We start from the raw sequence: 144179 nt of genomic DNA, 5'->3' as shown, positions 1-144179 counted from the left end.
TATATATATGTACATATATATATAGACAGAGATATAGATATATAGAGATAGATATAAATATAATCTCTATCCTCTTAAATTTGTTGAGGTTTATTTTGTGGCCTAGCATGTGATCTATCCTGGAAAACATTCCAGGTGCACTTGGAAAGAAAATGTACTCTGTTATTTTTAGGTGTAATATCCTGTAAGTATTTATTGCATTCAGCTGGTCTATTGTGTCATTTAGACTGTTGCTGTTGTATTGATTTTCTGTCTGGATGATCTGCCCATGATGCAAGTGGTGGGTTGAAGTCCTCTATTATTACTGTATTATTGTCAGTTTCTCCTGTGGGGGATCTCAGCTCATGTGGGCCAGAGACTGAGATCCAAAGTGTTTCCAATGTGCTGTCTCTTCAGGTACCTGCAATTGTTCCCCTCAGTTGGCCCAGACACTGCCTCGGGTCCCCTTTGCCTCTCAGAGCCAATCACTACCCCCAGCCTCGGCCACCTCCTCCACTGCTAAAGAGTCACACTACAGAATAGGTAGGGCTTGCATAAACTCTCAGCATGTATTAGGAGGTGAACTGTGGTGGGCCTCCCACCATCAGAGATCAGGACTACTTCTCATGAGCTGCTTGAATAAGTGCCAACAATGACCACTGCCAGCCATATAGGCTCTGCCCCAGGACTGGGCCATCTCCATGGACCATGCTTGAGTCCTCATCCTGGGTTCAGCCCCCAGAAGTCCAGTGCCACACTGTGATGTGGAACGAGCAGGGTTGGAGCATTCACTTGGCTTGGGATGGGCTGCACTGAGGAGGTTGCACGAAATCCAGAAACTATTGAAGCGGACCTCTGTTCATCCTATCCGGTGCAGGTCAATGAACAAATGCTCCTCCCAAGAGAAATCTATGCTTCTCACAACCCTCCTGGCCCTCTAACTAGCCAAGGAGGCTCATCTCGACCACCGAGAACCAGAGAACTAGGGAACTCAATCTGTGGTTCTCAACACTCACTCCCCAGGGTGGGTTTCCAGCTGGGTATTTGCCCTTTTCCTCTGAGTCTCCTCTCAAGGGCACAGGTCTCTATCCCACCATTTTTCTTCCCTTTCTATCCCATTACATGCGTATCTTTCTTATAGCCTTGGCTGTAAGACCAAGACTGTTTCTTACATTCTTTCTCCCAGTTTCCAGTTAGTTTACAGTGTGAATTATTCCACATGTAGACATAATTTCAATATGTTCATGTGGGAAGGTGACCTCCACATCCTCTTACTCTGCCATCTTGATCGACCCTTCTTGAGAAAGCCAGATTAAAAAAAACCCTCTTAAAGACCCACCATCTAGAGGATAATGTGTGTGTGTGTGACACAGTATAGACTGTTGTTTACAGATAAATACCATTTATTATTATTACTATAACCATTTGTAGCCAAGTGCAGTCACTGAATTTCTATTTTTGTTATATACCATTGGGAAAAAGTAACTACCTAAAGGTTTAGCATATTCTTTCAACTTCATTGGTAAATATGAATTGCTGCCCCGTAAACTAAAATGTCCTAATGTAAAAATGACAATTGCCACATACACTTTCATGTGGATTCTTTAAACAGTTACATAAACCAAACTTCTAGAAATTCAGATTTGAAAGCTACTATCATATCCTTTACTTTAGTTTCTAAAGTTAATGCTGCTAAACTTGGAAATTGTATTCTTGTGTTGGATAAACACTGATCTGTAATATCTTAATGTCATCTAAACAATAAAACTATAATATAAATTTAATATTTATTCTTGAGCAGGTTTCATAACAGCATTCCTATTTAAGTAAGGAATTCCTATTCCTTTTTTTTAAGAAAAAAAAAGTTTCTATCCTAAATCAATGTACAAGATTCAAGAATTCTCAAACCAGAATATATCCTTGCTGCTAAGTCACTTCAGTCGTGTCCAACTCTGTGTGACCCCATAGACGGCAGCCCACCAGGATCCCCCATCCCTGGGAGTCTCCAGACAAGAATACTGGAGTGGGTTGCCATTTCCTTCTCCAATACATGAAAGTGAAAAGTGAAAATGAAGTCACTCAGTTTTGTCTGACTCCTATCGAACCCCATGGACTACAGCCTACCATCCATGGGATTTTCCAGGCAAGAGTACTGGAGTGGGTTGCCATTCTCTTCTCTGAATATATCCTTAACATGGACCAAACTCAAAAAAGTAAACAGAATATTAGAAAGAAAATGAATATGCAGTCTCTGAAAAGACAGGTAAACTGCATATTTTTCTTTCAGTTTTGAAAGCCATTGTACTTTCCCTGAAATAAACACTAATTCTATGTTCTTTGTTTTGAGTAACTCCATACTGGTTTGGGGAGTCATTTCAACAATGTACCTTTCTACTCTCCAGAATAACAACTCTTCTTATCTGTAATATCATATTTATTTCTGGAAAATCCACTGAACAATCAAATATTACTTTCTATAGTTCTCTGACTTCTCTGCTCCTTTCAGGTGTTCCAAAATCTGAATTTCATTGCAAAAATTATCTAATAAACCTAATTCTCTTCCAAATATTCCAGCAGGCTGCCCTTTTCCCATAATGCCATCCAGATGGCCTTCAACCCACATGAAGCTATTAGAAACACAATAATATTCCATAAAGTCCTTGTCCCATCAGCTCACTCTTCTTATGTTCAGTTTATTTCCTCCAATCTCACTTGCTAAATTCATATGAGATTCAGGGGAAAAAATCTGTAAAAATCCCCAGCTTAAAGGGATCTTTATGCTTGTGTGCTTCTACAGGATTCTCTAACACAGAAATGAAGAAAGAAGAAAAAGATGGACTGGGTTATAAGATATTGATGATCAATGAGGAAAAATTGAAGGCATACTGTAAACCAAACAAGATTTTGTTTTCTTGGGCTCCAAAATCACTGCAGACAGTGACTGCAGCCATGAAATTAAAAGACATTTACTCCTTGGAAGAAAAGCTATGACAAACTTTGACAGTGTATTAAAAAGCAGAGACATCACTTTGCCAACAAAGGTCCGTATAGTCACCTGCAGATATGAGAGTTGGAACATAAAGAAGGCTGAGCACTGAAGACTGATGCTTTTGAATTGCAGGGCTGGAGAAGACTCTGGAGAGTCTGTTGGACTGTAAGAAGATCAAACGGGTCAATCCTAAAGGATACCAACCCTGAATATTCATTGGAAGGACTGATGCTGAAGCTCCAATACTTTGGCCACCTGATGCAAAGACTCAACTCATTGGAAATGACCCTGAAGCTAGGAAAGATTGAGAGAAGGAAGAGAAGTGGGTGACAGAGGATGAGATGGTTGGATGGCATCACTCATGTCCATGATTCAGTGGACATGAGTTTGAGCAAACTCCGGGACATAGTGAAAGATAGGGAAGCCTGGCATGCTGCAGTCCATGGGGTCGTAAGAGTCAGACACGATTTAGTGACTGAACAACAACAAACAAAACAAAAGGCATTTAAGTCTACCAATGAAACACCATGGAATTTTAAAAATTGGGGAATTTTTAAGTGAGTGCTTAGTAAAGGGGTATCCCCTGGTGGCTCAGATGGTAAAGAATCTGTCAGCAATGCAGAAGATCCAGGTTCAATCCCTGGGTTGGGAAGATCCCCTGGAGAAGGGAATGGCTACCCACCCCAGTATTCTTGCCTGGAAAATTCCATGAACAGAGGAGCCTGGCAGGCTACTGTCCATGGGGTCACAAGGAGTCAGACATGACTGACAGGCTAACACATACAAGTATTAGGAAGGCGGTTGCCACAAGATATTTCCCCCTATATACAAAAATTATTCTTCAAAGGCTTATAGTGGTTTTTGATCCTAAAAACACAGATAAGAATAAATAAGTCATAGCAGAGGGAAGGTTCAGCATGAATGTTGTCAGCCACTGGAATAAGAATAGCGTGTTTAGGCCAACATTTCTAAGTCTGAGGTTAAGCCTGAACAAAATGAGTATAGGTGAGCCTTATGATAGCTCAAAATCGATTTCAGACCACATTTCTCTAAGTGAAAAATGTGTCTGACCAGACATATTTATTAAAGGTCAGTCCTTAGCGAATCATACTTACTAAGTAGTTAGAAACACTCTAGGGCTCAAGAACGAAAAAGTTCACCTTGAGTTTCCTAGACATCACCCTTGTCTTCCTTCTTTTTATCCTGTATTTACACCCATCAGGGACAATTTTAGGTAAATTCTAGGTAAAAAATGTAGTTAAATGTCTAAACATACTTAGTTATATAGCCCTGCAAGGGAAGCCCGTGGAGGCAGGTACAGATGCAGGGTCAATAAGTTCCTCATAAATCTGATAACTAAAAGTGACACTGGGTCCAAAATCATAACCATGCAGATGGGCTGGCTTTTGTCACTTGTTTTTAAAAATGTTCCTGAGCTTAAAAACCAGAAATCAACAATTTCTCACTTTGGCCTAAGTACTGCGGTGTTCTTCCAATCCATTTGTTGACATATAGTTTCCATGTTAATAATAGCTAATTATTTGGCAAAAACAACCAACAACCTATTTTGCCTCAATCGCACATAATTCAAGTGGCTTAGAAAAAATGATTCTCACACTGCAGTGGCTACTTTTTTCTCTAATAGATTACATAGATTCAGAACTAGACTATTTGATCAAAATCTGAAGACATTTTTATAGCATTTTAGTCTTCAAATGTATTAAGGGAGATACACTGCTTGTTCTCTTAAAAAAAAACAAAACACTTTTCCTTTAAAAATCAAAGCAGATACAAACATAAATTGACACTGAAATTGACATTTCAAATTGGCATTTGAAAGGATACATTATTTCATCTTTAATGTGTCAAAATTATGTTCTTTAGGATTTATTTACAATTTGCCCTGGTAAGCAATTCCAGTTTTAGTTTCTTGCTGCCTCTTTACTTTTCTAAGGATAGGTGGTTGCAAAAAAAAAAAAAAAAAAAGATGTCTGTAAAGTATTCGACTGACTGAATTATTCTCACCTTTTCCTTATGTTGTAGGAATTTCAAGCCTCTTCTCCACTCCATATCAGTCATGAAACAGAGCTTTAAATATAAGGCAAGGTCTGAAGCTAGTAGACGGAGGCTACATAGAAATGATGCTTAAGCCCTGAAGCAATGACCACCTTATGACCTGGCACTAGTCTTTTGATTCTGCTCTACCAAGAGCTCTCAGAGTCCACTTTGCTCTTTTTCTGATCAGGGTTATGATCTTTTGCCATTCCAGGAAGACCAGCTTTCCCAGAAAACTATGAGCTTAGGCAAGTCTAGTAGATGGATGTGTTTTTATCTGAATGCTGCCATACTCCTTCTGTCATCCAATATTCTCTGCTGAAGTGTCTGAACTTAAGTAATTCTTGTCTCACTATCCTGGTTTGTGACATATCTGGTAAGGAACAAGAGACTTTATTGACCTCTCTCCCCTTCCCTCTCTCTTTCCTCTCCTTAACCCTTCCTATCCTTCCCCATTTTTCTAGTCCCCCGGTCCTGGGTGCAGGAATCTGGTTGAAGGGCCCTCAGCCTGAGCTGACAATTGGAGACTGATCACCTCCTCTTGGCAGAGAACTCGAATTCCGGTTGTGGTCTGGTCTGATTTCTGGTAGGGCCGAGTTCCAGTCCTCCCTTCTCTGGAGGCCCAGGGAAAAGTCCCGTAATGCCTGGGGATCTGCAGGTGGCAGGAGACGTCTGTAAGGCCACCCCTTTTGCCCCCCATCTCCCGCCTCCTCCCCCTTCTTCTTTCAACCTGGCTTCCTTTCCTCTCTTGAAATCTTTGATGTTAGTACTTGGATCTGAAGCTCTGTGTCTCTATAGGAGGTTTTCTGAGAGACTGTGTTCTTTTATTTAAGGACTTCCCTGGTGGTACAGAGGTTAAAGCATCTGCCTGCAATGTGGGAGACGTGGGTTCGATCTCTGGGTCGGGAAGATCCCCTGGAAAAGGAAATGGCAACCGACTCCAGTATTCTTGCCTGGAGAATCCCATGGACGGAGGAGCTTGGTGGGATACAGTCCATGGGTTGCAAAGAATCGGACACAACTGAGCGACTTTACTTTTACTTTCACTTTCAATAGGTGGTGCTCATGGTTAATGCAGGAGACCTAAGAGACACAGGTTCGAGTCCTGGTTTGATCTCTGGATCGGGAAGATTCCCCTGGAGAAGGGCATAGCAACCCACTCAGGTATTCTTGCCTGGAGAATCCCATAGACGGAGGAGCTTGATGGGCTACAGTCCACGGGTCGCAAAGAGTTGGACACGACTGAGCAACTTCACTTTATACTATTATTTACTCTATGTTAGCTCTTCCTAAAGATTTAACTCTTAAAAGAAAACTCTATATTACATTAAAAATGGAAAACCAATATGTTTCTAATAGAGGGGTCTCTAAATTTTTTATTTTACATATCCCATAAGTAGAAATGTTAAGCCTCGACATTCAGCCATGTATTGTTCTATTTATTACAATGTACATGTATCACTATACAAATATATTATTCACATTATGACAAACAGAAAAACGTCAAGGATAAGTTAAGAAAGGAATATAAATAGAAGTTCAAATATTTTCTTTTTGTACCAAAGTAGATCATCTTGCATAATTCCTAGAGTATATGTGTCAAATGCTGGTGGCAATTTTTTCCTAATATATATTAAAATAAAACCATAACTATTAAAATTTTAAAAGCTATATACTACCCACAATCAAATAGAGTACCATCAGTGGTATGAATATCACACTTTTCTACTTGCAGAGGAAAGAGCATAACAAAGAGAAACACTCCCTATTCTCAAATAATACATTAGTCTTTCCATTTTCAAATTCTTGCCTTATTGGATGACTCTTTCTAACAAAAGGTTCTAATTCAAAAAATCAGAAAATGAGAAGAGAGGTCCTCAGAAAGAATGTTCATCCTATTCTTACATCTTCCATATAGCTCATGCTGATAGTCACAAACACAGATGTGATCACCATTATGCTGGACAGAAATGAGTCTATTTTCAATACTTGGATAAAGGAAAAGTTCCACTCCACCAAAGGATACAATTTCTAGTGCTTCAAAAACCAAAAAAGAAGATACTGATGCTGAGATCTGAAGAATAATCTACCAAATAAAGTCTTTTTCAACTGATGGAATTGACAGGCTGTGGGGTTTTGGGTTTGTTTGGTTTTTATTTGTTTTTTGCATCTTGAAAATCAGACAGGAGCACCTCAAAAACAACTAAATATTACTGACTACTAATCTAAGCATCTAGGTTTTTTTTTTTTTTTTCTTTTCAAATGAAATACTTAAGGGTCAAATCAGCTGTGATTGATCTAAAACCACATGCTGGAAACAGAATTCAGAAACCAAGTTTGTTTGTATTCAAAGCCCTGGGCTTTTCCCAGTACATAATGATACTTTTTTGCTTACTTCAAACTAATGCTACGGAGCATTTATAAAGCTTCCTGTATCACATATATCTCACTGGTTTACTTCTGAATTTCACATATTGCATGAACAATGCTATAACAGCAACAAAGAAAAGAATGCTATTTAATAAAGAAACTCACAATATCAAAATTAACATGGTGACTGTTTTATTTTTCTATGTTCTAAGTATAAAATTAACTATAGACAGCATAAAGTTTATATTCAGATTTCTTGACAGTACATCATATACACCCTCTGTATTTCTATAATATTTTCAAAATAGCTATTTTAATGCTTGGATAACTTATAGATTTCATGAATTATAAGGTTGTCCTATCATTAGGCATTTTGATTATCTGCAATATCATTTCATACCCCTGGGGCATTTATTTTGTAACTGAAAACTTGTACCTCTTAATCCCCCACACCTATTTTTCTCCTTCCCCCACCCTCTTAGGCAACCACCTATTTGTTCCTTGAATCCATGAGTCTGTTTCTGTTATGTTTGTTCATTTGCTTTTTGTTTTAGATTTCACAAACAATAAGTGGTTTATAATACTTTTCACACAATACATAAAGAAAACAAACACACAAAATAAAAACAATTTTAATCTTATAATACAGCACCTTGACAAGTACATAGCACGGAACAAACAGCTGACATACAGGGGCTGGCATCGAGGGCATTGGCAAGAAGAGTTACTGACTGTAGGAGGGAGAAGAGGTGGGAGGTAGCAGAGCTGAAGGACTGTCAGCAATTTCACTCATGCTTAACACTGATGGCACAGGTTCTGGTTGCTTGCTGGATTCAATTCTATCTATTCTCCTGAAAAAACTACCCAGTGATGCCTGGGTAATAGTTTTTTTTTTCCCCATCATAGATGAAATGGTAGCATTGGATTACATTCTGAACAGTTGCTGTGACCTTTGTGTACCGTTCTATGTTTGGGTCCCGTGCCTCAAAACTAATAGTGCCTCCTCAAACAAAGAAAATCTCCTTGACATTTCCTGTGTCATAAATCTCTTATGTTCTTCAGTTACTTCTTTCTCTTGTCTCTCTTCATCCTTTGTCTGGGCACATTCACATCTTTGAAAGTTTGCAACTTGAAAGTTTGTATGTAGAAGATTTACTGTATAAGTGAAACCATATAGTATTTGTCTTTCTCTACCTGACTTGTATTAATTAGCATAATACCCTCTAAGTCCACTCATGGTGTCATAAATAGTAAAATTTCATTCTTTTTCATGGTTACATAATATTTCATTGTGTGTATATGTGTGTGTACCATTTGTCTGTTGATGAACACTTACATAGATTTCACAGTTTTCCTATTATAAATAGTGTTGCTGTGAATACTGGGGTGCATATATCTTTTCAAACTAGTGTTTCCTTTTTTTTTTTTTTCAGATATATTCCCAGGAGTGGAATGTTAGATTATATGATAGTTCTAGTTTTGGTTTTTGAGGAACCTCCATACTGTTTTTCACAGTGGCTGTATCAATTTATATTCCCACCAACACTGCACAAAGATTCCCTTTTCTCTTCATCCTGGTCAACACTTGCTATCTGTTGTCTTTTTGAAAATAGCCATTCTGACAGGTAAGAGGTGATTTTGATTCTAGTTTATACTCGCATTTCCCTGATGATTAGTGATTAGTGATGTTGAGCATCTTTTCATGTGCCCATAGGCATCTTTGGAAAAATATCTACTCAGTTCCTTGACCCATTTTTTAATTGTTTGTTTTTTGATGTTGAATTGTATGGCTTCTTTGCATATTTTTGATATTAACCCCTTATTAGTTATATGGTTTGCAAATATCTTCTCCCAGCAGGTGGTCTTTGGATTTTGTTAATAGTTTCCTTCATTATGCAAAAGCTTTTTAGTTTAAGGAGGCTCAGTTGTTTATTTTTGCTTTTGTTTCCCTTGCCTGAGGAGACCTATCCAAAAGAATATATTGTTAAGACTGATCTCAAAGGGTGCACTGCCTACATTTCCTCCAGAAATTTTATGGTTTCAGGTCATACATTTAAGTCTTTAATACATTTTGAAGCCCAGTTTGATTTTTTTACATGTAGCTGTATAGTTTTTCCAACATTTATTGAAGTGGTAGGCTTTCCCCTCATTGCATGTTTTTACTTCCTTTGTCATAGACTAACTGTCCATATAAGTGTAGGTTCAATTCTGGTCTCTCTATTCCATTCCATTTATCTGTGTGTCTATTTTTGTGCCAGTACCTTACTGTTTTAATTACTATAGCTTTGCCAGCATAGTTTTAAAACAGGGAGCCTGATATCTTTAGCTCTCTTTCTCTCCCATCCTTCCTCCCTTTTTCCAATTTAAGAGAAGCAAAACTGTTGCTTTCTTGTATGGTATTTGTCTTTACTAAAAAGCATGTACAATGTTATACATATTTACTTTCTAATGTGTTTCCTCTTTGTGGTTTATGGCCCTACATCTCTTTCCCATTCATAATTTGATTGGATCAAGCCTTCTTTACTGACCTGATCTGTAACATGTTTGCTAAGCTTTATCAGTCACAGATATATGACCTTGGATGTTACCTCAGCCCCGTTTTACTGGATTCCTAATCTCTAAAATGAGAATAATCATCTCATAACGTTGTTGGGAACATCAAGTGGATCAACTTACATACCAAATTCATTGCACATTTTTTGGTGCAAAATAAATCCTCAATAAAAACTATATATTCCCTAAAATATTCAATATTATAAAGGCATATCCCCACTCTCCATTTTGCTCTTTATTAGAGTCCTTTGTTTTTCTATTCATTTATCAATTCATTAACTTACCAGATGGGATCTTTTTGCTTGATCTTCACGACCAAGATAATCACGATGGTGTGATCACTCACCTAGAGCCAGACATCCTGGAATGTGAAGTCAAGCGGGCCTTAGAAAGCATCACTACGAACAAAGCTAGTGGAGGTGATGGAATTCCAGTTGAGCTGTTTCAAATCCTGAAAGATGATGCTGTGAAAGTCTTGCACTCAATATGCCAGCACATTTGGAAAACTCAGCAGTGGCCACAGGACTGGAAAATGTCAGTTTTCATTCCAATCCCAAAGAGAGGCAATGCCAAAGAATGCTCAAACTACCGCACAACTGCACTCATCTTACATGCTAGTAAAGTAATGCTCAAAATTCTCCAAGCCAGGCTTCAGCAATACATGAACTGTGAACGTCCAGATGTTCAAGCTGGTTTCAGAAAAGGCAGAGGAACCAGAGATCAAATTGCCAACATCCTCTGGATCATCGAAAAAGCAAGAGAGTTCCAGAAAAACATCTATTTCTGCTTTATTGACTATGCCAAAGCCTTTGACTGTGTGGATCACAATAAACTGTGGAAAATTCTGAAAGAGATGGGAATACCAGACCACCTGACCTGCCTCTTGGAAACCTATATGCAGGTTAGGAAGCAGAAGTTAGAACTGGACATGGAACAATAGACTTGTTCCAAATAGGAAAAGGAGTACATTAAGGCTGTATATTGTCACCCTGTTTATTTAACTTATATGCAGAGTACATCATGAGAAACGCTGGGCTGGAAGAAGCACAAGCTGGAACTAAGATGCTGGGAGAAATATCAATCACCTCAGATATGTAGATGACACCACCCTTATGGCAGAAAGTGAAGAGGAACTAAAAAGCCTCTTGATGAAAGTGAAAGAGGAGAGTGAAAAAGTTGGCTTAAAGCTCAACATTCAGAAAGCTAAGATCATGGCATCTGGTCCCATCACTTCATGGGAAATAGATGGGGAAACAGTGGAAACAGTGCCTGACTATATTTTGGGGCTCCAAAATCACTGCAGATGGTGACTGAAGCCATGAAATTAAAAGATGCTTACTCCTAGGAAGAAAAGTTACGACCAACCTAGATAGCAGATTGAAAAGCAGAGACATTCCTTTGCCAACAAAGGTCCATCTAGTCAAGGCTATGGTTTTTCCAGTGGTCATGTATGGATGTGAGAGTTGGACTGTGAAGAAAGCTGAGCACCGAAGAACTGACGCTTTTGAACTATGGTGTTGGAGAAGACTCTTGAGAGTCCCTTGGACTGCAAGGAGATCCAACCAGTCCATTCTAAAGGAGACCAGTCCTGTGTGTTCATTGGAAAGACTGATGCAGAAACTGAAACTCCAGTACTTTGGCCACCTCATGCGAAGAGTTGACTCATTGGAAAAGACTCTGATGCTGGGAGGGGTTGGGGGCAGGAGGAAGGGGACGACAGAGGATGAGATGGTTGGATGGCATCACTGACTCGATGGACGCGAGTCTGAGTGAACTCTGGGAGTTGGTGATGGACAGGGAGGCCTGGCGTGCTGCAATTCATGGGGTCACAAAGAGTCGGACAAAACTGAGTGACTGAATTGAACTGAATTCTTAGTAGAAATATTTTGATCGACTACTTTATAAATTGATGGGACACTTTGGGATTGCTGAATTTCAGGCCCAGTAACAAACTGTTAGCATTATACAGAGAGACCTCAGAGCTCACAGGGCTGATCATCTACCCATGAATGTCACCCAGGGGTACTGAGGATTATGAATCAAGCTCAAGATGTAGATTTTTATCTAGGGGTTTTCCTAATGGGTCCCCACACAGACTATAGAAAGAATTATTATATGTTATTTTACAAACCATTTCTTCAATCCTTCTTATGTATACATTGTGCTGTGTGCTGTGCTTAGTCACTCAGTCGTGTCGGACTCTTTGGGACTCCATGGACTGTAGCCTTCCAGGCTCCTTCTCCATGGGGATTCTCCAGGCAAGAATACTGGAGTGGGTTGCCATGTCCTCCTCCAGGGGATCTTCCCAACCCAGGGATCAAACTCAGGTCTCCCACATTGCAGGCAGATTCTTTACCTTCTGAGCCACCAGGGAAGCATGTATACATTACTGAAATATGAAGAAAATAAAGGTGAATTCTCTCCCTTCAATGTTTCTTGAATTCATTCAAAAAACGTTCCCGAGTTATGTTCTCCATATACTTCACCCTCACAAAGAGGAATACAAAAGTGCAGGTTGAGAGGATGGGGGTAGGAAAAATGTCAAATTCAATTTTGGCAATCTGAGACTGAGGGCCAGAAAATCATGCCGTTGGAAAAGGTTGGCCTGGAAATCAGGAGAGGAGTATGGACCAGAACCACAGACAGTAGCAAAGTCACAGGAATGTTTGAGATGAGGGCAGGAGGTGTGCAGAGAAAGAAAAGAAAGGACTGGAAAGGGAGCCAGGAAGACAGACACAAAGCAGAGGGGCCCACCAAAGAAGCTGAGAAGAAACAGAGCAGAAAAGAAAAGTCACAACTAAGCTGGCACGGATTTCAAGAGTAAAGAGAGCATTTTAAGAAAGAGGAAATAGCTATCAAATCACTGTGAAAGTCAAAGAACACTGGGGTTATAATGGCCTTTAGAGTTATGAAAATGAAGTGAACATGTGGCCATGACAAGAACATTTTTAGCAGTGGTTTAAAAAAAAAAAAAACTGGAATAGGTTAAGGAGCAAGTGATAGTTAAGGACATAGTTGGATCAGTGAGAGACAACTGGCTTTAAAATTTTTGTTCTGAAGGTGGTAGATACATTGAGAAGAAGCTGAAGGAGATATGGGATGAAAGGAGGGTATTTTGGTTTGGTTTCTGTGTGTGTATATATAAGATGGGAGAGATGAGCATACTGAAATGCTGATGGGACTCAGTTTGGTTGAGACAAAAATGTGTGTGTATGTGTGTGTATTTATAAAATCTCTCAATATGTAGCAAACATCTATATTTATAAAGACATTAGCATCTTATGTTTTTGGAAAGCTCAAAGAGCTGGAACACAGTAAAAAATGTTAGATAACAACATATAGGAATCTGATAATCAAAATGGATTTTTCAAATTCATGCACTAAAGTTTCTGGGCACCAATATGTGAAGAAGAAGGGATTTGTTGTCAAATATGCCTGCAGTCCAATCCTAAGTTACTAGCTATGTGATTTTGGATGATTTGCTTAAATTTAGTCACGCTCAATTTATTCATCTCTGTAAAAGGGATAATACAATTTTCTTAGTACATGTTTGAGCTGACGAATAATAATACTAACCACTTGCTGTCCACAAACCATGAGTCAAGCCTGTGTATCTCAGAGACATTAGTTACTGGAAGGACTACAGATGCTGTTGGAGAGGTACCTATTTATGCTATAGGAATGGCGTTTGAATGGCTATTGATCCCAGCAGTCATCCGAGAACTCACTTTTTAAAATAGCCCCAAATGCCATCTTGCCCTTTAACCATGACCTTCTGTGTCTGAGTTCGAAGGCAGCAAGAGGAGTCAAGTGAGTCTCATCAAATTTTGCCTGGGCTAGTTCTTTCAAGTCATATGAATATACTCATTTTATCTTTTATGCTTTGCACATCTTTTAATATTCCTTAAGTCTTTTGCTTTTAATGAGAGGAAAACAGGAATCTGGAATATGTAATGGCTTATGATATAGACATAGATATGATATATTTTTATACAAATTAGCACTTGGAAATATTACTGCTTAATATAACATAATGAATGACATCTTGCCTTGAAAGATCATAGTAGGAAAGTGTAAAGAGTTGTTTAGCAGGCTTTGCACAAACATGCACACTGTGCTTTCTTCGGCAGTTCCTGTGGGTAGAGTCTGCTCATCCCAATAGTATAGCGAAGTTCTCATCTTTGGTAGCTTCTTCCCTGTATAACTTCCATGTTACTATGCTCTTGGTTAACTTTAATAACAACTGCTGACAGCCATTACATTTTCATGTTTTTATTCTGTTCTCCCTTCTCTTCCTCTGTCCTTTCTACTATCTACCTTTATCTGCATCACATTTGTCAATTGTTTTGGGAAATGGGTGACCTTCTGTAAACACCTCTCTCCTTACATGGAGTATTTCTGGAGTCACTGTTGTTATGGTTTAATTGCTAAGTCATGTCCAGTTCTTTTGTGATCCCATGGAGCGTGGCCTGCCAGGCTCCTCTGTCCATGGGATTTCCCAGGCAAGAATACTGGAGTGGGTTGTCATTTCTTTCTCCAGGGGATCTCTCTGACCCAGGGCTTGAACCCGTGTCTCCTGCATTGGCAAGCAGGTTCTTTAATCACCCACTGGATCACAAGGGAAGCCCTTGGAGTCACTGCTGTTCCAAAAATTATCTGCGAGAGCTCGGATTTTAATATAACAACAAATATAATAGCTCTCAATTACTGAGCACTTACCATGAGTTCAGCAGTATCCCAAGAGCTTTATATACATACTAATTTGCACCATAACACTATGAGTTAGGTGTATGGTTACCTCACTATATCAATGTAACCACTGAAGTATGGACTAGTTAGTTTGATTAGTTAACTTTCTCTGAGTCATCCAGCTAATAAGTGGTTACATAGAGTTAAGCAATTCTCATGTCCTTTATGATTTTTCTGCTTCTGATGTGTCACCACTTATAATCACTTTCCCAGGTAAGCAATCCTCACTGTTATCCTCTTAACTATCACTCTTGCTAAGTTGGGTGGATTTCTAAAAGTGTACACATCATGAGTTTAGAAAACCACCAATGAACCTGCCCCTGACGGCAGCCAGATCTGTATTTTTAGTCATCCCCTTGAAATCCACCACCCTCTACTCCTTGAAGATTGTCTTGCATATATATAGTGGATGATTCCAAAAATACTGGATGGCTCTAATGCTGGTTTTGAAATAATGAAGTCTGGTACATGCAAATAATGTCTCTGAATTCATTTGACAACACACATAATGAACTGATAAAAAAAATCATTAAATCTTTTTAAACCACACAACATGAAGAGACTTGATAGATAAATTCAGAAGTATTCAGGCAAATAATGTAGTACAACTACTACAAGGTGGTTAAGAACAGTAGATCTCTTTATAAATATTTATTACTTCTCCACTGAAAATACAAGAGAAAAATGGTGATTTTAACACATTTGGAAATGAAAAGGAACAAAAAAAATAAAGATTTCCTTATATCATACATGTACTATGTTACGAGATTATGTTTGAGGATTAATGCATGTAAAGTACTTGTCACAGTAGCTAATGTATTGCATCAGTGAAGTTTCACTATTGTCACTGCTTTCATTTGTATTTCTTGATCAGTATTATTGAAAATTCTTTGTTTTAAGTTGTTCTTTGCCTATTTTCTATTTGCTTATTTAATTATTTACCTATTTTGAAATACATAAATACCATTACATGATTTGCACATCAAAATTTATTAAATTGTACCCAGTGAAGGAATTCCTTCCATCTCTATCCAGAATTGGATGAGTCACTATATCCCCAATTAGGTTAGCACCCTTCTTTATTCCGTATTTATATTGTCAGAGGACATCAGTGCGAGCATGATAAGTCGCTTCAGTCGTGTCCAACTCTTTGGGACCCTATGGATTGTAGCCCGCCAGGTTCCTCTGTCCATGGGATTCTCCAGGCAAGAATACTGGAGTGGGTTGCCATGCCCTCCTCCATGGGATCTTCCCAACCCAGGGATAAAACTCATGTCTCTTACATCACATCTTCGGCATTGGTAGGAGGGTTCTTTACGGTCTGAGCCATGTGGGAAACCTGGGGACAGTAGTATGGACATGCATATACTTTTTCTTTACCTTCTGTACAAATCATATCATACTGTATACATTTTTTTTATGTCTGCCTAATTCCTTCTCATTGGTTTTCTTTTTCAGAAATTTCCTGGATATTCTTGTTGATTTTCATATGAATTATACAATCAACTTGTCTAGTTTGGGGGAAAAAAGATCTGGTATTTTTATCAGGATCATGTTAAATTTATAAGTAAACTCAAGAAGGATTAGCATCTTAATGATGTTCCGTTTTTCTATCCAAGAACATGCTATGCCTTTCCATTTGTTCATGCAATCTTTTGTGCCCTTCAAACGTATTTTAAAATTTTCTTCATATAAGTCTTGCATTTCTTGTTAAGCTCATGCCTATGAATTTTATTTTTATTATTATTGTAAAACAGAGATTTTTCCCATTGTACCTTCTAATTTCTTATTAATGTGATAACCATGGACATTAGTATATTAATTTGTATCCTGACACCTGAATGATTTTATTGTTGTAGTAATTTTGGTTGATTTTCTTGGTTTCAAAGCATTTAATTATATCATTCCCTTAATGATACTTTTACCTTCTCATTTTCAATTCTTATTCTTTTTATTTATGTCTCATCTATTTGCATTTGCCCAGTTCAAGTACAATAACAAACATGGGTGGTGGAGATTCCTTCCTAATTTCTAACAAAAGTAAGAATGCTTCTAATATGTTCTCAGAAAACATGATGATGAGCTTTGGCTTGAGATGGACATATTTTTTAATTGAGTTTTAAAAATTTAGATATAATATTAAATTTTGTAATGTGACTTAATGTCTGTGAAAATGATGGTAAAATTTTTCATCTCTTAATGTATTATTAGATAACCTAACATTGAATATCTTGATCATATGGTATAATTCTTTTAATGTGTCACTGTCTTCCAAATACTAATATTTATTTAGAATTTCTATATTGATATTGAATTTCTGTATTGATATTTTAGAGAGGCACTGATCTAGAACAGTGATTATTTAATCTGACTACATGCTACAATAAATAGGGAGCTTTAAAAACATTAGCAAACCAATACTGATCTACTCCCACCACTCACCAACCAATTACATCAGACTCTATGAAGGGGCAGCCTGGGTATCCCGGGAAGCTAATGTATTATAACTAAGTTTGTAAATGTTGTTATATATTCCCTTTTTGTATAGATTCAAATGTTGTTATTGTTGCTACGTTAAAATCAGTATTACATTTGCTTCTTAATTTTTTTTTTAACCTATGATCTGAAAAATTGAAACAGCACTGGAACTATCTTGTGGTAATCCTCCTGTTAAAAATCATCAGACCTTGGTTGGTTGGGGTATTTTTGCAGGGAAGGTGGAGGAGGAGGAGGGTTAGATAACTATTTCTTTATGGAAAAATATTTGTGTTATGCTTTGTAATTCTTTTAGAGTTGATATAACTAAATTATTGCACCTAAATTTTATAATTTATTTACATAATATTGAGTAGTCATTTAGTCTGATATTTTCTTTTCCTCAACTTTGTGATTATCTTTTTATCTGTAAATTGTTTTATAGGCTTGTATCTTTAATAATCAGCTACTAGCTTAATTATTTTTTGTGTCCCTTATCTCTCAGTTTTTTAACTTAATTTCTATGGTTCCTTCTTATCTCTTACATTCATTTCATTGTCCTTTTTTACATCAGATAAATAATTTTTGTAGCTTTTATTATTTACTTATATGAACTTAAGGTTATGAATTTTCTTTGAACATTGCTTTAGTTATATCCTATCAGCTGTCATAGGTACTGTAGTGATCAGCTTGTTACATATTCTGAAATTTGTTTTCATTTCCACATTGATACCAGAATTGAGATATTTTCCTCCAGGAGGCAGAGAATTTTATTTTCTTATTTTGTTCACAGTTTTAATTTTGTTGCTTTGTTATCAGAAAATGTTTGCTTTGCTGTTTATACATCTGGAGAAAACTGTGGTTTCTTTGGTTGTACAGGACATGATCAGGGTAGGGGTCCATGAATACTGGAAAAACACATTTTCTATTTTTATGGAAGAGAACTTAATATACAATACATCTACATTATTATTTCAGTCTTCTGTATACCTTTTTCACTTCATCTAATCGTAGACTATAAGAGGTAAACTATTATTGTATTTCTATTTTTCTTTGCTTGTCCTATATTTTTATATGTTGATGCTATGGTGTATAGAAAATTATAACAATTATATCTTCATTGTAAATTTCATCCTTACATAGGACCTTACCTCATCCTATTCATATAATGCCTTTGGCCTGAATTTTTTCTTATTAAATATTAATACCATGTTATCATCTAACTTTCCTGTTTATATTTGCAAGGCATGTCTTTGCCTATCCTTTCAATTTTTCTAAATCATTTGGACATATGAATCCTTTTCTTATTTCTAACAGAAGCAGGAATGCCTCTAATGTTTTCTCAGAGAGCATGACTCTGGGCTATCTACAATCCTGTGGTCCCCAATCAGGGGTGATTTTGCTCCCCCCCAAGTGGTTATTTGGCAATGTTTAGGGACATTTTTGGCTGTTATAACTGAAGGTGGGGGTGAGGTACTACAGGCATCTAATAGGAATAATCCAGCAGAGCTGCTAAACATCCTACAGTGCACAAGCCAGCCCTCCACCTACACACCCATCCGAAGAATTATCCAGCTTGAAATGTCAATAGTTATTAGGCTGAGAAACACTGATAGGCAGAACAAATGATTTAGGTCTGTGATCCAGATGAAAATAATTAGTCTTTAAATAGTTGATTTTAGGTGACTTACATTATTGCTATGATAAATACATTTGGTCTTGATTCTGTCATATTATTTTTTTATGTTTCTATGTAGTTACTGGTTTGCTTTAAATCTTTCACTATGTGGTTTAGTCTCTTTTACATGTTTGTAGTTCTTTTAATATTTAAGAATATGGTTTTTAATTTTTTTAATGATTACCTTTATAGTTATATCTTTATATTCAGGAGGCTGTATCAAATACAAAATGCTATGAGCAATGAAAAAGTATCATGTTTTCTCTTCCTCAGAAACTCATCCTTTTCTTCCCCAATTTGATTTTGGTCAATGGTATTATATTTAATTTTTACCTTGTACTAGTAAGTGATTGTTATTTCTACCAGTGGATTTATCAGTGGTAGATGATATTCACTAATTCACAGCTACTACAGATGAACAAATAATCACACATTTTATTTTCAACCTCCTTTCCCCTTCTAATTTTAGTGGCTGTGTTATTTTTACTGTTACATACTTGCTACTCAAAGCATGGTCCAGGGACCAGCAGCATCGATCAGCTGAGGGGAATTAGAAAGATAAAATCTCAGCCCTTATCCAGACCTAAACTTTCAGAATTTGTATTTTAACCATATTCCTAGGTGATATTTATGTACCTTAAAGTCTGACAATCACTAACCTAAAAAATTTACATTCTGGCTGTCACTCTACTTTCCATGTTAGTTTTAGTCTTGGTTCTATTAAATATGTGGGATATTCACTGCCATTCCTTTGGATGTGCTTCTCCACATTATCTCTTGCTATCTTAAAGTTCATTTTCTAGTAATTTCCTCTAGAAGAGTTCATTGTAAGAATATACTTAGACTTCTTGAATTTTCAAAAGAGTTGATTTATAGTCTACATACTAGGAGGAGAATGTGACAAGCTATAAAACATCTCACCCATATTTTCTTTCTTTAAGTATCTTGTAGAATAAATTATATTATTTTAGGGGATTGATGACTTCTGCGTAGAAATTTGAGGCCAGCCAGATTTTTAATCCCTTAAAAATAACAGTTTTTTGGTCTGTTTGTTTGTTTTTGTTTTGTTTTGTTTTCTTGCCTGGCTGCTCATTATTTTGTGGACTGAAATGGGTCAATTTTCCTGGTCCTGGTTCAATAGGTAAAGTCATCCTTTTCTTTTAGGAAAATTTTCTCAAATTGTATCTCTAAACAGTTGTTACATTTCATTAGCACTCTTGTTTTCTTTCATATGGAATCCAAATAAATATAGGGTAGGTGTCCTTTTCACGTCTCATATTACCACCATCTTCTTTCTGACCATTTTTGTCTCTTTCTTTATATCTAGTTCATTTGCTTGCCTTATTTCTACCCTCCCTGTCCTCATCATGGCTGCAACAGTGTCTCCTGGCTTTATGAGGCTTCCCTTCTCTCCTTCTTGTCTATATTTCATTATTTTTCTCTTACTTCTTCCTTGAGCTCTTCCAGCTCACTTTTCATTCTTCCTACCACCTCACCATTTCTTTCCTGAATTCTTGCAGTTCTGCATTGTGATTATTCTCTAAAGGGATGACTTTGTTTTTTTAATGAATGGCATCACATTTATTCACTATTTTCATCTATCCCAGTAACATTGCTCTAGAGAAATTTTTTTCTGAGTTTTTTTTTTTTTCTTTTTTGGTCACTAAAGGATGATGTTCTTTTCTTCCTTTTAAAATTGAACTTCTTATAGTTGCTGTATCCATTTTGTGTTCTTACATTTGTATCTGTGTATTGTATGAGTTACAGGCTTCCCAGGTGGCTCGGTGGTAAGGAATCTGCCTGTCAGTGCTAGAAATAAGGGTTCCCCTTGGTTTGGGAAGATTCCCTGGGGGGAGGAAATGGCAACCCACTCCAGTATTCTTGCCTGGAAAATGCCATGGACAGAAGAGCCTGGCAGGCTATAGTCCCCGGGGTCACAAAGAGTCGGGCATGGCTGACACGGCAGACATGGTAGTAGCAGCTATTGTACAAATAAGGTTTTCTGGAAGAGCTGTTGGTAAAAAGTTGCTGCACATGTGAAGAAATCAGGTATCCCCAGGCTTGCTAGTTTTCACAGAATCTCTTTTCGGATAAAGCCAGGCAAATTGCTGCCAATGTGGCTTTTGGGTATAACTCATGGAGCCCCTGCATCCTCAGGCATCTTTAGCTTTGGGGGAGGAAGACTGTCCCCTCCCCATTCAATCCCACCAATACCATCTTTGAACCATCTTTGTAGACAGGATTCCATTCCCTCAGGGTGTGTCCATGAATACAGGATGTATATTTGTATTGAAGAATTATGGCGCCTGGTACTGCTGGTTCTCTCTCCTCCATTTCTCCTAACAGTTCCTGTGCAAACACGTTTCCTATTGGCCACCCTTGCGCACATTGTAGAGCTTGTATTGCAGTTCATCTGAAAATACCAGCTATGTTTTTTGCTTCCCTTTCTCCATGTTACTTTTTTTTCAAGGTTTCTAAGACTCCGCTTATTTAACTTATATGCAGAGTATATCATGAGAAATGCTGGGCTGGAAGAAGCACAAGCTGGAATCAAGATTGCTAGGAGAAATATCAATAACCTCAGATATGCAGATGACACCATTCTTATGGCAGAAAGTGAAGAGGAACTAAAAAGCCTCCTGATGAATGTGAAAGCTGAGAGTGAAAAAGTTGGCTTAAAGCTCAACATTCAGAAAACGAAGATCATGGCATCTGGTCCCATCACTTCATGGGAAATAGATGGGGAAACAGTGGAAACAGTGTCAGACTATTTCTGGGGGCTCCAAAATCACGGCAGATGGTGACTGCAGCCATTAAATCAAAAGACGTTTAAGATGCTTACTCCTTGGAAGAAAAGTTATGACCAACCTAGATAGCATGTTGAAAAGCAGAGACATTACTTTGCCAACAAAGGTCCATCTAGTCAAGGCTATGGTTTTTCCAGTGGTCATGTATGGATGAGAGAGTTGGACTATGAAGAAAGCTGAGCGCTGAAGAATTGATGCTTTTGAACTGTGGTGTTGGAGAAGACTCTTGAGAGTCCCTTGGATGCTTTTGAACTGTGGTGTTGGAGAAGACTCTTGAGAGTCCTTTGGACTGCAAGGAGATCCAACCAGTTTATTCTGAAGGAGATCAGCCCTGGGATTTCTTTGGAAGGAATAATGCTAAAGCTGAAACTCCAGTACTTTGGCCACCTCATGTGAATAGTTAACTCATCGGAAAATACTCTGATGCTGGGAGGGATTGGGGGCAGGATGAGAAGGGGACGACAGAGGATGAGATGGCTGGACGGCATCACTGACTCGATGGACGTGAGTTTGAGTGAACTCTGGGAGTTGGTGATGGACAGGGAGGCCTGGCATGCTGCGATTCATGGGGTCGCAGAGAGTCGGACACGACTGAACAACTGAACTGAACTGAACGGAAGACAAAGGAAGAAAGTTGAGTTCATAGACATGTTTCTAGCATAATTTTTCTCTTACTGATTTTGAAGAACTCTTTTTAATATTAAGAGTACTGATGTCTATAAACTCTCCAAATTTCACCGATTTTTCAATCTTTCCAGTTTTTTGCATGAATACAATTTTAATTTTCACGTCATTGCTAAGTCGCTTCAGTGGTGTCCAACTCTGTGCAACCCCATAGACAGCAGCCCACCAGGCAACCTCGTCCCTGGGATTCTCCAGGCAAGAACACTAGAGTGGGTTGCCATTTCCTTCTCCAATGCATGAAAGTGAAAAGTGAAAGTGAAGTCTCTCAGTTGTGTCCGACTCTTAGCGACCCCATGGACTGCAGCCTACTAGGCTCCTCTGTCCATGGGATTTTCCAAGCAAGAGTACCAGAGTGGGGTGCCATTGCCTTCTCCGTTTCATGTCATTAGATCTATTTAATCATTGTCTATCTCTCTTTCCTTTGCTTTCATGCTAAAATGACTTTCTCTACTTTGAGATTATAAACTGGTAACATCTTGCAGCTAGATGTTTCTCCTGGATTTATTTTTTACATTCAACCTTTGAATCAATCCTAGATGTATGTTCACATATTGTGTGAAGTAGAAAATTATTTTTTCATTTTAATTATTGCAGTTTTATAATGTGTTCAGTGCAAATTCTCTATATCACTTTTTCAAAATTAACTTTTTATGTTTAAGTTTTTTTCATCTGAAAAATAATTCTAGTTTGGAGATATCTATCCTCTATATTATAGCTATAGATATAAACACAGGTAATATTTTTTAATTAATTCATCATGTAACAAATAATAATTACTTCCCAGAAGATACAAGTAAGAGGAAAAAAATGAGGTTCCATTAAAAACCCACACACAGTTAGGTTTAATGATTCATGTGTATGGAAATGAAAAATACAATCAAGGTGGTGAATGGTTTAGAACTACTTCTCCCTCTACCTTCCTTTCTCCATTGACCTTCAGTCAAATCCCATAACTTTACTCCTCTTTCTATTAATAATCATGACTTATGGGAAAAAATAATGCTTTCTTAATTCTAAGCAAGTATAATTTTAAATCTCAGCATACTCACCTAAACTAATTAAGTTTTTTTTAAAAAAATAAATCCCTCTTATATTTTAAATCCCTAAAAAAAAAAAAAGGAGAAAAAATAACTTAAAGGAGAACTGAGAGATTTCCCTGGTGAAGTCCAGTGGTTATGGCTCTGGTGGTCCAGTGGTTATGACTCTTGTGTTTCCACTGCAGAGGGTGGTTCCTTGGTAGGGGAAGTAAGATCCCATATGCTGAGTGGTTTGGAAAAAAAATTAATTTTTTTTTAAAAGGAGAAGTGAGTAGAAAATAAATTAAGAGAATTGTGTGAAATGCAGATTACAATACATTAGATACACTTTAATGCAACCTCATGGATTGCTGTCCAAATAAACAACAGCAATAATCCTAAAGTAATAATAATTAGTCATGATAGGATTTCATTGGCTACCATTTATTGAGCTCTGGCTTGTCCAGCCTTGTGCAAAGCTCACATAGCATATTATTTAATTCCTCATAAATACCTAGCAGGCAGGCAGCTCAGTTCCATAAAAAAAGAAAGTGGCGCTTAGGGAGGCTAAGAATGAGCCTGGGGTTAGGAGGTGGAGAGAAAGGATCAACCCAGGTCTGCCTGATTCCACAGCCTCCTAACCACTGTGTTTGCTTGAGAGAATTGTTCAGGGCAGTATCTCAGGAAAAAGTATGTCTGGAGAAGCTGGTTTAGAGGGCAAACAGACCAGTAGGCCATAACTGTATTTTCCAGACATTCCCAGAAACTCACTGGGGGCATACAGTTGTCATGAGTCACAGAGCCAGCACTGGAATCCTCTCTTCCTTCCCACCATCAAGGACTCACTACCAAAAGCCGCCACAATGGCCCCTAAGAGTGCTACTCTAGGATAGACAAGATGGGAGTGGTTAACTCAAGAGATCAGGAAACAGCAGAAGCAACCTAGTTAGAGTGCCACTAGTCATGCATCAGACATTCAAGAAATATTTATTAAGAGCCTATCCTGTGCCAAACACACTTAGAGAGCTTAACCCAGCAACAAAGACAACGGACAAAGATTCCTGTCCTCCTGGAGTTTGCGTTTAAGTGTGGGGAGACAGACAAAAAACAGTAAGCAGCCAGTTAGGTATTAGATCAGACCATAGTAATTGCTACAAAGAGAGAAAAATGACTAGGGAAGATGGGGGGCTGAGAGGCTGGGAGCAAGTGTTAGGGTAGGGACGGTCACTTCAAAGCTGTGTAGACTAGCTCATTCAAATGCTGAGGGTTTTGAAAGTGGTGGAAACACTTGCTCTAATCTCTTTCCCTGTGACAATTCCTAAAGTCCTTATTGGCACCAATGTTATCATAAAAATCATCACTGAGATATCAGTATTATTACTGGCTATCATTTACGAAGCAATTATAATGTGTCAGACTCTATGATGCAAAACATTTGACAAATACTATTTCATTCACAGCATTCATTTCATGTTGTCTTTTATTTCTCTTCAGTTGGCACTTTGGACCAATCCTGTTTGACCTATGAGAGTGGTCCACAGAAGGTCCCACCATCACATCCTTCTTATTCCTCATGTGGGTTTGCACACCCCAGGCCCTCAAGCACAGCACACACAGACATTCAGAACATTTTTGCTGATGAATGTAAATAGACAAACAGTGTGAGGACCAAAACTAAGGATGGAGAAATCAAAGGGCAGGGGCCTGCATGCATAAAACCAGAAAGTTGTGGGAAGGAGAGCAACGGCCCTCAGTAAGGAAACAGAAGCAGGAGCATAGCTGACCACCCATTCTCTGCACTGCCCCTTTCTGCCTGTTGCCAATTTCTTTTCTTTTCCTTCTTCTTCCCCTCCCATTCCTTTCCACGTTTCACTTTCCAGGGATGCTGCTTCAACTGCTCCTGAGCAGTCTGTACTCTCTCATAATTGATAAATGGAGGTGTTTTCCAATAACCTTATAAATCACAGCATGCAAATGGTTACAGTCAGGATAGGGAAGAGGGACTCTCCTGGGTTACAGAAGCCATAAGTACCTTGAAAATAAAGAATAACCCTTGCAAAATGACAAACATAATTTCTTTTAGCATAATTGCCTGGTTAGGTATTAGCCATGAAATTACAGAAGAAGGAGCAAAAAAAAACAAAACAAAACAAAAAACAAACACCAACAACAGATATTCCTATTTTAAGAGAACAAAAAGGCATGATGTCTTCCAAAACAGTTTGTGATCATCAAATTACATAACCTGTTATGTTTTATCCCTAAATGGCTTATTTTTCACTGTTTTTAATCCTGTTTGCTGCCTTGAGTTCTCCCAGAAGTAGGTGGAATATGAATCTTTCATTAAATTTTTTATCACATGAGAAAAGAAATCAGAAGCCAAAGTCAAAGAAATCAAAATATAAAATTGCTTGGGTATTTATCACTCTGAGAGATAAAGAGTTAACTTTTAAAAATATATGACTTCTTTAATTGTGAAATCATTATTTTTGATTCAGTACTTTTAACATTCATAAGAGGGGCTTCTTTAATTCTGTGGGAAGCTTTGCTAACTGTAAAATATTTCCAAGATTGTTTACAGCCAGGAATTGTGGGGTTTTGTATACAGGATGCTATTGTTATGATTTAACCTAAAGAAAGCCAAATTAAAACTGATTTACTAAATAGGTTAAGGATAGCATACTTATTCACAATTTCAACCCTATTTCATGCTTAGACAGGCAGATCTTAATTATACACAAAAGAATACAAATGTTATTAGCATGATAATAATTATTTAGAAGGTGTCTTCTTTTTTAAAAAAATTAAACCAGTATTGTCATTCGTGCAGCTACATTTTTCAACAGAATGACAGCTTTGCTAGTCACAGATATGTTCAAAGTACATATACAATATTCAAAGCTGTACAGCAGACATGTTATCTGCAGGAGCTGGGATACGCAGTGCCAGCCACGCACTGCACACTAATCATTATGTCCTACCCACGGTACTACATGCAAATACAATCCTTTGTGACATTTTGTCAAATATTTTGAGGATTCTATACTCCTTATCACACCTCCATCCCCGTGTCCTCATCAACAATCAGGCACCCAGGAATCAGTTCCACGGATGGCACGGACTTGAGCTAGTCACATACACAGCATCGTGCCAAATTAATGAAAAGAAAATTAAAGATTTACACAGAAGTGGCTAACCGGCAGGGCATGGGCGAGGCAAATTCAAATTCATATTTACCGCCTTGCTGAGCTGTGTATGGCAGAAGCCTTGGGAAAGGCAACTTTACCCTGGATTTGTGTAGTAAGAGATGTAAACATTACCTATAGTATTCAGCATATGACATAATGGATAAATCAATTTAAAGGTCCTGCATTTGGAAAACCTACGGCAAGGGTCAATACCTATAGTCAATGAGTCCATATACTATCTGATTGAGAAAACGTAAAAACATTTCAGGACTCAGGAGTTGGCTACAGTACAAGCCATGCATTTTTGAACATTGATTTGCCAGAAGTGTATCTGTTGTCTGTTGCTCCAGGCTGGCATTTTTAATTATTTCTGGGACAAATGGATCTGTGATACACAGAAAATCTGTAGGGCTTCTTGTCAAATTAATAAAATAATAATGAAAGTGGTCATCCCAGACTGCAAACTGTCAGAAATCCTTGAGAGATCTATAGCCATCTTCGTGGCTAAGCAAACTTACACGCCCCTTCATGCCGATTTAAATCCTAAGTGGGGTGACATAAACTAGATTGCGTTATGTCCATTGTATACAATGACACCTACTGTGACAAAACCCGACTATGTTTAATGACCTTTTTAAATCTTATACCTAGAGTCCATAAAAGCATTGTAATTCAGTTGTAAAACACACTTTAATAATCAAAATGCAGCTGTTAAAATAGCATTGCTCATAATTCTAACTTGAGGCAAATTTTTTTTTGTTGTTTTTTAATGCAGAAGAGCAGACCACAGTTTAAAATTCCTATGAGGTCACTATTGGCCATTACAGTGTTTTTTTGCAACTTAATAATAGATGTTTTAAAGTTTAAGTGCAGCCTCAGGCACTCATAAGCATTTATTACAAATCGCTGGTTGCCTCCCTTATGCAGAGAGGAATAACATTTACATACAGTAGCACGGATTAATAAGATAAAAAATTTGAGAAAGCCGTCAGTCAGGGAGTGAAACTGGTGCTAATAAAGCCCACTATATTCTTCAGAAATATCAAGCCGTCTGTTCCAATATTTTGCCATTCCCCATGAGGTATACAAATCCAAATCAGATAAGTCTCAAGCAATGCCAAAGACATGCTGCTCTGCTCTCCAGCGGCACCCGGCTGAATCTTTTATTTATCTTCAGAGCAATTGTACATTCTGGTAGACTAAAGACTGAAATAAACTGAACATCACTCATCAGAAAGTTTCATAAAACGGGCCCTCTCCTTCCTTGTTTGCTAAACCATGATTAGTGAGAAAAATGCACTGCAAAGTATGTATCATGGTAAGGAAATATAATAGTAGGCATGGGACCTCTGTAAGCAAAGGCTAGTTAAATAGAACCACATCTTGTCGGAGTTTAAAATGATGCTTATGTGAAATCAGACCTCAAGGAGACAAAATTGCTTTCGGAAAGGAGACCACCACGAACCTGGCCGCTTCTCCCCTTTTGGAGTGGCTCAAACCCAGAGGTGCAGGGGAAAGAGAAAATAAAATAGCACACATAATTTCACGCGACGACTAAACTGCAGAGATCCTTGTTATAGCAAATCACTGTGTCACTCTCTCTCAAACTGCAGCATAACGAAACTGCACGTAAAATCATTTCTGCCCCTCGGAACAGTGCTAATTAAAAAGTACAACCGTTAGTGTTCTGATTGGGGATGAGGCTGCCCGTTCTTTCCAGCCCAAGTGAACATTGATAAAGGAAATTTATTTATTTATACATAATTATTATTGTTACCCTACTGAACAGTGCTGGGGATTTAGAGAAATGAGACGCCACGGTTCTAATTTTTCTTCAAGAAGTCTGCCATATTAACTCCATTGAATAATTACTGAAAAGTAATACACTCGTGTAATATTACCTTATGCAAAATTGCATTAATCAAAAAGTGAGCCTGCTGCAATCAAGCAATTTGGGGGTGGGGAAGGCATGCATGCATGGCATATTTTCCTCAAGACTTCTTTTCCTTACAGCAGGGTATTAACTAATAGTTTTGTAGCAATGATCTCATGAAAAAAAGGAAGGAAATCAGAGAGGGAAAAAAATACAGCCCTGGTTTTCACATAGAAAGGGCCACACAAATGGCAAAGGCATGACCAGTTACTATCTTGACAGCTTCCTCCATGGCTCAGATTCTGTACACAATAAAATAAATCCTGCCTGACCTCTCCAAGGAGCCAGACCATTGTTCTCCACACGAAGAAGTAAACGTAGATGCTTAATTACACCCAGGCAGCTTTACAGAACATGGGGCTTAGGATACAAAATGAACAGTTTCCTGTTGCAGTAGGCTTTCTTCGGAAATTAAGGGGAAAAAAATGTATACATGGGGTAGATCATTCCAGGTGCGCGTGAAACGTGGCAAATTAGTAAGGCTTCTTGTGCATACATAATGTCTCATAAATACTGGAGTCCTAACGGCACTAATGCAAGTGCAATCATTTTTATAGCCTTTTGTCTTGTAAGTTTTGCTGAGAAAAGTGGAAGGTACCTCTCGGATTAGAATGAAGCCCTGTGCCATCACTGGGGATGAAACAGCATTTGTTAGATATGTGTATTTCATGTATTTATTTTGAAAAGGCCCGGCGGCAGAGTGGCCGGCTGGGCTGCTAGTTATTTTGTTGTTGTTTGGGTTGTTGTATTTTTTTTTTTAATATTCTTCTTAGTGTCCATGGCTGTGAAGTGTGGTTTCTTCCACCAGCCTCTCCCAGGCTAGCTGTGAATAGTGCCCATTTTGAGATTAGGAGATTAGGTTATTCATCACTTGAGATGCTCCCCGCTGTGCTGCCACTATCAGAGCGCAGCCAAATCAAAACATCTCTGGAAGGCATTTCAGAATAATTGAATGCATCATAATTTCCCTATTAATACATATCTCATATTACAGATTATGCATGAAATGTTCACATTATCTGTTACTTTTTGTTAACGTCGTGCTCCTTGCCAGTAAATTTAATACACAGAGTGAATCAGCATGCTATGATGAAGGGATAGGTTACTGATAGCCATTTTTTTTTCAGGATTCAGTAGAAAATTAAAGTAAATCGATCATTTTATAGCCCCACTGGAATGGCTACAAGGGCATGTTGCTAAGCAAATGGTAATTTAAATGTACTGTGTAATTTTTCTACACAATTTACTGAAGGCAGATTTTATTTCTCAGTTAATATCAGATGCTCTTTATCTGTTAGTGCATGATAGACAAATTATTAATCTATGTTTTAATCAAATGCTGCAGCTTGACAATTGGTCATGTAGGCAGTATAGGAGTTAAATCCTGTATCCTGGAAGAATATGACTAATATTAATACCTGGAAAAAGACAGATGATTAATTAAATATTCACTTGTATAAAAAGCGTGCACTAAATTCTAACAAAAAGTAATCAGAATAATCCTAATAAAATTTAGTAAAAATGTCCACATCTCATAACAAGAAGTTCTATACAGTATTTTCAAATTGATTGTACATTTGCATTCCATGAAAGTTCTGGCCAGAGGGGAGAAAAAGATGCCCTTTTTTAAAAACACTTTAAGATTTTGGCAATATTTTAGATGTAATATAGAAGCATATAACTAAGCACTGAAATATAATAACCACTTAGGACATTTTAGCCCATGGTGAAAACTTGTCTTCTTGGGCACATGCAAATAGCAAATAATTATTTTTCTTTTTCTTAAAAAAAAAGCCCTTACTCTGGATATTAGGATAGTTTCAATTTTATAATACATCAAAAGCTCCATATTTTAAGACAAATAAAAATACGTAAGAGAATTTGGGTTGATGACACCCATCATTTTTCTGAAATTAAAAAAGCAAGAGAAGGAGGGCTCCATTTACCCTTCAGGTTGCTCAAGTAAATGTAAGATCTTCCTGCTGCTGGTGTACAAAATGTATTATTGTCATTAATGAAAAAGTTAATGGGCCATTTTCTTATATATCAATTTACATTTTACAATTTGAGTATACAAATGATATGTACAGCAGAGAGCTGATTATTTTTGCTCAAGGAAATAGTTTTAATGTGTTTTTATGGACATCAAATGTCGTGAATAATGATGCATCCACAGAATGCAAATAGGATGACAGTTCTTGGGCTGTGATCAACAGTCCTTGGATAAAAGGTCTGCTGGGACCATGATGTTCTGTGGAGGGCCTGAACAGTAAAAAATGGCAAAGGAGGAGGACACCGGGATATTCACAAGGTAGATTAGCAGACAGGGTTTGGAGTATGTTACTCACATCGAGACAGCAGATAATACTCCCAGTATTAAGAGAAACATGTATTTTAAAGAGAATGTGTCTCTGTAGCAGTGGACTGCAGAATGCAAAGATCCTGCTGATAAAATCAATTTCTGAAATTAGATATGGCTCGCCATATAAGAAACGGATTTAAATAACATACTGATACTACAGTCTCAAATATCTTTGGTTTACTAACTTACATGTGTGGGGATCACTTCTCCTACCCGCTTAAACAGCAGTCACTGCTGTAAACAAATACAAATATCTCCAGGAATACTACACAACAGAGTCTTCTCAATGAGATGTGAAGAAAAATCTGACACAAAATGAGTGCCTGTTCCAAAGGCATGGAACAATGTCAGATCTTCTGCGAGACCACAACAAGTATCACAGAAGAGCAGCTATTCCCTTTACCAGTCATTGAAATTTGTGGCCATCAGCATGTTATATGCTCTTTCTCAGCATACCTGAACCTGTAAGGGATAACTGAGCATCGTGGAGACCAGCCAAAAGCACAAATGCCCATCCACCCACCATTCCAGAACTGACGTCACCAATTTCTACCTGGGATTGGAGGGTTATAACATTGACCTCTACACACACAGACACACACACACACACACTCAGGCTATGTTAGCAGAATGCCAAAACATCTGTAGAGAAGGGAAAACCTTAGCCAACTGTTCATTTCTCCCTTTTCATCTGCATGTTTGATAACGGGGACTCAGTAATCTCCCATCAGTGAGAATTCTCATTGAACTAAAAAATTTTGACAAGAAAAAAATAAAAGTAAGGCTGAGCTACCTACTTACCAAAAACAAACAAACAAAAAAACCCTGGGTAAATAATTTCTAAGGAGCTAAGTATGAGTAAATTTGAAGGAAATGCTGTTAAGACCACTCAAAACAAAAAGCTTTGCAAACGATTTTGTACCTATTTCTTTAAGAATTTAAAAGAGAAAGGGGCCACAGACAGCAGGCAGTATCCATGATAAGCTGCATCAGGAAAAATTAAATTAAATGGGAAATAAATCCTATACCATTTACATTTTCTATAAAACATTGGGATTTCCCAAACCAACAACAATGAAGCAACACTGGAAAAGTATATTATTATATGCCCTCAGTATACACTAAGAGAAGCTGAATGTAAAGAGATAGCTACCCATATGTGAATATATATAAGAAACAGCATAGAGATGGAAAAATTGCTCTCCAGGATGAAATGCAGTAATGGAAGTGGAAATACATTGCTCTGGGAATCCAGCATTATCAAATCTTTATTTTTCAGTTTTTTTCAATAATGCAAGAATTGACAAATTGTCAAGGTTTTTGTTCCAGGATTACTTTCTTATATATTTCCTTTACCACTTCCTCCTCTGCCCTCAAGAGCTCACCTTTAAGTGTTTTAGCCAACGATTAGCAAAGTTTGCTGAACTGCCTTCATAAACCCTGCCTAGACAAGTGCACAATGAAAGCAACCATTGCAAAAGTAAAAAATCCCACCTTCGAGACTTCCTTCCCCCAAAGAAGCACAGTTATGAGTTGAGGGAAATGGGGGACCAATACACTTGTATTGAAACCAAGATAACTGGAATTATTTGATATGTGAAACACTGAGTACAAAAATAATTAAATTTGGAAAGGCTCCTAGAAAATTATTTAAGCTCCCACCATTCCTTCAAAGAGAATGTCCTTCCCACCCACCTCTATCCAAAACAAAGTTATTTCTTTAACTTCTTCCTCTGGTCTGGAAATCAACGTGCCTACATCCTCTTATATTTGAATTTATTTTCTCTGCCAAGATCCAGCAGCAGTGCCTTTAGGCACACATAGGAAATGAAGTAGGTTGGATCTGCTATCTTTAGCTATCCTTCTATGCATGACTAAAAGCTGAAGAGAGTTAAATGACCTCATATATATATATGAACTATTGTACAATAAAACTGTTTTCTCCAAAAAAAACTATGAACATGGTTCACATATATATATATATGCATATATGTATATATATATATACAAATATATATGCATATGTCTGCCTGCAATGTGGGATACCTGGTTTGATCCCTGGGTTGGGAAGATCCCCTGGAGAAGGGAATGGCTACCCGCTCCAGTATTCTTGCCTAGAGAATTCCAGGGACAGAGGAGCCTGACCAGCTGTAGTCTATGGGATCACAAAGAGTAGGACACGACTGAACAACTAACACACACACATAAAAGCATTCAGTTCAGTTTAGTCGCTCAGTCACATCCAGCTCTTTGTGACCCCATGGAATACAGCATGCCAGGCTTCCCTGTCCATCACCAACTCCCGGAGCTTGCTCAAACTCATGTCCATCAAGTCGGTGATGCCATCCAACCATCTCATCCTCTGTTGTCCCCTTCTCCTCCCGCCTTCAATCCTTCCCAGCATTGAGGTCTTTTCCAATGAGTCAGTTTCTGCATCAGGTGGCCAAAGTGTTGGAGTTTCAGCTTCAGCATGAGTCCTTCCAATGAAGGACTGATAAATGCATACAGACACCTAAATGCATATAGACATATATATGTGCTTTTCAATCCTGACATGAAAGCGTAAGTTTAAACATATATATACATCACCACATAGGTTATTCGGTTAATGAAGTTTTATTGTATAGCTTAAATATACTATTTTTAGTATAGTTGAGTATACTATCTTCACTATAATTTAGAATTCATTCAGTGCATTTCCTCCACCTGATTAGCCAAGAAATCAAAAGTGCCAATGGACTCTCAGTATTTCATCAAATTAGAAGGCTGGTATTCATAATTTGAATTTCAGCAAAACCTATGTTTCACTTTTCTAATCTGGATCTAAAAATCTCACTCCAACTTTACAAAGAAAGTGGAAGTGATCATCTCTCACAGAATAGGGTATCACTTGAAAAATATCCAACAGTCAAAAGATTTTAACTTGGAAAGCCAGAAAACGATGAAATAGCTTGTTCCAATCATCCAGCAGAGTCACCATTTTAGAAACATATCCAATGCCCCCTTTTTTTCATGAATAAGTTAGAAAATTAATAGGATCAAAACAGTGAAAAAGTCATCTATTATCCCAACCCTACAAAATAACCTATATTATTTTTTTCCACATCTTCCAAATTTGAAATATGCATACATTTTACATATAGCAGACAGCACTTGCATCAGACTTTTTCACTTAAAGCTATGGAATAGGCATACGTCTTGCTTCTCATAACTGGTCTTCAAAGAGACGATCTTTTTAATACATAAATATTTTTTCAGTTGGAAGCAGTATAGTAATTTTGTTTTTAAAGAGGAAGCTGTTGTCTTCTGACGGAAAATAAAGAAGTCAAGGTCAGCAGGATCATATTTGAAAGCCTAATCTCTCTTGAATTGGTGTCAGTACCTGTGACTGACCAGGCTTCTTACTAAACAATGAACTGAGAGTCCTAGCTTGGAAGGCAAAACTTTTATTTTGTTCATAGTCTCAAATGGTAACAGAATTAAACCAACCAAGATCTCTGAAAAATGTAGAGGTTGCACTTACACCTGTCCATACCTAAGGGACAGTGCTTCTCCCAACAAAAGGCTTTTTCCAAAGCAAAAAAAAAAAAAAAATCATTTGCAAATTCCAAACTCTCTTTTTGGAGCTTTCTCCAGGATAATGAAGCTTTATAGCAGCCACGATCATTTGTGGATACATTTTGTAGCCAAATGAAAAATACATGGAAAACATCTCACAAAAATGGACCAAATCAATAAAGCAAATGAATGCTTCTCCTCAGCACTCAGCAGGCACAGCCTTATTTTCCCACCATTCTACAGTAAATCAGCAATCTAGCTTGAAAAATAAAAAGAATATTTCACCACAAATTGACTGCATTTAATAAAATGCAAGCTCTCCTGCCCAGACAGAGAAAATTTGAAATCAATAGTCAAATTCCCTATCTTCTTTTAAGTGAGAGAAACTAAGATGTAACTTTATTGTTGCCTCATGAATTATCCCATGGTTCTTCACGTTGTGGCAAGAACCCTGCCAATTGTTCACTTCTCAGGTAAAGAAGAAAGACAAAGCACACGAAATAAATCAACAAACGACTGTCTCCTTTGGCAAACAGATGAATTAAAAGGGAAAATAATTTCCTTCTTAAGAATATCAGGACACCAACAGTTGAAATGTATTGTTAGAAAGTATACTACCATTTTTTAAATTGAGAGCTTCCTCTCAAATGGATTTTTGTAGCACTGTAAAAAACAAACAAACCAACCATGTAGTATTGAATTTGTTTAAGGAAAAAAAAAAAGAAGAAGATGTTTAATATGGTGCTTCAACCACCACAGGGGTGAGGGAGTACTTTCAAACTAGCACCAAGATGGACACCTGGGCAAACAGAAACTGTGGGCAATGTTTTAAGACTCCGACCACCCTGGTAATGCCTCTGCCAAGTAAGCTTGTGAGGAAGAATGCTCCTGAAGGGCCAGAGTTGCCTGGCCTTCTCTGTTGATTGGAATTTGCACATGTAGAAAGGTCCCAGGGCAAAATTTGTGGCACTCCGGTGCCCCCTTGTGTCGAATTTGGCACCAGCATGAACTACACCAGACCTGTGTAGAAAGCAGAGCTGGAATTTCTTAAATCACACAAGGTGGGGTGGGTAAGAGCTGAAATGTTCTATCTCTGCATCTGTGAAAAAGTCAGTTGCTGGTGCAATGAGAGATTTCCACACTGCTGCTTCCTCACATTTCCGATGTCCTTCACCTTAACCCCTTGGCTGAATTTCAGCTGGTGATAAACCAGAAAGAACAGTCTTGTTCCCTGGCTACCAGACCCCCAAAACAAGGAAAATCATTTTAGATAGAAAAATGTTATGTGCTTATTACCAAGATACAGAAAAAACGAGATAGGATTTAGAGTTCTTTTGATAGAGTCTTGCTTAGCTTCGGATCTCTACCAAATTTTGAGTCTTGCCAGATTATTTTTATACATTTTCCATGACAGTAACTATTTCACTCCATCATCACTATTATTTTTTCTACATGCAAAATGACTCTAGAAAACTGGGTCACCAATGGATCCAAGAACGTAACTATATTTACCAGCTCCATTCTCACTCACCTATACACACCTCAACGCATTACAAACCAATTCCACGTGTAATAAAGCTTGGAAATTTTTCAAATTCAATGTTGGGTTGAGGGTGAAGGACAATGTTCGCCATAAGTATAAATTCGCTTCTGATGTTTATCTCTGTAGATGGTTTGACTGCAGAACCGGAATTGGATTGCAGTTCTGTCTGCTAGAATTACCGGGGACCCATCTACGCCTTCTCAACACATTTATTCACACATCTCCAAAGACATTCCAAAGTGGAGATTGCATGCTTCCTTTGATGGAAATGACTGTTGAACGTTTCAAACTTCATATTGTATCAAAGAATGGGAGGAGAAGGGAGCCAGTGATAAAGCAGAGAAACAAAAGGCAGGGAAAGAGAAACAGTCAGAAGGGAAGTGCACGAATGGAAAGGGGAGAGAATACCGTGCATCAGGCTACAGATTTCAGTGAGAAGACCTTTTCTGTCTGTCTCCAGTGGAAAGAGAGTACAACTGATGACTCCCTTTTGCTCTTTTTCTGGAAATCATTAGAAATACACGTGGGAATTACAGGGTTGCATGGATGGCTGTCTTTATGCTGTTGGTAACACAGTGGTCCTCGTGGACAACGGATGTTTCCTCTGTTCACCTTCAAAGGTAGGGTAATGCTGGGCCATTCTATCACCACTGCCGCTCAGTGAACCCCTCGTGTGAATTACCCAGTTCGCTTCCAACAAGATGAAGAGGGAAATCTTTGGTAATTGTTCAGGATAGTAAACCACTGCTGAGCAACACTTACATTGGACATTTCCATCCAAAAAAGAAAAAAAAAAAACAAACAACACCAAGCAGGCTAGGAATTGAGGAAAGAAAAGTGATTTTTTCCCTCCAATCTTAAATCACAGCCTCCTTCACAACTTGCAATAAGCGTGCTGCATGATTTCCATCTTCATCTGCTATCAATAGTGCATTTACTTGAGATGCCTTTCTTTTGATCAGAATGGTTTGTACTTCTGTGCCCCATGCCCCCTGCAACTAGTGACATTTATTTAAAAAGAAAACTCATTCTAAGGAGGGTCGAAAGTCCCCGGGGGAATAGTAACCGCCACAAACAGGGATTGAATCTATCACCTTGACCTTTATCCCAGTACTATTCAATCCAGGATTTGTCTTGACACAGTGCCTTTACTTAGAGTACTCACAAGGTAAGGTCAAAAGTAACGTGTTCCACTAGTAGCAAAGTGTAAAAGTGTGTCAGTGATTTTCTTTGCTACAGACATAAACAAGTGTAGCTTTAAAGTTTTCCACAAAGTAAAGATATGGTAAATTGTATTTCAAGTTTTTGCCCTGAGAGGTGAGAGAGGAGGTATGGGGTTACAGTTGATGTCCCCTCTCACATAGAGCCAAGGGACTCAATGCCTGACCCCTTGACCAGGAATAACCACCGGGAAGAATATTTCCTAGAAGAGTTAAGTCATCGTTTTCCATAAAAAGGGGCTTCCCTGGTGGCTCAGATGGTAAAGCGCCTGCCTACAATGTGGGAGACCTGGGTTCTATCCCTGGGTTGGGAAGATCCTCTGGAGAAGGAAATGGCAATCCACTCCAGTACTCTTGCCTGGAAAATCCCATGGACGGAGGAGCCTGGTAGGCTACAATCTATGGGGTTGCAAAGAGTCGGACACGACTGAGCGACTTCACCTCACCTTCACCTTTCTATAAAAGGGATCTTCAGCATAGAGTTCGGAGAAGGCAATGGTACCCCACTCTAGTACTCTTGCTTGGAAAATACCATGGACAGAGGAGCCTAGTGGGCTGCGGTTCCTGGGGTCCTAAGAGTCGGACACGACTAAGCGACTTCACTTTCACTTCTCACTTTCATGCATTGGAGAAGGAAATGGCAACCCACTCCAGTGTCCTTGCCTGGAGAATCCCAGGGATGGGGGAGCCTGGTGGGCTGCTGTCTATGGGCCACACAGAGTCGGACACGACTGAAGTGACTTAGCAGCAGCAGCATGGAGTTGGACTGGAAGGATGACAGAAAGAATGATCCCCAATGACTGAGTGCCTGGATGGAGAAGCTGAGAACTAACTCCAAAAGTTTAGGTTCACATATTCAAAGTTAGAGAACCTATCAGTTGTATCAGCCACATTCTGCCTGAAAACATCTTCCTCCTGGATCATCTCATAACTCATTCCCTTACTTCATGCAGGTCTCTGCTCAAAAGTCATCTTTTTGAAGAGGTCATTCCTGATCACCCTAGCTAAAAAGATAACCCCACCTCAGACAGTCTCAATTCCCTACACTCTGCTTTATTTTTCTCTGCAGCACCTATTACCACTTGACACTATAGTGTCCAGGCTTATTGGCTATCTCCCCCCATGGAATGTAAACTCTAGGATGGTTCTGTCCACTGCTGTGTCTCCAATGCACAGAAGAGTGTCTGCAACAGTAAGTGCTCAGTACATACTGGTGGGATGGCCAATGGATTGAACGTACCTCTAAGCATTCCCTGAATGCAAACATGCCTTAAGAAATGCTGGAGAAGCCCTGCTCCAATCAACCGTCATACACTTCTCCAATTCTGGAATGGCTTACCTGAGAGTACACTCAGCAGAAAGTGCTCAAAGCCCCAGGGTTAATGTAACTGAGTATTGTGATTTATGATTCTCAAACTTTTCTCACGCCTCTGAATCACCCAGCAAGCATGCTCAAAATCTGATAACCAGGCCCAACTCCTCAAGTTTCTGATTCAGCATGTAAGTGCCTGAGAATCTGAATTGTTGATAAGCTCCCAGATGATACCAATACTCCTGGTTTGGAGACCACAGTTCAATATCACTTTCTCTCCAAAATCCAAGAGCTATGGCAGCAGTGAATGGTTGTTAAATACTTCAAGAAATAAGAACACAGATATATGGAATCCAATATATATTTTCCCTGTATTTTTAAGAGATGGCTTGCCTGCTGTGAGTTGACTCAGCATGGACTGAGTGCTTTCCTCTCCTTTCTCATTAATGATACTTGCGTGAAAATGGTTGAAGAAAACTGAAGTGAACCATGTAGAAGTCAAGAGAGAAGTCTCATGAGGGCTACAAGTTCTTGAATGGTGCAAATCTCTCAAGAGTTTTGATTCAGAAGGAAATGTTGGTCCTGATGGGGTGAGGAAGGTGGGGAGGCCCTCCATTAGGTTAATGTCAACTTTGAAATGGTCACAGGAAGCACAGTTTAGCCTGGCAGTTAGTGGCAAGCAGCCAAGGGGCCTAGGGTTACCAAAGCTTACCACACAGAGTGTGGCTGTAAAGTCACGCTATCAGTTATCTGGCTCAGCCATCTGTGGGGCTTGTTGCTTTGAAATGTCCCTATTGAGTCTTTGGTTTTCACCTTTCTCTTACAACAGGGAGAAAAAAGAATTGAATGGAATTTAATGTTTTCTAAAAAGACAGATACTAGGTCATTCACAGGGCCCTGGCTCCCATCTCATTGCACAACTGTGGTGATGGATCCTTAGCAAGATGGATACAGAGCAAGTTACCACTAAAGTCCAAGGTAAAGAGTCCTCTTATGGTTTCAGATTGTCAGGGAAAGGAAACCCAGCCTTTCTGCAGCAACTTACTTAGAAAAGGCTTCATAGAGCATGAGTGGATGAGCCAAAGAGAGAAAATTTCAATGTTTCTGTTAGGTGTTGGTTCTTTATCAAGTGATAGGACTAATTCACTGTGGACACATACAGTAAAATCTTGGCTTTGTGCATTAAAATATAAATGTTTCAAAGGCCAAAGATCCTTTACCATTAATGTCTTCTGAAGAGCTAATCCAGAAAATAGTGCCCTGGATCAGATTGGTACTTAGAATAATGAAACTCTTCTCCAGAGAGTCTCTTTAGGCTGGGTTTTCATAGCTGTGGTACTCTACTCTCTCCCTCCATTCCTATAACATTCTTTCTGTGCTCAGTGCGTGTTAAGTCGCTGCAGTCTCATTCAACTCTTTGTGAGACCATGGACTGTAGCCCACCAGGCTCCTCTGTCCATGGGATTCTCCAGGCAAGCATACTGGAGTGGGTTGCCATGCCCTCCTCCAGGGGCTCTTCCTGACCCAGGGGATTGAACCCGCGTCTCTTATGTCTCCTGCATTGGCAGGTGAGTTCTTTACCACTAGTGCCACCTGGAAAGCCCTTTTTTTTTTTTTCTGTACCTGCCCCACTAAAGAGAAAGTCACTTAGTCATGTCCTACTCTTTGTGACCCCCATGGACTGACTATACAGCCCATGGAATTCTCCAGGCTAGAATACAGGAGTAGGTAGCAGTTCCCTTCTCCAGGGGATCTTTTCAACCCAGGGATTGAACCCAGGTCTCCCACACTGCAGGCGGATTCTTTACCAGCTTAGCCACCAGGGAAGCGCCAATAAAAGTAAGGTATATCTTTCAAGGAAAGAGATGTCCACTTGTCACTCTCTTCCATCCTAAAAGTGCTACTTAGATGTATTTGAGGTTTGGTTAGACGTGAAGCTGCTCTTGTTCATGTGCTATTTTCTACCCTAAAAATCCTTCTAGCAGGAAGCCATCTTCCTATTCTGAAACTTTATTTATTTCTGTTACTCCAGATGTATGTGCCAATCAGTTTAGCTCCTGCCAATTCTTGTTTATTAATAATACTAACGAAAGAATTGAAATTCTACCAGATTTCAATCTCTTTTTTTTTTTTCATGCCTCAATAATGAGTCCTAAAAGAGATGAATTCTGATATTGTCTCAGCAACTCAAAGGACTAGGTACAATCAAAAATTGTCTGGCTTTTGCCCACCTTGCACGAACTCAGGAGGGCTACTCCTGCTGCTAACTGCCACTGTGTATATGCAGATAATTTGCATTTTCATTGTTCTTTATTTTATGTTATTAGTTATTCATGAGATGAATATCGCATTCAACAACTAATCTATAAAGCATTTGCTTTAAATAACAATGTGTCATTTTTGTTGTAGGAGGTGGAATGGAGGATGGATGTCCCATTTAGAAACCTGTACAAAGAATTGAAAAAATGAATATATGAATGACATGTAGGCTCTTTGTTGCCATATGTAAAATCAGGATCTCAAAGAGAGTGGCATTAGAGTTGGGAGAAACAGACTGTACTACATGGGTCTGAACATATAAGGGCCATATTAGCCAGCTGGACCTACTGAGAAAGGTCCCTCACCAGCCAGCCAAAGGGAAGAGAAGGTCAGGTTTAACCATACTATGTAATGAACCTGTAAATGACTAATTATTCCTCTCACCAAACAGCACAATCTGCATGTGAGGCGAAAACTAACACAGAATGCATCTGAACTCATTTTTTGTTCAGTTGGATATAGTCCAAGTTTCATACCATTGCTTTCTACTTTTCCCAATAAAGGCTCATGTCTATATTAACACAAATTGGAAAAAAAAGGAAAGATTCTGTGCTCTTTCTTGGTTTCAGGAAAGAGTACATGAATTCAGTAAAAACCATTCAAATTTGAGTGTGAGGTCCCAGCTGTATGTGGTGGGGTGGGGCCTTCTGTAGGGGTGTGCATATACTGTATACTACGAATACATGTTTAGCTGTACATCCTCACCTATTTTGGTATGAATGTTGATATAGATACTCCTTAAATAAGTTACTTTTAAAAACAGATCAATGATTTCATTTACCTGGAGGAGAGCACAGGGCCACCACAATTCTCTAAGGATTTCACCACAGTCCCACTGTGGTTATCTAGTAGGAGTTGCTTCACCTTGGAGGCAGTGATTTGCTAGGCCTTGACTCACTTAGGAAAGAGGCAACTACCTCTCCCAGGGAATAAAAAATCCATAAGGAGAATCCAGATTCTTCTCAATAATACAAATTTGAAACTCAGAAACTCTGATAGAAAGATACCGGTGGCAGCAGTAATATGACCTAACACTATGGATAAAATAGAGAAAAATAGCAATCTGTGATTTAAGATTTTTGAAGAAGGGAAATTCTTCTTTTCATCCTTTCATCTCCCCCATCATCTCCTGTTTGGTAAGTGTCGAAGGATAATGATAACAGCAATGACAGCTAACAGTTACAGGACTTCCTCCATGCTGGGCACAGTTCTAAGCACTTCACAGGTTTCAATTCACATCATCCTCAAAAGCATCCTGCCATGAGTTACTATGGTCGTCCCCATTTTACAGATGAGGAAACTGAGGCATGGAGAATTTATGAAACTTTACCAATGCTACAGAGCTAATCAATGGAGAAGGGAATTCATATTCAGAGGATCTGGCTCCAGAGTCCAGTCACATAATGGCTGTGCTAAATTGCCTCTTATTATACAGCATAACAATTCCTGAACAGAACTGATGATTTTATTGAGAAGCTGAATTCTATTATCTCATACTGAAAATGGGAGTGCATGCAAAACTGAAAAGTCACACCTAAACTCTAGGAATACCAAAACATTACACATAGAAACACACACACACACAGAGACACACACACACACACACACACACTGGAGTTTATGGAAACTTATGTTACAGCCACAGTTAGCTTAAAATTACTGATGTTCCCTGATGAAATTTAATTCTTTGAAATTTTACAATCTATTTGGCCACTGAAATAGTGGCATCATTTCTAGACATTTCTCAACCGCAAATACATCATCAGTTGAGGATAAAAGTTGTGAGAATGTGCTGCGTCTTTTGTCCACCTCTTGCCTTTTCTTTAAGGATCCGACTCTTCAGCCCTTCCCACACCCAACTGTCCCATTCCAGACTGCATTCTCTTTTCAATTTTACCATTCAAGGCAATTTCCATATCATGTGCCCTATTCCCCAAACACTGGGAGCTTTTGTAGACTATGTTTTAGCTCTGGAATGCTTTTTTTTAAAATGAGATTTAATTGAACACCTCAACATTCAGAAAACTAAGATCATGGCATCTGGTCCCATCACTTCATGGCAAATAAATGGGGAAACAGTGGAAATAGTGTCAGACTTTATTTTTGGGGCTCCAAAATCACTGCAGATGGTGACTGTAGCCATGAAATTAAAAGATGCTTACTCCTTGGAAGGAAAGTTATGATCAACCTAGATAGCATATTCAAAAGCAGAGATATTACTTTACCAACAAAGGTCCATCTAGTCAAGGCTATGGTTTTTCCAGTGGTCATGTATGGATGTGACAGTTGGACTGTGAAGAAAGCTGAGAGCAGAAGAATTGATGCTTTTGAACTGTGGTGTTGGAGAAGACTCTTGAGAGTCCCTTGGACTGCAAGGAGATCCAACCAGTTCATCCTAAAGGAGACCACTCCTGGGCGTTCATTGGAAGGACTGATGCTGAGGCTGAAACTCCAATACTTTGGCCACCTCATGTGAAGAGTTGAGTCATTGGAAAAGACCCTGATGCTGGGAGGGATAAAGGGGACAACAGAGGATGAGATGGCTGAATGGCATCACCGATTCGATGCATGTGAGTTTGGGTGAACTCTGGGAGTCGGCGATGGATAGGGAGGCCTGGTGTGCTGCGATTCATGGGGTCGTAAAGAGTCGGACACCAGTGAGTGACTGAACTGGACTGAACTGAATTGAACACGTCACATCTCAGACGTATGAATAGAAATGTGGAGGACTTGGCACTTCTTTGCTGAGCTTCTCCCCTTTTAAGTCCCCAAAGAGACTGAGACACTGAATAGATCCTAAGCCACTGCTTTGACTCAAGCAAATACCCATTTTGGGGGTGGAGCTTAGACCATGGCACATGCATGGATATTCAAGGCATGTATCCAAAAAGAGCCTGCCCATGGCTGACTTCAACCCAGAAAGTTCAGCCTTGCCTCAGCCCCAATTCTCCTGGCACTTCAGCTGAGCCTTTAGTTTTCACACACAGTTTATCTACCAGGGACGATGATAAGCACTCTCTACAGTCAGTAGGAAGGTGGTCTCTTCTCTTCTCGTCATTTCTCTGAACTTAGCCCCTCAGCTTCCTTTCTGATGTTCCTACTGCTCCTTCAAGCTGTCTCAGCTCAGACTCATGTGGAGCTACCCAAACTGCGGCTGTCATACCTCCTTTCCCAAGACCACACCTGCCTCAAAGCTGGGATGGACTCCCTTACAGGTTCCACTGCAGAAACAGCAGAAACTGAGCCCAGCCCCACAACAAGCCAGCTTCTCCCTGATGCTCTCCTGAGGTCAAAGGCCCATTGCAAGGGCAAGTGAGGAGCAAACCAGATGGGTCCTGTCTGGGAGTAATAGGAACAGACAATAATTCTCTTTTTTCAATTGGGGTATAGCTGTTTTACAGTATTGTGTTTCTGCTATACAATGAAAAGAATCAACCATATATGTTTATAATATCCTTTCCCTCTGGGATCTCCCTCCCAACCCCCATCCCACCCACCTAGGTCATCACAGAGCACAAAGCTGAGCTCCCTGTACTACAACACAGCTTCCCACTTTTTGAAAGGAAACTCATTCCTTGCTTGAGGACAAACCTCTTTGACAATGAATTGATGCTATTTGAATGCTTCAGAAGTTCTAAACTATTCCCCAGTTACGTACTTTAGCGAAAAAAGAAAAAAACTGTACAATGAGGTATGTTCATTGTAAGAAAAAAATAGAAAATAGATGAAGAAAAAAAAGAGTTCTAATTCCTCCAAATATTTTTCCACAGACAAATGCTTACAAAGTGGGAGAATAATATTTTATAGATTTCAATTTTATCATAATCATCTTTCAATATCCATTATATACATCTCAAGCATCATTTTTACAGTTTGTGGGATTATTCCTCCTAAAAGAATTCCCTGTTGCCAAGCTTTGCCATTGCTTCCGAGCTCTCTCTGCTTTAAGCATCATGGCAGTGACTGAGCCACGAGCAGATCAGTGGAGAGGAAGAGCTTTAGGTTCAGAGTGGCTCCAAGTCCTAAATAGCTGTGTAACTTGGACACTTGGACCTATTTTATAAAATCTTCTCATGCCTCATTTCACCATCTGTTTCAGGGGAGAGTAATTGTAAGAACATAGCTCGTCGGCCTGTTCTGAGCCTTTAGCGAGAAAATATATGTAAAGTGGTGAGCACTGTGCCTGCCTCATTTTGAGCAGCCAATAAAAGTTGGCTGTGATTAAATAACTCATCATATGATTACCTCTTTAGAACATATTTCTAGAAAGGGAATGAAGGGGTCATGGGCCCCAAACGTTCTCGAGGGTTTTATCCATATTGCTAGTGTCTAGCTCCTCTCCCACTGGTAAGAGAGGAAGGGAAAGCCTGCCTCCTTCACTTTGGGATGTGGTCCTTTTTTCAGAAGGCAGCGTGGGGGAATGGAAAAGGCCCTGAGCTTGGAGACAGAAGCTCTGAGGTGGTGTCTTAGCTTGGCTACTTATTCAGTAATCATGTGACCTTGAACTCTCAGCCCGTTGATCCTCATTGTTTTCATCTATTAAGAGAAGAGGGCTGGGAAAGCAGGTAGCCATATTCACACAAAAAGGCCTTATAATAGTCAAAAGATACATTATGAAAGTATTTAATCAATTATTCCTAGTCATCCCCATGTGAGCCACTTTAACTTACCTGGGGTCTGGCTCTAGCTAAACCTAGAATCTTTAGAAAACAGAATTCTAATTCAGTTCAATTCAATTTAACATTTTCTGAGCACTCATTATGTGTCAGATACTGAGCAAAACTCTGAAACTAGAGACAGAAACAACAGAAATAGGGACCAGGTAAAACCGTTGCTGAGAGGGACTTCTTAGGAGGGTATGGGAGGTTACACATATTCAATGCAACTTAAATAAAATTAGGACGAATTTGAAAACTTTGTTTTATCCTTTCAAATCCCATCAAAATTGCCAAACTATCATCCGAAGATTAGAAATAAATTGAGTGATGGGGGATATTACCCAATAATCAAACAAAAGAAAAAAGAAATAAAATAAGTGAAGTACACCTAAGAACTTCTGCCTAGTTCTGAATCTCAGATAGTACGTCTCTGAGCCCTTCACATCCACATAGCTGATGGCAGCATCTGCCCATGAACATGTGGCCTTCCATGGCCAGAGAGAAGGGTCAGGGCCAGAGAGGGTGCACCAGGGACCTGGACACACACAGCCCATTCTCCACTAGACGGACATGCCTCACCACCAACTCCCACCTCATTCGTATTCTCAGCCCTTACAAGTTCCTCTTCTGTCTTAATCAGCTCTGATCTGCTTTTAGCAGACAATAATAGGAATAAAGAGCAGCATAGATTTTTGGCATGTGTGCGCTTTTTTCCCCCCTTAATCTTCTCTCAAAAAAAAAAAAAAAAAAAGTCTTCTCTCTTTTACAGGCTTATATTGTTTCAGAAAAGAAAAAAAAAAATAAAGCAGGAAGAACTGTGACCATAACAGACAACATCTCCTTATAGCAAAGCTGCATATTTCATTATCGGCAGGACCAATCTTAATTTACAACAGACATTGCTGGGCTTGCATTTTATGTTAAAATAATGGAAATGCTTCCTTATGAAACTTGTAATGAAAAATATAAATAGTATATCTTTTAATGATTAGCGCTGACTAATTCTACTGGTGCTGAGTAGCATGTGCTGAAGAGATGGATTATCTCCGAAACATAATTTTACGAAGCACTGCTATGTAATTTGTTAAAGCATTTAGTAATAAGTATGTCTAATAAAATACAAAAAAAATATTTAGAAAATGAACCATAATTTTAATATAATTTTAATTAATGGGAGTGCAATTGCAGTGGTTTAAATTACATTCCCAGTGGTAAGAAGCCTTTCAAACCTAATTTGTAAGCCAAGATGGTGGCTCTAATGACTGGCAGCAAAGTTTCTTCAACAGATTTCATGGGGCATGATCCAAAGATAATAGGTTCTCAGCCCAATGACAATCCAATTACAATGCCAATCAAAGCCAACTTCATGCACTCTAATTATCAGATTTAGCTGTCAGCTCAAATACAAACATAACACTTTTATTTAAATAAAAATTTAATTTAGGGGGGAAAAAAGACGACTTCATGTGTGATTTATTGAGACTGCCAGAGCAATCTAACTTATTTCCCTGGTAATATAATAAAATCAGTCTTGTATTTAAAAAAATAATAATAAAGGAAACTTTTTCTCCCCCACCGAATCTCCTATATCTGCTATGTGATATTATTTAAGAGTTAATTTAAGCAAAAAAGCATAACCTAACATGGCAGCAGATATTTGCCAACTAGAAGTAGGTTAAATAGAGTATCAAGGTTTCAATGAGACAAAATTCCAAGTGAATAAATGACAAAACCTAATTAGTTTTTACTACTCATTAGGAGAAATCGTGTTTCAACTAAAATCCATTTGCGTGCATGCGTGTGTGCTCAGTTGTGTTTAGTCGCTAAGTCGTGTCTGACTTTTTGTGACCCCATGGACTGTAGCCCACCAGGCTCCGCTATCCATGGGATTATCCTAGCGAGAGTACTGGCATGGTTTGCCATTTCTTTCTCCAGGGGGTCTTCCCAACCCTCTGGATTGAAGACAAGGGATAGAACCCTTGTCTCCTGTGTCTCCTGCCTTGGCAGGCATATTCTTCACCCCTGAGCCACCTGGGAAGCCCTTTTATAAGATAGATTTGCATAAAATTAAGACATGCCTGGGGGTCTTTGAAAGGAAGGCAAGGTTATAATATGAGGACTGCAGTACTGGTGAGGTGCAGGAGACCATGGAGAAACTTCACCTCCACAAGCTCTGATCTAAGTCCCCGATTACAGATGGAAGGGTCTCAAAACCCTCCTCTGGGACCTCCCTTTTTCAGCTAGAAGATGCTTGTAAGGTCACACTCAGGGATACATCTGCTCATACTAACACTCTCCCAGGACTCTTTCCCCTTCTCGTCCTTACTCCTGAGGCCAAGTCTACCCTAAATGTCTAGCGCCTCACTTCTTAAATTCTTCTCCTTTAAAAGACACTTAAAATGTCCACACCTACCACATAGTATTAAATAAGAATCACAGCAGGCTAAAACAAAGAGTTAATTTATTTCATCTTACATACTTGGAGTTGAGAGTCACTTGAATTACACATGTAAATAGATGCAAACATATGCAAATCAGGGTTTCTCCATATAAACTGAGTGGGGGGAAAAAAACCTTATAGTATTAGTAATATTCTGGGATTTTGTGGTGTTTTAAAATAAATTGTTTCCTTCCTTCACTTCCCAATGTAAGTAGCTATCTCAGTCTTGACTGAATGAAACCAAGTTTCCAGACTTTAAAGAACAAATTTTTTTTTTTTAAGATTGAACCACATTTTAGTCAGATTGAGATCGTGCTATATTTCAATTTTAATCATTACATCTTAAATACAACTCTCCCAAGAAAAACTAAAACTTTCTTAATAGAGGACAAAGGAGTTCTCCAAATAGATCTTAGCTTTAGGTCTGACAATAACATAATTAAAAGTGCTTCTGAGAGCAGGAAGGGTAATAATACCTTGCAGAAAGGTGAAGGTGACAGACAAAAAAAAAAAACAGAGCTCTTGGTTATTATTTTCAATAATAGTAACATATATTTCGTTATTTTTGCATGCATTATCTCACTCTACTTCCAAAATCAATCCTCAGGCTTGTCGCAATTGATTTTGTTCTTACCGAAATGTCTTGAGGCAGTAGAAACAGTCTTATCCCCTGTTTGGATATGGCTTCTTGAGTTCTAGTCCTGGTGTGTAACATCTTTCTTTGCATAGAGAACATATGATTCTAGCCACCTCCTGGATAATCGCACCAAGAATGAAGACACCTCACCCTTACATGTCTGTGTCACACACAATTATTCCCCATAAAACCTGTCCTTTGGGAGTACCTTTTACTTCATGGCATCTGTTGTCTCACTTGGCAGACAGAACATCAAGTCGTACTCAAAACCTCTCTCTTTCCCAATTGTACCTTCGACTTAACAGGCACCAAGTTATTTGCAGATACCTTAAAAAAAAATTAGACCCAATCTTTCACAGTAACAGAGGGAGAATCACCCCTAGTGAAGGCTATCTGGAACTCATAGCCTCCCACTCATACCCTGAGACTCACCCTCCCTTGGGAAATTCATGTTAGTTACTGTTACCAAGAACAGGAGCCCCCACGGAGTGGTTTAGCCCAACATGGAAACAACTTTTTCTTCCATTCCTCAAAGCCCAGCTGAGACAAAATTCCACTAAGCAAAGATAGTAGAAAGGAAATAAATGCAAGAATAACAAGCAACTGGACAGTCTAATGTATGCAATACAGATCAGTCAATTTTAGCATGGAGTCCTCTGGGAATGACTGAGCCTTCCTAGCTCCCAAATTGTAGCCATCGGTAGGTGGTCCTTCCCATCCCTGAAAAGTGGCCAAAAATCCCCAGCACAGTGGTCTCACATAAAGGGCTGAACGAGATCCGAGAGAGACTTGTCTTCTTCTAGCTGGGTGCAGTTCTTCCTATGAACTTCATCTCCCTACGTGAGGACCTCAACTTCCCAAATGTCTGTTAGGGAGACCACTGCAGCCTCCCACACTCACAGAGTCCTGAGATTACCTTACAGTCTCAAAAGAACTCAGCAGTCAAAATCCAGCACTATAAATCTAACACAGGATTTGTACATATGTGGTGGCAGGAGGTCTGTTCTTCATCCAAGTCCAGTATTTTCAAAATATCTCTCAACTCTGTCCTTTTCTCACTACCAATCCTCCTAAAGTCAGTCATTTCTATTTTCTTTCATAATAATGTCTATGAGGTTTTTTAAAATGATAAATTATAATTCATGTTCATTTTAAAAAATCTGCAAAGACATAGAGAATGGTCTTATAGACACAGTGAGGGAAGGAGCGGGGATGAATTGTGAGAGTAACATGACATATATACACTACCATGTGTAAAATAGATTATGGGAAGCTGCTTTACAGCACAGGGAGCTCAGCTTGGTGCTCTGTGATGACTGGCCTGGTTGGGGCAAGGGGTGGGGTAGGGGGAGGTGGGAGGGAGGCTTCCAAGGGAGGGGATATATGTATACTTGTAGTCCATTCATGTGGTTGTACAGCAGAAACCAACACAATACTATAAAGCAATTATCCTTCAATTAAAAACAAATTAAAAAAAATAAATCTGTAAAATAATCTGAAACCCAAAGACAAAAGCAGAAGTCATCCATATTCCTATGCTCTCCACCATGTCTTATCTGAATGCACACAGTGGTCCATTGATTTTTCCAGATTCCAACTTCTCCCCACTACCATGCAGCCACAATATTGCCTCTGCCATACATTCACTTCACATGCATTGCTGCTGCTGCTGCTAAGTCGCTTCAGTCGTGTCTGACTCTGTGAGACCCCATAGATGGCAGCCCACCAGGCTCCCCAGTCCCTGGGATTCTTCAGGCAAGAACACTGGAGTGGGTTGCCATTTCCTTCTCCAATGCATGAAAGTGAAAAGTGAAAGTGAAGTTGCTCAGACATGTCCGACTGTTAGCAACCCCATGGACTGCAGCCTACCAGGCTCCTCCATCCATGGATTTTCCAGGCAAGAGTACTGGAGTGGGGTGCCATTGCCTTCTCCGTCACATGCATTGAGCGTAGCTTAATTCAGCAAGATCTTTTACTGATTACCTCACTTTGCTGAAAAAGATTCAGATCTCTTCACAGAGGTCACAGTTATTTTACTCCCCTGCTTGAAAACCTGTGGCTCCCTCACTGTCTTTGGAACACATTCCAAGCACCTTAGAACAACAGCTCAGCTCCTTTTCAACAGACATTGTCAGCTGAATTGCCCAACCCATGAATTGCCCATCCTCATGCCTCTGTACATTTTGTCATCTGGCCACAGCACATCCACTGCAATGTTTCCAGGCACATCTCTGCTCTCACAAACACTATTTCCTTTACCTGGATCCCCATCTCCTACACAAGCACACACACCACCAGCAGCACCATCACCACACAATCACCATTCTGGAAAGATAGCGAGCGCCCAAAAACATATGTTAAGTAAAACAAATAAAATATTACATTATCCTGGGTTCACTCGAGATGAAGAAATTTAGATATGTACAAAGCACTCAAAAGTTAAAATGACCCTTTGAGGAAGATAGGTAAGGTTGGAACATATTCTTTACAAGTTATATGCACAAAGATTTTTTTTATCATCAAGTACAACAACAGGTGAAGTGCCTCTTGGAAGATGCAGGGTGGAAGGGATGTCATGGTCTCTTGTTTGGAAGAGCTAGTTGGAAGAAATTCCATAATTATGCCAATATATTTACCTGGAGAGGTTGGGATTTCAGAAACTTATGGCCTAAACAGAATGCTTTTGGCAGATGGTACTAGGAGGCTATTCCTTGCAAAAATGAAAGCTGTATGGAAAAGTGGAGGTAAAACTGGTATTCTGAGTCAAATAAGCAAGGATGCCCATAAAGACCAGGGGAGAGAGACTGGGGCATCAATGGGCTTGGAGATTGTTCAAAGAACCTGCCATTTTAAGACTTTCTGCAGTTGATAGGGACATCTTAAATGTCCTACTATGAAAAGAAAAAAGTTTTTTCATTCATTATTAAGTCCTGCAGTTGCACAACTGTCTTAAAGTGATCCAACACTTGGTCCACATCTCCTTCACTACGTCTTTGGCTTTGCTCTGGCCCTTCACTCTTGATTCATTCTCTCCTCCTCAAGGTACTCCATCCTCAGCTCTGTAGTCTCTGTGGGAAGCTGACCCTCTGTTTCATCTTCTGGCTGGAACCTCCCCTCATCCCCCCTGGCTTGGCACTGCTAACATAGACTCCTGCGGAACATTTGGGATTCTGATATTCTTGACTTGGTGCCAGGCCCTCTGTTTTATTCTACTACATGGGCTGGTGGAGATATTCCAAAGCTGTTCCTACCTTCACTGTCCCGTAGACATGGATGGGTCGATGGAAAACTTTAAGGAAAAGTTTGAAAACCTGTCTCAATATGAAGTACGTGTATGGGAGGATATGAGCATACTTATCATGTAATTACTTTCAAAAACAGATTTTAGGAAGGAGAAATTAATGATTTTTAGATGGACAACATCGCTGATTAAGGATGATATGTTCTACATTTTTTCATAACCTAACTTTCCTCACACCAAAGAGAAGGATCCCACTAACTTCACCACTGCTCTGACCTCATCCCTTTCTCTCTCCCTTCTAGGTCTTCACACCATCACTCCTCACTGCTCATCTTTAGCAGTTCTCCTGGCTCCTTTTCCTCCTTCTACAAATAAGCATAAAGCTACCAGATTCTTTAATATAAGCAAACAATCCTGCCCTTTCGTGAGCACAGTTTTTTCCTCTCCCCTGTCCATGGGATTCTCCAGGCAAGAATATTGGAGTGGGGGTAGCCATTCCCTTTTCCAGGGGATCTACCTGACCCAGAGATTGAACCAAGGTCTCCTGCATTGCAGGCAGATTCTTTACTGTCTGAGTCATTTGGGGGCAGGGGGTGCTTAATGAAGAGTAGTTTATAATAATTTTTTCCCTATCTTTTTCATGTATCAAAACTTTCATTTCTGTCCTTCCTCAAAAGTCCATGGAATATAGAGTCACTATCACTTTTCTAAGGGAACCACATTTCCACCTGCCTACCAGGAAACTGATTGATTATCCTCTGAAAATTAGTATGTTAAATAATAGTGTTAGCCTTGTCTATACCTTCTGATTGTAAATATGATAGTAATATCCTCATCTTCCAGACTGTGGAGATCATTGTGTTAATACAATCTAGCCCAAAGCACAGACATTAGTCCTGGTCCCAATGTGCTTACTGTAAGCCCTTGGACTATGAGTTGCCTCCTCCAGCTTCTGTAGCCTAAATGACTGGACAACTTATATGAATAGTTTCTGAATAGTGCATTGGTTTTCTTAGAGGTGGCTGAGTCCCTTTGTTCTAACTGAGTTTTAATAAAAAAAAATCCACTGCTTCCACTTGGGGACTAGACTATACATCCCATGTCTATTACCACTGACTTCTCCAAAATGATCAAGTCAAGCCCCCATGCATCTTTACTACCAATGATAGGCATACCTCTGCTTCTATGACTGGATTCATTTTCATTCTGTATTTGCTCATTCATGGCAGCCTTAGAGGTTGGGTGGTTCCATTCCACTAGCCCTTGGCTAGTATGGCCTTGGCTCCCTCTTTCTATTGATTGTGAAAGTCACTCAGTCATGTCTGACTCTTTGCAACCCCATGGACTATACAGTCCATGCAATTATCCAGGCCAGAATACTGGAGTGTGTAGCCTTTCCCTTCTCCAGGGGATCTGCCCAACCCAGGGATTGAACCCAGGTCTCCCAAATTGCAGGCAGATTCTTTACCAGCTGAGCCACAAGGGAAGCCCTTCTATTGATTGCTGAGGTCCAAGAACACTTTCAACAATGGCAGCATCTGAACTGTGCTATATACAACCTACCTCATTGCATTTCCTTTCCAAAGCAAATTATCCTGATGTCCCTGTCTCTGTTTATGAGAGTTGGCTCAAAACGGAGTCAGCTTCCCATTTCTTTCCCTCCATATTTCCAGCCTGTTTTCAAGTTTACAGACTCCCTTATCACATTCAACCTTTCTCTTTCCTACATTTTCACTTTCCCTAGAGTTGGGGTCCACATTACCTTGCAGGCTATTGGCAAAGACCCTTCCTGGACACCTCCCACCAACTCCAACTTTTTTCCTGTTCTGCTTCCAATCTTTCCAAAGCATAGTTCTCATCACATCTATCTCATATTTAATAACTTTTAGAGGTAGCCCATTCTCACCCGTGAAAATGAGTATACTACCCAAAGCAATTTACAAATTCAATGCAATCCCTATCAAGCTTCCAGCGATATTTTTCACAGAACTAGAACAAATAATTTCAAGATTTGTATGGAAATACAAAAAAACACGAATAGCCAAAGCCATCTTGAGAAAGAAGAATGGAACTGGAGGAATCAACTTGCCTGACTTCAGGCTCTACTACAAAGCCACAGTCATCAAGACAGTATGGTATTGGCACAAAGACAGAACTATAGATCAATGGAACAAAATAGAAAGCCCAGAGATAAATCCACACACATATGGACACTTATCTTTGACAAAGGAGGCAAGAATATACAATGGAGTAAAGACAATCTCTTTAACAAGTGGTCCTGGGAAAACTGGTCAACCACTTGTAAAAGAATGAAACTAGATCACTTTCTAACACCGCACACAAAGATAAACTCAAAATGGATTAAAGATCTAAATGTAAGACCAGAAACTATAAAACTCCTAGAGGAGAACATAGGCAAAACACTCTCCGACATAAACCACAGCAGGATCCTCTATGATCCACCTCCCAGAATTCTGGAAATAAAAGCAAAAATAAACAAATGGGACCTAATTAAAATTAAAAGCTTCTGCACAACAAAGGAAAATATAAGCAAAGTGAAAAGACAGCCTTCCGAATGGGAGAAAATAATAGCAAATGAAGCAACTGACAAACAACTAATCTCAAAAATATACAAGCAACTCCTGCAGCTCAATTCCAGAAAAATAAACGACCCAATCAAAAAATGGGCCAAAGAACTAAATAGACATTTCTCCAAAGAAGACATACGGATGGCTAACAAACACATGAAAAGATGCTCAACATCACTCATTATTAGAGAAATGCAAATCAAAACCACAATGAGGTACCACTTCACACCAGTCAGAATGTCTGCGATCCAAAAATCTGCAAGCAATAAATGCTGGAGAGGGTGTGGAGAGAAGGGAACCCTCCTACACTGTTGGTGGGAATGCAAACTAGTACAGCCACTATGGAGAACAGTGTGGAGATTCCTTAAAAAATTGCAAATAGAACTACCTTATGACCCAGCAATCCCACTACTGGGCATACACACTGAGGAAACCAGAATTGAAAGAGACACATGTACCCCAATGTTCATCGCAGCATTGTTTATAATAGCCAGGACATGGAAACAACCTAGATGTCCATCAGCAGATGAATGGATAAGAAAGCTGTGGTACATATACACAATGGAGTATCACTCAGCCGTTAAAAATAATACATTTGAATCAGTTCTGATGAGATGGATGAAACTGGAGCCAATTATACAGAGTGAAGTAAGCCAGAAAGAAAAACACCAATACACATATACTAACACATATATATGGAATTTAGAAAGATGGCAGTGATGACCCTGTATGCAGGACAGCAAAAAAGACACAGATGTGTATAAGGGACTTTTAGACTCAGTGGGAGAGGGAGAGGGTGAGATGACTTGGGAGAATGGTATTGAAACATGTATAATATCATGTAAGAATCGAATTGCCAGTCTATGTATGATGCAGGATACGGCACGCTTGGGGCTGGTACGCGGGGATGACCCAGAGAGATGTTGTGGGGAGGGGGGTGGGAGGGGGGTTCAGGTTTGGGAACGCATGTACACCCGTGGTGGATTCATGTCAATGTATGGCAAAACCAATACAGAATTGTAAAGTAAAATAAAAAATAAATAAATTAAAAAAAATTAATATGCCTGGTATTTGAAATCTTTCCCAAATACTCCAAACATATTTCATGCTCAGTTCATATAGTGCTGCTAACCAACCTTTCCCTAACCTGCTTCCCTTTCCCATCTCTGTGCCTCTGTTTGTACTGTTATCTCTGCCTGAAGTATCCTCATCTCCATTAATAAAAATACTGCCTATCCTTCCAGGTTCTTTATATGAAATCTCTCTAGATTTTCTTAAGCAAAAGTGATTACTCCTGCTTTTAAACTCCTGTAACATCTGATTTATCCCTCTCCTACAGCTCTTAGAATTCTTCCTGCATCCTATCTCTTTACATCCTAGTTTTATCCATCATGAAGGGCTTTAATCTCCCTTAGGGTAGATAAGGTAGGCAAAATTATAAAATGATTCCTGGTGACTGGTATACATACAGCTCCAAGTTATTCAATCAAGCATTAATCTAAGTACTGCTGTGAAGATTTTGCAAATGGAATTAAGGCCCCAAATCAGTTGACATTAAGATAGATTATCTGGGTAGGCATGAAATAATCACCTGAGCCCTTTAAAGGCACGAAATTTTCTTCATTAGAAAGGAAAGTCAGAGTGTCCAGGTACACAGGGAATTTGAGACCTGAGAAATTCTCATTGCTGGTTTTAAGACAGAGGGGGCTACATGGCAAGGAAGGCAGGAAGTGTCTAGGAATCATGAGCAGCCTTCAGTAAAAAAGTCAGAGAGAATATAGGGACCTCAGTCCTGCAACCACAAAGAACTGAATTCTACCAAGAATGACCTGGAAGTGGGTTCTTTCCCAGAGCTCCTGTACAGAAATATGACCTAGCTGACAGCTTGATTTTACCGTAGTGAAACTCTGAGCAGAGAAACTAGCCACAGTGTGCTAAACTTCTGACCTACAAAAGCTAATGAGTGGGTGTTGATTTAAGCTCTAATGCATTTGTGGTAATTTATAAAACAGCAATAAAAACTAATACAGCAGGCATACTATCTTACTCATGTTATTATATCCAACAATGCTAAGCTGAGTGAGTTGTACAGAAGATTGTAGCAATAAATATTTACCTTTCAATTGCAAATATATATATATATTTGAGATATAATCCCATCAGAAAGAACAAATAGGCTTAGTAAAAGGCAAAAAGATGAAGTCTAAGGAGAATTTGGGGAGAAGGCAATGGCAACCCACTCCAATACTCTTGCCTGGAAACTACCATGAATGGAGGAGCCTGGTGGGCTACAGTCCATGGAGTCACTAAGGGTTGGACATGACTGAGCAACTTCACTTTCACTTATCACTTTCATGCATTGGAGAAGGAAATGGCAACCCACTCCAGTGTTCTTGCCTGGAGAATCCCAGGGACAGGGGAGGCTGGTGGGCTGCTGTCTATGGGGTCGCACAGAGTCGGACACGACTGAAGCGACTTCGCAGCAGCAGCAGCAAGAAAAATTTGGGAAATTCTTAATTTATCAATTCTGATAAGGCCACCTTGGAGTACATTTTGAAATTCCTGAACGTAGGTCCCTAGAATAAATTCAGTTCTGAAAATCTGTCTTGTTTTTTCAAAAGAAATTTATTTTAAGAAATACACATTTTTGGCCATTTCCTGAAAAACACTCCTGGTGACATTACTGAACTGGCACCTCGTTCCGTATACCTATGACGACAGTGAAGGTCCTTGCCATCTGCATTTCCAAACCTAGAACTTCAGCTTTTAAATAAATTGACTAATTCTTCCCTTCAACATGACCACTCTCTTCCTGCTAATTTCTTAAAATGGTTTTTCTCTTTTTTGATCTCAAAATGTGACCAGACTTGAACACTGTTGACATTTAAACATCATATTAATCTTCTTTTTTTTTACTTTCAAGTGAAATGCTACATCTAAAGCTCCTTTCTCTACACCTGCTACAGACTCTGAGGAGGAGGAAGCAGCTGCCCAGCACACACAGAGGGAGACCCACCTTCACAGCCAAGTTCTCCATCTGAAGAGTCCCAAGGGTCCTGGTGAGTCACTTAAATTCAGCTTTCTCATTGGCTCCCAACACTGACCCCTCAGAGCTGTGGTCATGTTCTAATGAGAAAGGAAGAACAAAAGACCTTGAAGAGTGTTGTAGGCACAGCACTATGATTATCCAAAGGGAATCCTTCCCTTCCCATTGGCCTGTATACTCCAGTAATACTTTTCAATGAAACTATGGCAAGATTCATAGGCAGCCAACATGTACATTGGCCCATCCATAACTCTTGCCTTGGTACAGTCAGACTATTATTTACCCAATAAACCATAACTGCAGTGGAGGCCCAATAATTCAGCATCTGAGAGGGATCTGCTGCAGAAGAAGTTATTACGGTCCATCAGATCAAAAATTCACTTTTAAAGAAGTGTTCAAATACAGACGTACACAATGGGCTGAAATTATTACAGACTATTTTGCCAAATAATACACATTTTCAAAATTACTGTAGTGCTTATCACACACCTCACTGTGTGCTTATCCCACACATAGAAGGGCTTTTTTTTTTAAATGAAAGAAAATAAAAGGGGGGAAAAAAGGACATAAATCACCATTTCAAAATATAAAGATTATATTACAAATGAAGAGAAGCCCCAAAATCTAAAAGGTAAAGACAGGTATTTCTTTCTAATTCATATTGTATGGGTTGTTTTTATTATTATTACCTTTTTTTTTTTTAACCCAAGTCTCATCAGCTGAAAAGACACTGTCAGCCTTTACTCTCAATATTCTGCATGTTTTCTGTTTGTGTTATTTTAAAAGGTCTGAACAAAGAGCTTGCTGTATTGCAGGCAATTTGGAAAACCACTAAAGTTACAATAGACAGTGAATATCTTTGCTTCTTGCAGTTTCGCTCCACAGAAAGAAATGAAGGCATCCCTCTTTGATGTCTGTCTTGTTTTGTTTTTGTAATCCCTCCTGCACATGGTGTGTCCATACAGAATGACAGAGGCTCAGGTTCATGAGAATCATGAGAAAATGACTCAAAATTCTTAATGTTAAAAGGCTTGATTAGGATAAATAGTTCAAATTTCATAAGATGCAAATAATTGCAATTTATCAAAAGTTTATTTGTATTAATTAAAGTTTTCCATTTAGGGGTAGGAGAGTATGCACTAAAAACGAAACTTCCATTCTACAATCTAAGTAAACCCTGGAAATACCCATATAATGGTTTTGTGTGTGTGTGTGTGTGCATTTCTCACCTCCTTCACCAAGTTGTTCCCTCTCTTTTCTTCCTCTCCGTCTCACACTCTCTCTCCCTCCCTCTCCTTTTTCTTTTTCCTGTCTCTCTCTCTCCATCTCTCCCCTCATCTCTCTGTCATTCCCCCTCTTTCTCTTATACACATAGAGAAACCAGTAGACTAATTAGAGTGCCCCTAACTTTTTTTGTTCGTTTTGATTCAGGAGACCAAAAGGCATTGCATAGCCTATCCCCATCCATTTTAGGATTTTTCAAACAATGTCTTCATATATTTTTCTTAGTATTTTATGAAAGAACCAAAATCAGAACCTGCTTTTTCACTCCTTCTTTCCCCTTTTATCAGGATCAGTATTTTTTTTTTCCCTGCCTAGAAATGATCCCTTCAAAAAGTCAGCAAAATATTTTGGCTGTCTTCAGCAGTGCTTTGGGCTTCTCTGTTACAAATTGTATAAACATTTTCCAGACAGGGGAATTTGAAGGGTTTAAATTATTTTTTTTTTAATGATGTCTGTATTCTAGCACATTCACATTTGCAAGAGGAAGATGGAGGCAAGGAAAGCTACCACAGAACATAATATGTCTGGAATCAGAGGACTATTGAGCACTATGCAAATCTGAGAAGGGAAAATATCTTCCTCATACATTATCTACAGCAAGGATTCTGAGTTTCCCAGGCTGATGAAACAAATGCTCTCGCTGGATGTAGTCTGTCATTCATATTGAGCTCACATATTTTACTTCCTGAAACCAAACAAATACTGATAAACTACTTCAGTGAGCCTTTAATCAAAATTTCGGCAGCACGCAGTTGGCAACAGAAAGATCGGTCTGTGGAGCCTGAAACCCTTTCATCATCAAATATACAGAAATAATAATTATATTTATCGGTTTGGTTCAGGCTGCACACCAAGATTTAGCCTTGCCCTAAGGACAGAGAAATCATCAGGCATTTGTCATCTCTAAAGGAAAAAAAAAAATCCTTAATAACTGAGAGGTTAAATGGTTCTCAATAGTTGTGGGGACTGAGAAAAAGGTAATAAAAATAATACATTACTTTTAACATCTTCCCCTTGTAATGCCATAACAAGCTGTGTTGTGTACTAACCAATTAGCACCTCCAATAATAACCCTGAAAGCACCAGTTAAGCATCTAGCCTGACCAGTGAAATTTTGTTGAGGAGGGAAGAAACTGTCCCATGATTCTTTTCATCCTTTCAGGAGCTGTGTGTCTATGTAAACATATTTCAATACAACTTATTCCCCAAATAGTTGAAAATCTGATCAAATGAATAAAGGAGTCAAGTTTGAAACACATTTTATGGTGGCAATAATGTATCTTAATTTGGAGTCTACAAAAGCAAAAACGGACCAGAGCTTGGTGAACTGCAGTTACTTGGTTCTGAGTCCAGGAAGCTAGAGTGAAGGAATGGGGTGAATGAGTCAGAAGAGGAGGGAAAGAAAAGTCAGGGTGAGTTTTGAGCTGATTATCAGTGGGCACCTGAGGCTTATTCCCTCTGTGACCCCTAAGGAACTGGGAAGAAATGAAACTCAGAACTGTTCCTCTGCAGGATTAGAAGGTGGGGCATCTATCCTCTGATCCAGTTCACAGCTGAGTCGCCCTGACGCAGGAGCTCTGGGTCCCATGTTTCAGGGCTCCACCTTAAACTAAGGCTTGGGAGAAAACCCTGCAGTAGAGAAGCTGAGGGCAGCTGGCGGTAAGAAGCCAAATGCAAGCACAGGGATTGCTTACTGGGGCTGAGGGCAACAAGGGAATGAGGATGGGGGCACCTACATAGTTCTTGCTGTAGAATCACTTAAAGAGATCATTTTAGGTTCCTCTCAAAAACTAAGTTTAAGCTTTCAAGCCATGAAAAGACATGGAGGAAATGTAAATGTGTATTACTAAGTGAAAGAAGCTAATCTTAAATGGCCACATACTCTGTGATTCCAATTACATGATATTCTGGAAAAGGCAAAACTACGGAGACAGTAAAAGGATCAGAGGCTGTCAGCGGATGCGGGAGGTGGTAGGTCAGGGAAAGTGAATAGGGGAAAATTCACTGTATGATATTATAATGTCCAGTTAGAACTGGACATAGAACAACAGACTGGTTCCAAATTGGAAAGGAGTAAGTCAAGGCTGTATATTGTCACCCTGTTTATTTAACTTATATGCAGAGTACTCATGAGAAACACTGGGCTGGATAAAGTACAACCTGGAATCAAGACTGTTGGGAGAAATATCAATAACCTCAGATATGCAGATGACACCACCCTTATGGCAGAAAGTGAAGAAGAACTAAAGAGCTTCTTGATGATGATGGTGAAAGAGGAGCCTGAAAAAGTTGGCTTAAAGCTCAACATTCAGAAAACTAAGATCATGGCATCTGGTCCCATCACTTCATGGCAAATAGATGGGGAAGCAATGGAAACAGTGACAGACTTTATTTTGGGGGGCTCCAAAATCACTGCAGATGGTGACTGCAGCAATGCAACGAGAAAACGCTTACTCCTTGGAAGAAAAGTTATGATTAACCTAAACAGCATATTAAAAAGCAAAGACATCACTTTGCCAACAAAGGTCTGTCTAGTCAAGGCTATGGTTTTTCTAGTAGTCATGTATGGATGTGAGAAATGGACTATAAATACAGCTGAGTGCTGAAGTATTGATATTTTTGAACTGTAGTGTTGGGAAAGATTCTTGAGAGTCCCTTGGACTGCAAAGAGATCCAACCAGTCCACCCTAAAGGAAATCAGTCCTGAATATTCATTTGAAGGACTCATGCTGAAGCTGAAACTCCAATCCTTTGGCCACCTGAGGCGAAGAACTGACTCACTGGAAAAGACCCTGATGCTGGGAAACATTGAAGGTGGGAGGAGAAGGGGATGACAGAGGGTGAGATGGTTGGATGGCATCACTGACTCAATGGACACAAGTTTGAGTAAGCTCCGGGAGTTGGTGATGGACAGGGAGGAATGGTGTGCGGCAGTCCCTGGGGTCGCAAAGAGTCAGACACGACTGAATGACTGAACTGATATTATAATGACAGATATGTCACTTTACATTTGCCCTAATCCATAGAATGTACACCAAAAGGGAACTGTAATGTAACCTATGGACTTTAGGTTACTATGATGTGTCAATGTATCAATAGGTTCATCATTTGTAACAAGTGCATCAATCACACTAGTAGGAGATGTTGATTTCCAGTTAGGGGGCAGGGGGACAGGGGCCCCTGTGCATGGTGGGCAGGGAGTACATGGGAAATCTCTGTACCTTCTCAACTTCACTATGAACCTAAAGTGCTCTTAAAAAATAAAAGAATAAAGTCTTAAGTTTAAAAAGTAAATGTAAGAGCACTGAGTACAGTAATTAACAGTAAATATATAAATATCGTAAAGCACAGTAAAGATTATTTATGTGGGATTACCTTTGCAAAACACATATATTCAGAGGAAGTCTTTATTATGCCCCGCTCCACGTGCCTCAAGACAAATACCACCACTCTCCTTTCCTAATTTTCCTTCTCATGTCTTCTTTGTCCTGTTTTTCTTCTTACTTTCTTCATACCTCAATAGTGTTTCTTTCTCCTCGATTCCATAAACTGCCACTAAAGCAGTTTGGGGCCATTTGATTATTAGAATATGAGCTAATAAAAAAGCAAGCAGATCTGTCTTACTTGTCACATTTAATATTGGAAAAAACATCTAAAAAATCTTCTTTGGTCTATTTATAGAGAGGGAGGAAGAGGGGAAGGAAGGAAACGAGGACAAGGAGAAAGAAAGGAAGAAGAAGGAGGGAGGGAAGAAGGGAAAGAAGGTAGGAAGAATGGAAGGAAAGATGGGAGGGAAGGAGGGAGGAAGGAAGCAATGAAAGAAGGGGTCTTTGAGACCTTCTTTGCAATGTTTCCTGGTTCAGTTACGCTGTATCCTCTAATCCCATCACTTTGGGATATATTAATTTTTGCCTATTTTGACACTTTCCTTGGCCATACACTCCCACCAGCTTCATTATAGTTACTGAATCTAGCAGTCATTATGGTGCCCTGTTAGAACTTACTACAATTTCTACAGTTGCCACATCTCTAATTTAAGAGGACACACACCTGCTTTAATTACAGAGCCCTTGAGAGATAACAAGATATAAGTAACATGACCAGATGAGAGTCAATTGCTGAAATTGTTTCCTGATAAAATGTATTTAGCTCCAGAGGCTAAAGCTCACTAACTCATTCCTATACAGCATCAAGATGTCAACAGGCGCATGACTCCTAGGAATAATTGAAATGCCTCTCTTCACTGAAAAACTGCCCATACGGTAGACAAAGCCCACAGGACATGGCAGTAGATGTGCAGAGTCATTTCTGGCTTGCTCTGTCATCGGCAGAGGATGTCAGCACGGGAAGACTGCAGCAGAAGCTGCCAGGGGAGATAGTATCCCACATTTCTGTCTCCTCTCAGCGAATATCATCTTGTGGACCTCACTACCACCCTTGGGATTTAGCCCTCAGTTTTTTTCTATGTCTTTGTTAATTTATTTTTTATATAACCTTGAAAAGACTAACAAAAATGTGTTTCATTGGTTTTCAATCTGCAGCCTTTTATTAATGGGTGAAAGGTTGAGTGACATTACACATGGACCGTGAACTATAGCAGAACATTCAAGGCCTTTCCCAGCTCTACATCATCTCATCTCTAGAAGACTCCTGTCATTTAGCAGGTCTGATTGTCACCAGCCTATCTCACTATAAGAGTCAGGCTAGGACTCAGCGTTTGAGCCGAAAGACTTTATTTCACGCTCACACAAAGTCTGCTGCAGCTTCTAACACCTTTCCAAAGCAGCGACCAGCACAAAGTGACTCAGAGATACAAGTGGCTTCCATCTGGGGTTTCTCCATCCTAACCAGGGGCCTCCAGAATTACTCTAACCGGGGAAAGAGAACTGGAGGGTCACACACTGACTCCCAAATGCATTGCTTGTAACAGCAGACCCAATTTTTGGGCACCAGGGACCGGTTTCGTGGAAGACAATTTTTCCACAGATGGCAGGGTGGATGGTTTCAGGATGACTCAAGCACATTACATCTATTGTGTGCTTTATTTCTATTATTATTACATCAGCTCCACCTCAGATTATCAGGCTTTAGATCTCGAAGTTTGGGAACCCCTGGACTAAAAGAAAAACTGGTCGGTTCATAGCCCACAGGCCAGAATTAGTAATGTTGCATTGCTAGTTGGCAAAGGCCTGGGATATAAAGAGGAGCCCTCAGATACTCAGGAAACAGTAAATGTCTTTGCTACACTTATTAATACATTCTTCACACCCACAGCAAAGTAATATTCCTCAAAAACTATTTTTATCCTATTCTTTCCTCTGTTAAAAGCTTAGGAAGATTTTCACAGCACCTGGCATTTTTATATGACTTAACATTTAGTCATTTTTTTCCCAATGTGTTTAAGTCTTCAAGAGGCCATAATTAAAATGATATTTTTGAAAGAGGTAATAGCGTGGTCATGATTAAGATTCTGCAGTTTTGGCATAAGGTCAAAGTTCTGGAAAGAAAAAGATCATAAGATCGAGGAGAGCAGAGCCTACGTCTGTCTTCTCAGTCACTGACTTTTCATCATTATCACCTATTACAGTATCAGGAAATATTTTTAAAATCTAATTGTACCGTGTAAGTTCCCCTGCAGCTAGTTCTAGCTCCTAAAGCAAAGCCAACCTCCTTTCCACTAGCAATGACCTTCTTAGGTGTCCTCTTCTGCTTCTTTCTGACACTGACTCCCACATACACAATCGCAAGTATAACAATGATGAACACAACTTGGATTTACAACTTACAAGGCATTTCCACAAATACTATTTGTGAGCCATTAACTCTTCTATAAGATAAGCCAAGTAGGTATAATTATTCTACTTTATAGATGAAGAAGCAGAATGTCAGAAACATAAAATATTTCATACTTCTTCTGACTTTCAGTCCAGGGTTCTTTTCACCATCCCCATATTCATAAGAATGTGGGCCGACACGCTCTTCCCTCTATGCTGTTCATAGTTTGCTCTAGTCTGCTCCCCTCCACCCTGCCTGCCGTGTTTCCTTTTCCCTTCCTCCAAGACCTGGTTCACATGCTCTGTCATCCAGAATATCCCTGTGGCTACACCAGAACACTCCCCCACCGATTCTGTTTGTATGTATGATCTATAGCAGGATTGTCCTCTGCGTATGCTCCAAGTCTTCTCCCTAATCAGACTGGAAACTTTTATGGGGGGAAAACTGTATCTTCCAACCATTTTCTTTGGCCCTAAGTATCTAGCGGTGTTCTTACTGCATGGTTGCTGACCATTATATTTTGAAGCAAGAAGAAAGCATCTGAGTATCACCCATGCTTCCTGTATAACCCAAACTCTAAATGGTACATGGAGCTGACTTTGTTTACAGACTCTAATATCAATCTAATTCTATGATAGAATTTAAAGGCATCCTTATTTTAGATAGATCTTAAAAATGTTTTGTTTATGAATTCAAAAATTCTTATGAAGAATTAAATATCTATTTTTACTCCAAGGAATATTCCATAAAGATAGAATAAATGGGACAAGAATGATTAGCAAATCTTTTAATAACTAACTGAAAATAGAAAAAGCAAACTGCAAGATTCAACGATTGTCGATTCAGTCCAACATACTCTTTCTCACAATAAGACTTGCAGAGGGAGGGACGAGAGATAATTTTATAGAAGGGAGTAGTGGTCCCTAATGGTATCAGCTTCAAATCAGTGAATATAATTAAATTTATTTTGAAGCTATTTTTCTTTACTTTAGGCACTGGGTTTTATATAATAACTACCTATTATGCAAAGCAGCACTTATATTTATTTGTATAAAGCCTGCCTATAGCCCAAGCATCCTGAAAATTGTTAAAGAAGTTTATCTCCCCTGTATTTTAGGTAATCCAGATCCTAACAAGCCTTGTCCTCCAGATTCCAAATTAGTCCTCTTTTGTCTTAGATAGTGAGATTACAAAAAGTCTTTAGTATTGCTCAAGTGAGTCAGGTTTCTTTTTCCAAAGTAAATGGGCTAAATATTTTAAAAAGTAATTGCCTCGTATATGAAACAGGCTTGCTCAGTTACGATTGCAACAGTGAGACACAGACCCAAACAAAATACTACTCCTCTAAGTTGCCAGTGGGATTCGGTGTGTGGTGAGGAAAATGCATGACATGCTAGTTAAAGAGGGTAGTTGTAATTCTCCATGCTTATCACCAACATCTTCAAATCACACACTTCCGCAGTTCAGCACTCTTTTGGCTTATACTCATAATTCTTTTTAACTTTAACAGAATGGGCCAGCTAGGGAGTGGAGAATGAGATAAAGATGTGGGTAAGGTTTCTAAGGGTATGAGTCAGATATGTATTCAGATATGCAGAAAGAGAATTTCACATTGGGATCAAGAAAAGGGTAACATACTGGCTTATTTCCTCCCCTGCAAAGAAAACTTGAAATGTTAAGACAAAGTAGGCCACAGTGAAGTTTAAAGTGTAGATGTTTCCAAATTATTCAGGGCATTTATGCTAATTGTACTGACAAAGAGTCTATGATTATTTTGGTTCCCTCGCTAAGAATATTAAAAGATCTGGGTTGACATAAAGAAGTATGTAAAAGTGAAGTTTTATTACAGATTTCAAATTTGTTAAAGTGATTCATGATAGTTTACTTTATTGAAGCATGTAGTAAGTTTAATTACAAATCTTTTCAAATCTTCCCTCCCCCACCCTGCTTTACTCAATAAAGAAAAGGAAGAAGGTTTTTATTTTCAAAGGGGAGGCAAAAATTATTCATGGGAACAATATGACAAAAACTAATAATCCTGAGAAGTTTAAAATGTTTAAAAAGAAAATCAAAGGATAAAACCAGCAAAATATGGCTGGAACTGATGGTGTATGATTACACCAAGCACTTTTTTTGTTGAGGCAGGAAAAAGATTTATGTTCCACTGGAAAAGAATGTGTGTAGTGTGAATGATACTGAAAGGTAACTGAACAGAGGCTGATGTGGAAGATAAGGGTGCAAACGCTCACAGAGTTAATATGCTGGGTCACAGATATATAGAAGCAAGAATGTTAAAGCCTCTGCATGGGTCCTGGCATGATTACAGATGATTTTTTCATAAGTTTACACTTTACTTTTCCACTCTACATATCTGTTTAGCTTTTAAAAAATTAAAATACATGAAGCAGAGACATTACTTTGCCAACAAAGGTCTGTCTAGTCAAGGCTATGGTTTCTCCAGTGGTCATGTATGGACGTGAGTTGGACAGAGCACCGAAGCATTGATGCTTTTGAACTGTGGTGTTGGAGAAGACTCTTGAGAGTTCCTTGTACTGCAAGGAGATCCAACTAGTCCATTCTGAAGGAGATCAGCCCTGGGATTTCTTTGGAGGGAATGATGCTGAAGCTGAAACTCTAGTACTTTGGCCACCTCATGCGAAGAGTTGACTCATTGGAAAAGACTCTGATGCTAGGAGGGATTGGGGGCAGGAGGAGAAGGGGACGACAGAGGATGAGATGGCTGGATGGCATCACTGACTCGATGGACTTGAGTCTGAGTGAACTCCGTGAGTTGGTGATGGACAGGGAGGCCTGTGTGCTGTGATTCATGGGGTCGCGAAGAGTCGGACACAACTGAGCGACTAAACTGAACTGAACCTCCAAATTTATGTACAAATATCCTTGCATTATAAGATTTACTTTTAAAGAAATATGTTGGGTGAGGGGAAGTCTACATCATTAGGGTCCATTAGAATAACTACCTGGATTCCAAGTGAGACAGAAGGAATGCTCTCTTATTTGCACCCCAGGCAGAGGCCCTCCAGTTTGATTCCAAATGAATTCAGTGAAGTTTTTCAGTTATATTTGATGATGAAGCAGTTGGACTAGATATGGATAGAATGTAATAATAGACAATGCCCATTGCAATGGAAACCATATCATTCATCCTAATTTTCCAAACAAGATGTACTTTTTCCATCTCTTGGATATCAACGTTTCTATTTCTCAAGTTGCATTAGACTATTTACTGTGCACTCATTTTTTTTTTTTCATCTCAACTTTTCCTCCATTTAGGGGTGGGCTACAGTCCATGGGATCACAAAGAGCTGGACACAGCTGAGCACACACACACACACATTTCTACATGCAGTGTCTTACAAAAGTAAATTAAGCAATTTTTGAGTTGTCTCCATCTTCTTGTGCTGGTTTATAACAGATAAATGAGTTGACAATTAAAAGAAGTATGTACTGGCTGCCTACCATGTGCCCAGCTCTGTGGGAAATGCCAGACAAAAAAGTCTCTTATTCCTTAACCCAAACACCAGTTGGACGATCAAGACAAGGAAGAAGGACTAAACAAGATTTGATTATGGATGTCAACTCAGATGTCACATATAATGAAGGATTATTTATGGAGCACAGGAAAATAAGTGCAAAAGCAATTTGAGGAATAATAATAGATGTGGGTTAAATTCATCAGAGAAGACTTCAAGGAAGAGATACAGTAACAGTTAGGCTTTGTAATATGATACAGGTATAGATGGACAGAAACTAAATGGTGAAGGAAGTTACCACTCATTGAGAACCAATTATGGGCCAAGCTCTACTAAATCAGTGCAATTATACTCATTTCATAATTGAGAAAAATGGGATGGAAGAGATTTAGAGAGATTTAGTAAAAAATTTCCCAGGAACAAACCTCTATTAAGTGGTACACTTTGGATTCAAATCCAGGTCTGTGTAACCCAATGGTTGAATACCCTTCATTACATGGGAAAAGGAATATTAAGAGGAATAAGAAATATAGGTGGTAGAGATGATCTGGCTGGCTGGCAAAGAATCCTGGATGCCATTTATACCAATTCCTTTGTTTTACAGAGCCTGTGGTCCAAGAAGAGTATAAAAAATGGTCAGATCAGCAGAATCATGCAAAAAGGCAAAGGAAGCTACTCAAGCTTTGGAGATGGCCACAGGGTACTTTAAGAGAATTTGTATGCTGCAGGCCAAGGATTTCTCTGTGGTACAGGGCTCTTCAAATCCAATCCACACATAATCTTCTTCTCCCAAAGGAGCTCTAAACATTTGGTGTCTCTCTGGGTTTAAGGAGCCACCAGAATTTCTGACCAAGAAAGAAGAAGCCCAATGAAGGTGGGCTGCAAACACAGGTGCTTCGGTAGTCCTGAATGAGGCAGTGCACCCTCAGCCTTATCAATTCAGAGACCAGAATGAGCTGGCTTCTGGAAGCCCAGCATCTATAAATTAACCAATTTTTTTTCTTTTTTTTTGGTGTATTGGCTCCATGCCCACCACTATGTATGCATGCATGCCTGCTAAGCTGCTTCAGTTGGGTCCAACTATTTTTGACCCTAAGGACCACAGCCTGCCAAGCTGCTCTATCTAAGGGATTGTCCTGGCAAGAATACTGCAGTGGGTCACCATGCCCTCCTCCAGGAGATCCTCCCTACCCAGGGATCAAAACCATGTCTCTGATGTCTCCTGGATTGGCAGGCGGGTGCTTTACCACTAGCGCCACCTGGAAAGCCCCAGCACTGTGCATATAAATCTACAAACCCACAATGGTGGACATCATTTAAGAAACTCTGGCTTAAGTAACACAACGAAGGGGCTAATTTCTTGGGCTCTGGAGGCAGTCCCTGGGTTTCATATCTGATCCTCTCACTTCCCAGCTATGTGACCTTGGGCAATGTCCCTCGTTGGCCATCAGTTTCCTGATTTGTAAAATGAGGGAAATAATACTACCTAAATAACTGAGCTATTGTGAGGATTAATTTAGATTATCCAAGTAAAGCTTTTAGAAAATACCCAGAAGCTAGAAGATACCTAATAAACATCAAGAATGAGGAGGAGGGGAGGGAGAAACCAGGGCCTCTCCTGCTGTTCGTTGGCCCTACTACTATAACTGATGCATTTCCATTTCTTCTTTGATTACTTGTATACTCACAACAGGGTTTCTCAGGTGATGCTAGTAGCAAAGAACCCACCTGCCAAGGCAGGAGACATAAGAGAAGCGGGTTCAATCCCTGGGTCAAGAGGAGCCCCTGGAGGAGGGCATGGCAATGCATGCCAGTATTCTTGCCTGGAGAATCCCATGGACAGGGGAGCCTGGCAGGCTATAGTTCATAGGGTCAGACATGACTGAAGCAACTTAGAACGCATACACATACCCACAATCAACTTTGCACATGCAAAAATACCTATTCATAACTGTTTTTGCTGGATGTGATTCATCAGTATAGTTGATAGCATTTTATAGAAATATGTTCTAGGTGAGAACATATTAAACTGAAATTCTTCTGGTTCCTTTAATGAACTTTATGCTACAGGAAACACTAGGTCATTCAGAACAGGCTAATATATGCTGTAGTTACGACCCCTGAGATTTCAATGACTTAACACTCCATCTCCCCTATCCTGTATACACTATTTCTGATTGGGCTCATTCTCTACTGGGTGACCTAGATGTGGGCCTAGGTCAGTCTTGCAATCTTATCTTGCAATCTTCCATCTACTGTCCTTCACATCTAATACACCACTGGAGACAGTGAGGGAGGGACGGAAGAAAGGCAGAAGGACAGACGGAAAAAGGCAGAAAGAGATACAGCAAGAATGTGGACAGTCCACCCACCTTTAACTGCTTTACCCAACCTACTTATGGGTAGGGCTTCTCTGGTAGGTCAGTGGTAAAGAATCCGCCTGCCAATGCAGGAGATGCAAGTTTGATCCCTGGATTAGGAAGATACCCCAGAGAAGGAAATGGCAACCCATTCCAGTATTCCTACCCAAGAAATCCCATGGACAGAAGAGGCTGTTGGACTACAGGCTATGGTGTCGCAAAGAGTCAGACACAACTTAATGGCTAAACAACAACAAAAGACATATGGGTAAGAATGAGTCACATCAACCTATCTAAATAGGCAGAGACTGGGAAATGAAGAGGACCTGAACAGTTGATCACTAACATCCCCATAAGGTGTAATAAGTTCAGTTCAGTCGCTCAGTCATGTACGACTCTCTTCGACCCCCATGGACTGCAGCATGCCAGGTTTCCCCGTCCATCACCAATTCCCAGAGCCTACTCAAACTCATGTCCATCACGTCAGTGATGCCATCCAACCATCTCATCCTCTGTCATCCCCTTCTCCTCCCGCCTTCAATCTTTCCCAGCATCAGGGTCTTTTCCAGTGAGTAAGTTGTTCGCATCAGGTGGCCAAGGTATTGAAGTTTCAGCTTCAGCATCAGTCTTTCCAGTGAATATTCTGGACTGATCTCCTTTAGGATGGACTGGTTGGATCTCCTTGCAGTCCAAGGGACTCTCAAGAGTCTTCTCCAATACCACAGTTCAAAAGCATCAGTTCTTCGGTGTTCAGCTTTCTTTATAGTCCAACTCTCACATCCATACATGACTACTGGAAAAGCCATAGCTTTGACTAGATAGACCTTTGTTGGTCAAGTAATGTCTCCGCTTTTTAATATGCTGTCTAAGTTGGTCATAGCTTTTCTTCCAAGGAGCAAGCATCTGTGTGATATCCCAGCCTAAGCACTAGGTTTCTAAATTAAAATTTGTGAACTGTAACAGGTGAGGAGACTCAAGGTCCACCAAGACCTCAGTGTTTGGCCATACTTATGGCAAATGTATATTCCTCAAGCAAAGGGTACAGAATTGAAACATTTTCATGAGTAGATTCCAGGGTAGAGAAAAGGCCTTCAATAAAGACCTTTAGTAAAGGACCTCAATGACTTGATTACAAATGTTACGAGAGAAAAAAAAATTTTTTATAAAGAACCTAATAAAAAGTTGGAAGCATTTTATTCTACAAATGCAAAATATTACTATAAGAGAAGCATACACTGAGACATAATTTTGTAAGACCTGGATTCCTGTCTATCCCAGTTAGAAAAAGACCTTTCCTGTAACATTAGCTGCGTTAACAGCATATCTCTAGCAGAAATTTGAATGTTAGAGCAGAGTTTATTCTCACCTATACCCTCAGGTCATAACCTATTGCTCAGCCATTTCTACTCAACAATCTAAGAAAGTGTTTCTTTAAACTGTAACTTTGGGATCAAGGAAATCATTGAAAAATAATTTTAACTTTATTTGCCAAAGACTTTTTTTTTTTTCAAAGATTCTAACAGGTAAATAAGTTGTATTAAAACAATTAATTTTAAATATTTTGTAAATCAAATGTATGTTTGTGTGTGTACTTACGTATGAGTAAAAGCACTTTTAATAGCCCACAAACTAATGAGACATGAGGCCAAAATAAAGAATCAATTGTGTTCATGAAACTTCATTCAATGCTTTAGAAAAATAGATAAGCCAAGCTACCCCCACACTACCCCAAGAATCCACACACACATACATGTGCATGATATAAGCTTTGGGGAAAGCCACCATGAGGAAAAAAAAAAAAAAATATATATATATATATATATATATATATATATAATATAAAAACAACCTGAAGAAATCTGCTTTCAGATTTCTTGAGAAGCATCTGTAATTTTTATTCTACTTTAAAGAAATTATAATTGAAGATCATAATGGCTAGAGTATCAGCATACTTTATGCAAAAAAAGACTGCAATTGCAATTATTGGGCTCATATTCAAAGTTCTAAGTTAAAATGCTTCCTATATATAGATATTATTTTTATGACTCTTTTATCAGCTTTATCAGTAAATTGAACAACTCCCAGTACCAGCTGAGTCAGATGAGAAGATATTTATTGTGCATATATGTATAGATATTTCTGTCTTCAATGTAGAACATCAGGAGCAAATCAGGAACATCACCTTAAGCTGATTTTATTGGGAAAAAAGCTACAAACTTGTTTAAGTCAGCATAGGCAGCCTTGCCACAGGTAGTTAAGCTCTTGGAAATACTGTAAAAAGCACAAGAACTGTCATTACTACCTTTGAGGCCCTGTAGACATCTATAGTTTGGTACTAGGGAAATTTCCAACTTAGCTCCACTGATTTACTACTTTAGCATAGCAAAACCCTAGGTTAAACATTATAAAGTTTTATCAAGCAATAAACAAAGATATGTTTGCATATAAACACTACATATAATACATACACATATATTATATATACATAGACATATACCATTTACATGTATATGTATGTATAGCTTTCCCAGGTATATTTCTTTTTTAATCATCTCTTTTTTAAGAGTTTAGTAAAATCTTCCATCCATAGCTGAATAGAAGTGAAACCTCAATACTGGGTGAGCTCCGGTTCCTCCCAGGCTTTCATATACTTCTCAGGACTATACTTCCTGGTAAGGCACTGGGCCTTAAAATTAATATTTGACAGCTTCTAGCCTAAATAGAAGGGAGTTCCCTGGGGAGGTATTTATTTCATGTTCTTTCTGTATGTTTGTTTTCCAAATACAAGCTTATGGTCTTTATCCAGCTGAAATGAACTGACTATCCAAGTATGGGTTCTGATCTCAAACACTTTTTTAAAATTCTAGGTAATTTTATGCTGTCAGACTCAAAAGATTGGCACTGGAACACTCAGAAAGCAGGCAGGACACAGAATCTTGATAAACTCAAGCAATAGTTATAGACAGATAAACATACTTCTAATACAACATGAACAGTCAACAATAGAGCTAAGTATATAATGTTACAGGTAGGAATGTAAGTTTGGGAAATCCACAGAAGCAGTAATATTAGTTTTGTGGAAAACAGGTATTTCCTAAAATGAAATGAGGAAGAGAAATGCTGAGAGTGAAAAAGAAGAGTGTGTGGATTTTAAGCAGAAGGAGTAACATGAAAGAAGAGAAAGTCACCTGCAGATATGGCCTCCCAGCCAACACCAGCTTCCTCATCACTCATCTGGGTCTTCATGACATGCTCTCAATCTCAGGTCTCACTGGTCCTTCCCTTTCTGCTTAGCTCTCCAGCCCCAAGGAGCCCTTCACTCCCCATTGTCCATCCACAGAACCCTGAGAAGGCCTATGTATGCTGCCCCCAGAGATTTAGGATAAATGTATACTCTGAGGACAGAATATCCTTAGGGGAAAAAAACTGTCAACAAGAATAAAAGATTCCATCTTCCTGGATGTTTTCCTGGTTCCTTTACAGAAACAAAATAAAAAATTTACCCTTATGCCACAGCTGCAGGACAAGTAACAAAATCAACTGTATTTAATATGCAAAAGCTTGGGTTGCATTACAACTGCTATAATCCCAGGGACAAAGAACTTCCCAGGAAATTGTAATTAGTGAATATATTCATTCCACACACACAAAAATTATTGAACATCTACTATGTCCATTAACTATTTCTTGTCTGTTATATGGATTAAGTAGTCATATTAATTTTAGATTAATTATTGGAACAGGTACACAAAGTAGATTGTTTTCTCATAGTAATTTGAATATATATTTATTTTTTTCCAATAGAGCATCTTGAGGTGCTAATTATCCATGGAACACACACTGGAAAATTCTGATCAAGTCTGGATTTCTATCATTAATCTAACTTTTCAGCCTCCACTTGAATATCCCCCAAGGGTAGTTTGTATCATCAGAGGCAACTTATTTCATGGCCAGAAACCACTGATCATCACTACTGAAAAGCCACTGTTATGGGTAGTGTTGGCTGAGAGAATAATAGTAGTTATTATTATTACTACTATCCTGACCCCAAATCTGCCACCTTGAATCATTCTTTTCTTTGTCCTAGTTTTGCCTCCTAACCTTGATGAATTAGTAAAAAGCAAGATCTGGTATTATGGAAATGGTGCCTAAACTAAACAGACTAACATAGTGAAGAAGCCAGATATTTTGCATTCAAATTGAAGCTGGAAAATGGACACATTGTTTCTCTTTACATTATAACATTCAAAACTGACTTCTTAGAATATATTTACTTAGAAGTACTCCATGCAAGTGTGGCAGTACTCTATGCAAGGGAGATAGACCTTGCTGTCTGAGAGCTCAGGAACTATTTCCCATAAGCTGAGGATGAGTGGTCTCTTTCTAGCCATAAAGACTGATCTCTAAGAACCTACGAGACACCTTCAGATTTTGTTTCCTGAGAAGAAATTCACATTTGGTCTTAAAAACAGCCTTTTCCAACAAATGTATCAACATCATTAGAACAAAGCACAAACTTTCTTTGGTGGCTGGAACTGAGCCCCAGACATGAAGCTTGTACTAACAGCCTGAGAAATGCAGCTTGCAGCTTGCAGTCATTGCTGGTCAAACAGAATTTAATGTGAACTTGATGAGCACCCTGAGGGAAGAAAAAGGCAGCTTCGTTTTACAGCCTTCATCAGCATTTGTTTCTGAATCACTCCAGTTTTCCTCCTTTAATAATCAAATAATTTTCTAGCCTTTCATGATTTTTTCCATATATATCTTTTTGGATATTTAATTAACACTGTGATTTTTGATCTACATATGGTGTGTAATAGTTGAGTCTGTCCTACCCTTACGAAACATGTTAAGCTTAATAAATATATTTATGAGAATTAGTTTGTATAGTCCTTATGCAATCAGCCATGCTGGGTATGATGGCCCAAGACGATGAAAACCCATTGACTTTTTGTAGCAAATTAGTCTACCACCTAATCGGTGAACCCTGCTAAGCTTTTGAATTATGACGAGAACCGGCAGCTCAGTTAGAACACTCAAATGAATTATATCAATTCATAAACTTGTTCATGTCCAGATTTCATTAGCCACACATTAACAGCATTTTATGTTTATTACTGCTCTGACATAATCTATAAATAACTGAAATGCTAATCATAGTGTTCTGCCGGGCATCATCATTTAATCATAAAGAGATACATTATTATAAACTATAATAGATAATAACAAGTCTGGGTCAATGGCCGCATATTAAAAGATCACAATTATATCCTATAAGGGTATGTACCTCATACATTTGGTGACACACAGGTCCATATCTAATCACTCGCAAATGTTTCCCCTCTGACATACTTATAGTACAAGGTGACACAATTAAGAAAATATGCTTGTAAAACACTACAATCCTTGAGCATCAAAGTAAACAGAGAACAATTAATAGTGGGAGAAAATATCTTGCCAATGCCAATTCAATTAACTCTTTATTGGTAGGCTTGTTTTTCAGCAGAAAGGAAATTCATGTTCCTAACATATGGGAGAACCAAAAAAAAAAAAAAAAAAAGTGCAGATTATCCAAACATAACTAGAAAAGCCCTTAAATAAAAGCTAAATTCAGTTACAATTGAGTTAAAATTATAAAACAAAGCCTAACTACTGATTAGATCTTCTCCAAGTCCTATTAATGGTTTATTGCAAACCTTAACATAGTAATCTTAAATTACATTATAAAATAATTTCATGTAGGAATACTCACACTTTCTTGAAAGAAGTAATAACTTTCAGACTCAACAAAGCTACCAATTTCAAATGACCCTGCTGTTATTGTTCATGCCATGATGTTGTCATCACTGTTGTGTTTTGACTAGCTGATGACAGAGCACTGATCAAGTTTGGATATTGATTTAACAGGATGATGGGGTCATTACCTTTGTAGCTTATGTAGTGCTTGTGTTTTTGCTTCAGGAAAATATCCTGATGAAATACTAGCTGCTTACACAAATAATTTCTAAAACAGATTTTCAGGGGAAACAGTTCTGAATGAGAAACAAGGCTTGACCTAGAGTCCAAGAATTAATGACAGATTATTAAACCAAAGTATTTTATGTAGAGAATTAGCCAGTAATTTAAAGCCTTAGTTGAGCAGGATGCAGAGATAGTCTGTCATTGCAAGCACTTGCACCTCAGAGCTCAGGGTGAATAGAGGGAGATAAAGAAAGGAATGTAAAACACTATGGAAACCAACCTCTGGAGACTTAATATTCTGATCAGCTCACCTCCGAACATCTGGCTCTTAAATGTTCAAGCACAAAAACAAGAGAGCTAATGAAAGCAGCACATATTATCTCTCCCATCAATGTACCTCACAAACACCTGCTAAAATTAAAACAAATTGAATCTTGATTGCTGATTAAGTACCCCTTCTTTAGCTAGATATTCTGTCATTATTTGCCCTGGCGCACAATGCGTAAACTGATGAATGGAGAGTGGTGGGCTGCAGCAGCAAAGGTGGATATGAGGCGATTCAAAGTAGATGAATATAAATAGTAGCAGACTAACTTTGTGCACTCTATCCTAGCAAAAAAAGTGAATTTTCCGCCCCCCCCAACACCCCACGCAAGAATGAAAGTGCTAAAACTGCACTGAAAAAGAAAGGTAAGTCTGTGCTTTATAATACACCGCCTTCCTCCAGCAAATTTCCTTGTCAGGCAGGTCTTGCTGCATTTAATTTACTCACCACAGCCTGGTGACTAAGCTTAAAAAGTACTCTTGACCTGTATTACTAACTGCTTTTATTCATTTTTTTAGCTGCTGCAACCCCTTTTTTTTTTTTTTTTTTTGCTTTTTATTTATTTATTTTTTGCATTTGCAAACCTTCCCAGACACAGCCTGGTAATACCAAAAACAGAACCTTCCAGGACACATTTGGTTTGTCCATATCTGAAACAAATACTTGGACTGTGGTTCCAAAAAAAAAAAAGTTACACAATTTACTGCCAATAAACCAAGAGACTATTCAGCGTGCACATTTCAGTTAGAATAAAAATACCCATTCGAGTTTTCATCACACATATATAAATACCTTCCTATGTGAACACTGATGACAGATGTGTGGCTAATCTACCATGTTAACTTCATTTGAGAAATTGTGGTTTTGTTCAAACTTTATTAGCTAAACTCAAATTGATCCTGCTAAGTTTTAACTCCATATTTTACCTGGCTCAAGTATATTTCCAGAATTCATACAACTCAACAGCTCTCCTGTATCTGCAACACATTCACATACATTTTCTGTTAAAATAATCAACTTGCATTTGTTTCAATGTCTTTTAATGAAAACAAACAAACAACAACAAAAAGGAATGGCGAGAGAGAAAAATATCAGTGTGTAAATCCTTTTTAACACTACAATCTACACAACCTGATTTCAGTCATTTATTTATTTTTTTGACTAACACGCTAAGGTCACAACACCACATATGTTTGGCATATGCATTTCATCACTGATGATTATAGTCTATACAAAAAGTAGCTGCACAGTTATAGGTTATGCCAAAGGGCTATGTTCATCCAAGATCTTATATACAGCATTAAAACAAAGGCAAAAAATGTCCATGGATCACTTATTGTTCCTTGAATTTTTTCTTATTGCATTCTAAATTATTTAAATATACTATTAGGCATCATATTGGAAAAAACAGATGTTTTCTAATTATGAACTGATTTTACAGTGTGATGGTGTCACATATTTAAATTACAAATACACATTTTTAGCATTCCAGCTGTGCTTTACAAGAGTTTAATTTGCTTCTTCTGATATGTCACATTGCACCTGCCTTTTTAAAACTCCTATAAATGTAAAACATTACTCAAACACAATTATTAAGGCATGTTGAAGAATTCTAAAGATCCTGAACAGCTTTCTTTCTATAGAAGATGAATTTTATATAAAGTTTCAATAATGAATCTACCAAATGAGTATTTGGAGTAACATTTACAAATATTTTTAAAGAATATAAATTTGGACTGATGATTTGTATATGGATATATGGTGGTATATAGAATTTGATTTTATTTGTATAGTACCTTTCCTATTAACTATATTTCAAGCATAATCATACAAACTTAAGTTTAAAATATCTGTTGTGCATTAATAACATAAAAATCATCATCTATCAAGAACTTAAAGAAGACTTTTCTTGGACAGGAAGTACAAAGGTACTTTGCCAGGGTTTGAGCATTAGATAAATTATCATTCCTTCTCTTTTTAAGGACAACTCTAAAACACAATCAGATCAATCATCACTTCAGGAAAAAAATTATAAAAATTAAAAAGTTAAATTATTTAAAATTTTCTATAAAATCAATGACCAATGAATCAACAGTGATGGACTCATTTTTCCTGGGCTGTGAGAGAGTGTTTTCTAGGTGCACTTGAGTTTGGTGTGAAACATTTGATCCACATGAAGTTCCATAACTTCCCAGGGTTTAAACTGCCATGCCATGAATGTTAAAACAAATCCACATAAATATGTGAAAAAGATATATCCATAGGCAAAAGAAGCAACAACTATATAGGTCTTAATATGCCAAAGCCTTTGACTGTGTGGACCACAATAAACTGTGGAAAATTCTTCAAGAGATGGGCATACCAGACCACCTGATCTGCCTCTTGAGAAATCTATATGCAGGTCAGGAGGCAACAGTTAGAACTGGACATGGAAAACCAGACTGATTCCAAATAGGAAAAGAAGTATGTCAAGGCTGTATATTGTCCCCCTGCTTATTTAACTTCTATGCAGAGTACATGATGAGAAACGCTGGGCTGGAAGAAGCGCAAGCTGGGATCTAGATTGCCAGGAGAAATATCAATAACCTCAGATATGCAGATGACATTACCCTTATGGCAGAAAGTGAAGAACTAAAGAGCCTGTTGATGAAAGTGAAAGAGGAGAGTGAAAAAGTTGGCTTAAAGCTCAACATTCAGAAAACGAAGATCATGGCATCCGGTTCCATCACTTCATGGCAAATAGATGGGGAAACAGTGGAAACAGTGTCAGACTTTATTTTCTGGGGCTGCAAAATCACTGCACATGGTGATTGCAGCCATGAAATTAAAAGACGCTTACTCCTTGGAAGGAAAGTTATGACTAACCTAGATAGCATATTAAAAAGCAGAGACATTACTTTGCCAACAAAGGTCTGTCTAGTCAAGGCTATGGTTTTTCCTGTGGTCATGTATGGATGTGAGAGTTGGACTGTGAAGAAAGCTGAGTGCTGAAGAATTGATGCTTTTGAACTGTGGTGATGGAGAAGACTCTTGAGAGTCCCTTGGACTGCAAGAAGATCCAACCAGTCTATCCTAAAGGAGATCAGTCCTGGGTGTTCATTGGAAGGACTGATGTTGAAGCTGAAACTCCAATACTTTGGCCACCTCATGAGAGGAGTTGACTCATTGGAAAAGACCCTGATGCTGGGAAAGACTGAGGGCAGGAGGAAAAGGGGACGACAGAGGATGAGATGGTTGGATGGCATCATTGACTCGATGGACATGGGTTTGGGTGGACTCCGGGAGTTGGTGATGGATAGGGAGGCCTGCTGTGCTGCGATTCATGGGGTTGCAAAGAGTCGGACATGACTGAGCAACTGAACTGAACTGAAAAAGAAAAATATGTAGATGGACTATATGCTTTATTTCTGAGAACCACAGAAATATTTTAAACTTTAAAATAAATAATAAATTCAGAAGTCCATCTATATATAATCTCTATATAAAATCACATAAAGGAATATTTATTTTATACTTATACATGTACAAGATATACTGTTTCCTAGTATACTCCCTGTGCAGTGCTGTGCTGAGTTGCTGAGTTGTGTCCAGGTCTTTATGACCCCATGGACTGTAGCCCATCAGGCTCCTGTGTCCATGGGAACTCTCCAGGCAAGAATTCTGGAGTGGGCTGCCAGGCCCTCCTCCAGGGAGTATATTCCCTGGAAGTAACAATTATTGTTCTGTATTTTCATATTAAAAGTGACTCTGAGAGAATGGTTAATGAAGAAATAACCAGATATAACTTATTCATCCAATCTTGCTGTTTCAAAATAAGAAAAAGAAGCCTTTCCTCAACAAAATTTTGAAGAATTGACATGTTTTAAATTATATTGTGGGGTGTTATTTCCCCCCTTTTCTATTTCCATGATAGTAGCTGACAGTAAACCATGTACAACTCTTTCAAATGTTAATATGGCTAAATGATTTATTTCTGTAAAATCCGATTTCACCTTCCTCATAATACAACATTCAAGGCAAAGCCAATAAGAGTGTATACACAGTGAAACTGGACCCCCATCCCTACCCCAGCCACCTTAGGTGAGTAGCAAAACATAATGGTGAATTGACTGTTTTTTAAAAGAGAAATCTAAAGATTAAATGAGGATGGTAAAAGTATTACAGTAATAAATTTTACTAGCAAACAAATAAAACCACATTGTAAAACCTTTCCCAAAAAGACACTTTAACTGCAATGCATAATCATATATAAAAACCTAAAATGGAAATTTTTATCCATTAAAGTGTGAACAAGCTAATTCAGAATAAATGGGAGGGCATTTGGAAAGATAAAGTGTTCAGCCAACTCTCTTATTGAACAAAGACCTTATTTTAATCATAAGGTTATTGACTGCAAAGTGTTTCTGCCAAATACAGAACTTTCAAAATGACTCATCCATAAGTCTTACTTTCAAAGGGTTTAATGGTCTGTCACAGCCGTAGACGGCCTCTCTTGACCAGATTTCTTTTCCCCAGTCTCCTGGGCCATCTGCCCTGCTCTCTGGGCTCAGCTTTCTGGGTGACTTTTAAGTAGTCCTTCTTGCCCTTAGTGTTCTTCAACCTTTAAATCCGCCCCTGAGATAGAGGAAGCCACCTATGTGAGCAGGACAGGTGAATTGGGTGGTCTAACCCCTGGCCCTTCGGCTCTGATTGCCAACTACTGGTTTGCACTGCACAGGACTACATACCCGGTACTCCCCATCCTCAAGACTGAAGAAAGAGCCCAGAGTCAGCAAGCGCAGACAGCCTTGAATGAATGGCTCAGGGAACCTTACATGTCTGAAGCAAGGTCCTGGAGTGAAACTCCATGAGTCCTCACTCCTGGGGCAAGAGGAAGGTTAGCAGTTATAAGGGGAATTGAAGGCAGCTTGCCTTATCAGTTACCATGGAAACTAGCAGATGGAGCATGTCCATCACCACCCCTTTGGTAAGCTTCCGTGGTAGAGATGTTCTGAGTCAGGGCTAGAATAATCACTAGCTGGGGCCAGAGAAAATATGTAGGAAGTAAGTCATGTGAGCTGGGTGTCACTGAAGCAGGCCCAGAGGAGCAGAGGATGTCCAGAGAGCAAGAGAACTGCCATCTTGGGGGAACTGACCATACACCAACCCTTATTTACATACCACTTCCCAAATCTTCCTCTTGATTCTAGATTTGGCTTCATGATTCCCACCATTTTAGCGTGGTCATCCCAAGGTTGGAAGACACGAAGATGCCTTCAGATTTCTCCCAATCAGGGAGCCCAAGGACTAAGAGGAGGGAGGGAGGCTCAGAGGAGGGGCCCCAATTGTGCTTTGAAAAGGAGCTCTAGATTAAAGATGTACAACAGCAGGCAATATTTAATTCTTTCTGAAACTGACAACTAACTCTACGTTTAATCTGCCATAAAATGACAGTGACAGACCTCAGTCTAAGTGGAAGAGTCTCCTGCAGTTGCAGAAACAGCTGCTCTATTCTTAACAGGGACAAGAATGTGAATTCAAAAGCTGCATGCATGAATGAGAGAGATCTTTAAAAATGACTCCCCTGGGATGCTCAAAACTTGAGAATCTACAGACAGTTTTCCTGAAATGTTATTTTCAACACACAGCTGAGACCTCAATGAACAGATTATTTAATTTATGAAATAAGCAGATTAATAAATAGAATTGCAAAGATCTTCTAAATATCATCAGCTGACCCCAAATGCCAGATCCTCAGCTTCTTAAAGCTCCTTGCCAATTCCCTCATATATTCCTTTTATTCATTACTCGTGGTAAGTCCTCTGGATTCTCTAATATGAACATAATAATTGTATCCACTATTCTCACATGAATGATACTGGAGCAATCACCCTTGGATCCTCAGAGAAGCCTTGGTTCTGATCCTCTAATGAATACTGAAGGTGTACTTTTGGCTCATTGTTTTACCTACAGTCCTTGGGGCACTTCTCTTTATGGATCTTACCATGTATGTTTCTGTGTTAAGGTAGAGGTTTATTCAGGAGTATCTGTTTCACCTTTCTCTTCATATCCTTGAAATACAGAGGGGGAAAAAAGAGAAGTTGCTATAGCTGTGGAAACCAGATATGTTAACAAATAATCTGAAATATTCCAGGAGAAATTTCATGTCATGCCAAACTGAATGGAGCCCTAACATAAGACAGGGAGTTTAGAGGGTAAAAAAGCTGGGATGTTCCAGTCACCTTCACTGTCTACCTCTTTCCAGTAATACGGGGGCCTTGCTGGCCACAGAACAAGGAAGTGAGTAGACACTGCTTTATGAAGTCACCAGAGCTAATCCATTTTCACAGTGCCAGGCTTCCCTGGTGGCTCAGAGGTTAAAGCGTCTGCCTACAATGCAGGAGACCTGGGTTCGATCCCTGGGTCAGGAAGATCCCCTGGAGAAGGAAATGGCAACCCACTCCAGTACTCTTGCCTGGAGAATCCCATGGACGGAGGAGCCTGGTAGACTACAGTCCATGAGATTGCAAAGAGTCGGACACGACTGAGCGACTTCACTTCACTTCACCCCCTTCTCAATCCCTTTCAGTCCCTCCTGTCCTGCATTCTTTCAAAGGCTTCGATTTTATTTTAATTCATTTATTTTTAACTTTTTATTTTATGCTGGAGTATAGCTGATTAACCATGTTGTGGCAATTTCAGGTGAACAGCCAAAGGACTCAGCCATACATATCCATGTATCCATTCTCCCCTAAACTCCCCTCCTATCCAGGCTGCCACATAACATTGACCAGTTTCTGTGTGCTATACAGTAGCATAGGCTTCAATTTTAGTAAGACATCACACAAAGAGGTGAAAGAGGCAGTGACATATTGACTCTGAGATAAAAGTGTCTCAGTCAAAAAGAGCCCTGGCCTGGAAGAGATGCTGTTGGGATAGATTTTATGAATTACTTGTGGAACAAGAAGACCTGAAGGATGCTCAGAACTTCTCAGTTTGAGATAACCAAAACAGAAGAGGAAACTCGAACGTCACAAGATGCACAAGATGGATGATTGTCTGATATGGAACTGTTAGCTATAAGCTTAAGATTTGAGAAGAATTCTAATAACAAAGCAAACAGTAGTACTCCAAGAAGAACTCACTGATCAGCATGGTTCACTCACAAAATTTGGTCTGGATGATCACATCTCACTCTTGGATAGGTAAACCAATGCAAAAGAGTTTAGCAGAAGATTCTCCAACATAAAATCAGAGGACAACAGCACACAAAAAGCAGAGGAGAAGCACAATAAAAGGGGCTTTCCCCTTAATTAAAGAAGGGGAAAAAGCACCTCCTTAATGTTCTCAATAAAACTTTAGAAAATCTGTCCTCAAAAGCAAGAGATCAATGATAAAATGATCAGGAAACAGACTAGTTTGAAAAGAGTTAGCTGAGACACATGTGCAGGTGATAAAGGAGTTGAACGAATTAACAAAAGACTGAAAGCGATCCAGAATTCTGTTACTATGAATGAATCTTCATTAAAGAGGAAATGTACAAGGCTTCCTTGGTGGCTCAGTGATAAAGAATCCACCTGCCAATGAAGAAGACACTGGCTCTACCCCTGATCCAGGAAGATCCCACATGACGCAGAGTGGCTGTGCCTATGCTCCACAACCACTGACTGTGCTCTGGAGCCCAGGAATCACAATTGCTGAAGCCCGTGCACCCTGGAGCCCATCAAGACAAGCCACTGCAATGAGAAGGCCATGCAACAGACCAGAGAGTAGCCCTCACTCACTGAACCTAGAGAAAGGCCCACACAGCAACCAAGAACCAGCACCTAAGACAGCCAAAACTTAAATAAATAGTTAAAATTATTTTCTTAAAAAAGGGGAAATGCACAGAGTATGTGGAAAAAATATGGTCACTTACAGTGAAGCCAATATTAGGTTCATTTCTATAGAGGCTAGAGAAAAAGAACACCACCAAATTGAGTCAGGAAATGAAGACTATGGAAGACAGAAAATGGAGAGCCCACACGTGGACACCTACATAAAAAGGGAGCAAGGGGCTCTAAAAATATAAGACTATCCTATTTGTATCTTGAAAGAAATATAGGTTAGTTACAAACTGAAAAAGTCAAGCTGGTCATACACTTCTAGTGGGCTTCATTAAATAGTATTTGACAGTAAAACAATGTCTACACAATTTTATGGGGAAAAGTTTGTGACCCATAAACTCTATATACAAGCAACTGTGGTACATCCACAAAGGCAACAAAAAGATATTCTCAGATACATAAGGGCTTGGAAAATATAATCCTTTTTTTTTGTTGTTGTTAAAAAAAGAAAATACTTGGGAGGCATATTTAAGCTGAGAGAATACTCAAAAATTTTAAAAATAAAGCACTGACATGAAATAAATGAATGCAATATTAAATCTAAATTTTTAATGTAATTATTAAGATGATTTTTTCCAAAAAGTTTTTATGAGAAAAGAATCATAGTGTTTTTTAAAAATCATTATTATATTTATTATCCAGATCTAATACTTGAGATATAGTAATGCAAACTGGAGTGATGTAATGAAAGGAAAGTAGTAAAAAGCTATTTCTTCATCTTACATAGTGGTTAATCAAAAGCAGCTCCTTCTCCCTGCTGGTAATTAGAGAAATATAGTTTTCAGAAGTTTCATTTTGTTTCATTTTAATGTAAAGGTAGTTACTAGATTAAAAATACTTGTATACCTTATAAACAACTGAAGGAGAAAAAACAAAAAGAAAAAAGGAGAAAGGATGTAAGGAAAGAAAAAAGAAATAATCTTTAAAGCAACAGAAAAAAGAATCAAAAAGCATAAAAATGTTTCCAACACATGTAAGATATAATTGCCACACAAAATATTAATAGAGAGCTATTTTAAACAAAATATTTAAGATTGGGATAAACCATTTTATCTGCTAACAGAAACATGATTAAAAGGACAAAGAAAGATTAAAAAGAAAAAGATATCCTTCAATATCACATAATCACAATAAAAACAAAGCTGGGGTCACAAAAATAATTTCAGACATAGAAGAATTAGAATTGAACATTTAAATGGAACAAGAAGAATCATAATAGGTAAAATCTGTCATGTAATTATAATAATGATTCCAACAATAAAGTTTTATACTTGGAATAACAGTATCTAAGTTTACAAAGGAAAAATGATCATTGTAGTGGGAGACATCTAAATTGAAATAAGCAAATAATTTTTAAAAATTAAAGAAATGGTAATAATCTATCACTTATTAAATGCTTATTATGTGCAAGGCATCGTGGTAAATTCCTTACTACACAGCTCATTAGATCTTAACAACTCCATGAGTAAAGTGAAAGTCGCTCAGTCATGTCAGACTGTTTGTGACCCCATGGACTGTGCCCGCCAGGCTCCATGGAATTCTCCAGGCAAGAATACTGGAATGGGTAGCCATTCTCTTCTCCAGGGGATCTTCCCAACCCAGGGATGGAAGCCAGGTCTCTCGCATTGCAAGCGGATTCTTTACCACCTGACCCACCATAAGGTAGATACCATAACAACTCCATAAGGTGGGCTTATGCCCTTTCTCACACACTGAGAAACCAAGACCAAGACTTGCATAACTTGCTGAGCTTCATACAGTTGGTAATTTCAAAGACGTACTACATATGTTTCTTGTTTAGTCAATCAGTAGTGTCTAACTCTTTTGCGACCCCATGGACTGCTCCTCTATTCATGGAATTTCCTAAACAAGAATACTGGAGTAGGTTGCCATTTCCTTCTCCAGGGGATTTTCCCAACAAGGGATGGAACTTGCATCTCCTGCACTGGCAGGTGGATTCTATTACCACTGAACAGAAAATTAAGTAGAAAAAAAAAAAAGAAAGATTTTTCAAAGTACTACAAAAACATTGAATTCTGCCCAGGGAAAACTGTAATTAAAAACAAGCACATCCCCGGTGGCTCAGTGGTAAAGAACCCGCCTGTGATGCAGGAGACGTGGCAGGAGCTGCAGTTTCCATTTCCAGGTCAGGAAGATTCCCAGGGTTGGGAAGATCCCCTGGAGAAGGAAATAGCAACCCACTCCAGTATCCTTGCCTGGAAAATCTTATGGACAGCCCATGGTGTCTCAGAAAGTCGAACACAACTTAGTGGCCAAACAGAAAACAAAACAAAACCAATTAAAAAAAAAAAAACAAAAACAACTCAGGAACAAATGAAGACTAGTACAGTTCTTCACTGAAAATAATAAAAGAATATGCAAATAGGCCTTTTGTGTCTCAGATATAGAAGACTTAATTTTTTAAGTGTCAATTCTTCTCTATTTCATGGGTTTAGAGTTATTACAGTTAAAATCTCTGTGTCTTTGTTAACTTGCCAAAGTGATTTTAGAATTTAGTTTAAGAAAAATTGTAAGACCTTCTCTAGACTTATGCTGTATGTCTGGTGAGGGCTGAGATGTATTTATCTTGCTGCCTAGCATCCCTAGCCCAGAGGAGGGACTCTATAAATATTTATGGAGTGAAAAATAGCTAAGAACATTTTGAAAATATTCTAATTAATGTTTTTAACTAAATGAAACTAATGTTTCTAACACTCTAACTAGTAAGTGAAAACTTCCTTCAACAAAGGTTAATATCTTTGATATAGAAAAAAATCCAATTTGATAAGATGAATACAAAAAGTCTTTGATAGTTCCAAGGAAACAATTAAAAATAATTTGTTTAGGGAGTATTCATTCAAGGGTTATTAATAATAGTAAAAAAATTTGTCCTTACCTAATGATAATAGAGCAGTAAAATTAATTATATCATGCCCATATAAAGAATAATATACAACCTTTTAATATACTATTGAATATTTAATGACTTTTTCAGTTTATTCTTCTACAAATGCTTATAATGGAATAGTAAAAGAAAAAGCAAACTATAAGGGTATAAACAAAGGCCTGATTTTACATATATATATATATATATATATATATACATACACACACATACATATAGATGTATATAGAAAGATATGTGAGAAACACTGAAAAAAATATAAGCAAGAAATATATTGAAATGTCAACCATTATTTAACATCAAACATAACCATATATAATGGGTTGTAGAACTGCCCATTAAATTTTATTTTATTATTTAGATTTTTTTAGATTTTCTATATTTTCTATAACAAGTTTACTTAATTCTTAGATGAGAAAAAATAATCGCTAAAGACTAGTTTATTCAAGATAATAGAGCCAGAATATTAAAAGTGAAAATAAATCTGGCCTTACTTTCTATTTTGGTGTCTCCAAATCTTAGGAGATGTCAATTTCCATATGCTGTCAAATCCTAGGGAAAATCTGATTTTCAATCTGTGGAATCAAAAGATGAACTCTCTCCAAAAGTAATGTTTTCTACAGTCTCTCCTACACTCTTCACCTGAAACTCAAAACATGAAGTTGAAAATATTTGTGTTTTTAAAAAAATGTGAGCAATTTAAGGTAATTTTTAAAAATAGTCATTCTCTCAATACTTTTGCTGTGGATATAAGAAAGAAAGTTTTGATTGAGATAAAAAGGAGGGAAAATGTCCAGGAAATACACAGAGACATTAAAAAATATATAGCAATCAAACTTCTAAACAACAGGATAATCAAAACAATAAAAACACTAATTAGCAATACAATGCTTGGAAATGATAGTTTATTTTTAATGCCATTGATGCTCCTTAATAGTTAAAACAAAACAATAACAACAAAGATATCTAAAAATTATAGCAGAGGCTTCTCACTGGAACCCATACCTTGCCAGAGTTGAACTAAAAATCATTTTACTAATTAAGTTGAATCACCTTTAGAAAATATCAGTGTGTAAGAAAAGAAACTGACAAAGTAAGTTTCTGCTTTTTCTGGAATTTTTAGCAAGAGAATAAATGACTTGGATTATATATTCTAAACCCTTAGAAGAAAAGGGAACCAGGTGCCGTAGTCTCAATAAAGGCCCGGTAACCTTTAATAACAATCTGTTCATCTATGTAGAACTATATCCTCCTTTTAACACTGTTGATGAGTTGATGCTGATGAGTTCATTTCAGGAACATAAAACTTAACACATTGTTAGGTTTAAAATAGAAGGATACATCTTACTCATGAGTCTTTCATTTCTAATGAGTGAGAGATGTAGTGGCTTTCGAAGATTCCAGATAAGAAAGCCTGGACCAATGCTTTTAAAGACTGACTCGATACACATTCTCAGGCACAAGAATTGCCCTGGCCACCACCTCAGTGGGTTAATCTACAATGGGATATCTAATTTTCCCTCAGCAGAGCTCTATAGATGCAGAAACTCTTAAACCATTTAAATCCAAGATGAACAACAGCCCTTTAAAAAAAAAAACTAACATACCAAGTTATACAGTGCACTTATCATTAGCCATGATGTGATGTGATGTGATTCTCACAACAGCTCTGACACACGAGCAGGAGAAGCATTATTCCTATTGTGCAGTTGAGATCACCAGAGCTCAGAGGAATTACCAGTTTATAATACTATACAGCTCCGACCATGTGTGGGACTAGAACCTGGGCCTTGGGAGGCCTTTTCTAGTATTCTTTTCACTAAATCACGTGGGTTTTCAGGAAACAAGTTTCCAAATAAGGCCCTTCCTACTCTCCCTTGGGTAACTTTAATAAAGTCAGTGTAAAACAAACAACAAATCGGCTGTTCCCAAACAGATGGTGCTGCTCAGCTGTGGTTAAGCCAGGAGGCCTCCAACAGGCCCAACTTTCACAGACATGACTTACTATTTTCTCATGCTGGTGGAAAGCAGACAACTCACATGCAGAGTCTCTATTCTCACCTCGTGGTCACAGTCCTGCTCACTGCCCGTAAGGATCTGGCCAGCTCATGTATAGAAGAGGAGGGTACGGGACACGGCCAGGGACACCACACTGCCACCAACTCCTACCCCAAAGGCAAACCCGCAAATGCAGACAGCAATGGGAAAGGCCACTGACAAACATTCAAAACACGGAATCCTTAATGTTTGTAACCCTTTCATATTCCAGAATGATGCTGGGATCAGGATAAGAGTGACACCTAAAAGGCTAATGTGAAAAGTGATATTTTAGCCTTGTGCATGGTTTTATGTTTTCAACTACTATTTACATATATAAAATCATTAAGGTTGTTATTTCCAATATTTATGTTAGAAACATTATATAGACACCTTATAAGGGGCAACGGCCGAAAGGAGATACCCCACGTCCGAGGCCAGGGACGGCTGCAGGGAGAAGCCACCCCACATCCGAGGTCAGGGGCGACGGCCGAGAGGAGCCACCCTGCGTCTGAGGCCAGGGGAGGCAGCAGGAAGGAGCAATCTCATGCCCGAGGCCAGGACGGTGACCAGGAGGAGCAACCCCACACCCAAGGAGTGGTGGCTGTGCAGGCGCAGGAGGGCCTAGAGGAGCCATCCCACGTTGAAGGTCAGGAAGGGTGGTGGGAGGAGATACCCCTCATCCAAGGTAAGGAGCAGCAGCTGTGCTTTGCTGGAGCAACCGTGAAGAGATACCCCACAACCAAGCTAAGAGAAACCCAAGTAAGATGGTAGGAGTTGCAAGAGGGCACCAGAGGGCAGACACACTGAAACCATACTCACAGAAATCTAGTCAATCTAATCACACTAGGACCACAGCCTTGTCTAACTCAATGAAACTAAGCCATGCCCGTGGGGCAACCCAAGACAGGTGGGTCATGGTGGAGAGGTCTGACAGAATGTGGTCCACTGGAAAAGGGAATGGCAAACCACTTTAGTATTCTTGCCTCGAGAACCCAATGAACAGTATGAAAAGGCAAAATGATAGGATACTGAAAGAGGTGCTCTGCAGGTCAGTAGGTGCCCAATATGCTACTGGAGGTCAGTGGAGAAATAACTCCAGAAAGAATGAAGGGATGCAGCCAAAGCAAAAACACCACCCAGCTGTGGATGTGACTGGAGATAGAAGCAAGGTCCGATGCTGTAAAGAGCAATATTGCATAGGAACCTGGAATGTCAGGTCCATGAATCAAGGCAAATTGGAAGTGGTCAAACAGGAGATGGCAAGAGTGAACGTCGACATTCTAGTAATCAGCGAACTAAAATGGACTGGAATGGGTGAATTTAACTCAGATGACCATTATATCTACTACTGTAGGCAGGAATCCCTCAGAAGAAATGGACTAGCCATCATGGTCAACAGAAGAGTCTGAAATGCAGTACTTGGATGCAATCTCAAAAATGACAGAATGATCTCTGTTCGTTTCCAAGGTAAACCATTCAATATCACAGTAATCCAAGTCTATGCCCCTACCAGTAACGCTGAAGAAGCTGAAGTTGAACAGTTCTATGAAAACCTACAAGACCTTTTAGAGTTAACACCCAAAAAAGATGTCCTTTTCATTATAGGGGACTGGAATGCAAAAGTTGGAAGTCAAGAAACACCTGGAGTAACAGGCAAATTTGCCCTTGGAATGCGGAATGAAGCAGGGCAAAGACTAATAAGAATTTTGCCAAGAAAATGCACTGGTCATAGCAAACACCCTCTTCCAACAACACAAGAGAAGACTCTACACATGGACATCACCAGATGGTCAACACTGAAATCAGATTGATTATATTCTCTGCAGCAAAAGATGGAAAAGCTCTATACAGTCAACAAAAACAAGACCAGGAGCTGACTGTGGCTCAGATCATGAACTCCTTATTACCAAATTCAGACTGAAATTGAAGAAAGTAGGGAAAACCGCTAGACCATTCAGGTATGACCTAAATCAAATCCCTTATGATTATACAGTGGAAGTGAGAAATAGATTTAAGGGCCTAGATCTGATAGATAGAGTGCCTAGTAAACTATGGAATGAGGTTCGTGACATTGTACAAGAGAGAGGGATCAAGACCATCCCCATGGAAAAGAAATGCACAAAAGCAAAATGGCTGTTTGGGGAAGCCTTACAAATAGCTGTGAAAAGAAGAGAAGCGAAAAGCCAAGGAGAAAAGGAAAGATATAAGCATCTGAATGCAGAGTTCCAAAGAATAGCAAGAAGAGATAAGAAAGCCTTCTTCAGTGATCAATGCAAAGAAATAGAGGAAAACAACAGAATGAGAAAGACTAGAGATCTTTTCAAGAAAATTCAAGATACCAAGGGAACATTTCATGCAGAGATGGGCTCAATAGAGGGCAGAAATGGTATGGACCTAACAGAAGCAGAAGATATTAAGAAGAGATGGCAAGAATACACAAAACTGTACAAAAAGGATCTTCATGACCCAGATAATCACGATGGTGTGATCACTCATCTAGAGCCAGACAGCCTGGAATGTGAAGTCAAGTGGGCCTTAGAAAGCATCACTACGAACAAAGCTAGTGGAGGTGATGGAATTCCAGTTGAGCTGTTTCAAATCCTGAAAGATGATGCTGTGAAAGTGCTGCACTCAATATGCCAGCACATTTGGAAAACTCACCAGTGGCCACAGGACTGGAAAAGGTCAGTTTTCATTCCAGTCCCAAGAAAGGCAATGCCAAAGAATGCTCAAACTACCACACAATTGCACTCATCTCACACGCTAGTAAAGTAATGCTCAAAATTCTCCAAGCCAGGCTTCAGCAATACGTGAACCATGAACTCCCTGATGTTCAAGCTGGTTTTAGAAAAGGCAGAGGAACCAGAGATCAAATTGCCAACATCCACTGGATCATGGAAAAAGCAAGAGAGTTTCAGAAAAACATCTATTTCTGCTTTATTGACTATGCCAAAGCCTTTGACTGTGTGGATCACAAGAAACTGTGGAAAATTCTGAAAGAGATGGGAATACCAGAGCACCTGACCTGTCTCTTGAGAAATGTATATGCAGGTCAGGAGGCAACAGTTAGAACTGGACATGGAACAACAGACTGGTTCCAAATAGGAAAAGGAGTACATCAAGGCTGTATATTGTCACCCCACTTATTTAACTTATATGCAGAGTACATGATGAGAAACGCTGGACTGGAAGAAACACAAGCTGGACTCAAGATTGCCGGGAAAAATATCAATAACCTCAGATATGCAGATGACACCACCCTTATGGCAGAAAGTGAAGAGGAACTAAAAAGCCTCTTGATGAAAGTAAAAGAGGAGAGTGAAAAGGTTGGCTTAAAGCTCAACATTCAGAAAACGAAGATCATGGCATCCAGTCCCATCATTTCATGGGAAATAGATGGGGAAACAGTAGAAACAGTGTCAGACTTTATTTTTTTGGGCTCCAAAATCACTGAAGATGGTGATTGCAGCCATGAAATTAAAAGATGCTTACTCCTTGGAAGGAAAGTTATGACCAACCTAGATAGCATATTCAAAAGCAGAGACATTACTTTGCCAACTAAGGTCCGTCTAGTCAAGGCTATGGTTTTTCCAGTAGTCAAGTATGGATGTGAGAGTTGGACTGTGAAGAAGGCTGAGCACCGAAGAATTGATGCTTTTGAACTGTGGTGTTGGAGAAGACTCTTGAGAGTCCCTTGGACTGCAAGGAGATCCAACCAGTCCATTCTGAAGGATATCAACCCTGGGATTTCTTTGGAAGGAATGATACTAAAGCTGAAACTCCAATACTTTGGCCACCTCATGCAAAGAGTTGACTCATTGGAAAAGACTTAGATGCTGGGAGGGATTCGGGGCAGGAGGAGAAGGGAACAACCAAGGATGAGATGGCTGGATGGCATCACTGACTCAATGGAAGAGAGTCTGAGTGAACTCCGGGTATTGGTGATGGACAGGGAGGCCTGGCATGCTGCGATTCATGGGGTCGCAAAGAGTTGGACACGACTGAGCGACTGAATTGAACTGAACTGAACTTTAATAACACTTGCACTTACTTTATTGTAATAAATTTCACTTTTAACACAAAAGAAAAAAAAAGGCAATGGGGGACCAACACCTACTTGTGTGTGGAAAATAGATGACAGCTTGCCCCACAGTAATAATGGCTAAAAAATTTTGTAAAAATACTGAATTTTTACCTGGAACTTTTATGAAAATTCAATACTTAATGTTTTTCCCTAATACTTGGTTTTCTTTTTTCTCACTAGAATTAAATTTAAAAAAAAAGGAAGTATGTTTAGCTTCTTAATCACAAGCACTACATAAGACTTCTCCAAATCCCTTTCAATATACCCTTAGACCATGTAAATATTATTGTATTTCCTATAAGACAGTAAACCTTGGAAAACATTGGCTTAGAGATTGTCATCAGTTCTCATGAAGGTGGAACAATTCATTGGAGGAACCAGGGGGATTCGTGATATTCATGCATCTATTAAATGATTAAATCATATTTATGGAACACCTGTTATGTGACAGGCTAGTTTTAGATGCTGAGATTCAACAAAGAACAAGACAAATACTTAATCTCATGGAGTTTAAATTCTGAATAAAGGAAATAGGACAGTGAATCTACATATAAGTAATGAAGGGTAGGTGTTAGTACTAAGATTGAAGATACATTACAGCAGGTTCAGAAGTGAAGGAGTGGCCACCAGAGGTGCTATGTGAGGTAGAATCAACAAGGACAGAGTGAAGGAGGCTGGAAAGGAGTAAGTGTGTGCAGGCAGTGGGAGCAAAATGCTCATTGTTCCTGAATGAAGATTTTCTTGGTTGTTCAAAGAACAGCAAAGAGGCAAGGGTAGCTAGAGTTGAGAGAACAAGGGAGAATGTATAGGGCATAAAATCAGATTATAGGAGATGCAGACAGTCAGTACCAAAAAAAAAAAAAAAAAAGCTCCCTAAGGAGCAAGCTAAGCCAGGTAACTTGCAGTACAGCCCAGGAATTGTAGCAGGGCATGAAATCCCTGCATCCTGCCTTAGACAGCCCTCAGTCTCTTTTCCCAGCATCTCACAATAGGCCCTTCCAAGTCGGTTCATTGTCCATTGAACCACATCCACCTGGGTAACCACCACCCCTCCCATGGCTCCCCAGGGACTGGCCTAGGAGAATAATATCTCCACACCTATGGGCCCACGGCCATATGAAGCCATTCCATGCTCTGAGCCTGCTCTGCTCCATTCTTAAAAAAAAAAAAAAAATTATCGATGTATTTAATTATTTGGCTGCACCAGGTCATAGTTGCGACATGCAGGATCTTTAATTCTGACATGCAAACTCTTAGTGGCAGCATGTGGGATCTAGTTCCCTGATCAGATACCAAACCGCACACAACTGCATTGGGAGTGTAGAATCTTAGCCACTGGACCACCAGGGAAGTCCATGCTCTGCTCCATTCTTGTGCATGCTCAACCCTAAAGGCACTAGTGTATTTGCAATTTCCAACCAGGCCCTGCAGAGCCTTCTGACACATCAGTTCTCTCTGCTGTGATGTCTTCTCTCCACCCACAGAAGCCCTGCTTATAGCCATCTGCAGATTCCTACTCCTTCCTCAAACCCCTTACATACAACTCCTCTGGGAAGCCTCCACCCACCACTCCTGAAAATTTGGCTCCTTTTACCATAGCATGTACCTACTCACCTACTCTCATTCTGTTCTCTTTATCCAGTTTTTCTAAATGGCCAAGCACGTGCTAAAATCTTGGGACTAAAGTATGAAGATGAATAAAATACAGTTGTGGTCTGGCAGGATTTGTACTCCAGTCAGAGCCAGATCAAAATAATTTTACATTACATTATTACTATGTAAAATGCTGTAACATGAAGTGCTCTGGGAAGATACATTTTCTTTTTCTTTTCTGCTGGGGGAGCAGGTTATCAGGAAAAGCAGCAGAGGAGGGACATTTGAGTTGGATCTAGAGGATGAATGGAGATTCTGTGAATGAGAAAGGGCAGAACATGCTCCAGGAGAAAACAGAAAGAGGGAGGCGACTTGAAAGTGTCTGACAACTTCAAGGGAGCATGAGCCGTACAGGATGGCTGAGCTCTGCTGGGGGGGTCAGAAAGGCAGGTAGCAAAGTTTTGAAGGGCCAAGAATTATTTACTAGGCTTAAAACCAGGAAGTGACACTGGGAAATGAGGGTTTTAGAAAAAAAGAATTCTGATGGCAATGCATAGGATGAGATGAAACACAGACTCAAATTGTACTGAAATTTAAGCTTGTATTTTGTATTTCATTTTGCTTTGTTTTATTGATCTAGTAGAATCCCAGGGACAGAGGAGCTGAGTGGGCTGCCGTCTATGGGGTCGCACAGAGTTGGACACGACTGAAGCAACTTAGCAGCAGCAGCAGCAACAGAATTCTCAAAAGACATAATAGTGTTTCCCTGTTAATAAAAGTCACTTAATATTTGTTAAATGATATGAGTGAATGAATGAATGAAAACATATATCATCTCAGGAGGATGGGGATTTTTTTTTTTTAATTTGAAGAAACTCTAATCCAGGAGTCAAGTTTTTTGAAACTGTGATTTTGAGGTTATGTTGAAATAATTTATCTCACCTCATTATGGAATCAAGTGCTTCACATGAGTGGTTACTAATTTTTCAAATAGCTTAAGTATTTATTTCCTAGCACCAAAAGTTTGATTTTAAATTCCAATTGTATTCTTTCAAGGCATATTTTTTTCCTTCTAGTAGAAGCCATAGAATTTCTTTTTTTTTTTTTTTTCTTAAAAGACTCAAGCTCATAGAAATCTACTGCAGCGCACTGAGGTGACATGGTAAAGCACAATAACATCAGATTCTGGAAAAATTCTGGTATTGCCACTTATGAGCTATAGTGGTTTTAATCATTTCCAACTTTGGCTTGAATTTTCTCATCTGTAAAATGGGAACACTGATACCTAAACTGTGGGATTAAGTTAGATGCTGTGTGACAAAGCATCTGACACATAGTAGGTGATTCCGAGGCTCTAATGCAGTTATGAATTTTTCACCTTTGTATTTTCCCCAAATATCAGGCTATCAGCTATCATTTCTGCTGCCATTTGTCTGCATCTAACAAGTGCTTCTTTCTTCTGTCCTCTGAATAAGCTATTTCTAATTTTCTTTAGAAAATTAGATTATATATGCCCCTTCATAAGCATGGATAAAACAAAACTATCTGAATGAAGGAAGGACCAGGAAGATCACAGTATGAGTGAAAATGTTTTATGAAAGCCAACTAGAAAGCTCAGAAGCCTAGCTTGCTTACTTTCCAGTTCCAAATTGTATCCTAAATGATAAATATTAATAACAACAGAAACCTATTATCCCCACAATACCTGAGATGTGATTATAGAGAAAGTAGAAAGCCGCAAAGCTAGATGGTTTGGAGTATATCATCTGTTGATAAAGCTACAAAGGATTTCAGGCAAAAAAACAATAATAATAATTCATTAACAGTTTAAAATGAAAACAAAAAGTTGAGGTGAGGGAACAATGACGTGAGAAACCAAAAGGAAGAACAAAGCCCTTAGACAACAATAAAAGACTTCAATCACTGGGTAGGTAAAGGAGAAATAGAGTTGATTAGAAGTAATTTAGTGACTACTTATGGAATTACAATAAAGGTGACAAAAATCTCAGAATTTGTAAGGCAAATGTAAATATAAATATAAATCAATTACTGGCTTATTATTTCATTAAATTGAAGATGGAAAGGGCCAATTCTTGAGTCACAGCATTTGCCTCCTGGGGTCCTAGATAGCTTTCCCTGTCAAATTAAAATAAAAAAGATAAATAAACATGAGAAATTAAGAATGTCGAAATGTATGAAGGGAAAAGGAAAGAAAGGGGAAAATGATGTTTCACAATTATTATCCAGGCTAAGAGAAACAAAATTACTTGATCATAAATTCAAGATAATCTGGTTTTCTTTATGAGTTCCCATTTTATTAATGAAAGCAAGGTAACACCTTATTGCACCCGGGTGAATTAAAATGCCTATTTGAAGAAGCAATCCTCCATAGGGGTCTTTAATAGAATCTGTGAATGGTTCTAGAGCCAGATAATTCAGCTGTAAAAAGGCAATATTAATATTAACCTCTCAATGTGCACAGACCTACCTTGAGGGGTATAGGGACAGGAAAATGTTAACAGAATGAACCAGGCACGTCATTTCTTTTCAAAAAATCCTGAACTCTTTCAGGGGCAAAAATTGGATAAACCTCTTCTACAAAATTGCTTGCAATGTTCACTGTTATCCCTTCATAGCTCTTGCTCCAAACAACACTGACCAGCTATTCTGTGATTACAGGGCTGCTCATATTATTTTCTGACTTTGTATTCAGGGGATATGACTTGTAAGAAGTGTGACAGAAAAGCATTTAATCAAAAGAAACAGAATAGAAAACGAACTTCCAAATGCAGAACAGTCTCAACAGGAGCCAGGACAACACATTTCCAAATTAGAGGCAGGTACTCAGTGGGGGCCCCTAAAGATTATGAATTCATAAAATAAAAAGGGATAATTCAAGAGAAGAGGCAAATGTGCTTTAATTGAGCAACTGGTCAGTTGGTGAGAAATACAGGTACAACAAATGGCTTTTCTCTTGGTTCGAAACTTTTAGATAGTTTTGCAGGGAAATGCCAATACATTTTACTCTTTCTTTAAAACTCCCATCGCCAGTATCATCTTTGCTTTCAACACCATCTTCCAGATTATTGCAAATCTAGCAGTGCTCTCTCCAAACTCTTTCCAGCCATCCTAGGTAGCCCAGTCATGTTCCTTCTCCTTATGTCCCACTCTGTTCATGTCATTCCTCTACTCTAATGTTTTCAACTGTCCACCATTATTTACTGAACTGACAGTCCAACTTCTATTAGCTGCCATGTATGATTTTACATCAAAAACTCGATCTACACTCACAGTCTTCTAATTCCTTAATAATCAAACATGGGTTTCTCTAAATTACATGATTTGCTATTCCCCAAATGTCTCCATGCTTTATATACTCCAATTACATTTTCTCAACAGGTTTTTTCCTTTATTCCCATCTCTATGTATTAAAAGCCTACTAGTCCTTCATCGCCACCATTTCCATGATGTTCCCACTAATTATTCCTCAAAACAAACAAACCAAAAAAGGCTCTCCTAACTCCCACAGCTTTTCTGATACTTATCAAATTTCACCTTGGACTAGTTGCTCAGTTGTGTCCAACTCCTTGTGACCCCAAGGGGTATAGACCACCAGGCTCCTCTGTCCATGGGGATTCTCCAAGCAAGAATACTAGAGTGGGTTGCCATGCCCCCTTCCAGAGCATCTTCCCATCCCAGGCATCGAACCTAGGTCTCCTGCATTGCAGGCAGATTCTTTATCATCTGAGCCACAGGGAAGCCCGTAATTATTTATAAATATAGTCAATTCCCTTTCCCCCACCCCACTAAGATAAGTCCTTGGAAGATGCAGTTTAGTCTAATTGGTGAAAAACAGGCTTTTCAGTCCAACAAAGCCGAGTGTGATATCAAGATCTTTTACCAATTAGCTGTACAAACTTAAGCAAGAAATTGGCTTTACAAAATTCTTTGCTCACCTGTAAAATGGGTGATAATTATGCCTGCCTTAATTCATGCTATGAGGATGAATAACATTGTATGTAGTGTTGACACAATGAGAGACATATAATAAGTGCTTAACAAATGATGGCTATGATTACTATTGAAAGTGGACACTATTTATTATCAATCTTTGTGTCTGACAGAACAAATAATATTTAGCCTGTTTTGACAATACTAGGTATTCAACAAATGTGTATTGAATGAAAGAATGGATGAGTGAGTGAATGATTCAAAGATTACTTCTGAGCTCAGTGAAGACTATCAAAAGTTAGCAGAGAGTTAGAAGACTGACTAGAGGTGCAAGATGGTTACCCTATTCCTTTCCTTTCAAATGCTAGATGAAGACAAGTCAGCAACTAGAATATCCAGTCCCATAGAGTAAAATTAACATACTGAGTAATCCAGAAGGAGAATCCATCCAAAAGCATTTAAATTTGGTGTTGCAACGTGGTTTTGCTATATGTGCTGAATTTGGGGTAATAATTTACTTTAGAATTTACAAGCCATCTAATTGTTCCACATGAATCTCAGCTTATAACTTTGTCCTCTTCCTTTCTCTCCAAGAGAAACCTCTCCAACCCATAAGACGAAACAAGGCTCTTGCTTTAAAGAGAGTTTATTTTTTGCTTTGGATATTTACTTGGTTATATATATTTTACAACTTTCAATGTTGAGGGGACAGTAACTATAGAAGATTGCTTTTTCCAGAAGTGACAACAGCAATATTTGAAGTCATACATTCTCTTTCAGACTCTTCTCACTCCTTCTGAAGAGATGGAGTCTGTTTCCCCTTCCCTGTAACTTGTTAGGCTTATGACTGCTCAGACCAACCCAGTGGAAAGAAGAGATGTTATATGACCACCCAACTCAAAAGGATACAGCTTCTGCCCAGGTTTCTCTCAGCATGTTTTCAGGAGGCCTACACATATGGTTTGGAAAAGGCAATGGCACCCCACTCCAGTACTCTTGCCTGGAAAATCCCACAGACAGAGGAGCCTGGTAGGCTACAGTCCATGGGGTCGCGAAGAGTTGACACGACTGAAGCGACTTAGCAGCAGCAGCAGCACACATATGGTTTTTCCAGTAGTCATGTATGGATGTGAGAGTTGGACCATAAAGAAAGCCTGAGCACCGAAGAATTGATGCTTTCAAATTGTGTTGCTAGAGAGGAAGACTTGAGAATCCCTTGGGCTTTAAGGATATCAAACCAGTCAGTCCTAAAGGAAATCAACCCTGAATATTCAATGGAAGGACTGATACTGAAACTGAAGCTCCTATACTTTGGCCACCTGATGCAATGAGCCAACTCCTTGGAAAAGACCCTGATGCTGGGAAAGATTGAAGGCAACAGGAGAAAGGGGGTAGCAGTGGATTGAGATGGTTAGATACCATCACAGACTCAGTGGACATGAATCTGAGCAAACTCTGGAAGATAGTGGAGGACAGAGGAGCCTGGCATGCTGCAATCCATGGGATCACAAAGGGTCGGAAACAACTTAACAACTGAAAAACAATACACACCACATGGAGAGGTCACATGTAGGTGTTCTAATGAATTGTTTCAGCAAAGTTTCAGCCTACAGTAACCACCAGCTAGACATATGGAGTGGAGGCGAACTGTCCCCACTGTGCCCTGATTAAATCTCTGACCCACAGAATCAATAAGCCTAATAAATAATTGTTTTATGCCAGTAAATTCAGGCATAATTTGTTATGCAGCCATAGTAACTGGAATGGTAATTAGGTATCTTGTTGTTTCCTAAGTGTCCGCCTGGATTGTATGTTTCATGAGCAGGGGAAAAATGAAAAGAAACAACAAGTGAGGTGAACAAGTTATTTTAAACCCTTAGTACAATTGATTAGCATGTCAAAAATATGTCAAGTCCATGCTAAATAGTTAAAAGCTAGCTATAAAGACTGGAGAAATAAATGAGGTTTTGCTCTATATATATACTTGCAGGAAGCCAGAAAGAGACAAATAGACAACAGTAAGCAACCCAGTAAACCAGCAACATACAGAGTTAATCTGGTACCCTCAATAATTTAGCAACTGTCCAAAAAAATCCCTTTTTGCTTTTCTAAGAGTTTTGAAATACCTTTTGAGATGAGGCTGGATAATCTTTAGGGCTTTTCCCACTCCTCTTCTTTCACTTCCTAGCATGACGCCCCATTGTATCATCACACATGAGAAATTCTGACTCTTAGCTAAGACATGAAAATATTAGTGGCACCTGTCCATAGAAACAGCACACATGTCTGGAAGGAACATTAAGGCCTCATCTTTTCTCAGTTTCTACTATCTGGTCCATATAATATTATTCCCATCACATAGATCAGACAAGTGAAGGCCAGAGGAATCAGAATCTCATCAGGTTATACAACTACTAAGGAACCAAGGGCTAAATGCCAAGACCACTTTCTTTTCTTGTAAGTTTTTCTCTAATGATACTACCTCTCAACAGAAAGATAAGTGATAGTTACACTATGAAAATAAGAATGTGAACTTTCATATTTTTCTAATAAATCAAATAAAATCAATTAATGTGAAATATTTCCTCTTCTCAAGGCCTGGTGGTTCAGATGGTAAAGTCTCTGCCTACAATGTGGGAGACCTGGGTTTGACCCCTGGGTCAGGAAGATCTGCTGGAGAAGGAAATGGCAACCCACCCCAGTACTCTTGCCTGGACAATTCCATGGATGGAGGAGTCTGGTAGGCTACAGTCCATGGGGTCCAAAGAGTCAGACACGACTGAGTGACATCAATGTCATGTCTCTAGGCCTATGGACTGTTACTTCCATCCCTCAAATTTGCAGCCAGGAAGGCAGAGAGAGGCTACTACTGCTTTACAAAAAGGCTGGGAAAAGTTAACCCTGTCTGCTTCTCATCTCCCAGGAAAACCAATGGAGAGGATGCATTACTGTAGTTTGTAGAGTAGGGTTAGAACAAGCAGGTTTCATTCCGGCTTTTGACTTTGTTTTTTTTCATCTGTCTTTCATGTCATCTTGTCTGTGTACCTTGCTGCTTTGATTAGTGAAACCAGAATCTTCTGCTGAGGTTCTGATATATCTAATATTTAATCTGTTTTCTTGCATTGGAAAAAGAAAGAAGGGAAGGGAAGAGAAAAGAACAGAAGAGAATGGAAAGTCATCTGTGGTCTCTTGTTTTCCCAAGGCTTCATGAAATTCATTAAGCCCCACTGAAGTTTTCATTTACTTTTGGACAATATTTCTCCTTTCTTGGGAAGGGAAACACTTGCTGGCTTACTACAGGTTGAATATATACATAAAACCTGAAAATCACAAAGGATCTAAATACTTGCTACGGTTTTTCAATGCTCTAGACTTGAATAGAAAGAAAGCTTTAATGCAAAGAGGGAAAAGAAACCACCATTTCAAGTAAATTAAAAACAACCTCCAGGCAAAGGACTATACCTGCAAAATAACTTTCCTTCTAGTATAAAATTTAGAACAGAGGAACAGAAGGAGCTCATTTTTAAAAGCAGCAGCTTCCAATCCATTCATTTACCACTCACTAAAATTCAAAAGTTGGTTCATTGTCGAATCCAGTCATTACACCATAATATGGGGCTTTAACAAATTGAAATTTCTTTTATGTATTTGTTCCTCTACACTGGGATAAAAACAGCACTGGGTGAAAAAGCCACTCAGAAACTTAGGGGTAGACAGAATTGCCCAGGAACATAAGCTTAGATTCTGATGAGGTAAATGCATTTCTAGAAACTTCATTTCCACACACAATATATTTAACAATTCTTTAACAATTGAGCAATTATTGAAGTCCCAATACGCTTTGGATGTACACCAACTGAGTGAAAGTTGATTAAGCTGAAATTTGTGGCAGGTCTCCTAGCAAGAACAGAGAAGGGCTGATGCCTCTGTTAATGAGATGACCCACTGCAGGAAGGAACAGTATGGTGCCAAAGCTGTGTGCTAGAGTCACAATTCTATTATCACAGCCCTGCACACTCCTCAGGTCCAAATGTCACATAAGGGGGCTAAGCTAGAGCCCCCTGCTCCTGAATCCCCCTCAACTTGCCATCCAGCCTGCAGGTCCATTTTGAAACCTCAAAATTCCACAAAGCTCTTTGTGGGGAATGGGGGTGGAGGGTATTAGGTGGGCATGAAGTTAACTAGTAACTGTAGAGCTGTAGTCTTTAAAGGCTTCACCCTGCAACAGCCTCTTAAAGCTTTTGACAGGAACATTTTCAAAATTCCCCAAAGGATGCAAAAAAAAGCACACTGAAGTAGTGGGAGACATGCTTCCAGCTTCTTGAGATAAGGTTGAAACAGCCTGAATCCCACTCAGATGGTGGTTTGGACTGTGCTGTGAAAACCTTTTCTTACTAGTCAGATAACCCATCAACCATAATAACAACACAGACATTGTTTGCCAGCTGCTTAACTCACTTCCTGGAAGGCACTGACCAGATTGTCTTTTCCTCTTAACCAAATAAATGAGTTAAGTATTTTAAACACATTTGACCAGCACATAATAAGGTTATGTAACACCTTTGGTTAAATAATTCCATATTCCTCAGTTTAGTGGCCTTGCTTTTATTCTGAGGATGAGATTTAGGGTGGGAGTGGGATGGCAGCAGGGGAAGGGAAGGTGCCTCCAAGGATATACGTCAAGGAAAAAACCTCCAGGGATTACCCTGGTGGCCCAGGGGCTAAAGACTCCTGGGGCTTGGGTTTGATCCCTGGTCAGGGAACTAGAGCCCACATGCCATGATGAAAGATTCCACACGCCACAGTGAAGATCACGCATGCCTCAACTAAGACCTGGTGAAGCCAAATAAATAAATGAATATTGTTTTTCTTTAAAAAAAGAGAAAAAAATACGGAATATATTTTCTCTGAGTTCAGTTCAGTTCAGTCGCTTAGTCGTGTCTGACTCTTTGAGACCCCATGAATGGCAGCACACCAGACCTCCCTGTCCAACACCAACTCCCAGAGTTCACTCAGACTCACGTCCATCGAGTCCGTGATGCCATCCAGCCATCTCATCCTCTGTCATCCCCTTCTCCTCCTGCCCCCAATCCTCCCAGCATCAGAATCTTTTCCAATGAGTCAACTCTTCGCATGAGGTGGCCAAAGTACTGGAGTCTCAGCTTTAGCATCATTCCTTCCAAAGAAATCCCAGGGCTGATCTCCTTCAGAATAGACTGGTTGGATCTCCTTGCAGTCCAAGGGACTCTCAAGAATCTTCTCCAACACCACAGTACAAAAGCATCAATTCTTAGGTGCTCTGCCTTCTTCACAGTCCAACTCTCACATCCATGCATGACCACAGGAAAAACCATAACCTTGACTAGATGGACCTTAGTCAGCAAAGTATGTCTCTGCTTTTGAATATGTTATCTAGGTTGGTCATAACATTTCTTCCAAGGAGTAACTGTCTTTTAATTTCATGGCTGCAGTCACCATCTGCAGTGATTTTGGAGCCCCAGAAAATAAAGTCTGACACTGTTTCCACTGTTTCCCCATCTATTTCCCATGAAATGATGGGACCGGATGCCATGATCTTTGTTTTCTGAATGTTGAGCTTTAAGCCAACTTTTTCACTCTCCTCTTTTACTTTCATCAAGAGGCTTTTTAGTTCCTCTTCACTTTCTGCCATAAGGGTGGTGTCATCTGCATATCTGAGGTTATTGATATCTCTCCTGGCAATCTTGAGTCCAGCTTGTGTTTCTTCCAGTCCAGCGTTTCTCATCATGTACTCTGCATATAAGTTAAATAAACAGGGTGACAATATACAGCCTTGATGTACTCCTTTTCCTATTTGGAACTAGTCTGTTGTTCCATGTCCAGTTCTAACTGTTGCTTCCTGACCTGCATATAGGTTTCCCAAGAGGCAGGTCAGGAGGTCTGGTATTCCCATCTCTTTCAGAATTTTCCACAGTTTATTGTGATCCACACAGTCAAAGGCTTTGGCATAGTCAATAAAGCAGAAATAGATGTTTTTCTGGAACTCTCTTGCTTTTTCCATGATCCAGAGGATGTTGGCAATTTGATCTCTGGTTCCTCTGCCTTTTCTAAAACCAGCTTGAACATCAGGGAGTTCATGGTTCACATATTGTTGAAGCCTGGCTTGGAGAATTTTGAGCATGGCTTTACTAGCATGTGAGATGAGTGCAATTGTGTGGTAGTTTGAGCATTCTTTGGCATGGCCTTTCTTTGGGATTGGAATGAAAAGTGACCTTTTCCAGTCCTGTGGCCACTGCTGAGTTTTCCAAATTTGCTGGCATATTGAGTGCAGCACTTTCACAGCATCATCTTTCAGGATTTGAAACAGCTCAACTGGAATTCCATCACCTCCACTAGCTTTGTTTGTAGTGATGCTTTCTAAGGCCCACTTGACTTCACATTCCAGGCTGTCTGGCTCTAGATGAGTGATCACACCATCGTGATTATCTGGGTCGTGAAGATCTTTTTTGTACAGTTCTTCTGTGTATTCTTGCCACCTCTTCTAATATCTTCTGCTTCTGTTAGGTCCATACCATTTCTGCCCTTTATCGAGCCCATCTCTGCATGAAATGTTCCCTTGGTATCTTGAATTTCCTTGAAGAGATCTCTAGTCTTTCCCATTCTGTTGTTTTCCTCTATTTCTTTGCATTGATCACTGAAAAAGGCTTTCTTATCTCTTCTTGCTATTCTTTGGAACTCTGCATTCAGATGCTTATATCTTTCCTTTTCTCCTTGGCTTTTCACCTCTCTTCTTTTCACAGCTATTTGTGAGGCCTCCTCAGACAGCCATTTTGCTTTTGTGCATTTCTTTTCCATGGGGATGGTCTTGATCCCTGTCTCCTGTACAATTTCACGAACTTCATTCCATAGTTCATCAGGCACGCTATCTATCAGATCTAGGCCCTTAAATCTATTTCTCACTTCCACTGTATAATCATAAGGAATTTGATTTAGGTCATACCTGAATGGTCTAGTGGTTTTCCCTACTTTCTTCAATTTCAGTCTGAATTTGGTAATAAGGAGTTCATGATCTGAGCCACAGTCAGCTCCCGGTCTTGTTTTTGTTGACTGTATAGAGCTTCTCCATCTTTGGCTGCAGAGAATATAATCAATCTGATTTCAGTGTTGACCATCTGGTGATGTCCATGTGTAGAGTCTTCTCTTGTGTTGTTGGAAGAGGGTGTTTGCTATGACCAGTGTGTTTTCTTGGCAAAACTCTATTAGCCTTGGCCCTGCTTCATTCCATACTCCAGGGACAAATTTGCCTGTTACTCCAGGTGTTTCTTGACTTCCAACTTTTGCATTCCAGTCCCCTATAATGAAAAGGACATCTTTTTTGGGTGTTAGTTCTAAAAGGTCTTGTAGGTCTTCATAGAACAGTTTAACTTCAGCTTCTTCAGTGTTACTGGTTGGGGCATAGCCTTGGATCATCGTGATATTGAATGGTTTGCCTTGGAGATGAACAGAGATCATTCTGTCATTTTTGAGATTGCATCCAAGTACTGCATTTCAGACTCTTTTGTTGACCATGATGGCTACTCCATTTCTTTTGAGGGATTCCTGCCCGCAGTAGTAGATATAATGGTCATCTGAGTTAAATTCACCCATTCCAGTCCATTTTAGTTCGCTGATTACTAGAATGTCGACATTTACTCTTGCCATCTCTTGTTTGACCACTTCCAATTTGCCTTGATTCATGGACCTGACATTCCAGGTTCCTATGCAATATTGCTCTTTACAGCATCAGATCTTGCTTCTATCACCAGTCACATCCACAGCTGGGTATTGTTTTTGCTTTGGCTGCATCCCTTCATTCTTTCTGGAGTTATTTCTCCACTGATCATCTTATGAAAAACAACAACAACAACAACAACAACACTTCCTATGGGAGAAAGGTTCCCACCAGATGATAGAGTCTGGACATACACAAAGCTCTCTGTGGGAGGCCTCCACACATCACTGAGTGGAGGAAACAGGAAGTGTGAAGCCTCTTGCTTCTCTGAGGAAAGGAATGCAGATTGGACCTCTTTGGGGGGCAAGATGATTTTCTTAACAAAATGACCTCAGTAAAGCTCTTGTAGTGAATTAATATGAACTCAGTTAAAGATGACATGGGAATGACTCAATACTTCATTACTCTAGTGATAATCACGTTGTTATCATTCTTTGTGTAGAGATGAGGAAATGAGGAATTAACAGATCACTCACTGCCTTCGAAGAGGCACACCCTTAAGTGGCTGGTATAGAAACATATGATCCCTCAGTTCCTGCCTTAATCATCTCTAACAGATAATTTGGCATATTTTCTAACTCCAGATTCTGTTTCTTCAAAATAACACCTCCAGCACTCAGAAAAGAGACTCACTGTAATGTTAGCGGGACATCCAAACTTGGTAGGAGAAAGATTCGAAGCAAATAATAAAATAGTGGTTAACAATTCTGTCTGAATCTCATTTCTCAGTATCCTTGATTAGCCTATACAATACAGAATTATAGAAGGCTGGGTGTATCAGTTCTTTATGGACTCTAATTTGACCAACAAAGCTTATGGGTTCCAACGGCCTTATAGTTCAATAAAATAGGAATACATCATCCACCATATCCTATTCTAGAATACCTTTTTTGGAGGGATAAGCAATCCAGGTATTAAAAAAGCAACAACCCCCCCCCCACCCCGCCACCAGCTGGAAATCATGAATGAACATTATGCACAGGGAAGCCAGAGGAACACAAAAACAAAAACCCATGAAGATTTTATCCCTGTTTGTTCTGAGCCTGCACCCAGGGTGACAGAGGGCAAGTCACACAGCTTCTCTGCTCTCTTCACCCAGTAAATGCTGCATTTCTCAGGGCCTTACTCAAAAGCTTTCACCTTCTCAGAATTATACCCTCACTAACCATCCTGGATAGAAGAGGTATCTTCTTATTTTTCACTTCTGAAGCACGAACTGTCATTAACACTCATGTAATATATTCATTTCTTTGCATCTTGTGTGGTACTGATGTATATTTGTCTTAACACTCAAAGTGGAAAAAACAAAACAAAAAACATGTATTGTGAACTGAAGCACTCTAGACCTTAGGAGCGATCTGCCATTACCTGTCCCTATACAAGCTGCCTAATCCTCCAAGATTCAGTTTCTGCACTTGAATAAAAAGGGTATTGCTCATCACCAGTGTCTGTAAAGATTCAACAAGGTATAAATGCATCAAATGCTGAGCAAGGGTGCTGACAGGGAAGAGACTGTCAGTGAGTGTTGAGTTTCTTTCCCTTTCTCGTAACAAGATTATAGACTCCCAGACTGGGATTGCATCTTACATGTCAGAACAGCCTTGAAAGAGGCAGTGACTTCAAATATTTGTGGAATTCATATTTTGAATAATAATGAGAGAAGTATAAAGAGGCAGAAAGCCAAAACAGCAAGTGCAACTGAGAGAAACCAGTATTTGGACACATGATATTCTTGTTTGTTTCAGAAAATATTAGTAAACAGTTCCCAGTGGCTTCAGGAGGAGACGAGGAAAATGATAGCTTCACGTGGATGAGGATTATTGGGTGAGCTTTTGACATGGAGGCTACATGAAGCGGAAGGTTGAGTAAGAGGAAATGGCAGGAGAATCAGGCATGGATTCTCCATGGGCCAAGTGGCAGGGAATGCTAGTGTTCCAAGATGATAAAAAGTTAAAATAACCCACCTCTATTGTGTTTCCTTCAAAAAAAAGACTATAATTTGTTATAAAAAATTAGAAACAGACCCAGGGACACAGCTTACAAACTTACAGCTACCAAAGGAAAAAAGGAGGGGGAGGGATAAAATAAGAGTATGGGATTAACAGATAGATAACACTATATATAAAATAGATAACCATTAAGGACCTACTTTATAACATAGGGATTTATATTCAATATCTTATAATGGTAAAGAATCTGAAAATGAATATATATATGTGTGTGTATATATATACACACACATATATATAACTAAATCACTTTGCTGTACACCTGAATCTCACACAATATTGTAAATCAACTATAATTAAATAAATAAATACATCAATAAGAATTTAAAAAAATTTGAAACAACATGAAGTGCCAAAAAATCAGGGGAAAAAAGTTTTAAATGACATATCAACTTCATGACTAGGTAATAGCTTCCAAACTAAAACTCAAAGAGCTTAATTCAACCCCCAAGTTTGGCTAAGGAAAGTAGGTTCTGGAATCAGTGAAAATTAAAACAGACTAATCATACAAGAATTTCCTTTGCAGATTAGTGGTATTGGATTAAGAATTGTTTCCAGCTCACAGAATAAACAAATTTAAACCTTGAAAGAGGCATCCTCTTGCAATATATTTTTTTTTAATTTGGAAAACAGAAGATTAACCAAAGAGCCTGGAAATACTTAAGTTCACAAAATGTGTCAGTGACAAAACCAAATAAACACTATCACCTCAGATCTGGACTTCACCTTAAAAATGCACTATTGAAACATTCCAGTGTTTTGTTGGAATCTTCCACAATGACATTCTCCCATAGATAATGTTTTGTCCTCATCACCTCCCTTGTGAAGAAAAAAAATCACATTGATAAGCACCCACTCAACTCACTCCTAAGCATCCCACATGTTAATTTCTCAACAACACAAATTTAATTCGTCTCAGCATGATTCTCCTGTGGTGCGTACCCCTCCACATAAACAAAATGGGGATTCGTTGCCATGGCAACAGAGTGTGACTTTGATCAGCTTCAATGATCATTGGCAGTCACATGCCTTTGATAGATACCAAATTGTGAGTAAGGTTTGATTATTCAATTTTTCAACCTCTGATTCTGTAAGAGGCTACTTCCATTCGCTAGAAGGAGTTGAGGGGAAAAGAAAAAAAGAAACAAAACAAAACAAAAACCTATAAGACAGCTGTACTTTTGAGACAACAAAGTGCTTAGGGAATGTAAAAATCAATGAGGAGGTGAGTACCTTGAGAATGACTGGTTCACCTTTTGTATAATCTGGTCTGTGGGCCCTGCCAAGCCACCAGGAAGAAGAGGCTGTTTCCCTTTTCCTTTCACGGCAGATGTAGGTGATATTTAAGGTTGTGTGTGCAGGTGTTTTGGGGGTTGATTTGTGTGGGAAGAGGAGAGGTGGTAGCCTGTAGCTTGACAGAAGAGGAGAAAAAAAAAAATCTGAACAATGTGTTGAAAAAGACTACAGTCTGAGCTGCACAGGACCAGCTGTTTTTGCTAATTAGAATAACAAAAATAGCACATGCTAAAATGTTTTTCTTTTTTTTTCTCAAAAGCAATGAATGCTCTAGGAACTATAAGGAATGAGCTTTAAAATCCGTTTAAATGGAGGAACATTTCAGGAACCATATGGGGAAGGAACTGAAAGGGAGAAGGAGAGTAGGGAAATAACATTTGATTTTCGGCTGAAATTTTTCTGAAAGATGATAAATTGGGGCTGTTTTTCCTTTTTCTTAACATTTAATAGGAAATGTTTTCATCATATCTATATTTCACAAAAATGCTACTGTTTCTGTATTTTACAGGAACGTGGTATATAAGCACCGTGCCCACTCCAAACCAAGGGAGGGTGGGCGCTGCAAAGAGTTGCATATGCTCTATCATACATATTGCATGTCTCATCTCCTCCCTCACGTTTTCTCCAAAGCAGTAAAGAGTAATCTAAAAACTTTGAATACAGGAATAACGTTTGTGACAACGACAACATTCTGGACATCTGCACTGTTCGAGTACTTATAATAAAGTCACATGGCCATGGGGAAATTTCACAGAATTACAATCACAGTAATTTGCCAAGGTGTATAACTAGTTTGTTTTCAGCTGTTCTTCTCATGAATAATTATCAAGCAGGAATATCCTAAAGCTAGCACAAGCTGTCACTTAACCAAAATATTCAATATTTAACATCGAATTTGGAATTTCATAAGTGAAAATAATTACTGTAAAAGCAAAATAATATACATGTGTATATTTGCATGCCTAAATGCACACAACTACATGTTAAAATTCAGATTCCAACGCATCCTTATCAAATGAAAGCATGTCTTGAAAATTGAGGAGGAACAGAAAAGATCTAAGCACAAGTAAATCTCAGCCATTTTCAAGTACAGCTTGGTCTTCAGTGCTTTAAGGACTGCCTCTCAATGCAAAGGGGAAAATGCAAGCCATCTTCTGCATATGGATGGTAGCTGATTACAACGGGGTTAGAATCTTTATTAGAGTTTTTAAGTGTTTGAAAACAAAGACTTTTAATGGATAAAAACTTATGTTTTTAAATTAATACAAGTGCATCGCTAAACATTTTAGTGTTAATTTTTGGACTGAATATCACAGTTCAAGTATTTTCTAAAAATCTTTATCCCTCTAGTGAGAATGTAAGAAGAATGTCATTTCTCATGATGCACATTACCATACTATTAAATCTGGCTTATATATATTTATATATATGTATATGTATAATTTCTAGTACCTCACTATAAATTACTTGACTGGAGCAAATGGAGATTTTGTTCTTAGCTTCAGAAACCTACAAATGTATCACAAATTTATAAAATGAGTACTTTAAGTCATTGGAATAATTCTAATATATATTAAGGATTTTTGTTTTACTGTTTACTTTCCCATTAGTAGTAAAGTTCTCAGTAATACAGCTTAAGAATTTTTTTCACTTGCATAAAAGAAATGATATTGGGGAAGAAACTCAAACATGAAAATCAAATCTAACTGAATTGTGGGTAATAAGTAGAAATTCCTTTGGGGGATAAATAGTATTTTCACTTGGATAATACCATTTGGTTCTCTGAATAGATTATTAGCTTCCCCAAAACTTTAGGGAAATAATTCTATGTTGTCTCTCATGATTCATTTTAATCACACCTATATGAAGTAGATAAAGAAATATATTCATTGAAATTAGGACTCACTGCAAATATAACAAAGGTATGAAATGCCATCCACTTTAATTTGTAAATGATCACAAGCTTTCAGAGAGTTATAGGACTTTTGAGCATGAAAGTAGATAATTCTGGTGAAAAGGGTGTTAGTTGGGAAATAAAAATAGGATTAGTTACCCAACTAGGCTTCTCAGGGATTTCTCAAGATTTATGCCAAATCCAATTTATGCTTTAGTTTTCCCATCACTAGAAATGTAACTATTTGGCACAATAAGAAAGATATTAGTACTACTGCAAAAAGAGCATGTTAAAATAAGTAGGTTTACTTGGTCACAACACAATCCCATGAGTGATAACCTAAAGCAAGCAAAAAGTTGATCAGTAAGTGATGAAAACAGAAATGGTTAATTCATACTACAATTACTGTAGCCACCACATCACACATGTGTCTGTACATGACTGGCAGATCAGAAGGTCCAGTCTTCAAACTATACACTCCTTCCTCCTTCTCTCCCTCTCCACTTCAGACTTGCAAATCGGCCATTTCCTCTCCTATTCTGCTGCTGCGGTTTGACTTCATTCTCCCATCTTTATTTGCCTAGCTGATTTTAATTGCTCTAATATCAATTTTCCCATCATCGAGGCATCCTCATTCAATCCACCATCCACACAAACGGGGGTCTCACAAAAACCTCTTCAGCTTCATCACCTGCACCCTGTCTTCACTTCCTATTTCTTCTTTTGCTCAGGATGCTTGACTTCTCTACCCAGCCTCTGACTACCTATTCATACCTCCCAAGATTCACTTCTCTGTATCCATCTTCTCTGAACAGCCTTTCCAGTTTCCCAAGGTGAAAAGTCGTTTTGACTCTGTTGTACTACAGACCTTTCAACTTAACTCTATTATATGTATGTGTATGTTAGTCATTCATTTGTGTCCAACTCTTTGTGACCCCATGGACTGTAGCCTACCAGGCTCCTATGTCCATGGAATTCTCCAGGCAAGAATAATGGAGTGGGCAGCCATTCCCTTCACCAAGGGATCTTCTCGAACCAGAGACTGAACCTTGGTCTCCTGCATTGCAAGCAGATTCTTTACCACTGTGCCACCTGCGTAGATTATAAGTCCTAATCAAAATACTCTGGAGCAAAAACTATTTCCTATTTTTACTAACTATTGGGCATATTTTTGAAAATGCACATAGTAGGTGTTGAATTTAATCAATTGCTGAGAAAATTGGTCCCAGGGTTTGCTGGAATGAGTGAATTCACTCATTATTTATAACTATTAAAAGTAGAATAGAAGACTTCTGGTATAAAATGGCATCTGGCCCCCATCCCCTGGCACTGCCTCTCCCAATTGTCAATAACATACATATGAAAATGAAAAACTCTAACAAGACTGACAGGAAACTCAGTGCCAGAAATCTGGGAAAAATTCAGAGTGATTATAAGGCTAATGCATCAAGAGTGAGAAAACAGTCAGTAGCCTATCCAAGCATCACCTCATAGAACAGAAAAGTCTACCACCTTGAAAGAGAAGTGGGTAATTTTTTAGGTTCCCATTGTCTGTTGCACAGCTCAGCTCAGAGATTCAGATCCCTTAATAAACAGGAAACTGAACAGCCATTCTGTTCAAAATGGGTGCTGGTTTTCAGGCAGATAGAATATTAAACTCCCTTCCTGTTCACTCATGTTTTTATGCTGTCCAGATAGGAAAACCTCTCAGAAAATAATAGTTGAGGAAAAGTGGTGGGAGGATAATTACAGCACGTTGCATCCTTGGAGATACTGTACTCAACAAATGAAGCGTGCTAGAAAGAACTGGATGAATACTGCCCTTGATGAATCCTGAAGGTTATAGTTTCAGTTAACTCCATTATTTTGGGGTGGGTGGTGCGGTCAGTAAAAGGCAGCAGGAACACACTATTGTAAATGTTCATGGGCATTAGAAATTAGGAAGCAAAATGAACATGTTAAGTTATCCAATAGTATGGATAAAGGTGCAAGGGGGCGGGAAATGGAAGGTAATGAGTCTGGGAAAAAGTTCTCATTTGAGTGAATGTAAGAGAAATATTGCCTGGAGAATGCCAAGGATGGGGGAGCCTGGTGGGCTGCCGTCTATGGGGTCGCACAGAGTCGGACATGACTGAAGCAACTTAGTAGCAACAGCAAGAGAAATGAAACAACAAAGGACCTGTGATTAAATACGGTAAAACAAGAAAATATCACTCATGTTTTAGATATTTCTCTCTCTTATAAAAACCAGGAAACAATTTTAGGAAATTGTAAGCCAGCCTCAATATACCATAAAAATAATGAACATTTGAGGCAAAAGAAAAAGAAAGTGGGATGAAAAGACTACTAAAACTTGAATTAAAATTAAAAACCTTGTGAATAGGAAAGCTAGGATATACAATCTAGTGATGAGCTCTGAAACAATTTAAAAATCTGTTAGCTTTACATTGCTGTTGCAAATATATTTTCAAATCTGATTGCAATTTTAAGAAAATACTTACAAAAGAATATACCTGATATAAAAATAATTTAATACTAACCGTCAAAGTCCAATATCCCTTTGGATAGGAACAGAGAGAATACAGGATGAGGAAGGGTCTATAAAATCATTTGCTATGGATAAACACAAGATATTGTTTCTTTCTATACTTCTTTTTTCCATACCACACAGCACGTGTTTAGTTCCCCCTCCAGGGATTCAATCTGCAACCACTGCATTGGAAGCACATGGTTTTAACCACTGGATTGCTGGGGAAGTCCCTCTTTCTACACTGTAATTCTCAGAAAAATGCAAGTTGGATATTTTGAAAAATGAGTAGGAAAAGTATCAAGATATCCACTTCGCTAATAATTAGAGAAGATGAAAGCATAATTCATTAAAACAATAGCAAACAAAACAAAGGCAACAAAAAGTACAGAAATACAAAAGCTGAAGGAAATAAAACATAAAAAGGAAGATAATCATAAAAAAAACAATTTATCAGTTTTGAAAAAAATTGGAAATAGCTGGAAAACGACCAGTTTGACTGAAAAGACACACTCTGTGTGCTGCTACTACGATAGATCTAATTTGGAAGTGCAGGTAAATGCTAAAAATAAAAAAGTGAGTAGAGATTTCTCAAGCAAATACAAATTAAATGAAAGTTAAGGTGGCAATGATAACATAGGACAATGCAGCGTTTAAGTTAAGGAACATAAAATGGGATAAAAGTACAGTGTTTTATATTCATAAAAGTTCTGATAAAAATATAGCAGCCATGAAACTTTACATGTCAAATAATAAAACATTCAAATGTAAAACTAGGAGATGAACATAAGATGAAAAAGGGAAAGAAACAAGTTGTCATAATAGATTTTAATACATCTTGGCTGATCATGAAAAATTTAACAACGGAGAACTGGACTATTATAATGAAAACAATAGTAACATGAAGAATTGATAGAATAGTTGATAGATATATATACTGAGTTACCTACTCTAAAAGCAGAATTTCCTTTTGAAGAATACATGTATAGCATATTTAAAAAATGATGATACTAATTCATAGGGGGAAGCTCAAAAAATTATTAGAAGCAGAAATAATACAGAAAAGTGTAGCTAAGACTATATCTGTATATATACATACACACATACAAACACACACATACTTACACAGATATATATCCTAAAATAGAAATATTACTGCATTTCATAATGTCTTATTAGTGCAGTTCAGTCGCTCAGTCATGTCCAACTCATTGCGACCCCATGGACTGCAGCACACCAGGCTTCCATGTCCATCATCAACTTCTGTAGCCTACTCAAACTCATGTCCATCGTGTCGGTGATGCCATCCACCCATCTCATCCTCTGTCATCCCCTTCTCCTCCTGCCCCCAATCCTTCCCAGTATCAGGGTCTTTTCCAATGAGTCTGTTCTTCGCATCAGGTGGCCAAAGTATTGGAGTTTCAACTTCAGCCTTAGTCCTTCCAATGAATATTCAGGACTGATTTCCCTTAGGATTGACAGGTTGGATCTCCTTGCAGTCCAAGGGACTCTCAAGAGTTTGCTCCAACACCACAGGTGAGAACCATCAAAACTTCGACACTCAGCTTTCTTTTTAGTCCAACTCTCACATCCATACATGACTACTGGAAAAACCATAGCTTTGACTAGATGGACCTTCGTTGGTAAAGTAATGTCTCTGCATTTTAATATGCTATCTAAGTTGGTCATAACTTTTCTTCCAAAGAGCAAGTGTCTTTTTAATTTAATAGCTGCAATGATTCTGGAGCCCCCAGAAATAAAGTCTCTCACTGTTCCCATTGTTTCCCCATCTATTTGCCATGAAGTGATGAAACCAGATGCCATGATCTTAGTTTTCTGAATGTTGAGTTTTAAGCCAACTTTTTCACTCTCCTCTTTCACTTTCATCAAGAGGCCCTTTAGTTCTTCTTTGCTTTCTGCCATAAGGGTGGTGTCATCTGTATATCTGAGGTTATTGGTATTTATCACTGCAACCTTGATTCCACCTTGTGCTTCATCCAGCCTGACATTTTGCATGATATACAATACATGTAAGTTAAATAAGCAGGGTGACAATATACAGCCTTGACATACTCCTTTCCCAATTTGGAACCAGTCTGTTGTTCCATGTCCAATTCTAACTGTTACTTCCTGACCTGCATACAGATTTATCAGGAGGCAGGTCAGGTGGTCTGGTATTTCCATCTCTTGAAGAACTTTCCACAGTTTGTTGTGATCCACAGTCAAAGGTTTTGGTGTAGTCAATAAAGCAAAAGTAGATGTTTTTCTGGAACTCTCTTGCTTTTTCAACGATCCAGAAGATGTTGGCAATTTGATCTCTGGCTCCTCTGCCTTTTCTAGACGCTTGAACATCTGGAAGTTCACAGTTCACGTACTGCTGAAGCCTGACTTGGAGAATTTTGAGCATGACTTTGCTAGCATGTGAGATGAGTACAATTGTGTGGTAGTTTGAACATTCTTTGGCACTGCCTTTCTTTGGGATTGGAATGAAAACTGACCTTTTCCAGTCCTGTGGCCACTGCTGAGTTTTCCAGATTTGTTGGCATATTGAGTGCAGCACTTTCACAGCATCATCTTTCAGGATTTGAAACAGCTCAACTGGAATTCCATCACCTCCACTAGATTTGTTCGTACTGTTGCTTTCTAAGGCCCACTTGACTTCGCATTCCAGGATGTCTGGCTCTAGGTGAGTGATCATACTATCGTGGTTATCTGGGTCATGAAGATCTTTTTTTGTACAGTTCTTCTGTGTATTCTCACCACCTCTTCTTAATATGTTCTTCTCATAGGTTCATACCATTTCTGTCCTTTATTGAACCCATCTTTGCATGAAATCTTCCCTTCGTATCTCTAATTTTCTTGAAGAGATCTCTAGTCTTTCCCATTCTATTGTTTTCCTCATCTCTTGCACTTATCACTGAGGCAGGCCTTCTTATCTCTCCTTGCTATTCTTTGGAACTCTGCATTCAAATGGGTATATCTTCCTTTTCTCCTACACTCTTCATTTCTCTTCTTTTCATAGCTGTTTATGAGGCCTCCTAAGACAACCATTTTGCCTTTTTGCATTTCTTTTTTCTTGGCGATGGTCTTGATCACTGCCTCCTGTATAATGTCATGAATCTCCATCCATAGTTCTTCAGGCAATCTATCAGATCTGATCCCTTGAATCTATTTCTCACTTCCACTGTATAATCATAAGGGATTTGATTTCGGTCATACCTGAATGGTCTAGTAGTTTTCCCTACTTTCTTTCTTCAATTTAAGTCTGAATTTGGCAATAAGGAGTTCATGATCAGAGCCACAGTCAGCTCCCAGTCTTGTTTTTGCTGACTTTATAGAGCTTCTCCATCTTTGGCTTCAAAGAACACAATCAGTCTTATTTTGGTATTGACCATCTGGTGATATATATGTGTAGAGTCTTCTCTTGTATTGTTGGAAGAGGGTGTTTGCTATGACCAGTGAGTTCTCTTGGCAAAACTCTGTTAGCCTTTGACCTGCTTCATTTTGTACTCCAAGGCCAAATTTGCCTGATACTCGAGTTATCTCTTGACTTCCTACTTTTTTATTCCAGTCTCCTATAATGAAAAGGACATCTTTTGGGGGTACTAATTCTAGAAGGTCTTGTAGGTCTTCATAGAACCATTCAGCTTCAGCTTCTTTGGCATTAGTGATTGGGCATAGACTTGGATTACTGTGATATTGAATGGTTTGCCTTGGAAATGAACAGAGATCATTCTGTCATTTTTGAGACTGCACCCAAGTACTGCATTTTGGACTCTTGTTGACTATGAGGGCTATTCCATTTCTTCTAAGGGATTCTTCCCCACAGTAGTAAATATAATAGTCATCTGAGTTAAATTCTCCCATTCCAGTCCATTTTAGTTCACTGATCCTAAAATGTCGATGTTCACTCTGGCCATCTTTTTGACTACTTTCAATTTACCTTGATTCATGGACCTAACATTCCAGGTTCCTATGGAATATTGTTCTTACAGCATCGGACTTTACTTCCATAAGCAGTCACATCCACAACTGGGTGTTGTTTTCACTTTGGCTCCATCTCTTCATTCTTTCTGGTGTTATTTCTCCACTCTTCTCCAGTGGTATATTGGGCACCTACTGACATGGGCAGTTCATCTTTCAGTGTCATATCCTTTTGCCTTTTCATATTGTTCATGGGGTTCTCAAGGCAAGAATATTGTAGTCGTTTGCCATTACCTTCCTCAGCGGACCACGTTTTGTCAGCACTCTACACCATGACCCGTCCGTTTTGGTTGGCCCTACATGGCATGGCTCATAGTTTCACTGAGTTAGACAAGGCCTTGGTCCATGTGATCAGTTTGATTAGCTTTCTGTGACTGTGGTTTTCATTCTGTCTACCCTTTGAGGGATAATGATAAATGGCTTATGGAAGCTTCCTGATAGAAGAAACTTACTGTGGGGGAAACTGGGTCTTTCCAAAAATTACCATGGCTTTCAACATATACAGAAAAAAATGCTAAATATTTTTAGTTCATCATTTAATATCCTCAATTGTCTTAGCTTTTAAAGTGCCCGTCTACCTTAAATCTCTAAGAAAATTTCTATTCCCGATGTCCCAAAGAAAAAGAGTCTTAGGGCACACCATTTCTCCCTAAAATGTCCACCCCCTACAACCGAATTATCTGAATTATTTGTCCTCAATATTCCATTTAAATATAATTCTATCTGATGCTTTTCCTTATTAATCCAGAAACTCAGTTATTCTTGCTCCTCTAAAATTTCAATAGCAAGAATCTCTGGTACCTTCTTTTATCATTTGTCATGGATAACTGTCTATGGACAAGATATTGGTGAGCTCTCACATATGCACAAATTTTCAAAATCTTTAAAATGACAGGCTGATTGATCCATTTAACTTTGAAATCTGGAATATCCCACAATATTGTTCCTAAAAATTTTCTAAATCAATTCTGATGTTTGAGGTTTATCCCAGCACACACTCTGAGAATGTATTTCTGAAAAGTATTATGCAATTTCATAGACCCAAATGAACATTTAAAATGGGATAAATTACAGTAAAATAGTGCAGTACTTTCCTGCCACCAGATTGCAGGCATACTATTACACTAATAAATAAAAATGGATATGATAAACTGTTTTCAATTATGCACTATTTGGAACTATATTAAGTATTCTAATAAGAGGAGAAAATGGCAATATAAAAATGCTTATAGAAAAATGCAACAGAATAAACATTTAATGAAAGGTTCAGAGGGGAGAAATGTGTTCTCTTCTATTCTTTCTCTGAGAAACAAAGCTGCTCAATATAAGATACCAATTCAAATGCAAAATGGGAAGTACAAAGAGCACAGGATGAAGAAAGTCAATCTCTGAGGAAGAAGAGGCTCCTGGATAATTCAAATAGCATCTCTGCACCTCAGTTTACAACCTATAAAATAGGGGCTATTGGATTACATGGTTTCCAAGATTGATTCATCCCCAAAATTCTAGGGTAATTTGATATAATGAACTACCATCTAGGCAAATGCCATAGACCATAATTCATCTCAAATAATCTTTGTCTTTTTAACAAATCATTATTACAACATGCATAAACATTATTCAGAGTTAAAACATTATCTTTAAACTAATTCAAATTAAATCATAATGTTATTGTTTATACCTAAAGGAACAAAATATAGCAGTTGTTTTTAAAAAAGGGACAAAAACTTAATTTAAACATATATGTTCTGAGTTTATCATATTAAATATTACTGAAATACTCCTTTTTAATTTCTATGTGGCTGTTGTACACTGCTGATAGACACTGCTTTTATAAAACAATACACTTCCACATAATTTTCCCCATGTGATCTTTCTATTTGTGATGTAGTTACTGAATTAAAACATTTGATTATGAGCATGAGCATTTTAGCTTATTTTCACATTTATTCAAATAGGTTTATCAACCACATGTCATTTGAAAGATTTGTCAACTACATATTACATACATGCTAAATAATCTTTTTATACCACAAGGTGGCATCTTCTTATTTTGGTATAAACCTCTGAATATTAACATAATTTGAATAATTCCATATACCTGAACTATTTTTTTTTTTATTTTAAGACAACCACTTAGCAGCTGTGCAAATATATGGCGATTCTGTTACTTAGTGCAAGTACTTGTGGATATTTATGTGCTTGGGATATTCAGAATATTGACTCTTTAACAGATTGATGAGCTGTTCACACTAAAAAGTCAATAAACATTGTCCTCTAAATGTTATGTTCATAGAGATTAGTAACACAAAGCATACGCTGCAAAATACATGTATTTAAATGAAAGCTTCCTTAGAAACAGCCAAAACTCTGGAACCAAGTATATATCGGTTTACTAATATTTTTGATACCCAGATTAAATACATAATTTAATACATATGTATGCAATGACTATACCACGGTCACCACTATGCTAGGCCCTTTTATATATTTTTTCATAAAATTTCATGACAAATTTCCTGAAGAAACTAATTCTAAACCTCAAAACAACAGTCTAATGCTTCTCAAATTTTAAATAAAATAAATCATATGAGGAGATAAAGAAAATGTAAAATCCAAAGCCCCATCTCCTAGAAACTTCAAGTCTAAAACAATGCAATACACAATCAAAATCTACAAATATAAGTAAGGAATTCTACTACATTAAAAATAAACTGATAAACAATAAGGATTTACTGTATAGCATAGAGAACTATTAATATACTCAATATCTTATAATAAACTATAATGGAAAAAATCAAAGAAAAAAGAATATAATTATATACATATTTATACATATAACAGTCACTTCACTGTACACCTAAGACAACACAATATTATAAATTAACTATACTTCCGTTTAAAAAAATTTAAAGAAAAAAAGAAACTGTAAGATAACTCTGAAAAAGTAATCTCAAAAAGAGAGACTACTAATCTAATGTAAATTGGTGAATCCATGAAATTTATTGGTAAAATACGTAATCTGTTTCTGGAAATCATGAAAAGGATGACTCTTAAAATGGCTCATCTGAAATTTCCTGTCACTATTTCTTTTCCCACATCTAGTGATGAAAAATTGAAAATGAGAGTGATGAGAGTTTTTAAGATGTGGAAAAAGTATCTATTATAAGATTTGTCTCAGTCACTATGGTGTCTTACAGACAGCTTACCCAATAATGTACAATTTTGTAAAGAATAAATGAAAGACATTTCCTATGGGGACATACACAAACATGCAAGCAACAGTGATAACTATATTTGGGCCACAAATAACACTATACTAAGGAGTATTATCATAATCTTTCTGCCTCAAATCATTCATTGATTACAAGATTTGCTCATTGGCAGTCTATTGCCCCTGGACATATCCTGCCTTTATACATATCCCTGCAGTTAAAACATGTAGTCTAATATTCAGTGAGATAGTGTGATTACTGCATGGGCTCAGTTGCTCAGCTGCATTCAACTCTTTCTGACCCCATGGACTGTAGCCCTCCAGGCTCCTCTGTCCATGAGATTCTCCACACAAGAATACTGGAGTGGGTTGCCATTTCCTCCTCCAAGGATGATCATTGACTAAAAGATACAGGATTGTTCATGAAGAAAACTTTTCAAGTCTGTGAAAACTGTGTGGCTAATGAGCTAACCATTTCCACACTGGAAATGATTCCTAGAATCATAATTGTCATCCTGTAGGCATGTTTTTTGCAGGCTCTTGTTCATACACATTCATACATAGGAAAGCCTCAGGCAAGTACTGTTACATTTAACTCTGCTTTTTGACAGAAAACCAAATAATGCCACAGAACCATTGTGATCTGTGTTGGATCTACCAGATGAGAAGTGTATAAGTTGTTCCTTTCTAACCTTTTCAGTCTAAATATCTGTCATGTTTAAAAGGACATAAAAAGTTGCCTTTTAAACACAATCATAAACTTAAAAATAATCCCTGTCTCACACCATATATCAAAGTGAATTTCAGCATTTAAAAAAAGGGAAAAAAGATAGTAACCCAGAAGGCATACATTCCAGGGCTAGAAAAACTATAATATATGAAACAAAAAGCATGCCACAACAGAAAATACCGGAGGATCCGCTACACCAAACAAAAACAAAAATTCCAGTGTATGAAAAAATTTTAATAAAAATTGAAAGGCAAAATGATGAACTTAGGGAAATTTTGCAAAAAATTACAAAATTTATATATTATATATAGCTTTTTATAGAAAGAAAATGACAAGCAACTTAGTGGAAATCAAGCAAACTAGACAATTCACAGGGATTCCCTGGTAGCTCAGCTGGTAAAGAATCCACCTGCAATGCAGGAGACCCTAGTTTGATTCCTGAGTTGGGAAGATCTGCTGGAGAAGGGTTAGGCTGCCCACTCCAGTATTCTGGCCTGGAGAATTCCATGGACTGTATAGTCCATGGGGTCGCAAAGAGCTGGACACGACTGAGTGGCTTTCACTTTTTAGACAATTCACAAAGAACTACAAATTTCAATAAATTTAAGAAACTCTTTCAACATCACCAGAAATCAAGAAAATTCAAGTTACAAAACAATTAAATGTCTTTTTAAAATCTTTTGGATTAGGATATTTTTCATTCCAACACCTAATATTTAAAAGAGGGAAAGAAAGAGACCTCTGAAATATTGCCATTAGGAATGCAAACTGGTATAACATTTCTGGAAGGCAATTTAGCAACACATGCACAAAGTTCTAAAATGTGCATATTTTTATCTAGCAAATGCATGCTTAGTAATATGTTCAAAGGAGAAGTGTGAAAAGATATAATGTCCTTCCAAAATGGAAGACCTGAGGGTCTAACAAGCCCTTAAATTAATTATACTGTAGCTATTAAATATGAATTCCAGAATAAATAATCTTAATGTACTAAGAAAATGTTTGTTCTCTTCAGTTTAGTTCAGTTCAGTCATTCAGTCTTGTCCGACTCTTTGCAACCCCATGAATTGCAGCACTCCAGGCCTCCCTGTCCATCACCAATGCCCGGAGTTCACTCAGACTTGCATCCATAGAGTCAGTGATGCCATCCAGCCATCTCATCCTCTGTTGTCCCCTTCTCCTCCTGCCCCCAATCCCTCCCAGCATCAGAGTCTTTTCCAGTGAGTGAACACTTCGCATGAGGTGGCCAAAGTACTGGAGTTTCAGCTTTAGCATCATTCCTTCCGAAGAAATCCCAGGGCTGATCTCCTTCAGAATGGACTGGTTGGATCTCCTTGCAGTCCAAGGGACGCTCAAGAGTCTTCTCCAACACCACAGTTCAAAAGCATCAGATCTTCGGCGCTCAGCCTTCTTCACAGTCCAACTTTCAAAGTTATGAAGTAGAATAAGCACTATTTTCTCAACTTTGGAAGAACAAAAGGTGTATAAACACAAGAGGAAGACTCAGGGTGTTCACTGAAGTATAGCAGAAATTCTCTATAGGGGCTTGATTTTAAGTGCTTTTCTAACATCATTTTCAGTTTGTTTTTTTTTTCTAATTTCTTTAAAATTTCTTTTTTAGAATTTTTTAAATGAGTGTGATGGGCAATTTTATATGTCAACTGAGGTAGGCAATTGTGCCCAGTTTTGGTCAAACAACTAGTCTAGATATTGCTGTGAAGGTACTTTTTAAATATGATTAATATATATAATTCATAGGCTTCAAATAAAGCAGATTACTCTCCATAATGCGTGTGGTCCTCGTCCAATCAGTTGAAGAGCAAAGACTATGGTTTCTCTAAGAAAAAAGTTCTTTCTCAAGACTGAAATGTAGAAAACCTGCCTGACTTACCAGTCTGCCTGGCCTGCCCTGTGGATTTTGGACTCAAGGCAGCAACATCAGTTCCTGCCTGAGTTTCCAGCCTGCTAGTTCACCCTACAAGTTTCAGAAGTTCCAGTACCTACAATCATGTGAGCCAAATCCATAAATCTCTCTTCTCCCCCACTCTCTCTCTATATGCATGCGTATGTGTGTGTGCGCCCTATCGGTCTGTTTTTCCAGAGTACCCTGACCAATGTAATGAGCATGTACTAGTTTTAACATCAGAAAAATAAATAAATAAATAAATAAATAAGTAGTCACACCTTTAAAAATTAAACAAATTGGAAATAAGGAAAAAAAGAAATAAATTCTCTTGTAGATAAAGCAACACAGCCAAGAAAATAATCCTATTTTTCTACTTAATTGTATAAGGGTCACTGTCTCTCATGCATGGGGTGGACAAAAGATCTGAAGAGAAATGTTATATTAGTCCTGAATAATCACATCTCTACCATCTCTATTATGTGGGATGACAAAATGTATCACTTGTCTGCTATTTACAGGTGTAAATTGTAATAATTTATACCATATAACCATTTGCTGATAAGATAAACTGCAGTCCTGAAGGTACTCCACTTGAAAAATAAGACACATTTTCCATTTTGTCATCTTTTCATATTAATATCTGCTAGCCTATCATGCTAATTAATAAATGTAGCATACAGTGTAAGTCTCGGGGTTTTTTTTTTCCAATTTTGTTTAATTTATCAAATGGAAAATAATCTAGCAAAGAGTCATTAATTTAATTTCTTCTGAGAGGGAATCATTACTTGATATGTTAAATTTTCAACAATGCAGCTTCAAAACATCTGTAGCCATGGAAAATTTTTATAGTTTTAATTGAACATCTGTGCATTTTAATTGATTAATTTGAAGAAAATACAGGAGAAAAGAAAGAACAGTAGGTAATATGAATTTAACAAACCACTTTTCTGTCTTCTCTGTCTCTTATTTAATGATTTTTCAGTATAAACAAAACTCGAGATTATCAAACAAGTTAAATAATTTTCATGACTATATATATATATATTCATACTGATTGAGCAGAGTAGACTAGTATTTTACAGTAGGATTGTTTTCAATCAAAAAGATGGACAGGGATACATACGTGAACATATAAAGTGTTTACTAGGTTCCTGTCCCTGTGCAACATGCTGCGGCAAGTCCCAATGACGTAAAAATTCTCTAAGACCCCAACCACCACTGCTGCCACTATCAGACACTTAAGGATACATAGAGCTGGGTATTTTTACTCATTTTTGCAGCACCAAAAGTTCACCCTTCCCAGTATTTCTTTTCTCTAATAAATGTATACCTTTCTTCTTAACTCCTATTTTTTTTAATACATCACCTATTTCACTATGAAAATTTAGTTTTTGCAGGCATGGTATAGCTCTGGATTTATCTGTTTTTTGTTCATTTCTTTTGTTTATTTTTCATTTGTTTGTTTGCCAGTATTTGGAGAGAATGTGGCTCCCGAACAATATACTACCTATGAAAATAGCTAAGAAAAACCTATCCAGGTAAAATAACCACACAATTCTTGTAGACATTGAGTCTTAAAAATCACTGGGGCGAGTTAGCCCCCAGTTATCCTTGCTATTAATTAGTAGGCATTGTACTTTTAAGTAAGATCTAAAGATATTTTTATCAACAACATTCAAAAATCAAAAGAAAGGATGAAGAAAATGGATGCTCAGATAAGTGAAAGAAAAGCACTGTCAAGAGATGAAACAAACACAAATGTCTCTTTTTTTTTTCAAATGTAGAAGTACTAAAAATTCTGCACAACTCTGAATAAAAATACTAATTGTGGTAGTAAGATTTAATAGTGTATTTATCAGTTCAGTTCAGTTCAGTCGCTCAGTCATGCCCGACTCTTTGCGACCCCATGAACCGCAGCACGCCAGGCCTCCCTGTCCATCACCAACTCCCAGAGTCCACTGAAACCCATGTCCATTGAGTCGGTGATGCCATCCAACCATCTCATCCTCTGTCATCCCCTTCAGCTCCTGCCCTCAATCCTTCCCAGCATCAGGGTCTTTTCAAATGAGTCAGCTCTTCACATCTGTGGCCAAAGTATCACAGTTTCAGCTTTGAAATCAATCCTACCAAGGAACACCCAGGACTCATCTCCTTTAGGATGGACTGGTTGGATCTCCTTGCAGTCCAAAGGACTTTCAAGAGTCTTCTCCAACACCACAGTTCAAAAGCATAAGTTCTTCGGTGCTCAGCTTTCTTTATAGTCCAACTCTCATATCCATACATGACTACTGGAAAAACCATAGCCTTGACTAGATGGACCATTACTGACAAAGCAATGTCTCTGATTTTTAATATGTTATCTAGGTTGGTCATAACTTTCCTTCCAAGAGTAAGCGTCTTTTAATTTCATGACTGCAATCACCATCTGCAGTGATTTTGGAGCCCCAGAAAATAAAGTCAGGCACTGTTTCCACTATTTCCCCATCTATTTGCCATGAAATTATGGGACCAGATGCCATGATCTTCATTTTCTGAATGTTGAGCTTGAAGCCAACTTTTTCACTCTCCTCTTTCACTTTATCAAGAGGCTCTTTAGTTCCTCTTCACTTTCTGCCATAAGGGTGGTGTCATCTGCATATCTGAGGTTATTCATATTTCTCCCAGTAATCTCGATTCCAGCTTGTGCTTCTTCCAGCCCAGGGTTTCTCATGATGTACTCTACATATAAGTTAAATTTGCAGGGTGACAATATATAGCCATTATATACTCCTTTTCCTGTTTGGAAGTAGTCTATTGTTCCATGTCCAGTTCTAACTGTTGTTTCCTGACCTGCATATAGGTTTCTCAAGAGGCAGGTCAGGTGGTCTGGTATGCCCATCTCTTTCAGAATTTTCCACAGTTTATTGTGATCCACACAGTCAAAGTCTTTGGCACAGTCAATAAAGCAGAAATAGATGTTTTTCTGGAACTCTCTTGCTTTTTTGATGATCCAGCAGATGTTGGCAATTTGATCTCTGGTTCCTCTGCCTTTTCTAAAACCAGCTTGAACATCTGGAAGTTCACAGTTCACGTATTGCTGAAGCCTGGCTTGGAGAATTTTGAGCATTACTTTACTAGCGTGTGAGATGAGTGCAATTGTGCACCTTATGACTATACAGTGGAAGTGAGAAATGGATTTAAGGGACTAGATCTGACAGACAGAGTGCCTGATGAACTATGGACGTTCATCAGGTTCATGACATTGTACAGGAGACAGGAATCAAGACCATCCCCAAGAAAAAGAAATGCAAAAAGGCAAAATGGCTGTCTGAAGAGGTCTTACAAATAGCTGTGAAAAGAAAGGAAGCCAAAAGCAAAGGAAAAAAGAAAGATATACCCATTTGAATGCAGAATTCCAAAGAATAGCAAGGAGAGATAAGAAAGCTTCCCTCAGTGATCATTGCAAAGAAATAGAGGAAAATAATAGAATGGGAAAGACTAGAGATCTCTTCAACATAATTAGAGATACCAAGGGAACATTTCATGCAAAGATGGGCTCAATAAAGGACAGAAATGGTATGGACCTAACAGGAGCAGAAGATATTAAGAGGTGGCAAGAATACATAGAAGAACTGTACAAAAAAGATCTTCACAACCCAGATAATCACGATGGTCTGATCACTCACCTAGAGCCAGACATCCTGGAATGTGAACTCAAGTGGGTATTAGAAAGCATCACTACGAACAAAGCTAGTGGAGGTGAGAGAATTCCAGTTGAGCTATTTCAAATCCTGGAAGATGGTGATGTGAAAGTGCTGTACTCAATATGGTAGCAAATTTGGAAAACTCAGCAGTGGCCACAGGACTGGAAAAGGTCAGTTTTCATTCCAACTTCAAAGAAAGGCAATGCCAAAGAATGCTCAAACTACCGGACAATAGCACTCATCTCACACGCTAGTAAAGTATATTTATAGTAATTTAGAAATCAATCTAATTTACACCTTAAGTAAGATGTTACTGTTTGTTCCTTCTGTGTTAGAATAATTCGTAGAGGGAAATATGTCCATTTTAGAAGCTGATCTGTTTCCTAAGCACTTTTAAAACCACATGAGCAGTCATGCTGGGCAGTGCAGTGTTTATTTGTAGTAGTCACTCACTTAATGTCTAAAAGTACTTCACTTCACAATAGTTCATCACAACCTAACCTGCAAACAAATTATTTTCTTTTACTTGCTGGTATCCCTGCTATGATTATCCTTATGTAAACCCCCTATCCTGGACCTCAATCCACATTCCCAGCATTTTTATTATTAAACACATTTATCAATTCTTACCACATTTATCAATTCTTACCACATTTTTTTAAGAATTCATACCAGCAGGCAACTTAGTGGCTCAGCGTGGAAGACCCGGGTTTGATTCCTGGGTTGGGAAGATCTCCCGGAGAAGGAAATGGCTACCCACTCCAGTGGGAGAATTCCATGGACAGAGAAGCCTGGTGGGCTACAGTCCATGGTTGCAAAGAGTCAGACACAACTGAGCGACTAAAACTTTCACATAGATAGACATTCAATATCATTTTTAAAGATAATTATTACCTGTGATGAGAAAGAAAACTATTCACCAGAATTCTTTTCAGGATGAGCATGGTATTTATTGAAAGTAACTTTTTAATAAACTAGAACAGAACTGGAGACAAGAATGACAGTGAATGTGAACACAAGTTTTCTTAATGAAACCTGCCTTTACCTCAAGTGAATGGGGAGAGAATTAAAGAGTAGAAAAGAAACTGTCAACAGACCCTAAAGACTACATGATGTGACTTCTCTTCCATGATAACACATACATGTATATTCATAAAATGATGAAATGCTTAAAAGCGATGGATGTTTTTTGTGTGTGTGAAAACCGAAGCACTGGGGTTTGGTTTCGATTGTCCTAGGCTGCATGGGATAGCAACTCAGAGTTAGGAGTATGAAGATTCAGAGAAAGTGAGACACAAGAATGCACCACGTAGCGAGAAGGTTATTTATTATCCCAGGAGGTGCAGTTGGTCTCCATGAGTCATTATACCTTACCTCACTGGTTACATAGCTACAGAACAAGAGCTAAATTCCAGACTTGATGAGTACTTGGCAGGAATACTGTAGAGATTTAACTTTCAAACAAGGAGCTAGCCTTCATGATCTTTCCAGAGTCGAAAGCTTATGTCTCTACAACTATATCTATAGTTGAGAAACATGATTAGCAATTAGCCTTCTAATTTTACTTTAGTACTAAATATATCACTGCACTGTGCTGTGGTAAGTTGTTTCAGATGTGTCCAACTCTTTGCGACCCTACAGATTGTAGCCTGCAGGCTCCTCTGTCTATGGGATTCTCAAATCCAAATGCTTAGATCAAGGCTCATTTTATAGAAAGATACACATTATTTTGTCTTCTGTTTCTAGAACAAAATCTTATAAAATGCAAATATTCCCTATCCGTGTTTCATAGCTGTGACTATCAGAATTTCATCTCTGACACACTGCACAATTACCAAATATAATCTTATTAAAGTCTAGAATAGAAGGATGGAGATCCACATTCCCAAATGAATTTTGGTAATAACCACAATTTGCTCACATCTTAGATCCAGAAAGCTATAGGATCAAAATATTCACATAATCATAGACTAATTTTATTTCAGTTTTCCCAATGGTTATGTGTTTATGTTTTATAAAATATGGATTTTTAGGATGAAAATGTATGGGGAGGACAACAGAACAAAATGCAGTATAAATAAGAGGTTAATAATATTAAAAGCAAAAATTATAAATTATTGTGCTGAATTACTAAATGGGAAGTATGGAGAAAATGTGAGAAATGTTGAGAAAGGGATTGTGCTAAATTCTCACCTCTATGAATATTGAGAATATCTGAAATACTCTTATCAGTATTTGGTGTAATGAAAATGTCTCAGTTTCAAATGTCATCAAGAGCTAGAGTTTCTGCCCAACACTATATAACCATTGTTATCATACTGAGATAATATGATCTTAGTGAAAAGCAGGGGACAAGACATGCTAGTTAACATGCAAGCATTTTTGTCTAATTTTGTCATGCTGCTGCTGCTAAATTGCTTTAGTCATGTCTGACTTTGTGCGACCCCATAGACAGCAGCCCACCAGGCTTCTCTGTCTCTGGGATTCTCCAGGCAAGAATACTGGAGTGGGTTGCCATTTCCTTCTCCAATGCATGAAAGTGAAAAGTGAAAGCGAAGTCACTCAGTCGTGTCCGACTCCTAGCGACCCGGTGGACTACAGCCTACCAGGCTCCTCCGTCCATGGGGTTTTCCAGGCCAGAGTACTGGAGTAGGGTGCCATTGCCTTCTCCGAATTTTGTCATATAAAATAAATTATACCTGGAACTTTGAAATAATGAAAATACTTCATGAGCTTCCATTACAATCTTCATTATCAGAAACCTCAATATATAAATAACAGCTATAGTAATTACTGTTCTTTACATTTATTTTTAAAGAACTGAAAATTAAATTCAAATATTTAAAAAAGTAATCGTGCAATCAAAGGTTCAGTGAACCTCCTAACTTCATCAATATAGCAGACAAGATAAGCTCTTTCTGCTACAAATGTCTAGAAATGCTCTATGAAACACAACAACCTTTTTTTTTTCAGCTGTGCCACTGCAGGTAGGAACTTAGCTGCCTGATCAGGGATTGAACCCATGCCCCACTGCAGTGGAAGTGCAGAGTCCTAACCACTAGATCACCAGTGAATTCCCCAAACATCCTTTTAATACATAATTGAGCAAGAAAGTTAACTAAGTATGCAGTGCCAGAACTGGAGAAAAACCTAAACACCAGAACAGAAAGCTCATGCCCAACCCTGGGAAAGATCATATGGAGGTCAGCATGGAGTTGTTTCTTGGAAATACAAGGCCTTGGTTTTTAACACACATTGACAGAAAGAGGAGAAAGGGCTCTAAGTTTCAGAAGAAAGGCTGTAGCTATAATACTAGGTAAGTTAAGACTTCAATTCAAAAAGTATTACCAGAAATAAAGAGGGACACTACATAATGAACCAAAGATCAATTTATCAAGAAGTCATGACATGACAAATTGTATGTACCTAATAAGAAAAAGTTGGCTTAAAGCTCAACATTCAGAAAACTAAGGTCATGGCATCCGGTCCCGTCACTTCATGGGAAATAGATGAGGAAACAGTGGAAACAGTGTCAGACTTTATTTTGGGGGGCTTCCCAAAATCACTGCAGATGCTGATTGCAGCCATGAAATTTAAAGACGCTTACTCCTTGGAAGAAAAGTTATGACCAACCTAGATAGCATATTCAAAAGCAGAGAGATGTTACTTTGTCAACGAAGATCTGTCTAGTCAAGGCTATGGTTTTAACAGTGGTCATGTATGGATGTGAGAGTTGGACTGTGAAGAAAGCTGAGCACTGAAGAATTGATGCTTTTGAACTGTGGTGTTGGAGAAGACTCTTGAGAGTCCCTTGGACTGCAAGGAGATCCAACCAGTCCGTTCTAAAGGAGACTGGTCCTGGGTGTGCTTTGGAAGGAACGATGCTAAAGCTGAAACTCCAGTACTTTGCCCACCTCATGCAAAGAGTTGACTCATTGGAAAAGACTCTGATCCTGGGAGGGATTGGGGGCAGGAGGAGAAGGGGATGACAGAGGATGAGATGGCTGGATGGTATCGCTGATGTGATGGTCATGAGTTTGAGTGAACTCTGGGAGTTGGTGATGGACAGGGAGGCCCGGCGTGCTGCAATTCATGGGGTCGCAAAGAGTCGGACACCACTGAGTGACTGAACTGAACTGAATACACAGAGCTTTGAAATACCAGAAACAAACCCTGACAAAAACAAAGAGAAATACACATGGTGTTAAACTGCAGATTTTGATTCTACTTTCAATAACTGATAGAGCAAGTAGACAAAATTCTATAAGGATATATAATTTAGGTATTCCATAGTTGATGCAATTAACATTTGTAGAATATCATTCTTTTCATGTATACAGTGGACCATAAATAAATCTAAATAAATTTTAAAGTACTGAAATATTACAGACCAGTTTTGCTGACATTGCGATTAAAACCTGGAATCAGTAAAAATAAAGTAGCCAAAAACTCACTAAATATTTAAAAATTAAATAATACACTGATTTGACCTGTGGATCAAAGAATAAAATCACCAAAAGCAATTAGAAAATATTCAAACTGAATACTAATGACAATCCAGCATATCAATAGTTGCAGTACATGGCTTGAAACTGAAAGTGAACTCGCTTAGTCATGTACAACTCTTTGTGACCCCTATGGACTGTAGCCTGACACACTCCTGTATCCATGGGATTTTTCAGGCAAGAATACTGGAGGGGGTTATCATTTCCTTCTCTAAGAGATCTTCACAACACAGGGATTGAACCCAGGTCTCCTGAATTGCAGGCAGACTCCTTACCACCTCAGCAACCAGGGAAGTCCCTAGTACCTGGTTTAGGCAGTGGTTAAAAAGAAACTTAAAGTATTTAGAAAGGCACAAAATTAGTTATAAAATTAGTGATCTAAGTTTCTATCTTGCTGTGCTTGTGCTTAGCTGCTCGGTCATGTTAGAAAAAGAAGAGAATTGAATTAAACACAAGTGGAAAGAAGAAAATTTAAAAAGAGGAAGGCAATAATTAATAAAATAGAAAAGAAATAAGTAACAGAAAAAAGTGACAAACTCAATTTTAATTTTTAAAAGATAATAAAATTGATAAACATATCAAAACTGATCAACAAAAAGAGAATACAAAATACCAATATGAGAAGTGAAAGTGGGAATAACTATAGATTCTACAGATAATAGATGTTTATTAAGGAGGTGATGGAATTCCAATTGAGCTATTTCAAATCCTAAAAGATGATGCTATAAAAGTGCTGCACTCAATATGTCAGCAAATTTGGAAAACTCAGCAGTGGCCACAGGACTGGAAAAGGTCAGTTTTCATTCCAATCCCAAAGAAAGGCAATGTCAAAGAATGTACAAACTACTGCACAATTGCACTCATCTCACATGCTAGTAAAGTAATGCTCAAAATTCTCCAAGCCAGGCTTTAACAGTACGTGAACCGTGAAACTCCAGATGTTCAAGCTGGGTTTAGAAAAGGCAGAAGAACCAGAGATCAAATTGCCAACATGCAGTGAATCATTGAAAAAGCAAGAGAGTTCCAGAAAAACATCTACTTCCTGAGTGTTCATTGGAAGGACAGATGTTGAAGCTGAAACTCCAATACTTTGGCCACCTGATGCGACAAGCTGACTCATTTGAAAACATCCTGTTGCTGGGAAAGATTGAAGGTGGGAGGAGAAGGGGATGACAGAGGATGAGATGGTTGGATGGCATCACCAACTCAATGGACATGAGTTTGGGTAAACTCTGGGTGTTGGTGATGGACAAGAAGGCCTGGCATGCTGCGGTCCATGTGGTCGCAAAGAGTCGGACACGACTGAGTGACTGAACTGAACTGAATGGAAGGAAATATGTATGAATATATGCTTATACATTTAAGAACTTATATAAAATGGTTAAATTTCTTATAAAATACAACTTGCCAAAAGTGACACTAAAGAAATAAAATCTGCATAGCCCGATAGTACAAAATAAATTAATACTTTTACTGAAACCTTTCCAACAAAGAGAACTCCAAACCCAGCTGGTTTAAAGGGTGAATGGTGCCAAATATTTTTATAAGAAATTGTAACTATCTTATACAAATTCTTTTTATAAATAAGGGAAGAGATATTCTAACTCATTTTATGAACCAACAGAATTCTGATATGAAAACCTGATAAGGGATATTCTCAGGAAAAAAAACAAAAACAAAACCAAAACACTCCAGACTGATACTTATCATGAATAAACATACAAGAATCCATTATAACACTTTAGCAAACTGAATCCAACAAATATATTAAAAAGAAATCTCATGATCAAGTGGGTATGATAATATCTCATAAGGTGGTGCAATGGTAGAGTCTGCCTATCAATGCAGGAGAAGCAAGAGACATGAGTTTAATCCTTGGGTAAGAAAGATCCCTGGAGAAGGAAATGGAACCCCACTCCAGTGTTCTTGACTGGAAAATCCCATGGACAGAAGAGCCTGGCTAGCTACAGAGGATGGGGCCACAAAGATTTGGACATGATTAAGCACACATGCACATAGGCAACACACTGAAGGCTAGTTTCAAGGGTGAAAATAAGTCAATAAAATTCATCTTAACAGAACGAGAAAGAAAAACATACCAGCATCCAATAGATGTAGGGAGAAAAAATTGACAAAACATAACATCTCCTCAAATCATAACAAAAACTCTCAGGAAACTATGGAGAAAAGGAAACTATCTCAATCTGAGACTGGGTAACAGCTAAAGGAAAAATGATAGGATACTGAAAGAGGAACTCCCCAGGTCGGTAGGTGCCCAATATGCTACTGGAGATCAGTGGAGAAATAACTCCAGAAAGAATGAAGTGATGCAGCCAAAGCAAAAACAATACCCAGATGTGGATGTGACTGGTGATAAAAGCAAGGTCTGATGCTGTAAAAAGCAATATTGCATAGGAACCTGGAATGTTAGGTCCATGAATCATGGCAAATTCAGTTCAGTTCAGTCGCTCAGTCGTGTCTGACTCTTTGCAATCCCATGAATCACAGCACGCCAGGACCCCCTGTCCATCACCAACTCCCTGAGTTCACTCAGACTCACGTCCATCAAGTCCGTGATGCCATCCAGCCATCTCATCCTCAGTCGTCCCCTTCTCCTTCTGCCCCCAATCCCTGCCAGCATCAGAGTCTTTTCCAATGAGTCAACTCTTCGCATGAGGTGGCCAAAGTACTGGAGTTTCAGCTTTAGCATCATTCCTTCCTAAGAAATCCCAGGGCTGATCTCCTTCAGAATGGACTGGTTGGATCTTCTTGCAGTCCAAGGGACTCTCAAGAGTTTTCTCCAACACAATTCAAATGCATCAATTCTTTGGCGATCAGCCTTCTTCACAGTCCAACTCTCACATCTGTACATGACTACAGGAAAAACCATAGCCTTGACTAGGAAGTGGTCAAAAAGGAGACGGCAAGAGTGAACGTTGACATTCTAGGAATCAGCGAACTAAAATGGACTGGAATGGGTGAATTTAACTCAGATGACCATTATATATACTACTGCGGGCAGGACTCCCTCAGAAGAAATCGAGTAGCCATCATGGTCAACAAAAGAGTCTGAAATGCAGTACTTGGATGCAATCTCAAAAATGACAGAATGATCTCTGTTCATTTCCAAGGCAAACCATTCAATATCACGGTGATCCAAGCCTATGCCCCAACCAGTAACACTGAAGAAGCTGAAGTTAAACTGTTCTATGAAGACCTACAGGACCTTTTAGAACTAACACCCAAAAAAGATGTCCTTTTCATTATAGGGGACTGGAATGCAAAAGTTGGAAGTCAAGAAACACCTGAAGTAACAGGCAAATTTGTCCCTGGAGTACAGAATGAAGCAGGGCAATGGCTAATAGAGTTCTGCCAAGAGAACACACTGGTCATAGCAAACACCCTCTTCCAACAACACAAGAGAAGACTCTACACATGGACATCACCAGATGGTCAACACTGAAATCAGATTGATTATATTCTTTGCAGCCAAAGATGGAGAAGCTCTATACAGTCAACAAAAACAAGACGGGGAGCTGATGTGGCTCAGATCATGAACTCCTTATTGTCAAATTCAGACTTAAATTGAAGAAAGTAGGGAAAATCACTAGACTATTCAGGTATGACCGAAATCAAATCCCTTATGATTATACAGTGGAAGTGAGAAATAGATTTAAGGGCCTAGATCTGATAGACAGAGTGCCTCATGAACTATGGACGGAGGCTCGTGACATTGTACAGGAGACAAGGATCAAGACCATCCTCATGGAAAAGGAATGCAAAAAAGCAAACTGGCTGTCTGAGGAGGCCTTACAAATAGCTGTGGAAAGAAGAGAAGCGAAAAGCAAAGGAAAAAAGGAAAGATATAAGCATCTGAATGCAGAATTCCAAAGAATAGTAAGAAGAGATAAGAAAGCCTGCCTCAACGATCAATGCAAAGAAATTGAGAAAAATAATAGAATGGGAAAGACTAGAGATTTCTTCAAGAAAATCAGAGATACCAGGAGAACATTTCATGCAAAGATGGGCTCAATAAAGGACACAAATGGTCTGAACCTAACAGAAGCAGAAGATATTAAGAAGAGGTGGCAAGAATACACCCCATAGATGGCAGCCCACCAGGCTCCCCCATCCCTGGGATTCTCCAGGCAAGAACAGTAGAGTGGGTTGCCATTTCCTTCTCCAACAAGAATACACAGAACTGTACAAAAAATATCTTCACAACCAAGATAATCAGGATGGTGTGATCACTCACCTAGAGCAAGACGTCCTGGAATGTGAACTCAAGTGGGCCTTAGAAAGCATCACTACAAACAAAGCTGGTGGAGGTGATGGAATTCGAGTTGAGCTATTTCAAATCCTGAAAGATGATGCTGTGAAAGTGCTGTACTCAATATGCCAGCAAATTTGGAAAACTCAGAAGTGGCCACAGGACTAGAAAAGGTCAGTTTTCATTCTAATCCCAAAGAAAGGCAATGCCGAAGAATGCTCGAACTACCGCACAATTGCACTCATCTCACACGCTAGTAAAGTAATGCTCAAAATTCTCCAAGCCAGGCATCAGCAATATGTAAATTGTGAACTTCCATATGTTCAAGCTGGTTTTAGAAAAGGCAGAGGAAACCAGAGATCAAAATGCCAATATCTGCTGGATCACTGAAAAAGTAGGAGAGTTCCAGAAAAACATCTATTTCTGCTTTATTGACTATGCCAAAGACTTTGACTGTGTGGATCACAATAAACTGTGGAAAATTCTGAAAGAGATGGGCATACCAGACCACCTGACCTGCCTTTTGAGAAACCTATATGCTGGTCAGGAAGCAACAGTTAGAACTGGACATGGAACAACAGACTGGTTCCAAATAGGAAAAGGAGTATGTCAAGCCTGTATATTGTCACCCTGCTTATTTAACTTATATGTAGAGTACATCATGAGAAACCCTGGGCTGGAAGAAGAACAAGCTGGAATCGAGATTACTGGGAGAAATATGAATAACCTCAGATATGCAGATGACACCACCCTTGTGGTAGAAAGTGAAGAGGAACTAAAAAGCCTCCTGATGAAAGTGAAAGAGGAGAGTGAAAAAGTTGGCCTAAAGCTCAACATTCAGAAAACTAAGATTATGACATTCAGTCCCATCACTTCATGGGAAATAGATGGGGAAACAGTGGAAACAGTGTCAGAATTTTTGGGGGGGTGCTCCAAAATCACTGTACATGGTGACTGTAGCCATGAAATTAAAAGACGCTTACTCCTTGGAAGGAACGTTATGACCAATCTAAACAGCATATTAAAAAGCAGAGACATTCTTTGCCAACAAAGGTCCATCTAGTCAAAGCTATAGTTTTTAAAGTAGTCATGTGTGGATGTGAGAGTTGGTCTATAAAGAAAGCTAAGGGCCGAAGCATTGATATCTTTTGAACTGTGATGTTGGAGAAGACTCTTGAGTCTTGAGAGTCTAGTTAAAGCTATGGTTTTTCCAGTAGTCATGTATGGATGTTAGAATGGGACTATAAAGTTGAGTGCCGAAGAACTGATGCTTTTGAACTGTGGTGTTGGAGAAGACTCTTGAGAGTCCCTTGGACTGCAAGGAGATCCAACCAGTCCATTCTGAAGGAGATCCGTCCTGGGTGTGTTTTGGAAGGAATGATGCTAAAACTGAAACTCCAGTACTTTGGCCACGTCATGCAAAGAGTTGACTCATTGGAAAAGACTCTGATGCTGGGAGGGATTGGGGGCAGAAGGAGAAGGGGACGACAGAGGATGAGATGGCTCAATGGCATCACCGACACGATGGACGTGAGTTTGAGTGAGCTCTGGGAGTCTGTGATGGACAGGGAGGCTTGGCGTGCTGCGATCATGGGGTTGCAAAGCGTCAGACACGACTGAGTGACTGAACTGAACTGAATGAACTGAACAGCTAAAAACTCACAACTAGAATCACATTTCATAAGAAGTACTGAACACTTTCTAAGACTGGAACAAAAGACATAGGTTTCTCATCTCACTATTGCATTTTACTTGAGGATATATATAGTGTAATAAGACAAGATAAAGAAATAAAAAGCATAAAATTGAATGAGCTAGGTAAAATGGTCTTTATCTACATAACATATTTGTACACATAGAAAAATCTATAATACAGCTACTAAATAAGCTTAACAAGGTCTTAGGATATCATTTAAAAATTAATTGTTCTATGTACATAGAGCAAAGAGCAATAAAATTAATTTCAAAAAAGCAATGCAGTTAATAATAGCAATACAAGTGATTCCCCTAGGATTACTCCTCAGATTAATTATTTTCCAACAGCATGGCAATCCACTCCAGTACTACTGCGTGGAAAATCCCATGAACAGAGGATCCTGGTAGTCTACAGTCCATGGGGTCGCAGAGAGTCAGACACAACTGAGCGACTTCACTTCAGCATCAAACATAATACAATAAAAGTATACAGAAAAATCTGGAAATACAATAGATATAAAAAATAAGGAATTATAAACTATTTTTATATTTTTTCATTTTGTTCAACTATATTTTCTAATTTTCCCAAACAAGTAACACATATGAAGAGAAAGTAGTTATCAATCTTTAAAAATCTAATAATCCAAACAGCCAAGTGATTTCATCATTTATCATGAGTAAGCTTATTTCCCAAAATTACTGACTAATGTATCAAGATTTAATATATCAACTTTAGAAATTTAAATGACTACATAATTGTTAATCATAGGTTACTGGGTTAAACATTACAAATATTTTAAATACTCTCTGAGGTCACAAATATTGTTATAAGATCTTTTCATAAATTAATAGTAAAGGAGATAATATTCAAAATATTAATCAATTAAATATTAGAATATCAGTGTATATATTTTCCTATGTTATTCACATACTTATTAAGTATCAACAGTATACAGGTATTATTATTCTGAGTAGGAAAATAGAGTGCCAGGCCTGTCATAAATATTTCACAAGTATGGTATCCTTTATTCCCCACAACATAGTGTGAGCTGACATTAACACTGTCTCCATTTTCGCTTGGAAAAACTGAGCCACACAGGATGAAGAAATTGTGAAATCCCAGAGCAGTGGGCATCAGTGGCAGGATCCAAACCCAGTCTGAACCACCATGCTGAACACAAGGCTCAAGGATAAATGAGATAAAAATATGTGTGTTCTCATGAAGTTTACATGTTAGTAGTGGAATACAGAAAATCAGCAAATAAAGAATAAAGTAATCAGATAATGACAAACAGTAGAGGAAAAAAAGAAGCAGAGAGACCAGAGGGTTTCTGCAGTGGGATAAGTGGGGGTGGCAGCTTACTTAGGCTTAGAGGCTAACGTGGGGAAGGAATCAGGTATGTTCCAGAGACACACCCAGCAGGACTTCCTGGTTGACTGTGATGGGTGAAGAGAGAGAGGAAGCAAGGATGATAACTAAGTTTTGGCTTAAGCAATTTCACATGGTGGTGATACTTACTGAAATAGGAATGACTGGAGAATAAGATGGCCTCAGGGGGAAAGAAAAATCAAGCTAGGTTTTGGAATGCTTGTTTACATGGAAATTAAACAAGCCATGAAATTAAAAAACATTTGCTCCTTTGGAAGAAAAGTTGTGACCAACCTAGAAAGCATATTAAAAAGCAGAGACATTACTTTGCCAACAAAGGTCTGTCTAGTCAAGGCTATGGTTTTAACAGTAGTCATGTATGGATGTGAGAGTGGGACTATAAAGAAAGTTGAGTACCGAAGAATTGATGGTTTTGAACTGTGGTGTTGGAGAAGATTCTGCAAGGATATCCAACCAGTCCATCCTAAAGGAAATCAGTCCTGAATATTCTTTGGAAAGACTGATGCTGAAGCTGAAACTCCAATCCTTTGGCCACCTGATGCGAAGAACTGACTCATTGGAAAAGATCCTGATGCTGGGAAAGATTGAAGGTGGGAGGAGATGGGGACAACAGAGGATGAGATGGTTGGATGGCATCATTGACTCGATGGACATGAGTTTGAGTAAGCTGGAATCCTGATGGACAGGGAATCCTGGCATGCTGCAGTCCATGGGTTTGCAAAGAGGTGGACACAAGTGAGTGACTGAACTGAACTGAACTTACAGGGAAGGTAAGATGTCAAATAGATAGTTGGATAAGTGAGCAAAAGGGCCATGAAAGGAGTCACAATGGAGATGAGAAGTCAGGAGCCATCAGTGTCTAGAATGGACTCTAGAGCCTCTGGACTGGACGACTCCACAAGCGAGTGTAAGTGGAGCAAGCAGGGAGCTGGAAGCCCATACCCCTGGGCATGCTGACAAATAGGACTCAGCAGGGGAGAGCTAAAGGAGGGAAGCCCAGGAAGAAGTAGTTCCAGTGACTGGAGCAAACTAAGAGGAGTGATCAACCAAAGATGAGTGATAACTTTAGAGATACACAAGGAAGGAGAGGGTTCATGTGGGTGGAACTCTTTCTCAAGCGATGAGCTAAGGGGAGCAGTATCTTACTTTAGACCAATAATATATTCTTGCAAACTTGTATAAATTTAAATAACTTATTCTCACAGAAAAGCCTGATACCTCAAAGAACACTAAAATAATTTTACAAAGATAAACATCTTTTATGAATGAAGAGTACATTTCTTAATCAAATGAGTAAACCAAGATTCTCATACATTAGCTTGCTTAAGGCAGGATTTAATATATAGTATATCAAATCATGGGGAAGATTACATTAAGGCTTGAACTCAATTTCAGATGCCATAAAAAATAAACTCTATTTGGGTTATATTAGATAGCATCACTGACTCAGTCTATATGAATTTGAGCAAACTCTGGGAGATAGTGGAGGGCAGGGAAGCCTGGTGTGCTGCAATCCATGGGGTTGCAAAGAGTCAGACATGATTTAGTAACTGAATAGCAAAGGTCTATATTTACCTTCTAGAGTTCACATGGGAGAAGGCAATGGCACCCCACTCCAGTACTCTTGCCTGGAAAATCCCATGGGCGGAGGAGCCTGGTAGCCTGCAGTCCATGGGGTCACTAAGAGTTGGACACGACTGAGCGAATTCCCTTTCACTTTTCTCTTTCATGCACTGGAGAAGGAAATGGCAACCCACTCCAGTGTTCTTGCCTGGAGAATCCCAGGGACGGAGGAGCCTGGTGGGCTGCCGTCTATGGGGTCGCACAGAGTCGGACACGACTGAAGTGACTTAGCAGCAGAGTTCACATAAAGATTATCACCATAATAGTTGCTGTTAATTAAATGCTTGCTTTATATTAACACTCACCAGATTTTATGAGTTAAACACTTTAATTATATCCACTTTTTTTTTTTAAAAGATGGGGAATTTTGACCATAAGACAGAAGAAGTGACTTTCCCAGAATCAGCTAGAATTCCACACTGGTCATTCCTAAAAACTTCGGTCCTTATACTGGTGACACAGTTAAATACCTCTAGACTCTTTTAAACCTTTTATTAAAGTTTGTTCCCTCCTTTCTTTTCTCTTCTATTTATCCATACTCATCTGCTATTAGAGACAGACATGAAAACCAAGGTAAAAGTAACAAGAAAAGAATTAAGGAGAGAGTCACAGATCATCATGGTTGAAAGCTCAGCTAAAAGGGTGACTATAATTGAGTTTTTGAGTTTCCTGGCAGCAGGAGCAAAAAGGAAGACACCTTAGATTACAAAATTTCCAGTATCTAATAAAAGGAAACATACCAATTAGCCGAGAGACCTTTTTGGTCCCCATCCTTAAATCCAACAGCATTTCTTACATGTGTTTATTTTAGGGAAAAATGAACCATATAAGATCAGAGACTTCAAGAACAACTCCTCCAAAGATAAAGAAATATTCTTCATCTGGTTGTACTTAGAAGTTTCCATTAAAATGTGGTCAACAGCTCAGGATTCTCCAGTATAATACTTTTGTATGGTTCCCAGTCATCTCAGCTTTTTAAAACTTTAATAGATATTCAGTGACTTAAGAACCATGACCTGAACTTTTAGAACTGTCATATGGGCTCAAGAGAAACAAGATCTATTTTATATTCTGTATAAATGGCCTATATTACATTTCTCAGAGGTAGCAGCATCTCTGTGAAACAGAATCTTGGCAAAAATTTCAACACACTGCTTGCCCCCAGCTCCAATTTAGGTCCCTTCACAAGCAAACTGCCATGGGTTTTAACTAATGAAAAACCAGTTTGTTTTTAGAAAACATCCTCATTTATCGGCTAATATAACAGAAATGACCAGGAAGAGCATGATTTAATATGGATTAAACATGAATAAAACTCAGAAGCTTTCTTCTTGTTGAATTAGATAATCAAAACTATTAAACAGCATTTCAAAATGCTTTTCATAATCCTGGGACCATTAATGTCATGTTCAAATCACTGTGGATTTTTGTTGTTGTTGTTGTTTTTACTATTCATAGGGATACAATGAGTCATTGGCACATTTCCAGTGCAAGATGCATTTGAATAATACATGACATGCCCTTTAGCTAGCATCATGGTGCCAGATTTAAAACAAGGTAAGAAGTTTCCTCCATGTACACTAGCAGTGTTCAGCTGTTCATAATCTATAGTGTTAACAATTTATCATCAAACCCAGCGCCTTGCTGCCAACTTATCAAAGTGGCCACTGGATGCATATGATCAAGTCTGAGCATCTGGCTCTCCTCTGTTCCTGACATTAGCACAGACAACAGAATCAGTGGACTATTGAATGCAATTACAGTAAGCGAGACAGACAATAAAGATTGATAGCGCCTTCTCTTTTTATCACACACAAAACTAGTGGGGGTTAAAGCTTTGCCTTGAGCTGCCTTCATTTAACAATGATTGAAAATATGCAATTGTGTTGGTAAAACACTGTAGCCTGTACCACTTCATTTACTGGACACATTATCAAATTAAATGAAAAGTGAACTGCCAAAAGCAACAGTTATTATATATTAATGATGAATATTTACTTAGCATTGTTCACAAATCATACAGAGAACAGAATCCTTCTTGTTATCTTCTTTGCAGGTTACAGTTGAGTAGGCTTAACATTTCTATGTTTACGTTAAGTCTTCTGTCTACAAATCTCTAAATACAGACTTGCATGATTGGTTTTGTGACTAGCCATGTGATTACAATGTGTAATTAATAAAATGCTCAAGTTGTAGATGAATCCTAATTATTGAAGCGCTTTCTCCCCCTTTATGATAATTCTCATTCTTGTAGCTATTCTTGTAGCAAGAGAAACTTAGCCAGGGGTACATGTTGTAAACAAGAGATCAGGAACTTCAGCTTCATGAGCTTCCTAAATTTGGAATGTGAAAAACGATCTCAAGATAGATACAGACAAGCCACAAAGTTATACTTTATTTTTTCTCCAGGGTACTGCTGTACCTGTAGCCATTGGAGGATATAACAGTCCAGTCATAATTTGACCTCCAAGATAAGAAATACACAAAGGTAAAGGCAATGGAACTAGTGAGCACACAAGCGAAAATTGATCCTATGCCATAGTTGAGACAGGACGAAACTGCATCCTTAAGCAAACTTCAATAGATCTGGGAATACAAAAATAAGTGTCTCAATGCTAAGTGGACAAACATTTGGTGTGCACAGTGGCATGTCAGAAAGACATGAC

This window comes from Oryx dammah, unplaced genomic scaffold (assembly GCF_014754425.2).
Source record: "Oryx dammah isolate SB20612 unplaced genomic scaffold, SCBI_Odam_1.1 HiC_scaffold_25, whole genome shotgun sequence".
NCBI lineage: Eukaryota > Metazoa > Chordata > Mammalia > Artiodactyla > Bovidae > Oryx > Oryx dammah.
Note: the sequence above shows the minus strand (reverse complement) of the source record.